At 42.9% G+C, this 144,179-nt stretch overlaps 2 protein-coding genes across 6 annotated transcripts; both read left to right on the plus strand.

The window, feature by feature from the left end:
- The first annotated feature begins 24,857 nt into the window (after positions 1-24,857).
- zbtb24 (zinc finger and BTB domain containing 24) lies at positions 24,858-63,939 on the plus strand. 5 transcript variants are annotated; one of them, XM_041188697.1, is made up of 7 exons: positions 24,858-25,201; positions 40,567-41,564; positions 50,252-50,419; positions 52,733-52,816; positions 56,231-56,314; positions 57,609-57,690; positions 61,168-63,939. In XM_041188697.1, the coding sequence occupies exons 2-7, from the start codon at positions 40,607-40,609 to the stop codon at positions 62,015-62,017; spliced, it is 2,226 nt and encodes a 741-aa protein (XP_041044631.1). In that variant the 5' UTR covers positions 24,858-25,201; positions 40,567-40,606; the 3' UTR covers positions 62,018-63,939. The 5 variants fall into 5 exon arrangements, with proteins under 5 accessions (XP_041044631.1, XP_041044632.1, XP_041044634.1 ...); XM_041188698.1 differs by having other exon boundaries at positions 40,570-41,564; XM_041188700.1 differs by lacking the exon at positions 24,858-25,201 and adding an exon at positions 26,134-26,181 and having other exon boundaries at positions 40,570-41,564.
- Positions 63,940-81,815: 17,876 nt separating this feature from the next.
- Positions 81,816-100,535, plus strand: ppil6 (peptidylprolyl isomerase (cyclophilin)-like 6). Its single transcript, XM_041187341.1, has 9 exons — positions 81,816-81,856; positions 84,067-84,187; positions 85,295-85,390; positions 88,766-88,954; positions 91,472-91,534; positions 92,443-92,590; positions 93,437-93,493; positions 95,191-95,326; positions 100,348-100,535. Exons 1-9 carry the CDS (start codon positions 81,816-81,818, stop codon positions 100,457-100,459), a joined length of 963 nt encoding a protein of 320 aa, XP_041043275.1. The 3' UTR covers positions 100,460-100,535.
- The last annotated feature ends 43,644 nt before the right edge of the window (positions 100,536-144,179 follow it).

Consider the following 144,179-nt stretch of genomic DNA (forward strand, 5'->3'; position numbering starts at 1 on the left):
ACTGGCACTGGCACCTGAGACCATCTGCTCACTCTGCCGTCCTGTTGGCCTCAATGACCTTGACGGCCGTCCTCTGGCCCGTGGAGCCTTTGATGGCCCCACCTGGGAGGGACCGGCCAGTTCCACAGCTGGCATCTCCCCAGTCGCCGCAGCCTCATCGGATGCCATGGCCACTGGCAGAGGGGTGGAGGAGCTGCTGACCTCATCCGGAGTGCCCTGAGCGGAGTCCGCATTGACGACAGGCAGCTGCTACGCTGACGTGAGGTCACTTCAGACCTCCCTTCTAACCATTGATGGATGGGCACCGAGCTGGGATACTTGGTGCCCAATCCATCTCCCACACTGGCACTAACCAGCTGAGGTCAATGCCGCTGTGAGGGCTTGCAGGTCCGTGCACAAACCCAGGAAGCCCTGATTGCTGTTTTGGAGGAGCCGCTCCACGTGAGTCGCCACACTCTCCATGGAGGAAGCGTGGCACTCGACCGTGAGGCTCATTGCATTGCTGATGCTCCGTGTGAACTCCTCCAGCATGGAGACCATGCCACGCATAGCCTCATGTATCTCCGCCAGATCCTCCCGCATACCCTGCTGCACTTCTAGCATTTGCTGCCTCATGGACAACTCCAGAGGCACATCATCAGCCACCGACCAAGCATATGCCTGTTCCCCTGCAGTTCACCGACTGCTAGTGCCATGGGCTTTCTCTGTCTCCGCCCACACCTCAAGCGAGTGTGAAGTGCCCTCACCGCTGTGCCCTGGGACACTAGCCAATGATCTAATCCCCACCAAAGTGCTAGTATCTGCACTGGTGCCTGCCTGGCAGAGATAGTGTGACACTGAGGAGTCAAAGTGTTCAGGACCTTCAGGTGTGAGAGGCGGCCCCTCTGCTCTTCCTCCCGCCCTGCTCCGGTGATGCTGAAAGGAAGAAAAAAACATTTGATTAAAGTGAAGACAATGTCAATGTGCATGCCTGTCCCCCGGATCATTATGTGCTCACCCTTCTATAATCAATGGTCAACCCATGTTGCAAACTTCAATCACTGAGCATTCAGCAGTGCCATGGCTGCTAGGACTCACATAGTGACCTCAGTGCTCAGCAAACATACCTCCACATGGCATCCCAGCGTCACCGCCACCAGTGGACCTGGGCGCATGATACCTCTCCAGATCCATGGCCTCTTGCTTGAATCTAGTCATGATGGCCAACTGGCCCTGGCCTCCACCAGTCCACACCCACTCTGCGGCATTGTGTGCAATCTTCTCCTGAAAAGGGGTGAAGAGCATTGATTAGTCCACCCTGTACCTGGATTTGCATTGCATCCCTGCCACCCCAACCAGAGTGGGATATTGCAAGGCTCCAGTGCTACATCACCCCGCAGCAGCCGCACACTCACACAAAGAAGCCAGGGCTGACCCCTCGGCCTTGCCCAAATGCTGCCTCCATCACATTTGGCACCACATGGTCTAACCTTGCAAAGCAAAGAGGCACAAGCACGTGGAACACAAAGGGCAGCAGATGGATTGATGCCCCACCACCTGGAAACTCCCCTCCCAGCATGTTAACACCCTGACTTTGACATGCTTCGCAATTCCAGCACTCTGCCTAGGTGCAGATCTTAGCGTTTGCTCCCGAAACTATACTCTGGGTGTCAGTGTCACACATGCTGCAGGTGCAGAACCCGTCTCAGCACTACCCTCTCAGGGTGAACTAGGCATGACCAATATCTGCCAGCCCAGCTAGCGAGGGAAACATGCCATGAAGAATTCAATGCTGTAACTGCACTCAGAGTAGTTGGGAGGTCATGGGGGAGTGGGGGGCACCTTGTGAGGAAAGGCTGCCAACATGGTACTCACTCTTCCCAAGCACAGGAGACTTGTGGCACTGGACCCATGTGCGTCACACCACGGCATGGGAGCTGAATATCTCAGCCAACTCCTCCCAGGCACATTTGGTCAGATGGGAGGCCTCCACCTCCCGTCCCTCAGAACCAGGACCTCCCGCAGTGCTGCCACCTCCCCCAGGAGGGCAGCAAGGCGCTCATCTGAAAACCGAGAGGCACACTGCCCTGCTGCCCTACCCTCCGGCCTAGTCTGCTCTGCTGGCCTACCCTCTGGCCTGGCCTGCTCTCCAGCAGCCCTCTGGTGAGCCCTTCTCCTTGCCATTGTGATCAGCCTTTCCAAGGCTGCCAGCGCTTCATTTAAGCAGACGGCCAGGTTGCTATTGGACCCAGCGGTCATTGCACTCTCGCTGCCACCCACCTATTCCCGCTATCCTCGGGAGTCGTGCATTACGTTGGGCGGGCCTTAATTAGCCAGCCCACGTGAAATGGTGGCACGGACCCGATCACAGGCGGCAATTGGGCCTGCACCCGTCTGCGCCCATTCCCAACCGGCCCACTCGACATGGGGAAAATTCTCCTCCTAGTCTTTGTTGTGATAATGCTCCCATCAAAGGTTTTAGATAGTTGATTCCACAATTTTCAACTACTGACATTGAAGGAATGACAAATATAAATCTGTCAAAATAATGTATGACTTGGAAAATCAAGCAAAGTAGTTTGCCCTGGATGGTATAAAGTGTTTTGAGTGTCATACTTGTCCCCTGTCAGATGATCTTTGTAAATGGTGGATATGCTTTATGGGGTCAGGAGGTCAGCCACTGACTGCTGGGTACTCACCCTCAGCCATGTTCTTGTTACTATTGATCTAACAAACTGAAGGTGCAGAAAATTTGGATTTATTTTAAAGTGCCAGCCAGGACCAGCAGCTAGGGCGCCAAAGTATACACAGACAATCACATCCTTACATGAAAGCTAAAAACTTGTACAAATCACATCCAGTCAGCCCCCATAAATCTTTTGTATAGAACAAACATACATTCTTTGCTGTCTACAAAAGGACAATGCCCAGTCTCTGCACTGCAATTACTGTACAAGAACACAATTATCAGCCTACTGGGGGGGTCATTGTGCTGTGGCCTTTGTCTAACTAATACCATTAAGTTGTAACTGATAGTAAAAAAGATATAAACTGTGCTCATTTGAACCTCGGTGGAGAAGCGCCTGCACTGCCCAGTGTTTGTTCCTCGCATGCGTAATAAAGGAACCACTTGAATATTGCATCTGGGCTCCGAGTGTTGAAATTTTATACCAGAGTATTCCTCAGACCTTTCAATTGGCGTAGTCGGCAGGACACAAAGGACGCAGGACACTGACGGGGAACCAGGATGAGTCACAGTGTAAGTACATTTTTATTAATACTAAATCCAACTCCGTCCCTACCCAGGAAGTGTCAGGTGCCCCACGTATCTGAAACCTAGGCTCCAGGTAATAGTTCAAGGGGTGGTAAGGGTGGGGTACATACGCTTGTATTATAGATTGTTATAATTACATCTGGTTTTAACCGCAAGTAACGAGTTCGGTCAGAAAGGACCCAGGCAAGAACCGTACCGCTGACAACAACTATACCCCGACCATATTACCCAGAGATGGCCAGTAGTGACAAACTCGAGTGGAGACCAGAGGGATCCCTGACATGGCATTTAGCTGACAAAAATAAGAAATTGATAGGCAAAATGATAAAGAACAATTGGAACCCATTTGACTCACCCGCTGATCAGGGAAAATGGTGGGATAATCAGAAAAAAGACAAAGATGATAAAGCATGGATCCTAATGTTAAGACAACATGTAGAGTTAAGTAAGAAAGTAAATAGAATGTTGGCCAACAAATCCCAAAATGAAGAGCTAGTACAGGCAAAAAAAATTTCATGTCAGTTTTGCCAGCTTTAACACAGCCACCAGTAGCTCCACAATACACAGATAATGTAGATTGGAACGGGCTGGCGGAACAGACAGCAGGATATGAGGAACAACGGGAAGTGGGTTGGGAATCACCACCCCCATATCCTGTGGCCCCAATTGAAATGTGCCCCCGGTGCCCAGACAACCAGGCAGACCAGCTCAAGCAGCCGTACCGGAACAAAATGGGCTGTAGGCCCAGGTGCCAATACAGAGACAGCTATAAGGGGTTCCCGGCACAACTAAGAACCACGTATGTGTCTTTGTCACCTAGCGACACCATGAAGCTATTGGAAAAATTACCCCATCTAAAACCTAGACACGGAAATGAGACGTTTTGGCAAAAATTGCAGGAAATACAGCAATGCCACGGTCTCCATAACAGGGTTCATGGGTTAGTCTGGATGAAACTACCTGAGGTGTATTGGGGACGGCTGCAGCAAGGGTATCAGGACAGAACCTGGTGTAATATTGCTGCAGACCAGGCACAGCAGCAAGCTGATTTCTGAGCCTTTTGAGCAGAAATAGCACAAGTCTTAGGGCAAGCTCCAGTTAATTGGAATATAGTGACTGGAGTAAAACAAGAAAAGGGCAAGGGTGCCCATAAATATGGCAATTGAAAGTTTGAGGCATATTGTAACTACCGGGTTTAGGTGCCGTGCCGAACCGAGATGGTGTGGGGGGGGGCGGGGGGGGGGGGGGGGGGGGGGAGGTGGGACAAGTAGAGCTGGATAGAGGGCCAGCGATAGGTGGAGATAACCAAAATATGTCACAGACAAAAGGACAAAGAGGTGTTGAAGGTGGTGATATTATCTAAGGAATGTACTAATTAAGGGTAGAAAGCAGGACAAGCAAGGTACAGATAGCCCTAGTGGGGATGGGGTGGGGTGAAGGAATTGAAAAAGGCTAAAAGATAGAGATAAAACAATGGATGGAAATACATTTAAAAATAATGGAAATAGGTGGGAAGAGAAAAATCTATATAAATATAGATATATTTATATAGATTCTTTTCCACCTATTTCCATTATTTTTGAATGTATTTCCATCCATTGTTTTATCTCTACCTTTTAGCCTATTTTGATCCCTTCCCTTCACCCCACCCCACCCCCACTAGGGCTATCTGTACTAATAACAAAAAAACTGCGGATGCTGGAAATCCAAAACAAAAACAGAATTACCTGGAAAAACTCAGCAGGTCTGGCAGCATTGGCGGAGAAGAAAAGAGTTGACGTTTCGAGTCCTCATGACCCTTCGACAGAACTTGAACTCAAGGGTCATGAGGACTAGAAACGTCAACTCTTTTCTTCTCCGCCGATGCTGCCAGACCTGCTGAGTTTTTCCAGGTAATTCTGTTTTTGTTTAGGGCTATCTGTACCTTGCTTGTCCTGCTTCCTACCCTTAATTAGCACATTCCTTAGATAATGTCACCACCTTCAACACCTTTTTGTCCTTTTGTCTTTTGTCTTTTGGTTATCTCCACCTATCACTGGCCCTTTATCCAGCTCTACTTGTCCCACCCTCCTTAAACCAGCTTTTTTTCACCTCACTTCTATTTTTACTTAGTTCTGTTGAAGTGTCATTCAGACTCAAAACATTAATTGCGTTCCTCTCCGCAGATGCTGCCAGACCTGCTGAGTTTTTCTAGGTATTTTTGTTTTTATACAGAGTCGAAGGCTGGTCTCATGTCAGCATCAGCCCTCAAGCTACCCAACATGTCCCGACCATTCCACGTTTACAGCAGTATCAATGGGGATTTCTACAATGCAGCAGTGACAAAACAACAAGGAGAAAGTATGAGACCTGTAGCATATTATTCCACACAGCAGTCCCCTGTAGTGAAGGGACTGGCCAGGTGCGTGGCAGTGCTAGATTGTGCTGTGTGGGCAGTCCAGGTGTGTGAACCTGTCACCATGTCTGGACAAATAATACTGAACACCCAGCATACTTTAGTGGAGTTGTTAAACACTGGGAAACTGAAAGCAGTGTCACACTCCAGACAGGCGGCATGGGAAACTGTGTTACCACCAAAAGATAAGGCAGTACAGATCATAAGGGGTACTGAAGTTAATCCAGCAGACGGAATGATATCCGAAGGGGAACCACACCAGTGTCAGATGAGATTAGACCAAGAGGTGGAGAGGGGCATCTCAGATGAACCACTTGAGAACCTAGGTTTGACCCTCTATGTGGGTGGATCTAGAAGATACATAAACGGGCAATTTCGGACTGGCTGAACAGCCGTAGACCAGAACGAAGAGGCTATCCTAAAAGGGGGATTAGAAGGGGCCCTGTCAGCTCAGGTAGCCGAACTGATTGCCCTTACGGAGACCTTCAAAGCAGCTAAGAGCAAGAGGGTGAACGTGTATACTGACAGCTGCTATGCATTCGTGGTAGTCCATGACTACATGGCAGCATGGAATAGGAGGGGATTCATTACCTCAGGAGGGGGGCACATAAGGCACAAGAATGTAGTACAAGAGTTAATGGAAGCAGCTCGAGCACCCGCAGAGGCGGCAATTATTAAAATACAGGCACATAGGAAGGTGGAAAACCAGCAACAAAGGGGTGATATGCTGGCAGACGCTGTGGCCAAAGAGGCAGCTGAGAAAGAGGAACTGCGCATAGTCCGGGTGGCTGCATATAGCCCAAAGGAGGTGGATGTGCAGAAATTACAGGCAGATACAGATCCCGAGGAGAAGGAAAAATGGAGAAGGGCAAGGACCACCACGGGAAAAGACAGAATTTGGAGGAAAGGGTTGTTAGCAATGGCCCCAAATTGTATACAATATACCCTGTTGAAACTGTATCACACACCAGACCACAGCAAACAGGGCAGTATGTTCAGTAGACTGCTTCAGAACTAGCGGCGGACTGGCATTGGCAGGGATGTAGCCAAGTATTGTCAGAGATGCATCATTTATGCCCAGCATAACCCTGGCAAACCAATCAAAGTAAGGCTATCACACCAGTCACGCCCCAATGGTCCATGAGAAAACCTACAGATAGATTTTACGGGACCCCTTCTCAACAGCAGGGGAAAGAAATACTGCCTGGTCATAATCGACCAGTTCACTGGATGGGTGGAGGCTTTCCCCACCAGGGACTGCAGCGCCACCACAGTCGCAAAGATCCTCGCTTTTGAATTAGTACCAAGGTGGGGAATCCTTTTACAGATAGATTCAGATCAAGGAATGCATTTTACGGGCAGTATTATTAAAAGGACGTGTGAGCTGCTCAGGGTGAAACAGAAACTTCACGTACCTTACCATCCACAAAGCTCAGGAATGGTAGAATGTGTGAACCTCACATTAAAAAATGTAAATAATAAAAATACCTGGAAAAACTCAGGTCTGACAGCATCTGAGGAGAGGAATACAGTTAACGTTTCGAGTCTGTATGACTCTTCAACAGAACTAAGGAAAAATAGAAGAGAGGTGAAATATAAACTGGTTTAAGGTGGGGGGTGGGGGTGGGGCAGGTAGAGCTGGATAGAGGGCCAGTGATAGGTGGAGATTGCCAAAAGGTGTCATAGACAGAAGGACAAAGAGGTGTTGATGGTGGTGATATTAGCTAAGACATGTGCTATTGGGTGACATTAAAGGTAGAAAGCAGGACAAGCAAGGTACAGATAGCCCTAGTGGGGGTGGGTGGGGGGAAGGGAAGGGATCGAAATAGGCTAAAAGGTAGAGATAAAACAATGGATGGAAATACATTTAAAAATAATGGATATAGGTGGGAAAGAAAAATCTATATAAATTATTGGAAAAAAGGGGGATCAGAAAGGGGTTGGGGATGGAGGAGAGAGTTCATGATCTAAAGTTGTTGAACTCAATATTTAGTCTAGAAGGTTGTAAAGTGCCTAGTTGGAAGATGAGGTGCTGTTCCTCCAGTTTGCATTGAGCTTCACTGGAACATTGCAGCAGGCCAAGGACGGACATGTGGGCATGAGAGCAGGGTGGTGTGTTGAAATGGCAAGCGACAGGGAGGTCTGCGTCATGCTTGCAGACAAAATGCTATTGGAAAGGCAATCACAGCAACTGGTAGGGGATGGGTGGATGTGCTCCCTTGCATATTGATGTGACTGAGGGCTACCTCTAACAAGATAACCAGGTTAACCTCTTATGAGTTGATGACCGGGAGGGCTATGCACTTGCCAGAGGGCATAGCCATCGGCGCGAGGATATGGGACCCATCAGAGGTAAAATTAAAAACTATATTAAGCAATTGGATGGACCACTAAAGGAATTACAACAGGAAGTGAAGAAATAGGCTATCAGGGATTTAGAAGAGAGGACAAAAGGGGGACCCTTGTCACCACCGGCTGAGGTTGGAGACATGGTGTTTGTTCAAATCACTCCTAGCCAAACAGGTTTTGCCCCAAAATGGACTGGACCGTACAAAATTTTTTTGACCAGCGATTCATGTGCCTATGTCAATATGAAGGGAAAAGGTACGTGAAAACACTGGTCGCAACTGAAAAGATATGATGTAAGTAAGAAAGACTGAATTACCGGGCAGTGGGGGGAGAACGGACAACAAGCAGTCCATACTGTGTTAGCCAAGTGGTTTAGGATTCATTCCCAATCTGGAGGACAGGCCATCTGAAAGACAAAAGGGGGAATCCTCAATCACGGGGAGGGCCACCGTGGGCTGTGCACAAGGAGGGGTGAAAAGGAGAAAGCTGCCTCTTATATACGACCTAACCCCTGGTGATCACCAGCAGTATGCTTCATTACAGAAATAACAGTAACCAGGTAACCTCCACACCAAGATGGAAAAAAGCTGGGTGTCGATAATCATTACCAGGGCCCTGGCTATTGCAGCCACTGGCATACAGAACGTGAACCGTGAAGCCAGTATGGGCTTATGTTACAAGAACGTCAGCGATGGATATTGCGTGAAAGGAGGTGTGAACGTCACAACGGAAAGGTCCATGCTCTTCAAATGTGGCACCAGGCTTATGCAATTATCCATTGGAATGAGCGATGGAGAGAGCCTAGGGCAGAGCTCGCATATGGGAATGGAACTCCAATGGAAAAATGAGGGCCCAGTATGCTTCCAGATCAGTGATGGTTCAGACAGACCTTGGACATGTGCGAAGGGGACACAGGTCCAGATACAATGTGTGAGAGATTTTTTGCAATTCACCTTCACACTCCCGGGACAACAAAAACTAGGGTCACTGTCCTGGGGAGGAGGACTTAGGAATGACAGATACCTGGCATTGGATCTTAAGGCCCAAACATGCGGAGTTGACTACAACAGCGGACCCTTGGACCAACACCATCCCGCTTTCACAGGACACAACGATACCACAGAGACTATCTTGCCCTGGGCCACTGAATGGACTGGTACTATATACGGACGGTGAACTATTGTATGATAATGTTAAACATGAGATTGTACTGGTAATTGTGAACCTGGCAGGTATACAACTGCCTGAGTATTGCAGTAACCAAGCGCCCTGACGAAAACTATACAAATTACTGACTAAGGCTGTGATTAATCAGGTGGCCAACACCACGGGCACCACTAGATTCAGGGGATATGCTGCTTTCCACCGCCAGAACGGATGGTTAGTTAATAATGTACTGATAGGGGTGAACACAGGGACTTCCTTGGTAAAGTCTCTCGACATTCAAGGAATCAACTCTGAGGTCACGAATCTTAAAGGGATCATGAGGCGCAGCTGCTCATAAGAGCAGCGAGGGGCAGGGAAATGGCAGCAGCCCTAGAGCGCAAGAGTGTGGCATCTCTATTGGAAAGTGTACATGCTATAGAGACTCATGCTAAAACCACCAACCAATTAGTGGAAAGGGAGGAATGACAAGAGGACAGCACCCAAAAAAGCCAGCTGTGCCGCGCTTATGGCCAGTGGATGACTGGGCAATTAAGACACAATCTTGCTCAGATCCAAAAGGGGGAGGTACCAGGCTGGGTCAACAGTACCCGGCTGCGGGGGATGGCCAAGAATCCAAGCGTCATGGACACCTGTACATTGAAAGGAATGACCGGGGTGTATCCGGTGATTCAGGAGTGCACCACAAACCAAATGTACGTGATTGGCACGGTATTGGCAATCACCTCAGTCACAGCAGACACGGGCCCGTACCCTCAGTACCAAGTGGAGAACATTGGGTTAATCCGAGACAATGACTCCCTCTGGTACTACCCCATAGACGTGCCATACACCAGGAGGTATCAGGAGGAAAGGTAGCCTCATGATTTGCCCCCATCCAGTCAGAACGGTTGGGGGGTGGGGGGGGCACGGTGGTGGTTGGACAAATGTGGGTGCAACCGAACGGAGGGTTGTATGTTAGAAATTACCCATGGAGAAAACCATCACATCTGCTCAGGATACAAGGGAAAGGGGGAATACTGTGTGACAACTACTGAACAGTCATACATGTACGGGAGCCTACATTGCAACATCATCACCCCAACTTCAGCTTTAAACCCTAGCTCCCAATTACTATCGGACACACGCGAATGGTATACGTCCAACAAAGGGATCAGGTCTCAGTCAACACCTCCAACACACTCCACGATACCCTGGAACAGAATGAGGAACCTAAGCAGGCCCCAATTCCCTACCTTCCCGAAAGTCTGACAAAGATTAAAGGTGACTTACGAAAGGTGATGAAACAGTATTACGTGTTACAGGTGGTGTTTAAAAGGCTAATAAATGATACGGAAGTGCAATTGAGAGACCCGACGGTGGGAGCAAGTGTGAGACTGGGGGCTGAATGTGGATACACACCCCTGGATAAGAATAATCTCTCATATACTCGTCGCAGTGCATCTAGTGTTAGCATTGGAGTGGAGAATTGCAGCATGTCACACCTATAAGAGGAAAGCCCTTAGACATAGGACAAAAATAATGTTAAAGGAGCAACAATGGCTGCTGGGACAGGACACAATATTAATGTAGTGGGGTCACAGCCTCCCGTCCTGGTGGCAGCGCATCACCAGAAAGACAGGAGTCTCAGACACTAGAAAGCTTAAAAACTTGGGGAGAGGTCCGGGTGATGCCATGGTCTGTAGGAGTTACTCGGATCGATACCACCAGAGCCGTAACAGAACTTTCGGACGCAGATGAACTGGCTAGTTTAACCTAAAGGTTACACACCCAAAAGGTGCAGAAAATTTAGATTTATTTTAAAGTGCCAGCCAGGACCAGCAGCTAGGGCGCCAAAGCATACACAGACAATCACAGCCTTACTTGAAAGCTAAAAACTTGTACAAAGGGCTCAGCTATAAATTTGCAATTAGGAAATGGGAGACACAAACAAGCAAAGACACAGGATAACTCAGTCAATAAATGGGAAAGGCCATTTCACACCGCCTGATGGCCTCAAACCACATCCAGTCAGCCCCCGTAAATCTTTTGTATAGAACAAACATACATTCTTTGCTGTCTGCAAAAGGACAATGCCCAGTCTCTGCACTGCAATTACTGTACAAGAACACAATTATCAGCCTACTGGGGGGGGTGTCATTGTGCTGTGGCCTTTGTCTAACTAATACCATTAAGTTGTAACTGATAGTAAAAAATATATAAACTGTGCTCATTTGAACCTCAGTGGAGAAGTGCCTGGACTGCCCAGCATTTGCTCCCCGTGTGTGTAATAAGGGAACCACTTAAATATTGCATCTGGGCTCAGAGCATTGAAATTTTGCACCAGAGTATTCCTCAGACCTTTCAATAACCAAAAGAACAGATGAAATTTCGGAGGGTTAAAGAGCACGAGAAGGGGAAAGAGAGCTACAAGACTTCAGAGAGACTTGAGCATCATGAGAAGGGGGGAGAGAATGGTGAGAGCGAGGACAGCAGCTTCAGAAACAGTGAGGGCGCAGGGCCAAGAGCTTCAAAAACAGCGAGAGAGTATTAGTAGGGATTATCTGTACTAGTAAGGTTTATTAATAGTAGTAAGGTTTATCAGAATTGGCAAAGCTTTATTTGTATTGATAAGGTTTATTAGCAGTGACAAGATTAGTTAATAAATAAAGTAATGGTAGGGCTGCTCAAACCTTGAGTGTGTACATCCTGGATTACCATTTGTGCAGGAAGTGTTGTCAGTTGCAGCAGCTTGAATACCTGGTTTCAGAACTTGAGCAGCAGCTGGCATCACTGTGGTGCATACGTGAGCCTCAGAGCCAAGTGGATAACACATTTATAGATGTGGTCACCTCACAGCTTAAGGGCATACTAGGAATGGGTGACCACCAGTCAAAAAGAAACAGGCTGTGCAGCAGTCCCCTGAGTGCATCCCATCTCTAACCGATATTCAGTTCTGAATACTGATGACGGTGCTGGTTCATCTGGGTGGTGCTGCCAGTGCCAGGTCCATGTGGCACCATGGATGGCTCAGCTGTACAGTAGTACAATGAAGACTGGAAGAGCCATAGTGATAGGGGATTCTATAGTTAGAAGAGCAAATAGGCATTTGTGCGACGACAGGCATGAATCCAGGATGTTATGTTGACTCCCTGGTGCCAGGCTCATGGATGTCACTGAGCGGCTGCAGAGCTTTCTGGAGGGTGAGGGTGAACAACCAGAGGTCATGGTCCATATCAGTACCAACGACATAGGTAGAAAAAGGGATAAGGTCCTGCAGGTAGGGGTTAAGGAGTTGGGAAAGGCATTAAAAAGCAGGACCTTAAAGGTAGTAATCTCTGAATTACTCCCAGTGCCATGCGCTAGTGAGCATTAAAATAGAAGGATAAAGTAGATGAATGCAAGGCTGGACAAATGGTGCAGGAGGGAGGGCTTTAGATTTCTGTGACATTGGGATTGGTCCTGGGGGAAGTGGGACAGGTACAACTTGGATGGTTTGCACCTCAACAGGGATGGGACAAATATCCTTGTGAGGTGGTTTGCTAGTGCTGTCAGGCAAGGTTTACACTGGTTTGGCAGGGGGGTGGGAACCTGAGGTTGAATTCAAATGGGACAAAATCAGAAATAAAAACAGAAGGCAGAAAATGAATGAGTCTGAAAGGCAGAGGAAACAAATGTTAGAAAATAAAAAAGGAGTTTGGCAGTGCTCAAGAGTATAATGAATGGAGCCGACAAGCTGAGGGTGCAGATAGAAATGTGGCAGTATGATATCATAGATAATACAGAAACATGGCTTAAAGTGGGACAGGAATGGCAGCTCAATGTTCCTGGTTACAGAGTTATCAGACTTGGGGTAAGCGGTGGCATGGTGATAATATCACTGGACTAATCATCCAGCAGATTAGGCTGATGCAGTGGAGACATGGGTTCAAATCCCACCAAAGCAGCTGCTGGAACTTAAATTCAATTAATAAATCTGAAATTGAAAGCTAGCCTCAGTAATGGTTACCATGAAACTACCGCTGATTGTTGTAAAAACCCATCTTGTTCGCTAATCTCCTTTAGGAAAGGAAATCTGCCATCCTTACCTGGTCTAGCCTATGTGTGATTCCAGACTCATAGCAATGTGGTTGACTCTTAACTGCCCTCTAAAATGGCCTAGCAAGCCAATCAGTTTGAGAGCAATTAGAGATGGTCAACAAATGCTGACCTTGCAGCGAAGCCCACATCCCATGGAAGAATAAAGAAAAAAGATGGGATAGAGAGGGGGATAAAACAGGAGAGAGGATGGCAATTTTGGTCAAAGAAGCAATTACAGCTGTGAGCTGGGATGATATCACAGAGTGCCGAAGAGGCCCTTCGGCCCATCGAGTCTGCACCGATACATGAGAAACACCCGACCTACCTACCTCATCTGATATGTTCTAAAGATTATCAAATGAGGCCATATGGATTGAGCTATGGAACAAAAAGGGGCAGTCACACTACTGGGAGAGTACAAAAGACCACCAAATAGAGAAAGATAGAAGAGCAAATATGTGGGCAAATCCCTGAGAAGTACAAAAACAATAGGCTAGTAATAATAAGGGATATAATGGATTTTAACTAGCCCAATATTAACTGGGAAACTTTTAGTATGAAAGGAATAGAGGGAACAGAATTCTTGAGGTGTATAGGAAATGAAGCTGAGCAGATGGAAGGAGTGGTAGTGAGAGAGCTTTCTGGTGGTGGTGATTTAGTGGTAGTAGAGGAGAGTATAGTGAGAGGAATTGACACTGTTCTCTGTAGCAAAGAGCAAGAGTCCAGAAGGCTGTGATGCTTGACCAGTGCCAGGGTTCAGGATATCTGCTCAGGGCTGGAGAGGAACGTACAGTGGGATGGGGAGGATCCAGTTGTCTTGGTCCATGTAGGTACTAATGATATAGGAAGGATGAGAAAGGAGGTTCTGCATAGTCAGTATGAGGAGCTGGGCACCAAATTAAGAAGCAGAACCTCAAAGGTAATATTCTCTGGATTATTACCTGAGCCATGTGCAAATTGGCATAAGGTAAATAAGTTTAGAGAAATGAATGGCATGGAAGAAATGGATTCCAGTTCAGGGGGAATTGGCACCAGTACTGGGGAAAGTGGGGGCTGTACCGCTGGGATGTTATACACCTGAACCATGCGGGAGTTGGTGTTCTAACAAACCACAGAACTAGGGAAGTAGAGAGGGTTTTAAACTAAATAATGAGGACAAGGGATCAAATTTGGGAAGATGTGGTAAACCAAAAGGTAGAGACAAGGCAAAAGAGAAAGTTACTAATAGGGAAATGATAAAGAGACCATGACAGAAGAGTACAAATCTAAGAGTAAGTCAGCAGATAAGGCTTGAAGTTACAAAAACAATAAAAGAACAAAACTAAAGGCTTTGTATCAGTGCACATGGCACTTGAAACAAAACAGATGAACTGATAGCGCAAATAGAAATATGTAAGTATGATCTGATGGCCATTACAGAGACATGGCTACAAGATGACATAGATTGGGACTTAAATATTGAAGGGTACATGCTATTTAGGAAGGACAGGGAGCTGCGAAAAGGTGGAGAGAAAAGATGGCTATTAATTAATGAAGGCATTAGCACATTAGAGAGATATGACCTAAATTCGTGAAACCAGGATGTAGAAGCAGTTTGGGTAGACATGAGAAATGGTAAAGGCAAGAAGTCACTTGTGTAAGTGGTGTATAGGCCCGCAAATTGTAACCACATGGTAGGACAGAGTATAAAGGAAGAGATGATGGGAGCTTGTCAGAAACATAAGGCAATAACCATGGGGGATTTTAATCTACATATAAACTGAATAATCAGATGGGCTAGAAGTTCAAAGAATGTTTTCAGGATAGTTTATCAAATCTGGTATTGTGCAACAAGATAGGATTAATTGATAACCTCACAGTGAAGGTACTCCTAGGTAGCAGCAAACATAATATGATTGAATTTTCTATTCAGTTTAAAGGAGAGAATAGTGGGTCCAAGACTAGTATTTTAAACTTTAAGGGCAATTATGAGGGCATGAAAGCAGAGCTAGCTAAAGTGAACTGGCAAATGAAGGGATAAGTCAATAGGGGTGCAGACATTTAAAAATAGAAATTTAAAGGAATATTTAAAAATACACAGAATAGATATATTCCAACAAGAAAGAAAAGTTCCAAGGGGAAGAACACAGGAAAATTACAATCACCAGGGAAGTGGTACTTAGCAAATTGTTGGAGCTGCAGGCTCCCCAGATCCTGATGAACTTCATCCTAGGGTCTTAAAAGAAGTGGCTAGTGGATTGGGTTTAACCTTCCAAACTTCCCTAGATTCAGCGAAGATTCTACTAATTTGGAAAATAATGAATGTAACTCCTTTTTTCAAATAGGGACGGAGACAGAAAGAAGGTAACAACAGGCCATTTTGCTTATCACCTGTCACAGAGAAGATGCTAGAAGCTATTATTTAAAATGTTGTTGCAGGCACTTAGAAAAATTCAAGGCAATCAGGCAGGGTCAACATGGTTTTGTGAAAAGGTAATCATGTTTAACCAATTTATAGGAATTCCTTGAAGGAGTCATATGTTCTGTGAATAAAGGGGAACTGGTGGATGTCCTGTACTTAGATTTCCAGAAGGCATTTGATAAGATGCCACATCAAAGGTTATTGCGGAAAATAAAAGCTCATGGTATAGGTGGTAACATATTGGTATGGATAGAAGATTGGCTAGCTAATAGGAAACAGAGTAGGCATAAATGGGTCCTTTTTTGGTTAGCAGGATGTAACGAGTGTTGTGCCACAGGGATTAATGCTGGGGCCTCAACTTTTTTATAAATGACTTTGTTGCTAAATCTGCTGATGACACAAAGAAGGGTAGGAAAGTAAGTTGTGAAGAGGATCATAATTTAGTTATTCTAACATAATTATGGAAAAGGACAAAATTAGAGCAGGAATTAAAGTTTGAAATTGGGTAAAGGCCAATTTTACTAAGTTCAGCTAGGATTGATTTGGCAAGTGTTAACTGGAAACAGCTACATGAAGGTAAATCATTGTTAGAGCAGTGGGAGGTATTCAAAGTGGAGATTCAAGGGGTTCAAAGTAAACACGTTCCCACAAAGATAAAGGGTTGGACGACCAAATCCAGAGCCCATGGTTGTCGAGGAGCATATGGGGAACTGGTGGATGTCCTGTACTTAGATTTCCAGAAGGCATTTGATAAGATGCCACATCAAAGGTTATTGCGGAAAATAAAAGCTCATGGTATAGGTGGTAACATATTGGTATGGATAGAAGATTGGCTAGCTAATAGGAAACAGAGTAGGCATAAATGGGTCCTTTTTTGGTTAGCAGGATGTAACGAGTGTTGTGCCACAGGGATTAATGCTGGGGCCTCAACTTTTTTATAAATGACTTTGTTGCTAAATCTGCTGATGACACAAAGAAGGGTAGGAAAGTAAGTTGTGAAGAGGATCATAATTTAGTTATTCTAACATAATTATGGAAAAGGACAAAATTAGAGCAGGAATTAAAGTTTGAAATTGGGTAAAGGCCAATTTTACTAAGTTCAGCTAGGATTGATTTGGCAAGTGTTAACTGGAAACAGCTACATGAAGGTAAATCATTGTTAGAGCAGTGGGAGGTATTCAAAGTGGAGATTCAAGGGGTTCAAAGTAAACACGTTCCCACAAAGATAAAGGGTTGGACGACCAAATCCAGAGCCCATGGTTGTCAAGGAGCATATGGTAAGGCAGAAAAGGAAAGCTTACATCAGACACCGAGAACTACAGAAAGCCAAGAGGAATATAGAAAGTGCAGGGGTGAAATCAAAAAGGAAATTAGGAAAGCATATTGGCAAGTAAAATCAAGGAGAACCCAAAAATGTTTTATCAATACATAAAGAATAAAAGGATAACTAAGGAAAGAATAGCCCATAAAAGACCAAAATGGTAAAATATGGACTGAATAATACGGTCCAAAAATGGGACTGTTCCATGCCTGTGGCGAGATTGGCGTTGATGTTGGGTTGGATTCCCAAAGTCATTAAGCAACAACCCTAGGAATCAGGAACCTGGCCACCGTAATCAAATAATCAGTACTTTTTTAAAACCTATTCATTCATGGGATGTGGACATCACTGGCTAGCCCATCATTTATTGTCCATCCCTAATTACCCTTGTTCAGAGGGCATTTAAGAGTCAACCACATTTCTGAGGTTTTGAAGTCACGTGTAGGCCAGACTAGGTAAGGATGGCAGATTTCCTGCCCTAAAGGGCATTAGTGAACCAGATGGGTTTTTATGACAATCAGCAAAGATTTTGTGGTTATCATCAGACTTTTAATTCCAGATTTTTATTGAATTCAAATTTCACCATCTGTCATGGTGGAATTCAAACCTGTGTCCCCAGAGCATTACCCTGGATCTCTGGAATACTAGTTCAGTGACAATACCACTATGCACTGCCTCTCCTGAAATAATGCATTCAGAGAGTGGGAAAGAGGCCAGGTGAGGAATTTGTTTTTTTCCATGGTTGCACATCAGGGCAGGTTTAAAGAGAGCTGTTGGGTTCAGTGTTTGACTGAGTTGTGTGAGCAATTATTCTTTGAATGTGTGTATTCAGAGTAATGTAGAGGTGTTTTAAGCCTGAAAGATGCCTGCAGACTTGTGCACTTAGTGCCTCATCTGCACTTCAGCCTGTGTGGTTTGAGCAACATGGGGATAGTGGTCTCTGTGGGAGACGCATCTTCCAGTTAGGAGGAGAGAAGGAGGAGGATGGGTAGATTCACAAAGAGAGAGAGAAGGCCATATAGTCAGGACATGATGCACTGGATGTGCATGAGGGTGACAGACCTGCACAGAAGCAAGGAGCTGCTGAGGGCAGGATGCTGCAACCATGAAGGCATAGAACAAGGCCTTATGCTCCCAGTCAGGTATATAGTGTAAGAATGAGTTATCTTCAAATGTCTGAAACACAGTGCTGGAGGAAACTCAGGCTGTCAAGAGCCTCAATAACCTCTCTATCTGAGATCCTGGCTGGGGACATCGCTGCCAACTGCTTGGATAATCATCCAATGCCAGTCGTCATGAACGTCACTCTGACACTGAATTTTTTTGCAACTGGATCCTTTCAGGCTGCATGTGGAGGACCTCAGTGGAATAACGCAGCCTGCTGCCTGTAGTATAAGGGTCTGGCACATGTAGGTTTATTGTGGGACTGAGTACAGTATCACCCACACAGTAATATAAAAGAGCACATGACCCGCACCCAGTATCAGTCAAGTGTCGGACAGAGTTGTGTATACCAGCAAGCATAAAGACAACTCCTAGCTTGTACCCTTTACTGTATATTTGTATAAAGTTCTAAGAGTCAATAAAGACTTACAGTTGACCTACATATGATTATGAAGACTTCTTCAGACCTACAGAACTCTAGCCAATGGTGGCAGCTTATAGAGTCATAGAGTCATAAAGGTCTACTGCACAGAAAAAGGCCCTTCGGCCCATCGAGTCTGCGCTGGTCATACAAGCACCTAACTATTCTAATCCCATTTTCCAGCACGAGGCCCATAGCCTTGTATGCCATGGCATCGCAAGTGCACATCCAAATACTTCTTAAATGTTATGAGGGTTTCTGCCTCTACCACACTTTCAGGCAGTGAGTTCCAGATTCCCACCAACCTCAGGGTGAAAAAATTCTTCCTCATATCCCCTCAAAACCTCCTTCCCCTTACCTTAAATCTATACCCCCTGGTAATTGATCCACCAAAGGGAAAAGTTCCTTCCTGTCTACCCTTTCTATGCCCCTCGGAATTTTATACACCTCAATGTCCCCCCTCAATCTCCTCTACTCCAGGGAAAATAACCCCAATCTCTCCTCATTACTAAAACTCTCCAGCCCAGGCAACGTCCTGGTAAATCTCCTCTGCACTCTCTCTAGTGCAATCACATCCTTCCTATAATGCGGATTCCAGAACTGCACGCAATACTCTAACCTAACCAGCGTTTTATACAGTTCCAGCCTAACCTCCCTGCTCTTATATTCTATGCCTCAGCTAATAAAGGCAAGTAGCCCATATGCCTTCTTAACCAGCTTGAAACAAAAAACAACTCAATTTAATAGAGTAGTTCACTAAAATAAAAGAAAAATACTGTGGATGCTGGAAATATGAAATAAAAACAGAAAATGCTAGAAAAACTTAACAAGTCTGGCAGCATCTTGTAGAGAGAGAAACAGAGCGAATGTTTCGAGTCCGTATGACTCTGGACTCTGGACTGAGGACTCAGAAGAAGAGTCATATGGAATCGAAACATTAACTCTGTTTCTCTCTCCACAGATGCTGGCGCGGCTTTTTGAGCATTTTCTTTTTTCCCAGTTGTTTTTCATGCTTTTGATTCATTTCATTCAGCTCAGCAACTACTCTGTTAATAAAAACAGAACATGCTAGAAAATCTCAGCAGATCTGGCAGCATTTGTGGCGAGAGAAACGGAGTTAACGTTTCGAGTCTGTATGACTCTTCTTCAAAGTCCTGAGTCCTAAGCCCAGTAAGAGGAGCACCATCAGTGAGGGGAGACTTCGGCCTGAGTGAGACAGAGACCAAGTGAGTATATTTGGGAATTTAGTTCAAAGTGGGGATTCAGTGCATAGGGGGAAAGAGGTGCTGTAGGTAAGGTTTACTGCAAGAAGTGCGATTTAGGATTGCATGCTTAGAGATGCTAATAAGAGATGTTAGGGAAAGAGATCTTTTGCTTTCTGCTTTCTAACTTTCTCAGTCTTTAGGAAGTGGTCGTACTCTGTAACAGGAGAAGAAAGAAAATGGCATTAATACGGGAATTGAAAAACAGACCTTGACAGGAAGGGATAGAGAGTACAAATCAAACAGTAAATCAACAGATGAAACTAGAGGCTATAAGAATATAAGAACTAGGAGCAGGAGTAGGCAATTCAGCCCCTCGAGCCGGCCCCGCCATTCAATACGATCATGACTGATTTCATTTCGGCCTCAACTCCAATTTCCCACCCTCTTCCCATAACCGTTTAACCTGTTACAAATTTAAAATCTGTCTATCTCCTTCTTAAATTTATTCAGCGTCCTGGCATCCACTTCATTCTGAGGTAGCGAATTCCACAGATTCACAATCCTTTGAGAAAAGTAATTCCTCCTCATCTCTGATTTAAATCTACCACCCCTTAGCCTAAAACTATGGCCTCTTGTTCTAGAAAGCCTCACAAGGGGAAATATCCACTCCACGTCTACTTTGTCTATCCCCTTTAGCATCTTATATACCTCAATTAGATCTCCTCTCATCCTCTTAAACTCAAGCGAGTATAGGCCTAAACTGCTCAATCTCTCCTCATAAGACAAGCCCCGCATCTCTGGAATCAGTCCAGTGAACCTCCTTTGAACCACCTCCAATGCAACTACATCCTTCCTCAAATAAGGGGACCAAAACTGTGCACAGTACTCCAGGTGTGGTCTCACCAATGCCTTGTACAGTTGCAACAACACTTCCTTATTTTTATACTCTATTCCTTTAGCAATAAATGCCAAAATTCCATTTGCCTTCCTTATTATCTGCTGTACCTGCATACTAGCTTTCAGTAATTCATGCATGAGGACACCCAGATCCCTCTGCACTGAAGAATTCTGAAGTTTCTCTCCATTTAAATAATAAGTCACCTTTTTACCCTACCGACCAAAATGGATAACCTCACACTTATCGACATTAAACTCCATCTGCCAAATTTTGGCCCATTCACCTAACCTGTCCATATCCATTTGTAAATTTCTTATTTCTTCATTGCACCTTACTTTCCCAACTATTTTGGTGTCATCTGCAAATTTAACTATAGTACCTTCTATCCCCGAATCCAAGTCATTAATATAGATTGTAAATAGATGGGGCCCAAGGACCGAAACCTGTGGCACCCAACTATTTACAGCTTGCCATCCAGAAAAAGATCTATAAAAAGAATAAAAGGATAAAACTAAAAGAATCTATATCTGAATGCAGTTGGCATTCAAAACAAAATAGATGAACCAAGAGTGCATATGGAAATAAATAATTATGATTTGACAGCCATTACGGAGACATAGCTGTGGGAGGACATGGATTGGGACCTGAATATTGATAGGTTCAGGATATTTAGGAAGGACAAGAAGCAAGGTAAAGGTGGAGGGGTGTTCTGTTAGTTAATGATGGTATTATCACAATAGAGATCAATAGCTATGTGGAAATTTGCTTAGTTATGTCCTGTACACAAAATGCAATAAATCCAACCTGGCCATTTATGCCACATCAGTATACTCTCAATCATTAGTAAAGTAACGAAACATGTCATTGACAGTGCTATCAAGCAGCACTTGCTTAGCAATAACCTTCTCGTTGACGCCCAGTTTGGGTTCCGCCAGGGCCACTCAGCTCCTGACCTCATTACAGCCTTGGTTCAAACATGGACAAAAGAGCTGAACTCCCGAGGTGAGGTGAGAGTGACTGCCCTTGACATCAAGGCAGCATTTGACAGAGTGTGGCATCAAGGAGCCTGAGCAAAACTGGAGTCAATGGGAATCAGGGGGAAATTCTCCGCTGGTTGGAGTCATACCTAGCACAAAGGAAGATGGTTGTGGTTGTTGGAGGTCAGTCATCTCAGCACCAGGACATCACTGCAGGAGTTCCTCAGGGTAGTGTCCTAAGCCCAACCATCTTCAGCTACTTCATCAATGACCTTCCTTCCATCAGAAGGTCAGAAGTGGGGATGTTCACTGATGATTGCATAATGTTCAGCACCATTTGTGACTCCTCAGATACTGAAGCAGTCCATGAGCAAATGCAGCATGACCTGGAGCATATCTAGGCTTAGGCTAACAAGTAAAATTCGCGCCACACAAGTGTCAGGCAATGACCATCTCCAACAAGAGAGAATCCAACCATTGCTCCTTGATGTTCAATGACATTATCATCACTGAATCCCCCACTATAAACATCCTGGGGATTACCATTGGCCAGAAACTGAACTGGACTAACCATATAAATACTGTGGCTACAAGAGCAGGTCAGAGGCTAGGAATCCTGTGACGAGTAACTCACCTCCTGAATCCCCAAATGCTGTCCACCATCTACAAGGCACAAGTCAGGAATGTGGTGGAATACTCTCCACTTGCCTGGATGAGTGCAGCTCTCACAACACTCAAGAAGCTTGACACCGTCCAGGACAAAGCAACCCACTTGATTAGGGCCACATCCCCAAACATTCACTCCCTCCACCACCAACAAACAATGGCAGCAGTGTGTACCAATGCACTGCAGGAATTAACCAAGGCTCCTTAGACAGCACCTTCCAAACCTACAACCACTACTATCTAGAAGAACAAGGGCAGCAGATAAATGGGAACACCACTACCGGGAAGTTCCCGCTCAAAGTCACTCACCATCCTGACTTGGAACTATATCACCGTTTCTTCACTGTCACCGGGTCAAAATCCTGGAGTTCCCTTCTTAACAGCACTGTGGGTGTACCTACACCATATGGACTGCAGCGGTTCAAGAAGGCAGCTCACCACCACCTTCTCAAGGGCAACCAGGGATGGGCAATAAATGCTGGCCCAGCCAGCGAAGCCCACATCCCATGAATACATTTTTTAAAAATAGAGGATGAGTTCAAAACCAGGATGTGGAAATGGCTTAGATCGAGATGAGAAACGGTAAAGTCAAGAAGTCACTTGTAGGAGTTGTGTACAGGCCCCCTAACAGTAACCACACGGTAAGGCAGAGTAGAAAGGAAGGAATAACTGGAGCTTGTCAGAAAGGTACAATGGTAATCATGGGAAATTTTGATTTACACATAGACTGGAAAAATCAGATGGACAAATATAATCTAGATGAGGAGTATGTTGAATGTTTCCAGGATAGTTTCTTAGAACAGGATGTTCCGGAGCCAACCAGTGAGCAGGCTACACTGGTACTGTACAACAAGATGGGATTAATTCATGATCTCATAGTGAAGGTGCCCCTAGGTAGCAATGATATAATATGATTGAATTTTACATTCAGTTTGAGGGAGAGAGGAGTGGGTCTGAGACTAAGGCCGGGATTTTCTGTGTTCGCCAGCGTCGTGCATGTTTGGTGGCGTGAGCGGACAATATGGCGTGAGTGGTTTCACGATGGCACGAAACAAGTTTGCGATCATTCGCTCAGCCCTCCGATGGTGGGCTGCATTCTCTGCCATCAGACATCAGGAACCTCATTGCAATACATCAGCACATCATTATTAGGCCTGTCCCCAACCCCGGATCGTCTGCACACGTCGGTGGGAAAGCACGCCAGTGTAGAACAAGTCTTGACATGTGTGACATGCAGAAAGAGCCAGGGCTTTGCTCACATCGTGGACATCTGAGGAGCAGGAGATTGTGAAGACTGACAGCAACGGCACACTGGAGGAATATCCATGGCATGCTCGGTTGATTCTCATGGACATGGCTCTGCTGTGAAGCGGTTCAGAGAAGGTGGATATTCACCATTGATGCTCACAATGGGTGATGGTCGAGGGGGTGGGACAGGAAGGGCTAGGATCAGCTGGGAGACGAAGAGGTGTTGGGGATGTGAGGTTGGCGGGGGGTGGGGGAATGAAGGCTTCAGGATCGGGGGAGGGGGGAATGAAGGTGTCCTGGGGGAGGATGGGAGGTTAGTTGGGGGCGGGAGAACAGGGGGAGGAGGGGTAACGGGGTAGAAGTCCGCAATTGGGGAGGCAGGTGAAAGGGGGTGGAAGGTGCAAGGGAAGGAGTGTGGAGAGGGGAGGGTGTCTGGGTGGAGGAAGGGATTTGGAGAGAGGAGGGAGTAAGGGTTGAGGAAGAAGTAAGAGTGGAGGAAGGAATCAGGAAGGAGGTAGGAGTAAGGCTGGAGGAAGAAGTGAGGCTGGAGGAAAAGGTAAAGCAGTTCAGCTCTGATGGACGACTGAAAGCGAACCCAAGCAGGCAGCATTCAAAATGCTCAGGACATTGAGATGAGTGTGAAACGTGAAGGGTCCATGTGAATGTGAGAGTGCTAGCATGAGACTCCAAAAGACCCTGCGACACACACAGTTTTCTCTCCAGAATGACTTGTGAGTTGGCTACTCCCTCTGTGGTGACGGGTCTTCTGGGCTGCTTGCTTCCACCTCTTCACTGGAGGAGTCCTCTTAACTGCAGATGGATTAGGACATGGGTGGAGCTGAGGGACTGGCTGGCTGAGGGTTTTGGTCCCTTGGCAGAGCTCCTTGTGAACCAAAGGAGCGGTAAGTACTGCATGGCAGCAGAGTCAAAAGCAGGAGAGGGAGCACTCACAGTTGGGTTGAGGGAGGGATAATGTGATGCAGTATCCTCAGGTGGGTGTTCGCTGTTGACCTCACCATCGCCACAGGCAGGGTCCACGTCCTCACCAGTCAGCACAATGGCACAATCCTCAAAGTGAGCGAGGGGCCTAATGTGGGCCACTCCATTCCCAGTCTGGGACCTCTCCCTGCTGATGTGATCAGGCTTCTCCAGCATGAAAACAGACGGAGAGAGTGTGAGCAGGACACATGACACTGTGTGGAATGTTAGTGTGGTGAGCGGCGCCCTGTACAGGAATGAGGATGTGAGTTTGAGAGGATATGAGCCTGATGGAAATGTGAGGGTGTGTGTGAGAGTGGTGTGAGTTCCCTGTGGATGTGTAATGGGTTTGTGAGTGTGTGAGTTGAGAGTGATGAGAAGAGTGTGGAACGGATGAGACCATTCATCCTGTAGCAGCACTGGGTGGCTATCCTCTTTTGCAGGGCATTGGCGCTGACCTCTGCCTCCCAAGCCTGGTTGGTAACACCACTGCTCATCCTACGGCAGAGCGGGGGTGGAGGACATCGTGGTGGGTCTCCACAGCATCTAAATGACGTTCCAGTGATGCATCATTAAACCTGGGGCTGCAGTCTTTTTGACTTCCGTGGACATCTTCCCTGCAGTAGTCGTGGCCTGGAAGCACTGAGATGTGTGCGTACGGCTGGACTTTAAATATGGCGCCTGGCACGTTGAAGTGAAGAGGTAATGGTGGACAGGCAAACGAGACCCTGCCCGCCATGGAAACAGCGTGTTTCCCGGGCAGGCATAAATAATGTGGCGGAGCAAAAATACAAAATGCTGGAAAAGCTCAGCAGTTCTAACAGCATCTGTGGAGAGAAAGACAGAGTTAACATTTCGAGTCCATATGACTCTACTTCAGAGCAGACTTTATGTCTGGGCGGCGGGTTTGGGATGATATGGCTACCGCACTTAGTGTAAATCTCCAATAATTCCCGCCCTTAATGTAAAAGTTTTTGTTTTTGTTGTTTAAAAGTTGCGATTTGTGAAACTACCTGAGTAAACAAACAGGTTTCAGCATGTGCAGGGAATAGGTGATGCCACTCTGGTTTCCTCAGAGTTTTGCATTTTCAACAAATCAGAAATTTCCTGGGTGATCGTACGGTGATGTGAGTGTTGAGGTCTGGTGAAAATTGGGGCATGCAAATCTAGTGAGTGGGTGCCAAGGGAACATGGTGCTGCAGAATAGTGGTCAGCTGCGACTGGTGCGAGGGCAGTGAGTAACAACTACCCGTGAATTAGACAATTTTTAGCGGTTATGTGAAAGTGGGACTGACAGAGAACAAATGTTCGTGCCAAGCTACTGTATGCATTTTCGCAAAAGCTGGACAGGAGGGGGGTTGGCGGGGGCAAGGCTGAAGGTTCGCCTAGGGCGGCTTGTACTCTTGCATCAGCCCTAGCAATTATCAATCAGTAAATCTACCTCTTTGACCAAACTTTTGGTCACGTGCCTCATATTTCTTACGTGATTTGGTGTCAGATTCTGCTTGGTAAGCCTCCTCTGAAATGCCAATATACAAATTTGTAAAGATGCAATGAGGTGAAGGCACTGGTCGGGCTCTGCTCTCTGCTGCCCCCTGTTGTTAGAGAGAGTTAGCGCCTCGATCTCGCGAGAGTTGGTGCAGCTCTGCCCGGGGTCGCCGCCATCTTGCTGCTGCCGCAGGGTAAGGTCCTGGCAGCGGAAGGTTTAATATTTCACTTTAAACCGCCGCGCCCGCGCTCCTTCTGTCTCACAAATTCGACCGGTCTTTCCGCTTAATTCATATTGTAATTCGTTAACCAGCCCCGAGTTCAAGAAACGCTCCGGCTTCGAAAATTTATTTTTTACTTCCCTGCCTGCGAGTTAGTGGCTGGAGCGGGGTCTTGGCGTCAGGTTCAAACCTGAAAACTCAGCGGCACCGGCAGAGGGAGATGGAGGGGAGGGGGGGAGGGGGAGGGGGAGGGAGGAAGGAAAGAGATGGAGGGGGACAGAGGAAGGGGGAGGAAGGGAGGGAGGAGAGGAAAAAGGGAGGGGCGAGGGCACGGAGGAGGGAGAGGGGAGAGGGCAGGGAGGGAGAGCGAGAGGAGGGGGAGAAGGAGGGGGAAAGAGGGGAGAGGGCAGGGAGGGAGAGAGGAGGGGGAATGAGAGGATAGGAGAGGGCAGGGAGGGAGAGAGGAGGGGGAAGAGGGGAGAGGGCAGGGAGAGAGGAGGGGGAAGAGGGGAGAGGGCAGGGAGGGAGAGAGGAGGGGGGAGAGGGGAGAGGGCAGGGAGGGAGAGAGGAGGGGGAGAGGGCAGGGAGGGAGAGAGGAGGGGGGAGAGGGCAGGGAGGGAGAGAGGAGGGGGAAGAGGGGAGAGGGCAGGGAGGGAGAGAGGAGGGGGAGAGGGCAGGGAGGGAGAGGAGGGGAGAGGGCAGGGAGGGGAGAGAGGAGGGGGAGAGGGCAGGGAGGGAGAGAGGAGGGGAAGAGGGGAGAGGGCAGGGAGGGAGAGAGGAGGGGGAAGAGGGGAGAGGGCAGGGAGGGAGAGAGGGGAAGGGGGGAGAGGGCAGGGAGGGAGAGAGGAGGGGGAAGAGGGGAGAGGGCAGGGAGGGAGAGAGGAGGGGGAAGAGGGGAGAGGGCAGGGAGGGAGAGAGGAGGGGGAAGAGGGGAGAGGGCAGGGAGGGAGAGCGAGAGGATGGGGAGAAGGAGGGGGAAAAAGGGGAGAGGGCAGGGAGGGAGCACGAGAGGAAGGAAATGAAAGAAAAGAGAGAGATGGAGGGGGACAGAGGAAGGGAGGGGGCAGGCGAGAGAGAAAAGAGGGAGGAAGAAACGGAGGGAGAGAATGTGGAAGGGAGAGGGGAACAGGGTATTGGAGAAGGATGGGCAGGGGTAGAGAGACTTTGCATACAGGATAAAGTGAAGGAAAAATGTGGTGGGATAAAGTGGAAAGAGTGATACAGATATCGGATAAAGTGGAGAGAGAGAACCTGATGTGGGGTGAATTGTAGAGAGTGACAGACAGACTGGGATAAAGCAGAGAGTTAAAACAATCTGCAGTTGATAAAAAAAAATTAGTTGTGTGGTTGTTAGTGCGGAAGAAAGCTGTAAACTGCAGGAAGATATCAATGGATTGGCAAGGTGGGCAGAAGGGTGGCAAACGGTATTTAAATTGGAGAAGTGTAGGATTATTCATTGGAGGAGGACAAAGATTATGAGAGAATATGCAAATGGTATGATAGTGAGAAGTGTAGAACAGGGGCACAGATGGGGATCTGGAACTCTCTCCTTGAAGGATGGCACAGACAATCCTCCGCATTTAAGAAAAAACTTGGATATGCATTTGAGCTGTTGTAAGTGTCAGGGTTGTTCTCTTTTTGGTGTTTATGTGGAGGCAGTAGTGTAGTGGTGATTTCACTGATCTTGCAATCCAGGAGCCCAGGTTAATGCTCTGTGGCACGGGTTCAAATCTCACCACAGCAGCTGGTGGAATTTAAATTCAATTAATAAATCTGGAATTAAAAGTTAGTCTCAGTAACAGAGACCATGAAACCATTGCCAATTGTCATTAAAACCCATCTAGTTCACTAATGTCCTTTAGGGAAGGAAATCTGCTGGCCTTATCTGGTCTGGCCTACATGTGACTCAAACCACAGCAAAGTAGTTAAATGCCCTCTGAAATGGCCTGGCAAGCTGCTACAGAACATCAAAAATGGAATGAAACTGGACAGACCACCTGACATCAACCTAGGCACTAAAAATGACAATGGCACACCCAGGCCTTTCAACCTGAGAAAGTCCTCCTTACTAAACCTGGGCGCTTGTGTCAAAATTGGGAGAGCTGGGTCACAGATTAATCAAGGAAAAACCTAACATAGTCACACTCTCAGAATCATACCTTACAAACAATGTCCCAGACATCACTATTCCTGGGAATGCCCTGTCCCATCAGCAGGACAGCCACACCAGAGGTAGTGGCACAGTGTTATACAGTTGGGACAGAGTTATCCTGGCCATCCTCAACATTGACTACAGACTCTAAAGCAGGCATCAGGTCAAACATGGGCAAAAAAACATCCTGCTGATTAGCACTTACCGCACAAATCCCCCACCGATTACGCCCCTCAGCTGATGAGACAGTACTCTTCCATGTTGAACACCACTTGGAAGAAGCACTGAGGGTGGCAAGGAACAATGGGGGAATTTCAATGTCCCTCACCAAGAATGGCTTGGTAGCACCATTACTGACCAAGTCCTAAAGGATATAGCTGCTACACGAGGTTTGTGGCAGCTGGTGAGGGAGCCAACAAGAGGGAAAAACCTATTTGACCTCATCCTCACCAATCTGCCTGTTGCAGATGCTTCTGTTCGAACAGATCTAGCAACTTGAAGATTGCCTTCCACGAGGCGCTGTGGACCATCAGCACCAGAATTGTATTCAACTAAAATCTGTAACCTCATGGACTGGCACACCCCCCACTCTACCATTACCATCAAGCCGGCTGATCAATCCTGGTTCAATGAAGAGTGCAAGAGGGCATGCCAGGAGCAACACCAGGCATACCTAAAAATGAGGTGTCAACCTGTTGAAGCTACAACATAGGACTATTTGCATACCAAACAGTGTAAGCAGCATGTGATAGAGTTAAGCAATTCCATAACAAACATGATTGTGTAAAGATAGGTGGAAGGCCAGATGATTAGACAGAATACAAGGAACAGCAAAAAATTACTAAAAGACTAATAAGGAGGGAAAACTTAGAGCATGAGAGAAAGCTCGCCAGAAAGATAAAAAACAAATTTGATTTTTTATAAATATTTAGAAGAGTTAGCAAAGTGAGCGTTGGTCCAATAGAAAGCGAGTCTGGTGAATTAATAATGGAAAACAAGGAGATGGCTGATGAATAGATATTTTGCATCATTTTTCACTATAGAAGATGCAAGTAACATCCCAGAAGCAGCAATAAACCAGGAAGTAGAAGTGGGGAAGGAAGTCAGGAAATTTACAGTTACCAGAGAAGTGGCACTGAGTAAATTGTTGGAGCTGCAGGCTGACAAGAGCCCGGGTCCTGAAAGACTTCATCCTAGGATTTTGAAAGTAAGATAGCTGATGCATTGGTTTTAATTTTCCTAAACTCCATAGTTTCCAAGAAGGTCCCATTAGATTGGAAGATAGCATTATTCAAAAAGGGATGGAGCCTGAAAATGGGAAACTGCTGAATCTGCCACTGTCAACATCCTTGGGGCTACCATTGACCAAAAACTGAACTTGACCAGCCATATAAATACTGTGGCTACAAGAGCAGGTCAGACACTGGGAATTCTGTGATGAGAACTCACCATCTGACTCTCTCCAAAGCCTGCCCACCATCTACAAGGCACAAGTCAGGAGTGTGATGGAATACTCTCCACTTGCCTGGATGAGTGCAGCTCCAACAACACTCAAGAAGCTTGGCACCATCCTGGACAAAGCAGCCCACTTGATTGGCGTCCCACCCACCACCTTCAACATTCACTCTCTCAACCACCGATGCACTGTGGCTACAAGTATATACCATTTACAAGATGCACTACAGCAATTCACCAAGACTCCTTCTACAGCACCTTCCAAACACATGACTGCTACCATGTAGAAGGGCATGGGCAGCAGACACAGCAAGTTCCCCTCCAAGTCACTCACTATCCTGACTTGGAAGTATATCGCCATTACTTCACTGTTGGGTCAAAATCCTGGAAGTCCCTTCCTAAAAGCACTGTAGGTGTACCAACACCATGTGGACTGCAGCAGTTCAAGAACGTGACTCCCCACCATCTTCTCAAGGGCAATTGGGGATGGACAATAGATGCTGGCCTAGCCAGAGACACCCACATCCCAAGAAAGATTTTTTTTAAAAAGACATGACATGCTTTTACTTTCAATTGGTGTAAATCAAAATGGTTACCATATTTTTTATGTTGAAGCAGGAAACCTACTCTGTTTAGAGTACATTCTGTGTTTATTTTGTTATTCTTCCAAACTGATGCTGATTGTATCAACAAGTCTGCTGTAAGTGGGTGACAGGTGAAATTAAGGTCAGAAACAAATACTTTTCTGGTCCAATGAGATCATCTCCTAAATAGATATTAATTGTCAAAAAAGTAGCTTGGGTTATGGTAAGTTAGCAAGCCATGCTTTGTCAGGGAATCAGGTTTATTGACGCTCTAAAAAATTCACTTAAATATTTTTGAGATTTGTCTCACTGAGAAGGGTTTCTAACTTAAGGTGAATTAAATGATTGTATGCAGTTCTGGAATCCGCATTATAGGAAGGATGTGATTGCACTGGAGAGAGTGCAGAGGAAACTTACCTGGCAGGGGAGAGACCTTGATCGCGTTTCTGCCAGGGAAAGGTCATTGAGCAATGTCTATAACCAGTCGAACCCCTTACTATGGGGTACCTAACACCATCCGAGTCATGGTGAAGGGCAGCGAGGAAGGAACAGTAACGGATAGGACCTTCTTCACCAAAAGGATCCTATTCAAGCTGTGTGGTTTCGAGGCTGTGGAGATCGACAGCCTACAGGACTTCCCCAGCGCTGGATTTTTTGATGTGACTTTCAAGCAAGTGGCAGCTTGCGTCAAACTCCTGAAGGTGTTTGAGGAGAAGAAAGACCTGCCAGAAATGAAGATCCTGAAGGCGGAGCCGCTCTTTGCTCTGCCGTTGCAACGAGACCGGGTTGCGACGGTGCATCTGTACAACCCCTTCGTCCCTGTCACTGACGTGCTCACCTTCCTTACCAGGTACTTCGATAAGGTTGGGAGCTGCACCGCGGTTAGAGACGATTTGGGGATCTGGACATGTAAACGCCAGGTTAAGGTCACACTCAAGACCAATGGTAAGGGAGCCATCTTCCACCCTCCTTCCAGATTCGCTATCGGGGGAAGCCGTGGCTACCTTGTCTATGCTGGGCAACCCAAACCTTATCGCTTATGCGGCAAGGCTGGTCATGTGGCGGCCAACTGCAGCGCCGTCCTCTGCAAGAACTGCAAACAGGAAGGGCACCAGACAAAAGACTGTAGACAGGCTAAGTGCTGCAACCTGTGTGGTGAGGCAAGTCACCTCTACAAGAGCTGCCTCACTTATGCACAGGCAGCCAAAGCCAATGAGCGGGAAGCAGAAGAAATGCCTCGTGTCACTCCAACATGATGGTGGTCCCATGGGTCATCGATCTGGTTGGGAGGAAACATCTGTCATTCCTCCGGCCTGGGTATTCTACTGCAGGAAGGCAGCTTCACCATCTCCCAGGTTAAGGAGGTGGTGGGCGGGCGCCTCCTCGTAGCAGACGTGATGTACAAGAATGCTCCACTCCGGTTAATTAACGTGTATACCCCGTCACAAGGGGCTGAGCGGCGGGAGGTTTTTCAGCAGCTCCCACTGCTGCTGGCGACCTCCAGGCCGGTCATTCTGGGCGGTGACTTCAACTGCATCATCGATGCGGCTGGACGATCCGGCAGGGCCGAAAGCAGATTGGACGCTACGTCCAGATCCCTGATGGAAACAGTAAAGGATGCCAAGCTGCATGACGTCTTCAGCAACCTGCAGACGGAGTGCAGCGTAGATACACCTGGTTGCGGCCTGACGGGTCTGTCTGTTCCAGGATAGATTTCCTGTTTGTGTCCCGTGCATTCGCAGTCAGATCCACCGACGTCAAGCTGGTGTTCTTCTCTGACCACTGCCTCCTACTGGCTGACTGTCACTTAGAGGAAGACCAGAGGGTGGGCAGGGGGGCATGGAAGCTAAACATGCAACTGCTGACCCCAGAAAACATTGAGGAGCTCAAGAGGGATTACAAAGGTTGGAGAACTGTGAAACCCCACTTTGAGTCACTGACACACTGGTGGGAAGCGATCAAGGGAAACATCAAGAGGTTTTTCATCCTCAAAGGCACCCAGAAAGCTAGAAAGGAACAGAGGGAAATGTCCCGACTCCAAAAAAACATGCAGAATCTGCTCTGGCTGCAGTCGATGGGGGTGGATGTCAAGGAGGAACTCTAAGAGGTGAAGAGCCAGCAAGCCTCGCTCTTTGCCTCGGAGGCCTCCAAGTTCACCTTCCATTCCAGAGTCTGTTCCGTGGAGCAGGATGAGACGTGCTCACGTTTCTTCTTCCAAAAGGTACACAGAGAGAGCTCTGTGATCAGCAGCCTGAAGGAAGAAGATGGCTCAGTAAAGTCATCACAATCCGACATTTTGAGGATCAGCAAATCCTTTTATGCCGGATTGTATGACGTGAAGCCCACAGACAGCACGGCCTCCCAGTCCTTCCTGTCCTCTATCACAGAGGACTTAGACAACAGTACATGAGAGAGTTTGGACAAAGCGCTAACTCCTGACGAACTGACTGAGGCCCTTGAGTCCTTTGAGAAGAGTAAAACTCCCGGAAGCGACGGCTTGCCGGCGGAGTTGTATTCGGCTCAGTGGGACTGGATCGGCCCGGACCTGCTAGAAGTGTACGAGAGTATGCTCCTGGCCGGCAGCATGTCAGAATCCATGAGGAAAGGCATTATCACCCTCATCTACAAGCGCAAGGGGGAAAGGGAGGAAATTAGAAATTGGCGACCCATTTCACTGTTGAATGTGGACTATAAGATTCTGTCCAAGGTCATCGCCAATCGGTCAAATCCGCTCTGGAATTGGTGATCCACCCTGACCAGACCTGCACTGTGCTGGGCAGGAAGATCTATGACAGCCTCGCACTGCTTAGGGATACGATTGCCTATGTACAGGACAGGGGTGTGGATTCCTGCCTCATCAGCCTGGATCAGGAGAAGGCCTTTGACAGAATATCGCAAACCTACATGGTGGATGTGCTCTCCAAAATGGGGTTTGGGGAGGGAATTCGCAATTGGATCTAACTGCTCTACACTAACATCAGTAGTGCAGACTCTATCAATGGGTGGGAATCAGATAGCTTTCCGATTAAATCTGGAGTCAGGCAGGGCTGTCCTCTCTCCCCTGTTCTTTTCGTGTGTTGCATAGAACCCTTTGCTGAGTCCATCAGGAAGGATCCGGGCATAAGAGGAGTGACGATCCCAGGCAGTGGAGGCACAAGGTCAAAGCCTCCCTGTACATGGATGATGTCGCTGTTTTCTGCTCGGATCCCCTGTCGGTGCACAGACTGATCCACATCTGCGACCAGTTTGAACTGGCCTTGGGAGCCAAGGTAAATCGTGGGAAGAGCGAGGCCATGTTCTTTGGGAACTGGGCTGACCGATCCTTTGTCCCCTTCACTGTCAGGGCTGATGGCCTGAAGGTGCTGGGGATATGGTTCGGAGGGACCAGGGCATGTGTTAGAAACTGGAAGGAGCGAATGTCTATGGTGAGAAGGAAACTGGGCATGTGGGAGCGACACTCCCTCTCCATTGCGGGTAAGAACCTGGTCATCAGGTGTGAGGCACTCTCGCTGTTGCTGTACGTGGCGCAGGTCTGACCCATTCCACACTCCTGTGTGGTGGCGATCACCTGAGCCATCTTCCGCTTTATCTGGAGGTCGAAAATGGATCATGTCCGCAGGGATACGATGTACAAGCCTCTAGATAAAGGGGGAAAAAACATGCCCAACATCACCCTCATACTGATGGCCACCTTTGTGTGCGGCTGCATCAAGCGGTGCGTAGACCCTCAGTATGCAAACACTAAGTGTCACTACATGCTGAGGTTCTACCTGTCCCCAGTGTTTCGAAGGATGGGTCTGGCCACGTTGCCGCGGAACGCTCCAAGTAGTTGGAATGTGCCGTACCACCTGTCCCTCGTGGGAAAATTTATGCAGAGAAGCACCTTTGACCACAAGTCCATCAGGCAGTGGTCGGCACGTAATGTCTTAAAGGCCCTAAGGGAAAAGGAGAAGGTGGATCCTGTGGGATGGTTCCCTGAGCAGACTGACAAAGTCATTTGGCAGAATGCCTCATCGCCAGAACTTTCCAACAAGCACCAAGACGTAGCTTGGCTGGTGGTGAGAAAGGCTCTCCCCGTCAGATCCTTCCTACACGTCAGGAGTCTCACCCCCTCTGCACGTTGCCCTTGAGGTGGCTGTGGTGGGGAAGAGACCGTTCACCTCCTTGTAGATTGGGCCTTTGCAAAGAAAGTCAGGAGAGAGAGATGCAGTGGTTTTTGTCGAGGTTCGTCCCGAGCAGTTCTGTGACAGAGGACTCTGTGCTCTACGGGCTGTTCCCAGGGACACACACCGAGACAAACATTAACTGCAGCTGGAGGATCATCAACTCGGTAAAAGACGCTCTTTGGTCTGCCCGTAACTTGTTGGTCTTCCAGCGCAAAGAGTTGAACCCGACCGAGTGTTGCAGACTGGCACAGTCCAAGGTCCCGGACCACATGCTGAGGGACGCACTAAAGCTTGGGGCAGCCGCCGCAAAGGTGCAATGGGGAAGGGTCGCTGCCTAAGACCTTTCTGCCACAGTGCACTGGGGGGCTGGGAACTGTAAAGAGCCCCTCGGATGTACAGCTCAAAATAAATGTCTGCCAATGATTGTAATATTCATTGTTTGTACTGATACACCTTGTGATTCATGTTGCAAAAGTTGAACCTGATTGTATTTTTGTGATGGTGATTTTGAAATGGTTTGAAATGTTGTTGAAGATTTATGAATGAAGTATATTTTTGCAAAAAAAGAGTGCAGAGGAGATTTACCAGAATGTTGCCTGGGCTGGAGAGTTTTAGTTATGAGGAGAGATTGGATAGACTGGGGTTATTTTCCCTGGAGCAGTGGAGATTAAGGGGGACATGATTGAGGTGTATAAAATTCTGAGGGGCATCGATAGGGTAGACAGGAAGGAACTTTTCCCCTTGGTGGTAGGATGAATAACCAGGGGGCATAGATTTAAGGTAAGGGGCAGGAGGTTTAGAGGGGATGTGAGGAAGAATCTTTTCACCCAGAGGGTGCTGGGAATCTGGAACTCACTGCCTGAAAGAGTGGTAGAGGCAGAAAGAAGTATTTGGATGTGCACTTGTGATGCCATGGCATACAAGGTTATGGGCCTAGTGCTGGAAAATGGGATTAGAATAGTTAGGTACTTGTTTGACCGGCGCAGACTCGATGGGCTGAAGGGCCTTTTTCTGTGCTGTAGACCTCTATGACTATAAATGAATGTGAGTAGTGTTTATTATATATATGTGTGGATGTTTATGTATGAAGACGGACAAGGTACAGAGAAACAGTATTTTGTAAACATTTTACTCTTAACTTTCTTCACCTACAAAGCAGATCAATTGTTTCCATGCTTTTCTCTATGTTCTCAAGTGTGTACAAGTAAATCATCATGGCAATACAAGAAAGATTGCATTATACAGGAAAATCTGTGAATGCTATGTCTTCGAAGTTCTACTTGTAAAGTGTTGGACATTCAGAGGAGTGGATTTTAACATCCCTTTACTTTGCAGAATGATTTGTACTCCAAGCAGTTCAAAAATGTGTGATTTTGTTTTTGGTGTTGTGAATCCAATTTAGATTGCGGGCTATATTTCACAGCAACAATGAAAAAAACTACTATGTATAATTTTGCACTTCATGCAATTGTTTAAAAGTTGTAATTGAAGCTTTCGTTTCAGGCCATGAACCTCCCCGGTGCCTGGACAGTACAGGCCAATGTTGCAAAACATGCTGTGCTTGGACAGTAGTAGCCAGAAAGAAAAACAATGATTCCTCTCTTGCCTATTGATCAGTCTCTGATGCGCGATTACCTTGGAAGCTCCCAAATAGCACATTTTATGGTAGTAAACCAGGGGATTGGGAAGCTTATAAAGACCAACAGAGGACAACTAAAAAAGAAATAAGGAGGGAGAAGATTAAATATGAGGGTAAACTAGCCAGTAATGTAAAAGAAGATTGCAAGAGTTTTTTTTAGATATATAAAGGGTAAGAGAGAGGCAAAAGTGGACATTGGGCCACTGGAAAATGCCTCTGGAGAAGTAGTAGTGGGGAACAAAGAAATGGCGGAGGAACTGAATAGATGCTTTGCATCAGTCTTCACAGTGGAAGACTCGAGTGACATCACCAAAGTTCAAGAGAGTCAGGGGTCAGAGGTGAGTATGGTGGCCATTACCAAGGAGAAGGTGCTAAGAAAACTGAAAGGTCTGAAGGTGGATAAATCACCTGGACCAGATGGATTACACCCCAGAGTTCTGCAGGAGATAGCTGAAGAGATAGTGGAGGTGTTAGTGGTGATCTTCAGGAATCACTGGAGTCAAGGAGGGTCCCAGAGGACTGGAAAATCGCTAATGTAACCCCCTTGTTTAAGAAGGGAGTGAGGTAAAAGACGGGAAATTACAGGCCGATTAGCCTGACCTCGGTCGTTGGTAAGATTTTAGAGTCCATTATTAAGGATGAGATTTCAGAATACTTGGAAGTGCATGGTAAAATCAGGCAAAGTCAGCATGGTTTCATCAAGGGGAGGTCATGTCTGACAAATCTGTTAGAATTTTTTGAGGAGGTAACGAGTTGGTTAGACAAAGGAGAGCCAATGGATGTTATCTACTTGGACTTCCGATAGGCCTTTGACAAGGTGCTGCATAGTAAGATAAGAGCCCATGGTGTTAGAGGCATGGTACTAGCATGGATAGAAGATTGGCTGTCTGGCAGGAGGCCGAGAGTGGGGATAAGGGTGTCCTTCTCAGGATGGCGGCTGGTGACTAGTGGAGTCCTGCAAGGGTCAGTGTTGGCACCACAACTTTTCACTTTATACATTAATGATTTAGATGAAGGAACTGAGGGCATCCTGGCTAAGTTTGCAGATGATACAAAGTTAGGTGGAGGGACAGGTAGTATTGAGGAGGTGGTGATGCTGCAGAAGGATTTGGACAGGTTAGGAGAATGGGCAAAGAAGTGGCAGATGGAATACAATGTGGGGAAGTGTGAGGTCATGCACTATGGTAGGAAGAATAGAGGCATAGACTATTTTCTATATGGGGAGAGAATTCAGAAATCTGGAGTGCAAGGGGACTTGGGAGTCCTAGTCCAGGATTCTCTTAAGGTTAACTTGCAGGTTGAGTTGGTAGTTAAGAAGGCAAATGCAATGTTGGCATTTATTTCGAAAGGACTAGAATATAAAAGCAGGGATGGTCAGATCACATTTAGAATATTGTGAGCAATTTTGGGCCCCGTATCTCAGGAAGGATGTTCTGGCCCTGGAGAGGGTCCAGAGGAGGTTCACGAGAACAATCCCAGGAATGAAAGGCTTAACATATGAGGAACGTTTGAGGACTCTGGGTCTATACTCGATGGAGTTTAGAAAGATGAGGGGGGGATCTGATTGAAACTTACAGAATACTGAAAGGCCTGGATAGAGTGGAGGTGGGGAAGATGTTTCCAGTAGTAGGAGAGACTAGGACCCGAGGGCACAGCCTCAGAGTAAAGGGAAGACCTTTTAGAATAGAGATGAGGAGAGAAACTTCTTTAGCCAGAGAGTGGTAAATCTATGGAATTCATTGCCACAGAAGGCTGTGGAGGCCAGGTCATTGAGTGTATTTAAGACTGAGATAGATAGGTTCTTGATTGGTAAGGGGATCAAAGGTTACAGGGAGAAGGTGGGAGAATAGGGTTGAGAAACTTATCAGCCATGATTGAATGCGGAGGAGACTTGATGGGCCGAATGGCCTAATTTCTGCTCCTATGTCTTATGATCTAAAGCAAGACTGCTCAACTTTTTTGGCAGTGGGATAGGGGCAATTATTGGAGGTGTATACCCTGTTATGAAAATTGTGTCTTTGGGAACTGATGCAATATGGTGATGCTGACAGTAAAGAAGTCAAGATAATGTCTCACACTTGATTAGATTCAAAATTTCACTATCTAAAATTTTGAGTTTGTTTTTATTCAACTTAAGTTTTCTGGGATCTTGACTGGTTGCTTGGAGGTCCCACACAATTAATGTTTAAATGTTCCTGTCAACAATTTGCTGGGCCTGAGAATTTTGATTGACTAATTCAGCTATTAAAAAAAGCTTCTTAAAGACTTATCTGTTAGAGTGTGGAAGCATTTTTAATCTTGGACATTATTTGTCAAAACTGATAGTTACTTATAATAGGTTAGCTATTGGAAAACCTTTGACTAGGTAATACAGGACTGTTTCTGTTCATTGCATAAGTCAATGATTTGATAATACGCCTAGAGAAAGTGATATCTAAGTATCACTTATCTAGATATCAAACTATGTTAAAATAGAAAATACAATAATAATTATATGAACAATAAAAAACTGCAAAGGAGGTAGTAATGAGATATGGAATGGACAAAGAGAGGCAGATATAATTCAAAGTGAGGAAATGTGAGATGGTATACTTGCTTTTTTAAAAGTCGTGCCTGAAGTGAATAGGCCTTTAAAAAAAATCTTATGGAATACTTGATTTTATGGCATAACGTATAGAATAAAGAATTCAAGATATAATGGTATATCAATGTAAAACTGTAGGAAGACCACCACTGGAGTAACATGTTTTGGACTGCACACTAGAAAGATGTTGAGGCAATAGAGGTGGCACAGATTCACCGACAAGCCTGTTGCGTAGTACAGGCAAATAAAAGATTGGTCTGTTTCATTAATAACACAGAATGAAGCATTAATTTGTTAGCTGTTTAAAATTCTAAATTGTTGGGACAGAGTAGATAGAAACTGCTAGGTTCCAGTGACTAGGGGATTTTGAACAAGGGAATGTAGATATTAGATTATAGCACACTAAATGAGAGGCTTATTCGATTATTTCAAAATTTATGTTTGGAGTTTAACACTATAGTTGGTCATCCTATGAATTACTGAAGGACACATGATTTTGTTCAAGCGCATACACAATTACAAATGCTTATTATCACTAGGATTTCAGTAAGGCATAATATTTAGTGAAATTTCCATGTCTACCTATGAAATTTTGAACAATGTTATGCAAGTATAATAATTTTCATAATATTATTCTGGTTTGTTGTAAAGTAGGTTTAGGGATGTGAGTGTAGATGGTTCTGTATGTGTGATTTAATTACATTTGGAGTCAGGTACTCTGCAAGCTTGAAATTATCAAAAGAAGCTAGGTGTAGAAATGTACTTGAAATGCTAATGAGTAAACATGGATGCTGTCTTAGCCTGTAAATTGTGTTAGCCTGTTAGGTAAGTGAAGGTGTTGTTTGGATTTCAAAGGAATGTTAGGATGTTTACAACTAGATAATATGTTTATTTTTCCCAAAGGTTACTGATAATATTGGCAACATGAAAGTTTTTATATTATGGGTAAAGTACAGTTCCAAAGAGAAAAGGAATAATGGAATTTACATATTAAAGAGGGAGAAACATATATAAAGGAGAATGAAAGGGGCCATGTAAGATCTGACAGGTGTGTGTGCATAACAGGTGTATCCAATAACTAAAGTTGGAGAAAGCCATTTGGATTTCCACAGTCAAGTGGGTACTGAGTTAACTTGCTGAGTTTTTTTAAAACCTAAAATCTATTTTGGACGGTTGCCTTAAAGAGGGTGTATAACTGGGAGTCAGGTTAATTAGGAATTTTAGGATTTGTTATAGTATTAAGTAATTGTAGTCTTATGTATGTGCTTGAAATCTTTTTTGTTAATAAATATTTTAATTTAATTTTTAAAATCTCTAAAGGTCTTGGTGGACTCATTAACTCCTGAATTCAGTGCACACATCTCCAAATAAATAAATTGCAAAACTGTTGTGATGGTGTGGCCAAGTTTCCCTTGTAAATTTGGTCTGCCTGGCACATATCAACTGCCACGTCATAACAACTATGAAAAATACCCAGTCATAAAGTTACAGATTTTGTTCTTCCAAATTTGATACTGCATCTGGAGGAAGCATGTTAAGCTATAAAAAAAACTGAGTTGGAAGTACTGGTGATTGTAGATCTGCTACAGATGGGAAGAACAATTGAAGGTGATGAATTAAGAGTTGCACACAATGCTGATTTGTATTGGCTGACGTGTAAAAAGTATTCCTATATCACAAACATAAAGGTGACCTGAAATCTATATTGCTGAATCAAAATCTAATATAAAAAATCCCTATTGTCAATGCTTATTACTTACATTTGTTTTTTTCATTAGCAGGTATGCCAGGTGGTATGTTTGATTGAATGCCATCAAGATGGCTGAGACATTGCCTAGTGTCCCACCTCCATCTTCTCTTATCATCCAATCTAAGACTCACAAAGATACTGTTCTAACTAAATTTGAAGAACAAAGAAAAAGAAATTTTTTGTGTGACATCACTTTAATTGCTGAGGATGTTCATTTCAAAGCACACAAAGCACTGCTTGCTGCCAGCAGTGAGTATTTCTCTCTGATGTTTGCTGATGAGAACCAGCAAGGCCAGGCTATTTACATGCTCAATGGAATGGCTGCAGACACATTCAGTGCGGTGCTGGAATTCATATACACTGGTCGTCTGAATGTCGCTGAAAAGTCCATTGAGCACATTGTGACCACTGCCAAGGTTCTGAAAGTGAATGATTTGATCAAAGCATACTCAGACTATCAGGACAACCATTTACATGTCAAGGTATCATTGGCTTCTAATGGAATTAAAGTAGTAGTTGTGGAACCCAATGCTGATGATGATCAACCCTCAAAGCCAAAACGCAAGAGGGGGAGGCCTCGGAAATGTGAGCAGGCGCAAGCGGAAGGGAATGAAGTTGACAGTGGGACTTCAACTGGCCCACAGGAACATCAAAGCACATTTGAAGAACCTGCAGAGGAAGTTAACTGTAAAATGAGCAGTAAGGCTGTCAGTGAAGGGAGACAAGGCTGTAAGGCATCAGAACCCGAAACCTGTTCTGATACTGGCGGTGATGCAGCTTCGCAGACAGAAGAAGGTTATGAACATAAGTTAGCAGTGGTGAGTCGCAGCCGCTATAGCAACCGTAGGATTCAAAGACCTATTAAGTTAATGGGGTACAAGCTTGGCATGGTGGATGAGGAGCAGGAGGAAGTGAGGAAGCGAGGGAGGAAGAGAAAGTATCCGGATGTGGAGGCTAGGTGTGAAGACTGTGACAAAGTGTTTAAAAATCACCACTTCTTGGCCATACATCGAAGGACACACACAGGTGAGCAGTGAATAACCTTTTATATTTTGTGGTTGGGAGACCATTGAAACAATGATAATACACAGGTTAGCACAGTGATAGAAAAATACTCCTTTCTACAAACTCCCACTCCCACACTCAGAACCCACATGGGAATCATGAACTTTTCAATATTTTATAAAAATCATTTTGATTCAAGCTTTGCATGTTCTAGTGATTGCTTATATATGCAGTTTTTGTTTACTCAAATGCCCATCTATTTATTTGCTATGTGTAACACCATAATTTTTTTCTTCAATAAACAAAGCACTGTCTGTGGGGAGATTTTTGCCAATTTTTTCCAATTTTTTCCTCTGTTTAGGAGCATTAGACCTTGAAACCCTCCATTTATGCAGTACTGTTAAATCTCAGGGTCTACCCTTATCCTGTGTTACTGATCCTCATGACTCCTCTAATGCTGTAAAGCCTAAGTCCTGCTCCCCCATTGTCCCCCACGAGTGGTAAATCCTATGCCATCTTTACCTGGTCTGTCCTACATGTGACTCCAGACCCATAGTAATGAGGATGACTCTTAACTGCTCTCTGCAAAGACCTAGCAAGCCACTCAGTTTAAGGACAATCAGGGATGGGCAACAAATGCTGACCTTGCCAGTGATGCCCACACCCCATGAAAGAATAAATGAAGTATTTTTATGTTGTAAAACGTGTAACTCCCAAAACCAATACATTGTTTGGAACTGATCTCCAGCCATAGGAATAAAAACAGAAAGTGCTAGAAAACGCAGGAGGTCTGGTAACATCTGTGGAGAGAAAAACAGAGTTAACGTTTCGAATCCAATATGTCTCTTCTTCGGAAGCCAAAGAAGAGTCATATTGGACTCAATATGTTAACTCTGTTTCTCTCTATAGATGCAGCCAGACCTGCTGAGTTTTCCAGCATTTTCTGTTTTTATTTCAGATTTCCAGCATCCACAGTATTTTGCTTTTATTCCAGCCAAAGGAATGTTGACGGCCAGCGAAAGGGATCCCTGGCCCCAACCGCTTCCTCTTCACCATGGACGTCCAATCCCTCTACACCTCCATCCCCCACTAGGATGGTCTGAGGGCCCTTAGCTTCTTCCTCGAACAGAGGCCCGAACAATCCCCATCCACCACTACTCTCCTCCGTCTGGCTGAACTTGTTCTCACACTGAACAATTTCTCCTTCAACTCCTCTCACTTCCTCCAAATAAAAGGTGTGGCTATGGGTACCCGCATGGGCCCCAGCTATGCCTGTCTCTTTATGGGGTATGTGGAACATTCCTTGTTCCAGTCCTACTCTGGCCCCCTTCCACAACTCTTTCTCCGGTACATCGATGATTACTTCGGTGCCGCGTCATGCTCTCGTCGGGACTTGGAAAAATTTATTAATTTTGCTTCCAATCTCCACCCCTCCATCATTTTCACGTGGTCCATCTCTGACACTTCCCTTCCCCTCCTTGACCTCTCTGTCTCAATCTCTGGTGATAGACTGTCCACCAGTATCCATTACAAACCCACCGACTCCCACAGCTATCTCGACTACAGCTCCTCACACCCCGCTTCCTGTAAGGACTCCATCCCATTCTCTCAGTTCCTTCGCCTCCGTCGCATCTGTTCTGATGATGCTATCTTCAAAAACAGTTCCTCTGACATGTCCTCCTTCTTCCTTAACCGAGGTTTTCCACCCATGGTCGTTGACAGGGCCCTCAACCGTGTCCGGCCCATCTCCTGCGCATCCGCCCTCACGTCTTCTCCTCCCTCCCAGAAACATGATAGGGTCCCCCTTGTCCTCACTTATCACCCCACCAGCCTCCGCATTCAAAGGATCATCCTCCGCCATTTCTGCCAACTCCACCATGATGCCACCACCAAACACATCTTCCCTTCACCCCCCCCATCCGCATTCCGTAGGGATCGCTCCCTCCGGGACACCCTGGTCCACTCCTCCATCACCCCCTACTCCTCAACCCCCTCCTATGGCACCACCCCATGCCCACGCAAAAGATGCAACACCTGCCCCTTCACTTCCTCTCTCCTCACCGTCCAAGGACCCAACTCTTTCTCCGGTACATCGATGATTACTTCGGTGCCGCGTCATGCTTTCGTCGGGACTTGGAGTGAAGCAGCATTTCACTTGCATTTCCCCCAACTTAGTCTACTGCATTTGTTGCTCCCAATGTGGTCTCCTCTACATTGGAGAGACCAAACGTAAACTGGGCGACCGCTTTGCAGAACACCTGCGGTCTGTCCGCAAGAATGACCCAAACCTCCCTGTCGCTTGCCATTTTAACACTCCACCCTGCTCTCTTGCCCACATGTCTGTCCTTGGCTTGCTGCATTGTTCCAGTGAAGCCCAACACAAACTGGAGGAACAACACCTCATCTTCTGACTAGGCACTTTACAGCCATCCGGACTGAATATTGAATTCAGCAACTTTAGGTCGTGAGCTCCCTCCCCCATCCCCACCCCCTTTCTGTTTCCCCCTTCCTTTTCTTTTTTTCCCAATAAATTATAAAGATTTTCCTTTTTCCACCTATTTCCATTATAAAAAAAAATTATTATTTTTTTTACATCTTTTATGCTCTCCCCACCCCCACTAGAGCTATACCTTGAGTGCCCTACCATCCATTCTTAATTAGCACATTCATTTAGATAATATCACCAACTTTAACTTTAACACCTATGTGTTCTTTTGTACCATTGTTGTTGACATCTTTTGATGATCTGCTTCTATCACTGCTTGTTTGTCCCTACAACCACACCCCCACTCCACCTCTCTCTCTCTCTCCGCCCCCCACACACACACCTTAAACCAGCTTATATTTCAACTCTTTCTTGGACTCAAACTCAAGTTCTGTCGAAGGGTCATGAGGACTCGAAACGTCAACTCTTTTCTTCTCCGCCGATACTGCCAGACCTGCTGAGTTTTTCCAGGTAATTCTGTTTTTGTTTTTGAAAGGGATATAAAGATGGTTTGAATTCTGACCTGACACAATGCTGACACAATGTTGAGATCAACATATGGGAGGAAACTACAGTAATTCCTCACTTACCGTCATAGGACTTTGGAGCATGAATAGGCCGTTCAGCCCTTCGACCTGCTTCACCATTCAATAAGGTCGTGGCTGATCTGGTTGTGGTCTCAATTTCCTGTCTGCCCCTCATAACCCTTGACTCCCTTGCCTATGAAAAATCTGACTAATTCTGCCTTGGATAAATTCAATGACCCAGCCTCCACTGCTTTCTGTGGAAAAGAATTCCACATACTAACAACCCTCTGAGAGAAAAAAAATTCTCCTCATCGCTGTCTTAAACGGTAGACCTCTTATTCCTAATCTGTGTCCTCTAGTTTTCGTCTCTCCCACAACTGGAAACATCTTCCCGGTATCTACCCTATTAAGTCCCCTCAGGATCTTATATGTTTCAATAAGATCACCTCTCATTCTTCTAAACTCCAATGGGTATGAATCCAACCTGTCCAACCTTTGTTCAAAAGATAAGCCATTCATCGCAGGAATGAGTTGAGTGAATCGTCTCTGAATTGCTCCTAACGCAATTATATCTTTTTTCAAATAAGGAGACCAAAACTGTACTCAGTACTCCAGATGTGGTCTCACCAAGGCCCTGTCCAGCTGCAGTAAAGCTTCCCTACTTTTATATTCCATTCCCCTCGCAATGAATGCTAACATTTAATTTGCCACCTTAATCACATGCTGAACCTGCATACTAACTTTGTGATTTATGTACCAGGATATCCAGATCCCTCTGTACAATATTGCTTTTCTATTCTTCCTGCAATATGGACAAGTTCATACTTACCCACATTATACCCCTTCTGCCAAATTATTGCCCATTCACTTAATCTGTCTGTATCCCTTTGTGTTAGTCCTAGTTGTGTTCTTTAAAAGTGTGACTTTAAGCTAAACAGTGTTAAACAAATCAGATTTTCCCATAAGAATTAATGTATAAACTGAGTAACATTCCCCAGTGAGTCTCTCCGCTGATCCCCAACGTCTCTTCCCGATCCCCAGTGAGTCTCTTCCTGATCCCCAGCGAGTCTCTTCCCGATCCCCAACGAATCTCTTCTCAATCCCCAGCAAGTCTCTCCCCAGTCTCTGTTACCTGGATGTGGAAACAGTGAATCAATAGCACTTTAACCATATGGAGCGAGGCAACAAATGGCACAGCAGCAGGACAGCAAGTGGGGCAGGAGTGAGGCAGCAAACAGGGTGAGTTTGAGAAAGCAAGAAGGGCAGAAGCAGGACAAGGAGTGAGGCAGCAAGCAGGGCTGGAGTGAGGCAGCGAGCAGGGCGGGAGTGAGGTAGTAAGCAGGTGGGAATGAGGCAGCAAACAGAATGGAAGTGGTGCAGTGAGTGGGGCAAGAATGGTGCAGCGAGCAGGGCAGGAATGAGGCAGCGAACAATGGAAATGGTGCAGTGAGCAGGGCAGGAATGATGGGCAATAAATGCTGGCCAGCGAATCCCACATCCCGTAAAAGAATAAAAAAAGAGGTAGTGAGCAGGGCAACAAGTGGGACAGGAGTAAGGCAACGAGCAGGGGAGCAAGTGGGGTTGGAAAGAGGAAGCAGGCTGGACAGGAGTGAGGCTGTGAACAAGGGAGTAAGTGGGACAGGAATGAGGCAGTGGACAGGGCGGGAACAAGGCAGTGAGTGGGAAAGCAGGCAGGGCAGGAGCAAGGCGACAAGTGGAGTGTAAGCAGGGCAGGAGTGATGCAGCAAATGGGACAGGATGAGGGAGTGAGCAGGACGGTAGCAAGGCAGTGAATAGGGCAGTAAGTGGGGCAGGAGCAAGGCATCGAGCAGCCGGAAGCAGGGCAGTGAATAGGGCTGCAGGTGGGGCAGGAGCAGAGCATCGAGCAGGCCAGCAAGCGGGGCAGGAGCGAGCAATGAGCAGGTTGGGATCTGAATCTCCCAAGCCAACACCTGAGGTTGCAGACAAACCTCCTAACTGTGCTGTTCTATTGCTCTGGTGATGACATTGTGTAATGAGTGCAATGACGCTTTGAAGTCAACGATGCGCGCAAACAACATAAAATTGAAAATGGCAACACAAATTAGAAAAACAGGCCCAAAAGAATAAATGACTTTAAAATGAAACAATGCTGAGTGGGGTGACTTAAAGTGAGGACTTACTGTGGAGTCTGAATAAGCTGGATTTGCCAAAGAAGAGAAACATGGACAGAGGAAAGAATGACAGTCTGCCATTCAGGTTGTCTCTTTGAATTGTTATGACCTGTGTAAGACCAATAACTTTTAAAAAGCAATTCGAATTCCCAGTGACCAACTTAAAGGATCATACAAGATTTCAAGTTTTACAACTTTTATTCCCACAAACTAAAAGTAACATTGACTAATTGTTATCTTTGTAGGCAACTTATACTTTAAACTACAGAGTAGAACTTTCCCTTTCTATTTTAACACACTGAAAGTTCCACTCCATGGTTATACTTTACAGTGTCCCTTAAGCAGACATTCAGTTCTCCCAGGACCAGTCTAAAGTGACTTTTCATGCCCAAGGGTTTACTCCTGTTCTTTTCGTTTCCCAGCCTGGTAGCCTTTTAACTCCAGAACTATCTTAAATAGTGAAGGTTTTCACTAGATTCTCCCTCTAGCTCAAGCTAGCTCCCCCTCCCCCTTCCCTAGCTTGCTGCCCTATTCACTGCCTTGCTACCGCCCTGCTTACTCCCTCATCCCGCCCCATTTGCTGCATCACTCCTGCCCTGCTTGCACTCCGCTTGTTGCCTTGCTCCTGCCCTGTCTGCTGTCCCATTCACTGCCTCACTCCCGGCCTGCCCACTGGCTCATTCCTGTCCCACTTACTCCCTTGTTCACAGCCTCACTCCTGTGTTACTGACGAGGTAAGCATTTATTGCCAATCCCCAATTGCCCTTGAGATGGTGGTGGTGAGCTGTCTTCTTGAACCTCTGCAGTCCATCTGCTGTAGGTACACCCACAGTGCTGTTAGGAAGCGAGTTCCAGGATTTTGACCCAGTGACAGTGAAGGAATGATGATATAGTCCCATGTCAGGATGGCTTGGAGGAGTGCATGCAGGTGGTGGTGTTCCCATGCATCTGTTGCCTTGACTTTCAAGGTGGTAGGGGTTACAGGTTTGAAAGGAGCTTTTGAAGAAACCTTGGTGAGTTACTACAGTGCATGCTGTAGCTGGTACACACTGCTACCATTGTGCAGCAGTGGTTGAGTGATTGAATGTTTTAAGGCCGTGGATAGAGTGCCGATCAAGCTGACCTGGATGGTATGGAGCTTCTTTTTGGAGCTGCACTCATCCAGGCAAGTGGAGAGTATTCCATTCCACGCCTAATTAAAGGATTTATAGTGCAAGGCAAATGGGAGTGGTAGTGGAATAAGTAAAGAAACAAAAGATGAAGCTAGTGGAGCTATAAATAGATAATAGCAGAATCATTACTAATTACTGCTGTCTGGTTATGATCTGAAATTATCGAATTCAGTGTTGAGCCTAGAAAGTTGTCAAGTGCCTAACCTAGTTCTTTGAGCTCCTTGGAGCTATGTGGAGGCTGAAGACAGAGAGGTCAGAGTGTGAATGGCAAGCAACTGGAAGCTTGCGGTCTGAATGGGGATGTGTAGCAAAGCAATCATCCCGTCTACATTTGGTCTCCCATGTACATTGTGATCAGCAAAAACAGATAATAGGTTGAAAGAAGCATAAGTAAATCACTAATTGACCTTGAAGAATGTTTGGGGCCCTGGATGGTGAAAGGTCAGGAAGGTGCCATGAGAAGTGGTGCGAGTGTTGTGCGGGGGTGACAGAAGAGTGGGCCTGGAGTAGAGAATAGTCCCTTCAAAGTGCTAAAAGAGGAGGGAAGTGGAAGATGTGTTTGGTGGTGGCATCATGCTGAAGGTGGCGGAAATAGCGAAGGATGATCCATTGAATGTGGAGGCTGGTGGAATGGAAGGTGAGGACAGGGGGAACTACATCTTGGGAGGGAGGAAAAGAGTGAAGGCAGTAATGTGGAAATGGGACAGACATAGTCGAGAGCACTGTCAATCATCTTCGGGAGAGAGGAGAATCCTCATTGAGGATAAAGGAAAGCACTGGGGTGGAAGATGATATCATTAAAATAGACATGTCTAGTAATGTCCGCTGGTCAGTTTAGGAAAAAATTGGGCTCAGCTACAGTTAGCTCCATGGTCTAACAGTGCACAAGCAATCTCTCTCTACCCTCTCCGTCCATGTCAGCTCTCTGCAAGAGCAACTCAGCTAGTCCCACTACCCTACCCTTTTTCTGTGGCCAAGCAATTTTTTTTCTCTTAGTAGCTTATTCAATTCTCTTTTGAAAGTCATGATTGAATCTGCCTCCACCACACTCTCAGGCAATGCATTCAAGATCCACTCGATGCATAAAAAAAGTTTTTCCTCATGTCACCGATGGTTCTTTTGGCTGTTGAGGCCAAACCAGTGTTTGAAAGGTTCATCATAATTTCCTTTCTTTTGTACTTTTAACCACTTTGTCAACTTGCCCTGATTTGCATGCATACATTTCCCTAGGTCCCTCTGTATCAGCACCCTCTTTAGAATCATACCCTTCAGTTTATATTGCCATTTCTCATTCTTCCTACCGAAATGTATCACTTCATGCTTCTCTGCATTAAATTTTGTCTGCCATACCTATCACAGCTACACATGTCCATTCGACCAGCCTGTCCGTTCTCTTGGTCTAAAACTATCCTTCTCACAGTGCACAACACTTCCAAGTTTTGTGTCAATCTGCAAGTGTTGAAATTGTGCTCTGTACACCCAAGTTGAGGTCATTAATATAGACAATGAAAAGCAGTGGCCCTGGTAGTGACCCCTGGGAACCCCACCATATATCTTTCTCCAGTCCAGAAAGACAGCCATTCACCACTACTGTTTCCTGTCATGCAGCCAACTTCTATCTATGCTGCCACTGTCATTTTCATTCCATGGACTTCAACTCTGCTGGCAAACCTAATATGAACCTTAGGCATTTGAAGAGACACCATCACTTGTCGAACTGTACTGTAATATAGGTTATAAAAACAGAAAATACTCAGGGGGTCTGACAGCATCTTTGGAGAGGGAAACAGAATTAATATTTTGGGCTGTGACCTATCATCAGAACCGCAATAAAGGTTGTTGCATAGACTAGGCTTATATTCCCTTGAGTATAGAAGACTATGGGATAATCTAATTGAGGTATTTAAGATAATTAAAGAAAGGGATAGGGTAGCAAAAAAAATCATTTTTTCTGGTGGCAGTACAGAACAAGGAGGCATCACTTTAAAATTAAAACTAGGCCTGAGTGGTGATGTCAGGGAGCACTTCACACAAAAGGGTGGTGGAAATCTCAAACACTCACCCCCAAAAAGCTGTTGATGCTGAAGGTCAATTAAAAATGTTAAAATTGAGATTGACGGTTTTTTTGTTAGTTAATATTAAGAGATACAAAAGAAAGGCCCGAGAATGGAGTTGAGATAGAGATCAGCCATGATTTAATCGAATGGCAAGTAGGCTTGAGGGACTGAATGACCCATTCCTGTTACTATGTACCTAAGTTAACACTTTTAAGGAAAGAGGAAAAAAGGTTTCATATAATTCTGTTGTCATAGGGTTGGATGCAAATTTTGACATTTAAATGTTAATTTTTAAAAATTTTGTTCCATGGCAGGCGAACGTCCTTTTAAGTGTTTTGAATGTGGTAAAGGATTTTCACAGAAGCACACACTGCAAGTTCATGAGCGAATGCATACTGGGGAGCGTCCTTATAACTGCACAGTCTGTGGAAAGGCATTGACCACCAAGCACTCCCTGTTGGAGCATATGAGTCTGCACACAGGTAATTGCACTGCACCTTATTTTTTTAATCACAGTTTGAATAACAAAAGGATCATTACCAATAATAAATAATTAAAACACCAACATGGTACACTGCATAGAAGTGATTTATATCAGTGATTCCTCATAAGAGACAGAATTAAGTTCTAGCAAAGTGTTCATAGTGTCTTTACAACGGAAGCAGGCCATTCAGCCCATTGAGTTCATGCTGGCTTTCTGTAGAGCAACCAGCTAGTTCTATTCCCCCACTCTATCCCAAGAAGCCTGGAAGTTATTTCCCTTAGATGCTTATTCAATTATCCTGCATTCATGTTTTAATGACATGAGAGACTGGAGAATATTTTTATTTGGTAATTCCACTCATGCTGCTTTGATGGCTTGGTAGGTAAATGTATCTTACGTTATAATACTGAGCCAGACAGACCAGCAAGGTATCAACTTGATCAGAATGTTTCTCTGTTAAACCATAATTATCTTCTTATAGGTTGCTTTTCATCTTGATTGTGTATGTATTTTCGTACAAAACTTGAATTCCATATCCCATTTTATGAATTAGTGTTTCATGATGTTTGGCAAATATCCCATTTTGTCATTTATATTTGTTGTAAAGCTGCAAGATTCCATTCCAGACATTTCTGTTTCTTCCAATCCTCCTTTTCATTTTGTTTGTCCCAATTTCAGATCCTTTTCTTTTTCTTGTGGCCAAAATATGCCTGGGATCTTTGGGAAACAGTTGAAAACTATGTGTTTATGATATCCCTAATAGTTTTTTTATTGTGCATGCAGCTTCATTTATTTCAAATGATCAAAAACATCCTTAACTTCACAAACTGACTTCTAAAACTTCAAATTCTGATTGTTGAAAGGCAATTTATGTGATCACAGAATCATTTGCTCCTGAGATTTTGTGATGTTTTATAACTTTATGTTACACTTTGATCATTGCAATAAGTAGGTAGTGTGATGTATTGATGTTCAGTGGGTTCACATATTGCATGTATGAGGAAAGTGAAGTAGTTCTGTCTTGTCTGGTCTGGTGGCTATTTCTTGAATTCAAATACAATGCCTACAGTTTAAAAATCCACTTCTACTAACTCAGTTAGATTGATATGTGTGCTGGAAAATTAGACGCTTCTCCCCATCGCCTGCATCAGCACCCACCGAGATATTAAGTTTGAATATATGCAGTCTTTGAGATTGGCTTTCATATTTATAATAGATTTAGTTATTTTTGAATGTGGTTGCAGTTATGAAAACCATACAATTTTGATAATTATATCAAAGTGCTAATGGGATATGTACTGTACAACTTCTTTCATTCATTGCTCCATTAAGTTGCTCAATAGTTTAAATCTAGATCAAGGTCTGACTTGATTCGCTTTCACATAATAAAGACTGAAGGAAGACCAAGGATAATTCCAGTAGTTTAAGATAATTAATAGACAGTGTATCTGTTTATCAATTCTGGGAATCTTAACAAGCATGCACCTAAATAGTAATGCAAGTGGAGATGCATTGCAAAGCACAGATGTTGTAATCTATCTATGAGAGTGATCTCAAATAAAAGCATTGAAAAATGTTGAGTACAGAACAATATTAAACAATGAAACAAAAGTAAGGTACTGTGGATGCTAGAAACCTAATATAAAAACAGGAAGTGTGAAATGTAGTCAGGAGCAGAGTTAACGTTTCAGGTCTGTGACACTTTCATCAGCTTCAACATTAAGTTCCCTACATAATCCATGTGGAAGGTGTTTGCTCCTTTGAGGTGAGGAAAACTTCACATGAAGACACACCTTTATCATATGCTATTCTCCCCCCTCCTCCCAGGCCCTTTACATTGCACTAGCTATAGATCACCATTGGTCAAAGAAGTTTGCCTGGCCTGCTTCTCAATAAGAGAATGACATAAATTATTAACGTATATGTTTGAAGAAAACCTTTATTGAGAATAAGGTGTTTTGACAAGATTCTTGAATCCACAATGTTGATTAATGGTTTGCAATGTTCAGAAATATCAATAATCTGTGGTAATATGAAGTCAGACAAGTTTCCTGACACAGACCTCTGCAATTTGAAGTGATTATCAACATTAGGCACACATCAGTGTGGAACAAACGCTGCTCTCCATTTGTGTTGCCATTGACTAAACAGTCAACACCTTTTAATTTATTTTTAAATGTTGTCGATATATAATAGTATTGTATAATAATATGCAGTATAATTCCTGCATTTATGCATCTATTGAACGGGCAGTTTTTTATGTGTATATCTCTCCAGAAAATCTTTGCTAAAAATGAATTTTCATTTTAAGGAAAGAAAGCTTTTAATTGTGACCAGTGTGGAAAGTTTTTTACTCAGAGGAGACAACTGAAGAGCCATTACAGAGTGCATACAGGTATAATGTATTGCATATTTGTTTTAATTATCAGTCTCAGAAATATAACATGTACCCCGCTTGTTAGAATTCCAAAACAAAACTGCGCTGAGTACTGTTGTTATCAAAAATACCACAATATAACCAATATCAATTGCTGAAATAGTGCTCTCATGGTTTTGATAACCTCTAAATTGGATAACTGCCTTGGGAATATCCCAAGTATTTTCTTCTCAACAACAGCAGCTTGTATTTATGTAGTGACTTTAACATAGTATACAGTGTCAGCTAAGGCCCAGTTGGTAGCACACTTACCTTTGAGCCAGAAGGTCATACATTCAAGTCCCACTCCAGAAACCTAAGCACCAAAATCTAGAATGATGCTGTGGTGCAGTACTGAGGGAGTGCAGCACTGTTGGAGGTGAGAAATTCAGATGAGACATTGATCCATGTCCCCGTTTGCCCTCTCAGGTGGACATAAAAGATTCCATGGATTCAGTATTTTGAAGAGCAGTGTTAACCCAGGGTTCTGGCCTGTATTTATCCCTCAGTCTGGTGATTATCACATTGCTGTTTGTGGGAGCTTGCTGTGTGCAAATAACTATCATTTTTCCCACACCACACTTAAAAAAACTCATTGTAACGCATTGTGGGATGTCCTGAGATCATGAAAGGTGCTATATAAATGCAAGTGTTCCAAAATTTCCCAAGGCACAGGAACTTTATCAAACAAAATTTAGCAGATAAAGGAGCCACATAGAGCTATTAAGGTAGATGACCAAAATCTTGGACGAGAGGCAGATTTTAAGGCACATGTTAAATGACAATTGAGAGTAGAGAGCCAGAAAAACTTAGGGAGGGATTTCAGAATTTAAGCCTAGGCAGCTGAAGGCACAGTCGCCAGTAGTGGAGTAATGAAAATAGGGCATGTGCAAGTGGCCAGAATTGGAGAAGTACAGAGATCTCAGGGGGCTGTAAGGACTGGAGGAGGTTACAGAGATAGAGAATGGCGCGGTCATGTAAGATTTTAAAATAAAGGTGAAGACTCTCCATATAATTGATTAATTAAGTTTGATCCCTTGTTACTCTTCAGAAAGTAGCTATGCTCTGAGCCTAGTAGGTTCATACATTCACTTCCTATAAGTACACTTGTTATTCTATACTGCAATATTCTTATGTTGGGTGTTTTGCTTACTTTGCAAGTTAGTTTTCCTTTTCTTTGCCATTCCCCATATCATAAGATCAAGCAATGTCATCAAGAAAAATTCTTCTTATTCCCTGGCTATCTTAAATATGTGTATGCTGGTTACTGACCTGGAATAACCCCAGGTTTTGCCAGAAATCCTGAGGTTATTACAGAGATCTCAGCAGCTGTGCTGTAGGTAGTTATAAACCATAATTACAACCCTTGATGAGATGCTCTTTATTGGGTAGAAATTACTGTTGGTGAATCAATGTTTGAATTCTCAATACATTTAACCATTTGATTTAATACCTTTATTAAAGTTTAGTAAAGGAAGTTATTTCATAGAATCTTGGAATGGTTATAGGACAGAAGGAGACCATTAGGCCTGTCGTGTCTGTGCCAGCTTTCTGCAAGAACAACTCAGCTAATCCCTTCTCTTGCCTTTTTCTTGCAGCCCTGCAAACTTTTTCTCTTCAGATAATTACCCAATTGCCTTTTGAAAGCTACAATTGAAACTGCCTCCATCACAGTCTCAAACACCACTTTCCAGATATTAACCACTCGCTGCAGAATAAAGCTTTTCCTCATGTCACCATTGGTTCTTTTGCCATTCACCTTAAATCAGCATGCTCTTGTTCTCAGCCCTGCTAAACTCCTGACAGCCAGCTCAAGGACAAAATCAGAAGTCAATCTTTACTCAGCTTTATAACAAATGTGTAACCTCTAACTCTACAACCACCACCAGTGTCAATAAGTGTCTCTTTATATGTGCTCAAGTAATCATCTAATGAATGCCCTCACCTGTATATCCTTAAGCATAATTTATACAATTAACAGGTCCTTCTGCCAGCGTGAATAGTTTCCCCCTATATATTCTGTCCAGACCCCTTATGATTTTGGACACCTCTATCAAACCTCCTCTCAACCTTCTCTTTAAGGCAAACATCCCCAGCTTCTCCAGTCTATCCACATAACTGAAGTCCCTCATCTCTAGGACCATTCTTGTGGATCTTTTGTACACCCTTTAATGTCTTCACGTCCTTCCAAAAGTGTTGTGCCCAGAATCGGACATAATACTCCGGTTGAGGCCAAACCAGTGTTTTACTAAGGTTCACATATCTTCCTTACTTTTTCACTCCATACCTGTATTTATAAAGCCCAGGATCCTGAATGCCTTATTAACTGCTTCTCAACCTGCCCTGCCACCTTTAATGATTTGTGCATATATATCCTCAGGGAATTATTTGATATAATTTCACTGGCATTCATAAGGTAGCATTATCTACAGTTATTTCTACCTTACCTTTTTTTATATACTGACTAACAAACTAGTAAAGATAATCAATTGTTTCAGCTGGGCCTCAAAACAAATCATATACACAGAAATAGTTTCACAAAATGCCTTGGTGTTATAGTGTTAAATGTTTTCCCATAATATGTTATGGGAGAAATGTGAGGTGATGCATTTGGGGAGGTCAACCAAGGCAAAGGGTTACACAATAAATGGGAGGAAATTAAGAGGTATGGAGGAAGTGAGGGATCTTGGAGTGAATGTCCATAGATCTCTGAAGGTAGCAGGACAGGTAGATGGGTGGTTAAGAAGGCATACAGAATCCTTTCCTTTATTAGCTGAGGCATAGAACATAAGAGCAGGAAGGATATATAAAACATTAGTTAGGCCACAACTTGAGTACTGTGTATGGTTCTGATCACCTCATTACAGAAAGGATGTAGTTGCACTAGAGAGGGTACAGAGGAGATTTGCGAGGATGTTGTCTGGACGGAAAATTACAGCCATGAGGAAAGATTGGATAAACTGGGGTTGTTCTCCTTGGAATAGAGGAGGCTGAGGGGAGATTTGATTGAAATGTACAAAATTGTGAGGGGCCTGGATAGAATGGATGGGAAGAGCCTATTTACTTTTGCAGAGCGGTCAATGACTAGGGAGAATAGATTTAAAATGATTGGTAGAAAGGGAGTTGAAGGAAGATTTTTTGCCCAGAGAGTTGTGGGGATCTGGAACTCACTGCCTGAAAGGGTAGCAGAGGCAGAAACCCTCAACGCATTTGAAACGTGTCTGGATATACACCCCAAGTGCCGTAATCTGTAGGGCTAAGGACCAAACACCGTCAAGTGGGATTAGGCTGGGTGGCTCATTTTTTGCCTGGCGCAGACACAATGGTCCAAGTGTCCTCTTTCTGTGCTGTAAACTTTCTATGATTCTATTCTATGATTCTATGTTTTGCTAGGTCAATCTATGCCTGAATGTGTGCATTGCCGTCGTAAATTCATGGATGCTGCTCAGCTGAAGAAACATCTGAGAACACACACAGGTAACTTGCAATGTGGAAGATGTATGGCACAGGAACACATTTTTAGATAAAATATGGTGAACATGTGAGAAACCAGTGATGAATAGGATATGGAGTTTGAAACTTGAAAAAATAGGACAACAAGATTACGTACCATCTAGTTCTACCTGGACAAGCAGCCAAGCAAGGGGACAGAGCTGGGTGAAATAGTACAGAGTTTATGTCTGGAGCCAAGATAGTTGGCTTTTGTTTCACCAGTTTGGAGAATGTTCTGTTTGACCTATGACTTGTCATATAGACAGTTTGGAAAGCTAGAGATGGTTGCAGGATTCAGGCTGATGTCAGAGAGATAGCTCTGGTTGTTGATAGTGTACGCTTGAAAAGTGAGCACGTTCCTGTTAATGATTTCCCTGAGCAGCAGGTAGGTAATGAAAAGAAGGGGTTCAAAGTGGAATCTTGGAGTACTCAGAAAATGACTGTGGCAAGGTGCGAGTGCACACTATTGCTAAAGATATGCTGGTTCTGTTAGGACCAAATAGATGGAACAAAACAAGAGTGATCCAAAGGAGGTGGACAATAGAAGTACAATCGATACAGAGGTGGAAGGAGTGGTTGAGTATCAAACAATGGCACGGAGATCAAGGAGAACAAGGGGCAAAGATACAACATGGCTGCAGTCACAAGAGATGACATTACTGTCTTTTACTTGGGCTGTTTTTGGTCCTCTAATAAAAGTGTAAACTAGGTATTTTTGAGAGAAGTGACCAATGAACAATTAAGAACCTTGGAGAAAAATTATAAGGTTAGATATGGATTGATCATCGACAAGGAAAGAGTATCGAGGGTGTTTTTTCCTGAGAATGGGGTGACAATAGCACTTGGAAGGAAGCGGATGTATAAGTGAGCAAAGACAGTCGTTTAGGATTTGGCGAGCAAGGAACAACAAGCCACCAAAGATGTGAGCAAGTTAAACAAGAAGTCAAATAAGAATTCTTACCCTCTTATTGTGACTGTAGCAGAGGCTTTAGTCCATATTTACCCCATGCTGCACTAAATCAGATGTGCTTGATGCTAACACTGGTGGACAAATGCCATTTCCTGCTACTAGCACCAATGTTTGGTGAGCACAAAAATGTTATTTTAAAAATGCTGAGACCAAAAGGCACTCCTGAAACAAACTGCAGATGCTGGAAATACATCAAAAGCTCTTTAGCATTAAACATGGGTTAACATTTCAGTGCAACGTCTGTCAGAAAAAATATATAGGCATGGTAACCGACTGTGGCAATAATACTCACTTACCTTTGGTTTTCAGGTGAGAAACCATTTACGTGTGAGATTTGTGGTAAATGTTTTACTGCAAAGAATACTCTGCAGACGCACATAAGGATCCACAGGTATATGATTTCACAGTAGTAACATTGCACATATTAAATTGAATATAAAATAGCATAATTGTAGTGGACTAATCTGTTGTCTATATTTACATATAACTGGGAATGCATTTTTGACTTTATCTGTTGTCGAAAGAGAAATTTTATTTACAAAGAGAATTTTCATTTCTATAGCACCTTTCATGATGTTGGGACATTCCAAATTGCTTTACAGCCATGAAGCCCCTTTGAAGCCTAGTCACTGTTGTAATGTAGGGAAAAATGGAAGACAGTCGGTGAACAGAAAGATTCCACAAACAGCAGGGTAGCAAATGCACAAGTAATCTGCTTTTGGTTGTGTTGGTTGAGAGATTTGTTCTAGATCTCGATACCCTTACCTAATGAAAATCTGTCTCAATCTTGAAAGCCCCAATTGTTCTACGTTCAGTCTTTTTGAAGAGAGCGCCAGATTTCTATTACCCATTTATGTGGAATAATTCTTCCTGATTTTACTCTTGAATAACCTTCCTCTGACTTGAAGATTATGCCCCTCTGTTCTTGATTCCCCAACTGAATGCATAGTTTCTTGGTTTTTACACTATCAGATTCTATTTAAGGGGATACAAGCCAAGTTTAAGTGTCTGCCCTTATTATTTAACCCTGTAAACCCTGGTTTCAATGATGAACCTGCTCTGCATCTGTTCTAAACCCAAAACCCTGAGTTGTGGTGCCCAAAAAGGAACACGGTACATCAGGTGGGATCTGTTCTGTTCACAACAGAATGATAATTTCCTCCCAGTGGTTTTCCAGCCCTTTTAAGATGAAGTCCAACATTGTGTGAGCCTTTTTTTAATTTTTGTACCTGTGCACTAGCTTTCAGTGATTTGTGCATCCAGACTCCAAAATCTTTTTGCTTCTCTACAGTACCTAGTTACTCACAGTTTGTTTTCCTTCGATCCAAAATGGTTGACTCACACCTGGCCACATTGAACTCTATTTGCCATAGTTTTACCCAATCAGTTAATATGCCTATGTCCCTTTACAACTTGCTGCTCCCAAAAACACTGTTTACCATCTTTTCTATCTTAGTTTCATCAATAAACTTGGATCTCATAGAATTATATGGAACAGAAGGATGCATTTCAGCCCATTGTGCCTGCTTTTTGAAAGAGCTATTAAATTAATTCCATTCTCCTGCTCTTTTCCATAGCCTTGCAATTTTTTTCCATTTCAACTGTTTATCCAGTTAACTTCTGAATGTTATTATTGAATCACCTGACTTTGCCCCTGCCTCAGCACATCTACTGCTGAAAACCCTTATTCATGCCTTTGTTACCTCTAGACTTGACTATTTCAAGACACTCCTGGTCAAACTTATTCACATTCAACCACATTCAACCCTCTGTAAACTTGAAATCATCAAAAACTCTGCTGCCCATGTCCTAACGCACATCCAATCACATTCATGCATCACCCCTGTGGCTTGCTGACCTAAGGTTCCTGATTATGCAATACCTTGAATTTAAAATTCACCCTTATTTTTCAATCTCTCCACTCTCTTGTTCCCCTCTATCTTTGTAATCTCCTCCAGCCCTATTACACTCCAACATCTGCACTGCTCTAATCCTGCCTTCTTGATTATTCTTGATTTTAATCATCTGCCTTCAGCTGTCAAAGCCATAAACTCTAGAATTTCCCCTCTGCCTCTCTACCTCTCCTGCTTTAAGGCTTTCCTTAAAACCTACCACTTTAATAAGGTTTTGCTTATCTTCTCCAGTAACTCCTTATGTGAATAACACTCCTGTGAAGCACCTAGGGGTGTTTATCTGCATTAAATGTACTATATAGCTACATTGTTGAATCTGCTGCCACCATCCTCTCAGACAGTCCATTCCATATCATCATAATTCTCTGCTTAAAAAAAATTCTCATCTTTGCTCTGGTTCTTTTGCCAATTTTGCCAATTAAATTGATATCCTCCGGTAACTGACCCTTCAACTACTGAAAACACTTTATTTACTGTATTGAAACCTTCATGATTTTTGAACCCCTCCATTGAATTTCTTTTTAACTTTGTCTATTCTAAGTGGAACAATCATAACTTCTCTAGTCTGTCTATGTAATTGAAGTCCTTTATTCCTGGTACCATTCTAGTAAATCTCCTCTGCAACTCCTGCAAGGCCTTGACATCCCTCCTAGAATGTGGTGCCCATTATTGGACCTATCTGAGGTGTAATTAATGATTTATCAATTTAGCTTAACTTTTTCCTTTTTTCCTCTATGCCTCTGTTGATGAAGCCAAGGAGCCCTTATGGTATTTTTAACCACCTTCTTAACTTGTCCTACCACTTTAGAACATTCCTGTATTCTCACTCACAGTTCTCTGTTCTCTAAATCCACTTTGAAATCATACCATGGAGTTTATATTGCCTCTCCTCATCCTTCCTTCCAAGATGCATCACTTTACACTTCCTTGCATTACATTTCATCTGCCATGTGTCTGCCCATTTCAGTATTCTGCTTCCTCTTGAAGTTCTCAGTGGGCAGGATTTTACGCGCTGGCAAGCAGGGGTGGGGCCCCCTCGTCGACACGTAAAATAACATGCAGTGACGTCAGGGGGGAACTCCCAACTTCACCGCGCCCCATTTAAATTTTCGGGAAGATGGGGGCGCAGCGAAATCAGCTGCGCACCCGCTGACCTGTCAATGGCCAATTGAGGCCATTGACAAAATCAATTAAGCAATTAAAGGACTTGCCCATCCAACCTTAAGGTTGGCGGGCAGGCCAGGAGCCCCCGGCACGAACTAGGCAAAGCATGAAACTTCATCCATGAGCGGGATGAGATTTCATGTAGGTTTTAAAAAATTTGAATAAAATTTTTGTGAAAGTTATGGACATGTCCCAACTCATGTGACATTGTCACATGAGAGGACATGTTAGGGAAATTTTACTTTTCTATTTTTAGGTTTTTTACATTTTGAGCTGATCTCCCTGAGGCAGCACTTAGCCTCAGGGAGAAGAGCCTCAGGGAGATGAGTGTGCTCTTTCATGCGCACTCTCAGTTTTTGGATTCCCCCCGCCCCCCCGGCTCGCACAGCGGGAGCGCATAGCGCTTCTGCGCGGACGGCACGCTGGGCGGGCCTTAATTGGCCCGCCCACATAAAATGGTGCCGCGCCTCTGATTGGGGGCACCGATCAGGAGTACGCCTGTGCGCGCCCACTCTTCAACTCAGCCCAGTGTTTACTACTTTTTTGAGTTTTGTGTCATTGGCAAACTTTAAAATTATACCCTGTATATCCAAGTCCAGGATATTAATATATATCAGAAAGAACAGTGACCCTAATACCGACCTTTGGGACATTACCATTGTATACTTCTCTCAGGTCTGAATATCTACTACTTGATTGGGAATTTATTGTTATTCTTACCTAAAAGGAAATAATGTTACTTCTCAAATTTTACATGTGGAAATTAACATATAATATTTATTTAATTTTAGGGGAGAAAAACCCTTTACCTGCACAATCTGTGGAAAATCCTTTGCTGATCCAAGTGCAAAGAGACGTCATGATGCCATGCACACTGGAAACAAGCCCTTTGTATGTCCAACTTGTAATCAGCGATTCACTCGTGCTGACAACCTTAGGTCCCATATGAAGATTCACAGCAAGGAGAGGAAAACCCATGGGATTATTAATGTTCCAGGTGATGGGGGTACAGAGGAGGTGAAAACCATCTTGCAACTGCAGCAGTACCAGCTTCCTGCTGCAGGTGAACAACAGATACAGCTAGTGGTGACAAATGATGTTCATAACATTAATTTCATACCTAACCACGGACAAAGCATCAGCATTATTTCAGCAGAGGGATCACAGAGTCTCCCTGAGGACCAGGCTTCAAACTTGGCTCTGTTGACTCAGCAAGGAGAGCACATGCAGAATTTGACTCTGGTAGCTCAGCCTGGCCAAACAGACCACATCCAGGCCATAGGCATGGTGGAAAACCAGCAATGTCCAGGACAGCCGGAGCAGATGCATGTGATAACGTTGACAAAAGAGGCAATGGAGCACCTCCAGGATCAAGCTCAGCAACTGCAAATGGCACAAGGGAGACCACAGCCTATTAGTCTTGGACAGGGGTCCACTCAGCCAGTTCATTTGAACCAAGAAGCAGCTCAACATCTCCAACGGAATCGATCTGTACATGTTCCTGAACCATCAACTCAAACAATCTCTGTGAACCGAGCTTCACAGCAAATGCAAGAAGAGCAAATTGCAGATCAAACATTCCAATTGCAAGCAGACAGCGTTTCTTACCTCTATACCACTAATTTAGTCACGCAGAGCTAGGCAAATCAATAAATGTAATTGAAACTTTTTACTGGAAATGAAATACCTTTTAATGATTATGTAACAAAGAAGTTATCCCATAATCTGAGATTCTTACAATCTTCAGAGGTTATATTTAAATTTAAATTTCAATTTGTTTATTTTAAGAATACATTTAAAGGTTGATTTATTCCAGATTATTTTCTTTTTGCTTTTACTTCTTTGATGCTTTCCATTCTCTGCAGAGGTTTTGTTGAGTCTTACAAAATATTATGCTAGATTTTCTTTCCCCTCTACCTCCTCTCCTCAAAAGGAAATGGGAGGGAGGAGTGAAATGATTTGCATATACTTGAGCTACAGGTTGAAGATTATTGGTTAGTACCCACATTTAACGTTTTTAAGTTAGTGTTTTTGTTGAAAAATGCTCTTTCACTTTTTGTCTTCAAACACCCAAATAATTCAGAAGGCGTTCAGTTTAAATCTGTCCGTGTTCTCTTGTGCCTTTTCTTAACCGAGCTTAAACTTGAAAGCTTTACAGCAAAATTAACTCTTTGCTGTTCCTTTCCTAATTGCTGCTGTGCTTTGTAGTATTTTAATTTGAATTGACGATGTCAGCATGTTTTTGCTGTTTTTTTTAAATATTAGAATTCTCATCTATGCTTATATTTGAAACTCATATTATGTCTAAATGTTTCATAGATCACAATGCAAAGTAGTTGTTGTATAATAATGTGCCTAACTTCTGCTTTAGAAGCTGAACATTTAAAAAAAGACTCCTTTACAAGCTCAGGAATAACATTAAGTTAAAAATCTTTTCCTTGCAACTTTAAGGTATATTTTATGATACAGTACCTCTCAAGTTGGATCTTTCTTTTCCCTCCCTCTATTTTTAAGCTTCAGATGTAGTAATGGAGGTACTTAAAATTACACTGTCTTTATTATTTCTCTTTTTAAAAAGGTCATATTTTACAAATAAATTCACTTCTTGCTTTAAGCATTGCATACACTTTTGATTTTTTGCTTAAGCATATGATGGGCTTCAATTTGTTAGTATGTGGAAAATTAACAGTTCTGATTGCCACACCCCAAGAGTGTAAAATATATATTTTATATTAGCACAAAACTTGTAGAATATGTTATGTTTGTAAGAATTATATAGTGTTGTTATTCGTACACATTTGCAGTTCCCAGTAAGTGTCTTTGAAGGAGACATATTTTCTGTGACAGGTAGTAATGGAACAATGCAAGGGTGGTACAATAGATGAAAGCCCAGCCTCCTTTACAGACATAGGCTCTGAAGGAAGTCACATGTGATTAAATTTTACACTTTTATTTTGAGCATTACCACTGAAGGTATGTCCCTGTTAGTCTGTTTGCCTGTAAACAATATATCTCAAAAACTTGGTCCACCGAGTATGGCCCAAGGAAGAACTGAATATTTTTTGGCGAAGATCCAGATTTGGATCTTGGAATCTTTTAAAGGATCTGTTAACATTAGGAGATAGGGCGAATTGACATTTTTTTTTAGAATTCTGTGGGTTATTTTGTTTAGAATGTTGTTGATTGTTTCAGAATGTTGTGGATTATCTCGGCTGTTGTAATGCAATTTGTCACAGCTGTCTGAACATAAGCAGAGTTTTCAGAGCAGGTTGCTGAATGTGGATTGGATTGATATGGAATCTATTAATAAAATATTTCCTTTTTGCAGCTTTGTAGTTACAGGGAATTAACCAGGCAGGGAAAAGCTTCAAAGGAGAGTTGTGTAATTGTAATAATGTTGAAAATGTTGAATTAACACAGTGTGGCGGAGGTATGCATTGTACTGAGTGCCTTCTTAACTTTTATTCAACTGTTTTATCCGTGTATTCCAACAATCTGTTAGCTTTGTTGATTGCTGTTCTTCAATAGTGTATGTACCCATATGCAGTACTTTAAATTTTTCTTCTCAAAATGTTATGTCATTTTTCCACCTCCTGAAATATTTTATTCAATGCACTGAAGGAGTACCATTTTAATTGGGGTGCCTCTAACCTCAAGTTGTTGAACTGAGTTTCCATTCTGCCGTTTCCATGAAGACGTTAACCATCTCATTTCACTGTTCAAAAAGAGCCAAGGATTACATCCCTCAGCCAGTTCCACCCAAAATACAGATTAGCTATGGGTATTTTTTTCTCTGTAAGATCACCATAATTAAAATGGAATAAGCTATTTTACTTAAGATTTTAAAAATAGGTTTTTAAAAATTGTCAGTGCCAACCTCTGGAAAATGTGAGTAACTTCTTTATTTATTTATTGTTTCCTGCACCTATTTGCAGAATACTCATGCAGGTTTTTGTTTGGAATAGCAGAACTGCAACTGTAAGGGATTAAAGAATAAGTTATTCTTCACCCCATCAGTGCAGAGTAAATTTGAAGTTCCGTCCCAAAGGCTAAAAAGGCAGTATTCTGCGACCATCTATATTTAATTATATCTAATAGTTTTGAGGTAAACTTTCTTAATTTATTGAGAATAAAGATCTTATAAACAAAGTTAAAATTTGAAGTACAAATTATTGCAAACAGTATTTTTTAATGGATGGATATCCTCTTTTTGTCCTATCCATCTGTACTATGGGTGTAGCCTGCTTGCCAGGGTGCAACTAAATTACTAAGTATAGTGATGTTTAACAGTCTCCATCATGAACTAACCATTTTGGACCAGGATAACAGCAAGATTGGGAGAAAAACAGCAAAATACACTGCTAAACAGGATCCCTGCCAAGCTTTGAGAAGAATATGGCGATTCAGTGCTTGGAGTCAGAGCTGTTGGATGCTGGAAAATCTGGAATCAAAACTGAAAATGCTGGAAAAACTTAGCAGATCTGACAACACTTGTGGAGAGAGAAACGGAGTTAACATTTCAAGTCTGTATGACTCTGCTCTGAAGAAGAGTCATACAGACTCTAAACGTTAACTCTTTCTCTCTCCACAGATGCTGTCAGACCTGCTGAGTTTTTACAGTATTTCCTGTCTAAATTCAAAGAATTGTGTGGAAAATTAAAGCAAATGGATTGGAGGGGTGTGTTGTGCAGTAGAGTTATACTCTATTATTCTGTCTGTTCAGCAAAACTTCAGTGGAGGGCACCTAGTGTACAATGTTCTGGTCAGGCTTCATCTTGGGTAGTGTCCCATTCTGTTTGCTAAGAAGCAAGACTTTCTAGTGCTGAAGTCATGCAGGGAAGAGCCACAAGACTGATTTTCTCACATCAAAGGTCTGGGAAAGCCAGTGAACCTTGGGTTTTTTGGCCTTTAAAAGGGATGTGACAATATACAGGTATATGACAGTAAATTGTTTGGGAAATGTAAATCCAGAAAATTGCTTCAAATTAAAACAATGAGAGTAGGTCAGGGACACTAATTCATTGGACTATTGAAGTAAATCCCTGAAATACTTTAACAATTAGACACAGAACTGAGAAGTTGTAGGATCTTTCTAGATTGATGAATTAAGATGGACTAAAGGGACTTTATTCATCCATAAGTTCTTGCAAATTCCACTAGAACGATTTGCTTCTACGACCTTATTGAAAAGAGGAAGGAAAATATTCTTTAGTGTTGTTTTGACATGGAATGGAATAAAAAATGGAGTAGTGGAATAAAAATCAGTAATCTTTGAAAGGTAAGTGATTAATTATTAGACAAAATGAGAAAGGGCAGAGAAAAGCTGCTAAGTAAATTACCAAGATGATGGCACGTGCTTCATGGATTAAGCAATCTCCTGTGCTGTAAAATTCTGCAATTCAAAGTTTTGCTATTCATTTATGAGTCATGGCAACAAGTGTGGAAGATTTTGACTGAAAGTAATTCCAGGCAAGCCTGATTCTTCTTCCTCCAACATCCACATTTATGTTTTTTCGGCAGGGAGCATCTGGAATGGAGAGTGCCTAATTTTTATTTAATTGGCTGTAAAACAAATGAAATATTAAAGAAATTTGGGGATTTGTGACATAAATTCATCACATTCTTTCTTGGGATGTGTCGTTGAGGTTGGTTAAAGCATGTCTGAGTTACAATGTCAGCGGGAGGACAGTGTAGGCAGCGCTGCCAGATCCTCAGCTAGGAGGCCAAAGTTGGGGTGGTTCGATGTCAACACCTCTAAGACATATCCCTTGGTCCAAGGCATTATCCCACCAAGTTTTGTTGAGATTGGCCCAAGGACCTTGGAGGAGTTTGCCAACAAACAACATTTTTCTTTTATATAGAAAGAAAGGAAGGAGGGAAAACCCAGAATGTGATCACAAATGACACCTAGCTGTATCATCCGTTGATACCCTTGAGTTGATTCTTTTTTAATGGTCTTTCCTCTCATCATAAATGCTGGCAGGTTTTTGTGTCGAATCTACCTTGCAACATAAGCTCTGACTTCCTGAAACTTTAGCTCTTCTGTAGTCAGTTTGAAAATAGCCTCCCCTATTCCTAAGGCAAGAGAGTTTCTCTGTACAGGACTTTGACCTTCTCCATGGAAACTGCATGTCTGTTTACAATTTCTCCCTTCAGCATGGCTCTGTCTCGGTGTTTACAGCTTGAAGTGGTCGGCTGCATTACAGATCCAGCATTTTGCCAGGCAAAATGTGCAGCAGAGGTGATTAAAATGTTTTGCCTTCTCTCTGTTACTTAAAGATTGGTTTGTTTAAAAGGACATGCAACCTATGAATGCAAAGAGATTCCTAACAGCAGAGTGAACCAGTTGCAAAATGTATTCTGGTTCTACTTTAAATAAAGGATAAAAATTTAATCCATAAAAATTTTATCAAGCAAAGTATAAAGTATATGTCAAGCAATTTACTTTTTAAAACTGTGAATATAAAAATGCAGGAAGTTTTTTTGAGATATTGGGATATGAGCATTGCTGCCACAGGCAACATTTATTGCTCATCCCTAATTGCCCTGGAGAAGATGATGGTGAATTACCTTTCTGTATCACTACAGTGTATATGGTGTAGGTACACCCTCAGTGCTTTTAGGAAAGGAATTCCAGCGACAGCGAAGAACGGCAATATAGTTCTGAGTCAGGGCATTGTGGAACTTGTAGGTGTTGGCATTTCCATGCGGATGTTGCCCTTGTCCTTCTGAGTGGTAGAGGTGGGTTTGAAAGCTGCTGTTGAAGAAGCCTTGGTGAGTTGCTGCAATGCATCTTGTAGACAATACACACTGCTGCCACTGTGCACCAGTGATGCAATGGGTGAATATTTAAGGTGGTGGATGGGGTGCCAATCAAGTGGGCTGTTTTGTCTTGGATGGTGATGAGTTTTGTTGGAGCTGTTGACATCCAATCAAGTGAAGAGTATTCCATCACACTTCCTGACTTGTGCCTTTGTCAATGGTAGGCAGGCTGTGGGAGTCAGGAGATGAGTTACTTGCTGCGGAACTCCAAGTCTCTGACGTGCTCTTGTAGCCACAATTTTTATATGGCTACTCCAGTTTAGTTCTGGTCAATGGTAATCCCCAAGCAGAGCGAGGGTGGGGAATTCAGCAATGGTAATGCTGTTGAATGTCATTGGGGAAATGGTTAGATTCTCTCTTGTTAGAGATGCTCATTGCCTGGCACTTGTGTGGCATGAATTTTACTTGACACTTACCAGCTGAAGCTTGAATTTTGTCTGATCTTGCAACTCCTCAGATGCTGAAGCAGTCCATATGCAGCAAGTGGTACTGAACACTGTGCAATTATCAGTGAACATCCCCTCTTCTGAGCTTATGTTGGAGGGAAGCTTATCGATGAAGCATTTGAAGATCATTGGGCCTAGAGGGACTCCTGCAGGGATTTTCTGGAGCTGAGATGATTGGCCTTCAACGACCATAATCGTCTTGCTTTGTGCTAGGTTTGACTCCAACTAGTGGACAGCCTCATTCCTATTGACTTCAATTTTGCTCGGGCTCCTTGGTGCCATAATCAGTCAGATGCCACCTTGATGTTAAGGACAGTCTCTCTCACCTCATCTCTGGAATTCAACTCTTTTGTTCATATTTGGACCTAGGCTGTGATGAGGTCAGGAGCTCAAAGGTCCTGACAGAACTCAAACTGAGCATAAGTGAGTAGGTTATTGCTGTGTAAGTGCTGCTTGATAGCACTGTCATCAATACCTTCCATCAGGTTACTGATAATTGAGTACAGACTTATGGGGAGGAAATTTGCTGTATTGGATTTGTCCTGCTTTTTGTGGACAGTCTATACCTGGGAAGTTTTCACATTGTCGGTAGATGCTAGTGTTGTAGCTGTACTGGAACAGCTTGGCTAAGGGCGCAACTAGTTCTGGAGCACAAGTCTTCAGTACTATAGTCAGGTGTTGTCAGGGCCCAGAGCCATCAGCCTCCTCATCACGTGGAGATCTCAGAATTGAATGACAAAATTGTCACAGCGCAGAAGGAGGCCAATCAGCTCAACGTGTCTGCAATGGTCTCGGAATAAGCAATTCGCCTGGTGTCATTCTCCCATCTTCTCCCCATAACCCTGCATGTTCTTCATTTTCAGATAACAGTCTGATTCCCCTTTGGATGCTTCAATTGAACCTGCCTCCACCACACTCTCAGGCAGTGCATTCCAAACCTTAACTACTTGATGTGTGAAAAAGTATATTCTCATATCACTTTTACTTCTTTTGCCAATTACTTTAGATCTGAGCCCTTTTGTTCTCAATCCTTTCACAAGTGGGAACAGTTTCTCCCTATCTACTCTGTACAGAATCCTCATGATTTTGAATACTGATATAAAATCTCTTCTCAGCATTCTTTTCTCCAGCTTCACCAATCTATCTTCATAACTGAAATTCCTCATCCCTGTAGCCATTCTCATGAATCTCCTCTGCATCTCCCTAATGCCTTTACATCATTACTAAAGTGTGGCACCCAGAACTAGTCACAATACTCCAGCTGAGGCTGAACCATATCATCTGCTGACTTTGATATTGTACCCTGTACACTTAGGTCTAGGTCATTAATATATCTGGAAAAGCAAGGGTCCCAATACTGACCCCTGGGGAACTCCGCTACAAACATTTCTCCAACCTGAAAAACATACATTAATCACTACTCTCTGTTTCCTGTCTCTAAGCCATTTTGTATCCATGTTGCTCCTGTCCCTTTTATTCCATGAGCAATAACTTTGCTCACAAGTCTGTTGTGCGGCACTATATCAAATGCCTTTTGGAAGTCCATGTACATCACATCAACAGCATCGTCCTCATCAACTCTCTGTTACCTCTTCAAAAAATTCCAGCAATTAGTTAAACACGATTTTCCCTTAAGAAATCTATGCTGGCTTTCCTTAATTAACCCGCATTTGTCCATGTGACTATTAAATTAGTCCCGAATTATTGTTTCTACTAGTTTCCCCACCACCAAACTGACTGGCCTTATTGTTACACACTTTTTTGAACAAGGGTGTAACGATTGCAATTCTCCTGTTGTCTGGCACCACCCGAGTCTAAAGAAGACAAAAGAATTATGGCTGTACCTCCACAATTTCCACTCTCATTTCCCTCAGTAAACTTGGATGCATGTCATCCGGTCCCTTATCAACTTTAAATACAGACAGCCTATGCAGTACCACCTCCTTATCAATTTTAAATCCTTCTAGGGTCTGAATTACCTCCTATTTCACCATGGCCTGGATAGCATCATCTTCCTTGGTAAAGACATGCAAAGTATTCATTTAATATCTTAGCCATACCCCTGCCTCCATGCACAAATGCCCTTTTTGGTCCCTACTCAGCCTCACTCCTTTTCCCACCTTTCTGCTTTTTATATTCCTATAGAAAACAGGATTCCCTTTTAAGTTGGCTGCCAATCCATTTTCATACTCCCTCCATTTCCCTTTTGAGGGAATATACTGTGAGCTGGCCTAGATTTTAGATTTTGTTTTAGTAGAATTTATTTTTCCTGCTTAACTTGACCATTTTTAGAAGCTGTATTCTGCAACAGGCTAACAAGGTCAAGCCACCATTTTGTATTAAAGAAGCCATTTTGTGACTTGAACACCAATTGCCAACCCATGCAACATTTTCAAACCCTAATCATTAGTATTGTGAAGTAGCAACTGACCAGCAACAAATTAGAATAAGTACCTTAATTACTCTGAAATCGAAAGATAAGCAATTAATCAGGCAGTTAATAAGGGTCAGATTCTATTTACAAAAACAGAAAATGCTGGAAAAACTCAGGTCTAGCATCTGTGGAGAGAGAAGTAGAGTTAACGTTTCAAATCTATTTGACCTTTCTTCAGAGTTTTGTTTCAGATTTCTAGCATCTGCAGTATTTTGCTTTTATCAGATTCTATTTATTTCTGTTTTTGTACTAATATTCCTGTCTATATTTTAAACATGCTGTGAGAGTGCCTGGAGGAAGCATCTGCATTATTCCAGCAAGGTCCCTATTGGAACACACTGTCCTTAACTAGCCTGGGCCTAATGAATGAGGAGTCTGTCCAGTATTGTGAAAAGGAACACATAATGAACTACTCTATTGTCTTCATGTTTAAGGCAACGTGCACAGATGGATAGATCCAATTAAATTAACCCTTACAACATTATTGACCAATTGGCTGTTAATAACAACTTTGGATTAAGGTGGGGTGATGGGTCAAAATCCTGGAATTCCCTCCCTAACAACACTGTGGATGTGCATACACCACATTGACTGCAGCAGTTCAAGAAAGTGGCTCACCACCACCTTCTCAAGAGCAATTAGGGATGGGCAATAAAAATGCTGGCCTAGCCAGCAACTCCCACATCCTGTGAAAGAATTTTTTAAATCCCAGAATTAGGTATAAAATATGATTCCGGGAACCACCTTGTTTGATAACACCAAATAAAGGCACCATGTATTGTGTGTTCCCTGAGGAGAGGTAGAATTCCTGTTGGCGTGAGAACAAGTAGTGTAGCACTGGGCCCAGGGATAGGGACAGAATTCCTGTTGATGTGGACCCTGGCTAGTGCAGTTTCCTTCCAAAACGGGGAGAATTCGTATTGGCGAGAAGGGTAGAGGTTGTTTTCCACTTCTCTGGACTGACCATCAATTTGCATAGAAAATAGGAGCAGGAGTAGGTCATTCGGCCCTTCGAGCATGCTCTGCCCATTCAATATGATCATGGCTGATCGTCTCGCTCAACACCATACTCCCGCTCTCTCCCCATACTCCTTGACACCTTTAGAGTCCAGAAATCTACTTCTTTCTTAAATGTACTCAGTTACTTGACCTCCACAGGTTCACCACCCTCTGAGTGAAGCAATTTCTCTTCATCTCAGTTCTAAATGGCCTACCCCTTATCCTGAGACTGTGACCCCTTGTTCTAGATCCCCAGCCAGAGGAAACGTCATCCTTGCATTCAGTCTGTCCATTCCTGTCAGAACTTGATACGTTATAGTGAGATCCCCTCTCGTACTTCTAAACTCCAGTGAAGACAGGCCTAGTCAGCAAATCTCTCCTCATATGACAATCCTGCCATCAGGAATTAGTCTGGTGATCCTTCACTGCATTCTCTCTATGGCAAGTGATAGCGTAATGGTATTGTTGCTGGACTAGTAATCCAGAGCCCAGGGTAATGCTCTGGGAACCTGGGTTCAAATCCCACGGCTGCAGATGGTGAAATTTGAATTCAATAAAAAATCTGGAATTAAAATTACAACCATGAAACAGGTTGTTAAAAATCCTAAAAAAAAAAACTAATGCCCTTTAGGGAAGGAAATCTGTCATCCTTACCAGGTCTGGCCTATATGTGACTCCAGACCCACAGCAATGTGGTTGACTCAGTTGTATCAAAATGTTACAAAGACTCAAAAAAGGAATGAAACTGGACGGACCACCTGGCATATTCAGCCCTGTCGACCCTGCAAAGTCCTCCTTACTAACAATTCTCCCGTCAAAATTGGGAGAGCTGTCTCACAGACTAGTCAAGCAACAACCTGACATAGTCATCCTCATGGAATCATATCTTACAGGTAATGTCCCAGACACCACCATCACCATCCTGGTGTTGTCCTATCCTGTCCTACCGGCAGGAGCTGGGAGGGAGATGCCCTGGGAGTTCTCTATGTTGACTCATCAGATCAAATATGAGCAAGGATGGACAAACATGGGCAAGGAAATCCCCCTCAGCTGATGAATCAGTGCTCCTCCATGTTGACCACCACTTGGAGGAAGCACTGCACAAAGGCACAGAATGTCTCTGGGTGGGGAACTTCAATGTCCACCAAGATTGGCTCAGTAGCACCACCACTGACCAAGCTGGTGAGTCCTAAAGGACATAGCTACTAGACTGGGTCTGCTGCAGGTGGTGAGGGAACCAACAAGAGGAAAAAACATGCTTGACCTCATCCTCACCAACAGTGTTGCAGATGTTTCTGTCCATGACAGTATCGGTAAGAGTGACCACAGCACAGTTGTTGTGGAGACAAAGTCCCGCCTTCACATTGAGGATACCCTCCATCGTGTTGTGTGGCTCTGCCACTCTGCTAAATGGGATAGATTTCGAACAGATGTAGCAACTCAAGATTGGGCATCCATGAGGCACTGTGGGCTATCAGCAGCACCAGAATTATACTCAAACACAATCTGTAACCTTGTGGCCTGGCATATCCCCCACTCTACCATTACCATAAAGCCAGGGGATCAACCCTGATTCAATGAAGAGTGCAGGAGGTCATGCCAGAAGCAGCACCAGGCATATCTAAAAATGTGGTGTCAACCTGCTGAAGCTATAACACAGGACTACTTACGTGCCAAACAGCATAAGCAGCAAGAGATAGAAGGAGCTAAGCGATCCTATAACCAATAAATCAGATCTAAGCTCTGCAGTCCTGTCACATTCAGTCGTGAATGGTTGTGGACAATTAAACAACTCACTGGAGGAGGAGGCTGCACAAATATCCCCATCCTCAATGATGGGGGAGACCAGAACATCAGTGCAACAGATAAGGCTGAAGCATTTGCTACAATCTTCAGCCAGGAGTGCCAAGCAGATGATCCATCTCAACCTCCTCCTGGTGTCCCCAGCATCACAGATGCCAGTTTTCAGTCAATTCGATTCACTCCACATGATATCAAAAAATGGCTGAAGGCACTGGATAGTGCAAAGGCTATGGGCCCTGATAATATTCCAGCAATAGTATTGAAGACTTGTGCTCCAGAACTTGCTGCGCTCCTTGCCAAGCTTTTCCGGTATAATAACAACACTGGCATCTACTCAGCTATGGGGAAAATTGTCCAGTTATGTCCTGTACACAAAAAGCAGGACAAATCCAACATAGCCAATTACCGCCCCATCAGTCTACTCTCAATCATCAGTAAAGTAATGGAAGGGGTCATCAAAAGTGCTATCAAGCAGCACTTGCTTAGCAATAGCCTGCTCACTGACGCTCAGTTTAGGTTCTGCCAGGGCCACTCAGCTCCTGACCTCATTTCAGCCTTGGTTCAAATTTGGGCAAAAGTGCTGAACTCCCGAGGTGAGAGTGATTGTCTTTGACATCAAGGCAGCATTTGACCTAGTGTGGCATCAAGGAGCCCCAGCAAAACTGGGGTCAATGGGAATCAGGGGGAAAACTCTCTGCTGGTTGGAGTCATACCTAGCACAAAGGAAGATGGTTGTGGTTGTTGGAGGTCAGGCATCCCAGTTCCAGGGCATCACTGCAGGAGTTCCTCAGGGTAGTGTCCTCAGCCCAACCATTTTCAGCTGATTCATCAATGACTTTCCTTCCATCATAAGGTCAGAAGTGGGGATGTTTGCTGACGATTGCACAATGTCTGGCACCATTCGCAACTCCTCAGATACTGAAGCAGTCCATGTCCAAAAGCTGCAAGACCTGGATAATATCCAGGCTTGGGCTGACAAGTGGCAGATACAAGTGCCAGGCAATAACCATCTGCAACAAGAGGGAATTTAACCGTCGCTACTTGATGTGACCATCACTGAATCCCCCACTATCAACATCCTGGAGGTTACCATTGACCAGATACCAAACTGGACTAGCCACATAAAAACTGTGGCTATAAGAGCAGGTCAGAGGCTAGGAATCCTGCAGAGAGTAACTCACCTCCTGACTCCCCAAGACCTGTTCACCATCTACAAGGCACAAGTCAGGACTGTGATGGAATACTCCACACTTCCTGGATGAGTGCAGCTCCCACAACACTCGAGAAGTTTGACACCATCCAGGACAAAGCAGCCCACTTGATTGACACCACATCCACAAACATTCACTCCCTCCACCACTGACGCGGAGTAGCAGCAATGTGTACCATCTACAAGATGCACTGCAGGGATTCACCAAGGCTCCTTAGCACCATCCAAACACACTACCATTTGGAAGGACAAGGGCAGCAGATAGATGGGAAAACCACCTCCTGGAAATTCTCCTCCAAGTTGCTCATCATCCTGACTTGGAAATATATCGCTGTTCCTTCACTGTCACTGGGTCAAAATCCTGGAACTCCCTCCCTAACAGCACTGTGGGTGTACCTACATCACATGGAATGCAGCGGTTCAAGAAGGCAGCTGAAGGGCCCAGCGAAGCTCACTTCCGTGAATGAATATTAAAAAAATACAGGCCTAGTCAGCCCAATCTCTCCTCAGACGACGATCCTGCCATCCCAGGAATCAGTCTGGTGAACCTTCGCTGCACTCACTCAACCAAAACTGCACACAATACTCCAGGTGTGGTCTCACCAAGGCCCTGTACAGTTGTAGTAATACATCCTTGCCCCTGCAACGAAGGCCAACGTACTATTCACCTTCTTAACTGTTTGCTGCACCAGAATGCTTGCTTTCAGTGATTGGTGTACAAGGACACCCAGGTCCCTTTGTACATCAACGTTTCCCAATCTATCATCATTTAAATAATATCCTGCCATTCTGTTTTTCCTACTGAAGTGGACAACTTCACACTTATTCACATTATACTGCATCTGTCATGTATTTGCCCAATCACTCAACCTGTCTAAATCGCCTTGAAGCCTCTTAACACCCTCCTCAGCATTCACATTCCCACCAAGCTTCATGTCATAAGCAAACTTGAAAATATTACATTTGGTTCCCTCAGCCAAATCATTGATATATGGTGTGAATGGCTGGAGCCCAAGCACTGATCCCTGCAGTAACCCACTGGTCACCACCTGCCACTCTGTAAAAGACCCGTTTATTCCTACTCTCTGTATCCTGTATGCTAGCCAATTCTCAATCCATGCCAATATATTACCCCCAATCCTATGTGCTTTAATTTTATACATTCACCTCTTATGAGTGACTTTAACAAAATCCAAATACACCACATCCACTGGTTCTCCCTTTTCTATTCTGCTACTTACGTCCTCAAAAAAACTCATTCCTGGCTCAATTTAAATGCAACCTTTTCAGACTGTACAGGTCCCATTTCCCCCAGAGCCAGTCCCAATGTCCCAGGAATCAAAAGCCTTCCCTCATGTACCATTTTTGCAGCCACACATTCATCTGCTTCATCCTATTTCTATACTCACTTGTGCATGGTACTCGGAGTAATCTAGAGATTGTTACTTTAGAGCTCCTAATTACTAATTTCAGACCTAGCACCCTAAATTCTGACAGCAGGATCACATCGCTCTTTCTGCCTATGTCGTTCTTACCACAGTAGACCCACAACTGCTGGTTGTTCACCTTTCCCCCCTTAGAGTACTCTGCAGCCGTTCAGTGACATCCTTGATCCTGGCACCAGGGAGGCAACACATCATTCTTGATTCATGTCTGCAGTCGCAGAAAAACTTACCAGTTCCCCTAACCATCAAATCATCTACCACAATTGCTCTTCCTGTCATCATTATGCCTCTCACTACAGCTGAGCCACCTGGGGTGCCATGGACTTTGCTCTGGCTGCACTCTTCAGATCAATCATCAGTTTCATCAGTATTCAGACCTGGATACTGGTTGCAGAGTTGGATGTACTCAGAGGACTCCTGCACTGCCTGTCTGTTCCTTTATGACTGTCACTCATTTTTTCTCTCCCACAAAGCTCTCAACCTCACATGTGCCTCAGTGACATCAGCTGCTTTCTAAAACCCAGAATTTAAGCTGCTGAAACTGATGAAATTTCATGCACAAATGGTTATCCAGGACATGGGAAGCATCCTGGAGTTCCCACATAGCACAAGATGTACACTCTGGAGCTGGAAGCAGCACTGCCTTTTCTCTATTTATTAGTTAATGTTGCTACTGCTAATAAACCTTACCAATACTAATAAACCTTACTGCTAATAATAAACCTTACTAATACTGATAAATCCTACCAACACATATCATACCTTACTAGTAGCAATAAAACTTAACTAAGAAAATCAAGCTGTCTGAAGACGGGCATCTATGATGGTGGGAACATGAGGTGGAGGTCGGGATGGATTAGCCACTTGGCACTTCTGGCTGAAGATGGTTGCAAATACTTCAGCTTTTTCACAGATCTGGACTCTACCATCATTGAGAATGTTAATTGTCTAACTGTCCATTCATGATTGGATGTAACAGAACTGTAGAGCTTGATCTGATCTGTTGGTTGTGGGATCAGTTGGCTTTATCTATACCATGCTATTTTCTCCTTAGCATATATGTAGTCCTGTGTTGTAGCTTCACCAGATTGGCATCTCATATTTAGGTAAGCCTAATGCTGCTCTTGGCATACTATCCTACATTCATTGAGTCAGGGTTGGTCCTCTGGCTTTATGGTAATGGTAGAATGAGGAATATGCCAGGCCATGAAGTTACAGATTGTGGTTGAATACAATCCTGCTGCTTCTGATGGCCCACAGTGCCTCATGGATGCCAAATTTGAGCAGCTATGCACAATAAAAATTATTAGCACCCTGACTCCCTTCACGCAGTGATAGCACCCCTGCCTTTGAGTCCAAGTTATGGGTTCAAGCCCCACCCTAATATTTGAGTGTACAATCTATCTGCCATCAGAAGTGCCATGTTTTGAATGCTTAACCTGCCTGACATATTATGGTAAGTGAACACATAGGATCTTTTAAAAAAATGCATGGTTTGTAATGATTAGTAAATAGATGGCAGTGAGTTTCAAACTAATTCAACATCCAGGCCATCCTGCTGTTCACAAACGACCTTGAGGTTTGTTCTTGCTTTATGTATTGCTCGGCTGCCATCTGTCATCTGATATTATAATTAAAAATTAATAAACTACAAGAGATCTATTTTATGATCTGCTGAAAATGTTGAGACAGTAATGTTGTAGTGACTGACAGAATGTAGAAAGGGAACTACTTCAATGGAAAATATTCCCTTGAATAAGCAATTAAAGCAAACTTTAGAAGACTTTCCTACAAGGACAAACTGAATTGAGTTCCTAATGAAATAGAGGGCAACTTGAGGCCAGCCACTTCAAAGAGTCTGATTGGAAAAGACCTATTCAGGTGACAGCAGGGCCACCTTCTGCTTGCTTTCATGATGATGAATGGAAATCCGCATTGTGGTCCTGGATGTTGACCTTGGCACTCTTAACATAAGCAAACAGCTTACACTGTGGGAGCTGAACCTCTCCCTAAAACAATGAACATTTCAATGAGAGTGGAAAGTTAATTTTGGCATCAAGCTTCAGGAATGTGGCCAATCTTCAGTCAATAAATTAACAGCCAATCTAAGATTTAATAATAGACATCAGAAGGGTGTAATTGGCTGGTAGGTATAGTGTGGCAGTTCTTAAACATACCATTTTCTCCTATGAAACCAGGAAATGTCACCTTTTTAATAGGAAAATGGACAATTGGCTAAGAATACAAAGCAAAGTATTTACTAACACTAATGTTCCATCTACTGGGGACAATTATCCCTCTTCAGAATGATTACTTATGAAATGTTTGCATCTTTTCTGAAAAGCAGCAACATCAACAGAAAAGGAACTACAATACTTGATAAATAGTATATAACAAAAACAAAGCTAATATTTGTGCACTGCCATATAATGACATCCTTGGATAGGGGACAGTGCTAAATTATCAAAATATATTATCAACTCCATTCAACATCTTGACCTCAAATATATCCAAAGTGCAAGGGACAACGAAGTGAAGCAGAGGTTGCAGCATTGTATTAACCAGGATGGAACATTGAGACACTAAGGGCAGAAGGACATTATAACAGAAAAAGTTGGGGTGAGAACAATGACTAAAACTTCCATGCAATTAGAGTATTTAATGTATGAGAAAGGTCTCAATGAGTGTCATAGAAATGTAGTCTGACAAGAGTCAAAAAGGCTCAGAAGGGTGACTTAAAAACTTTATCAAAAAGACAGGTTTTAAGGATGCTCTTAAAGGAAGCGAGGGAGCTGGAAACAGAGTGGTATAGCAAGGAATTACAAATTGTAGATCTAGACATGAAGGCAGCTAATTATATAGTAAAGGAAGTGGAATATGCAAGAGGCCAGAGTTGGAGGAATACAGAGTTCCGAGGGCTGTCGGTCTGGAGAGGATTACAGGAAATGAAGTGAAACAATTAAGAGATTTAAACACGATACAAATTTTAAACCTCGGGCATTGGGGTTAAGAGTCTGTTAAACTACAGAAGTGATGGGTGGGCAGTACTTGGTGTGGGACATGATACTGACAGCAGAAATAAAAACATGAAGTGCTGGAAATACTCAGCAGGTCTGGCAGAGAGAAACAGAGAGAATGTTCTGAAGAGTTATATCGACTTGAAATGTTAACTGTTTCTGCCTCCACTAGCGCTGCTGAATCTGTGGAGAATTTCCAGCACTTCCTGTTTTTATTTCAGATCTCTCGCATCCGCTTTTATTTTGCTGACAGCAGAGTTTTGGTAATGCTGAAGTTTACAGAGAATGGAAAACTGGTCAGGAAAGCATCATAGCAGTCAAATCAGCAGGTGTCAAAGGCATTAATAAGATTTTCCACAGCAGATGGGCTGGGATTGGGATGGAGATGAACTGACAAAATTGAAACTAAACTGGAGGTGGTCAGATTAATTAGCTTCCCATCTAATTTGGCTACTCTTTTCTGGAACTGTTACAATTAGTTCCTCCCTAATCATCTCACTTTATCTTGATATCTTGCTATGTTTTTAATGTTTCTGTTCCAGTGATGCTCCTTTGTGCTGGAACTCAATTATTTCCTGCTTTGCTCCAAACACCACTCCCCACCCCATCCCCACTATTGTTCCCACTCCTGAACTTCTGCTTCGGACTGTTCCACCTTTGCTGTGCTGTCCTCCACTGTTTTGTTTGTGTTACTCAGGCTTGTCCTTTTTGTTGTTGACATCTGCTCCTTGGTCAGCAACATCCTTTGAAATTATGAGCAAGAACTCTATTAATGCTTCAATGTTCATTCTCCCCTAATTTGTGTAAGTTGTCAAAACTCGGGGCAGCTTTCCATTGATCTCAGTGGTCAGAAGTTAAAAAGTGGGTTAATTGTGAGATCAACTGTATGGCTTCTAAGATCTTTAATTAATCATGTCATATGAACATTACATTACATTCTGCTATCAATAATTTTGGCATATTATAAGATAGCATAGCAATTGCTTCATCCAGCAGTATTGTAGGAGAAAAGCAGTTCTTAAAAATAAAAACACTTTTTGACTAGCCAGTGTTTAGCACTGTACGTTTTCACATCCTTGTATTCTGTTGCCTTGTACTTAATGTTGTTTTTAAAGACTCTGCCAGAGTTGCAAAAACATTTGGTGTCATTGGCTGAGCTATCCAATATTTTGATGGGTGGAAAATGATACTGGGCCAAGCCTCTGATTCAAGGTGTATTTGCTCTGACATCACAAATGATTAATTGTGAATGTTTTGTGGTGGTGACATGATAAATTTGTATTGCATCCTCCCTAGCACATGAGGTCTCCTCTCTGAAATGTTAGCTATTCAATCGTCCTTTTATAAACTTCATTCAAAGTTCTACATTGATTTTTGACCACCTTCCAGAAGGCTGCATACTTGTTCATAGACCCAGCATGGACCCACTCTTTTACATAGAGGTGGTGGGGCTCCTCAAAGACTCAAGATTTCATGCAGTGGTATTAAGCACAAAGGTGATTTAAGAGAGTTTTATTGATTTTTGTCTTTTTTTGCTGGTTTATTTGATGTGAATTGAGCTGCAGTTCAACTACTTCGTTACAAGAACTACTTAGTTGGGCTAGTAAGGTGGGTGGTAGGGGGAGGAAATATAAATTAAAATAGAGGTGCAGTTTGTATACCTATGGTTAGAATCTATTTGGCCTCTTATTGATTGCCCAATACTAGTGACAATCCCATTGGGAGGACATTAGTGACTTGAAGGAGTGTAGCATAGGGCAGCTAATATGTTGCCAGGTCTCAAGAACTTAAGCCATGAGGAAAAATTAGCGGACTTTCAAAACAATCTCATGAAATGTTCAAAATGATGAAGGGAATTGATGAAGTCGCCCCACATAAATTGTTCAGATTGATAAATAGTTCAAAAACTAGGGGAGACAATTTAAAAACGAGGAACCTGGAGTTATAATCATTTCATGCAATAATAATAGACATATTAACTAAAATTACCTGAGGTCATTAAACACAAAATCGGGTTCAGCTAGATGCATTTCCAGAGAAAGAAGAACCAATGGAAATAAATATTATTATAATCATCCAATAAGAGTTAACCTGTTTGACCTATCCACCCCTTATTGAGTGACCTCAATCTTACCATATCCTCTTATCTCTTTTGTCACTGTAAATGTATCCAGTTGAACTCTTTTTGTTTCTATAACCTTCCATGACAACTTTCTGTTCTTAAAGTGTCATATGGAGCTTACAAGGAAGAAGCACATTCAAGGAGTTAATATTGAAATAATAAACTGTGAAGGGCTTGTTTTCTTCATCTGTGTTTTAGATTAGAATTATTTTATATGTTCAATGTAACTAGATAGGAACCAGTTCTTATTTTCCTCCCTTGGTCGAAGGTACTAAGGCTAAATTGTAGTGCCCCTACCACCATTCCAACAGATAACTCCATATCAATCAGCTTTTGAACCTGGAAGGTTTTTTTTTGCATAATTTGGCTGTTAGACACAATCTGAGTCATTTAAGGGCTAAGTGCAGACAACTCAATGACCAGTAGAAGACACTGTTTAATTACTGCTTTTGACAAGTGAATTCTCAAAATTTTCAATAAAATATTCATATCACAGCAATTTGGATTACATAGTAAAATGTCCTACAGCAATTCACCGCATTATCAAACAAAAAATTTGACACCAAATCATTTCAGGAGATATTAGGATACGTGACCCAAAGCTTGTCTAAGCAATGTCTTAAAGAAGAAGAGGTTTGGGAAGGAAATTCCAAAGCTTAAGGCCTAGACAGCTGAAGCCACAGCAGCTAATGGTGAGCCAAGGAAATTGCATTTGCAATTTGTGTCCTGTGACAAGCCCAGAACACGAGAAGAATGAAACAGCTGCACAAAAACTATATCCTCATTCCAATGTATATGGACAATGTATCATATTTTAGCGGTTACTAAAACTATTACCGAATCAGGAATTTAATCGTCTGAAAATGGTAAGAAATTTGAACTAAGTTCTATTTGTTGTCTGCAAAATATTACTTCCTCTTGTCATGCCTTTGTCACGTTATGTCATTTTTCCATTCTAAATCCTAATGCCCACATTCTAATGGAAACTACCGAAAAAAATGTTGTGCTATAATTATATTGTACCTCTGTTTTTCAATGTATGAGCCTATATTGCAGCAAAGCATTTATGCTTAAGCCAACCACACTCTGTCCTTCCCAAGTTGCTGTAAATTTTGCTATTTAACTAACTTGCAAATATAAAATGAAAGTGACCATGCTGATGTGGAAGTCTTCATTACTGGGGTATGTTGTGAAAAATCATATCCAAATATTGTAATTGAAAATTTGAAATGGCAGATTTGCTAAAAATTTGCTTTCTATCAGTCTTCACAATAGAGGAAGTAACTAAAGTACCCGGGATACAAGAAAAAGTATAAATAAATCAAGAGGAGGAACTTATTAGGCTTAATAAAAATTTTAAAAATATAGCTTGAGAAAATAATGAGACTAAAGATAGGTAAGTTTCCAGGGCCTTATATTTACGCCCCAGAGTATTAAAAGACGTAAGTGAAAAATTGCAGATATTCTACTTATGATTGTCCAAAAGTCTCTTGATTCAGGAATTGTTCCTCTGGATTAGAAGAAGAAGAAGAAGAAAGTGGCTGTAGTTCCAGAGGACCATAGGCTGCTCTCTCGTTAGAGAGAGGCGATTGATGGTGATTTTAACATGAGGGTCACCACACCTCAGGTGAAGGGTGAGGTTGAGAAGGCGGGGCCTCCATGGATGACCTCAGCCAATACGGAAATGAAATTTGCCAATGTCACTCCATTATTTAAGAAGGGTAGGAGAGATAAACTAAGATATATTACTTTAGCATCTATCGTTGGCATGGTTACTAGAAGTTTTTATTTGGGACAAAGTGACTGAACATTTGGACATGAGCTGATTGGATATAATTAACTTGGATTTGTAAAGGGCAAGTCATGCCTAAAAAATAATTAAATTTTTGAGCAGGTGATTAAAATACTAGATAAGGGAGTTATTTATATGGGTTTCCAGAAGGCATCAGATAACATTCCACACTAGAGATTGTTAACAATTAATGATAGTACATGGGATTGGAGATATCCTATTGATGTAGATAGGGAATTGATTGGGAGTTAGAAGACAGAGTAGGGACAAGGAATATGTACTCAAATTGGCAAGATGTGAATAGTGATTTCCCTAAGGGATCTGTTCAGAGGCCTCAGCTTTTCACTATATTTATAAATCATATAAACATGGAATGATTACAACATAGAAAGTGGCCATTTGGCCCATCATATCTGTGCTGGCTCTGCAAGAGCAATGCACCATGTCTCATTCCCTCACCTTTTCCCCATTGTCTTGCATTTCTTTCCTCTTCAGATAATTATCCATTTATTTTCTGAAAGCCATGATTGAATCTGCCTCCACCACATTCTCAGGCAGTCAGTTCAGATCGTAACCACTCACTGTGTAAAAGCTGTTCCTCATGTGACTTAGACAAAGGAATAAAGATCCATGTAACCAAGTTTGCTGAGCTAGGTGGCAAAATAAATAGTGTAGATGGGAGCAGAAAGTTGCAAAGGGATGTTGATGGATTAAGTGAGTGGGCAAAAGTGGCAGATGGAGTTCAATGTGGGAAGTGCAAGGTCATCCATTTTAGACCTAAAAAGGATAGAGCAGAGTATTTCTTAAATGGTGTGAAGCTAGGAACAGTGGAGAAACAGAAAGATTTAGGGGTCTGCGTATAAAAATCATTATAAATTAGTGGACAGGTACGAAAAATAACTAAAAAGGCTAATGAAATATTAACCTGTAAAAACCTGAAATACAAAGGTTAATAAGTTATTTTCTTTCTATAAAGCTCTGGTCAGATCCCAAATTGTGTACAGCATTCAGCTCAGGGCATCACACCTCAGGAGATATTGACCTTGGAGAGGGGACAGCGCTAAATTCACCAGAATGATACTGGGCTAACAGGAGCAAGTTATGAGAACAGGTTTTACAGACTATGCCTGTGTCCCCTTGAACGTAGAAAAATAAGAGATGATCTATTTGACGTGTTTAATGTTACAAATATTTAATTTCATGATTCATACGTTTTGGGAATATGTTTAGTATGGTGATTGAACGTTTTAAATGCAAGATAAATGAAAACACCTGCTTAGAATCAATTAGATAAACCTAAACAAATTGCATTTCAAAGGGTGGCCTATGTATATTTGATAGGGTCAGAGTTGGAAGGGGGAAAACATTAAACAACAGATGATTCCTATCTGGGCTTTGTGATGGAAGTCTGCAGCTATCTCAATAAGGAGTTTGAATTATCCATATAATTTCCAAGAACAAAGGGAAGGTTTGGGAATGGGAGATAATTAATTTAAATCTCTATCTGGGACATCCAAGGTGTGTCATGTTGCCATGAGGATAGAATGCAGGGAGGCATTCCTTTTTTTTGTTTTGGGTTTATCTGTGTGATTTCTCACAGAAGCAGGCAGTTGGAGTTGAAACCTGAAAGCAGCTTTGAGGCAAGGAGCTGTAGACTGCTAACAGAGGGCTTTCAGAAACCAAGTGTGTTTTCCGATTTGGAATCGCTAGACAAGAAAGCAGTAAGGCCCAATGCTTGAGCTGGGCCGTACACAGTTGAAGTGCTTAAGAAGAGTTCCACTAGCCCGATGCTAGTGGAAGGATCCCAAGAAATCTCATACCTCGGAGAATTGCGGGAACATTGAGGAGAATCAAAGTGAATTGCTGAGGGCTGTGGCACACCTTGGTTTGGTCCCAGGAGAAGTAAAAAAATACTCAAGGTCCTGTAAAGTATATGGGAACTCTTGGGTGGAATTAAAAGCAAAACAAGAAGGGTGCTGTTAAGATTTTTGGGTATAAAGTATAAGTGTTTACAAAATATAGTGTCAATTGAGTAGTACTTGTTTTGTTTAAATTTTGTATCGTAAAAGTTTTTGTTTAAAACGTGAAACCTTGTGGAGTAATTCTTTTTAAATTTCTTTTTAAAAGTTGCTAGTTTCCACCGAGATAATAAGATTAAGAAGATTAAGGTTTTCGTACAGTAGAGAGAAAGAAACATTTTTTAAAAATATACTTTATTCATAAATTTATAAAAGTACTTTACATGACTGTTCAAAGCTGACATGACATAAGTTGCAAACCAAATCAGTTTCTTCCAATACCATATGTCACTCACTACATTTACAACTACAGTTAATATTTACAAGCTACATTACATGCCAAACTTTCAAGCCGAGGGCTTTTACCCAGTTTCCAGTCCCTTGGTGTACTAAAGCTGAAAGGCCTTAGATGGTGCCCTTTCCCCGTTGCACCTTTGCAATGTTTGCTCCAAGTTTTAGTGCACCCCTCAGCATGTGGCCCTGGACCTTGGAAGGTGCTAGTCTGCAACACCCAGTCTTGGACAACTTCTTGAACCGGAGACCAGCAAGACCAGAATGACAGAAGGCACAAAGAAACTATTTCCTCTGGTGGGGGAACCAGAATAAGGAGCATACCTTAAAATTGGAGCTAGGGGGTGATGTCAAGAAGCACACTTCACACAAAGGGGATGTCGATCTGAAACTCTTTCCCCTAAAAGCTTTGAGGTTAGGTCAATTGAAACAATCAAAACTGAAAATATCTCACTCTCCTCATTGTGGGACGAAAGACTGAAACAATAAAGTTTTTTTTAAAAATTCCTTTTTATGCAGGTGCTGAAGCAGACATATCCTTCCCAGCTGGCTGACCCAGTAATACGTCCACTTCTGGAATTTGCCTGGCATGCGTACTTAGATGAGAAGAAGAAGGTATTTGTGTCTTTTTAATTATTAATCTGAGCTCATTTAAAAGGGGGATACTTCAGACTACAATGAATTTGTTTTAAGAATTTGTTTTGGTAGCAGGAATACCATTTGGTTATCAGCAGTGCTCCCTTAAACCATCTCAACAATGGACTTCCCTTACAGACTACGACCAAATCAGGGTCCCAAAATACATGGCCCCATTAGTGAATTCCTTCCATGACTTCAATAGGAATGCATTGAAAGGCCAGATACACTGGATCCTCCCATTATTCCAGGGTTTCCACGGATCTTGTAAGGAGTGGAGCTTTTTCTCAGGTTGGGTCTTCCAAAGGCACAAATTCCTGGGGTGTTGAAAATCGTCAGGGGCTATATCTGACATGAGACCAGGGAAGTCATATTGCCAAAGAACCCAGGTGGGCACACTGGGGAAATCCTATGTGCCCACTTGGATTGTGGGCTCCCAAAAGTAAGTGAGGCTTTTTTTCATTTTTAAATATGAGCTCCTTAAAAAAGAAGTTCCCGAGGATGTTTTCCGAGGGAGAGAGGGCAATAGCAGCTAATCCAATACAATCTGCAATTTCTTTAATGGGAAAACACCCCAGTTGCTGGTTTAATGAAGGTGTTGCCCACCATTCCTATTCAATTTAAGAATCTTCCCCCAGCCTTGCTAAAATTTGGTGAGGTCAACATAAAAGATTCTAGGTGGGCATGTCCTGAAGCTCACACTGATGTTACAAAGAATCTGGATGATCTTATGAGGAAGCATGTAAAACAATTGACTTGCCAGCAGGAGTCACAATATACTATGTAGAATAGTGGGAAGGAACTCTGTTCTGACCTCACCTTCCCAGCCAAACCTAAGGACGCTGAAGCCATTTATAAGATCCTCAACATAGACCAAAATAAATTCTAAAGCTGTAGAATAGAAGCCAGAGGAGGTCATGATTAAACTTTGCTTTGGTCTGTTCGGACTGCACGTTGACAAGTTGCGTAGTCCAGACTCGTATTCCCTCAAGTCTGGAAGATTGAGGGGTGACCTAATTGAGGTGTTCAAGATGATTTAAAAAATTAAAAAGGAACAAAGAAATAAATGATTTCCTCTGGGGGAGTCCATAACAAGGGTGCATGGCCTTTAAAATTAGAGCTAAGTTATCCGGGGTGATATCAGGAATTACTACTTCACACAAAAGGAAGTGGAAATCTGGAACATGCTCCCTCAAAAAGTTGTTGAGGCTAGGGAGTTAATTGAAAATGTCAAAACTGAGATGGATTTTGTTAGATAAGGGTATTAAGGAATGTGGAATAATGAATAAATGAAGTTGATGCACAAATCAAACATATTCTAATTGAATTGTGGAACAGGCTCAAGGGCTGAATGGCCTACCCCTATTCCTGTATTCTTTTAGGGGATGTGTGTGTCAGTGGCAAGGCCAGCATTTATTACCCATCCCTAATTGCCCTTAAGAAGGTGATGGCGAGCCACCTACTGAATAGCTTCCTAGGCCATTCCAGAGAGCATTTAAGAGTCGGCCACAGTGCTGTGGGCCTGGAGTCACACATAGGCCAGACCAGGTAAGGATGGCAAGTTTCCTTCTTAAAGGATATTAATGAACCAGATGAGTTTTTGCAACAATGCAGTCACTTCATGGTCCCCATTGCTGAATACTATCTTTTAACCGCAGACTTATTTAATTAACTTAATTTAAATTCCACTGCCGCCATGGTAGAATATGAATTTATAATCTCTCGATGATTAGTCCAGTAATATAAACACTATGCTGCTCCACCCCTCAACAACTGTTGCTTTGTTTTCAAAAATGATTTTTCTCTTCTTAAAGTAAGTAGAAACAGAATTAACTGGTTAACAATCAACATGATAATGACGTTGTTCAAGACTGACCCTTGCTAATCATTGCTAATCCTGCTAAGTGGTTTCACAAAACTCTAAGAAGATACCACTCCTGAGATGGGCGAGAGTGAGATATTCATGAACGACCCTTGTCAGCTACGGTTTATCCTTTGATTCTGTGATTTTGCTGCAAAGGGTCTTGGCATTCCTCTTTTCTTTCTCACTAAGGGACTGTTTCTTGGTCAAAAGCAACACATGGAAACCTGAAATAAAAACAGAAAATGCTGGAAATACTCAGCAGATCAGGCAGCATCTGTGAAGAGAAAAGTAGAGTTAACATTTCAGGTCTGTGACCTTTCATCAACTGGGAGAAGTAAAGGCTTTGAGCAAGTTAGAGTGGGGAGGGTGAGAACAAGAACAAAAGGGGAGAACGGTGTTAGGGTGGAGGGCAGGAGAGATTAAATAACAAAAGGTTTCATGTTGCAAGGCCAAAGGGAGTGATACTGGAACAAGTAAAGAAAGATAAGTCTACAGGAGGTGTGAATGCCAGGTTAGCTGCCATCCAAATGCAAAGTGAAGGGAACAAGAAGGTGACAAGAGAAAAAAAAACAGCAAAGAAACATGAAACCAAATGAGGACCAAGGTTATGACCAAAATTGTTAAACTCAATTTCAGTTCAGATGGTTGGAGAGTGCCCAGTTGAAAGATAAGGTGTTGTTCCACAAGCTTGCCTTGGGTTTCATTGGTACACTGTAGCAGGCCAAGGCCAGAAATGTCAGATTGGGAACAAGGTGGATAATTAAAAGGGCAGACGACTGGGAGCTCAGAATCAGGCTTGCAGACTGAATGGAAGTATTCCGCAAAGTGATCACCCAAAATGCTTTTGGTTTCCCTAACATAGAGCAGACCACATTCTGAACAGTGAATACTGTATACTTACTTGAAAGAAGTAGAAGAAAATCACTGTTTCACTTGGAAAGAATGCTTGGACCTTGGGTAGTGAAAAGGGAAGAGATAAAAGGACAGGAGTTGGCTCTCCAGTGCTTGCATTGAGATGTGTCATCAGAAAGGGAGATGGTGTTGGGAGTGACTAGGATGGTTCCTTCAAAATACGAGAAATGGAAGATGTGTTTAATGATGGCATCACGCTGGAGGTGGCAGAAATGGCAAATACGGAGGCTAGCGGGGTGGGAAATGAAGACAAGGAGAACCCTATTGTGATAATGGGAGGGCGGGGAAAGGAGTGAGAGCAGAAGTGGGTAAAATAGAACAGACTCTTCTTTGTTGATATCCAGGTGAGTGACTCTGTGAACAAGGGGACTGTACAACAGGCTGAATGGTCTCCTCTGTTGTACGAATCTATGCTCTACATGAACAATAACTTGCTTAATTTGGATGACTGCATTATTGTGTGTCTGTAAACAAATTAAAAGTTTACCAAAAATTGTTCATGAAGATGGTGCCACTTTATCAAAGAGTTCATAACATTTGCAAAAGTTAAAGACACCAGCTATTTTTTTTCTCCACAGGCATTCAAAGGTAATATGTGGGGTTTCTCCTCCAATGTCATTTGCTTTGTCAATGGCCAGCTTCTTGGTGATGAGAAAGATTTCCTGAAATGGGCAGAAGATGAGTTTGGCTACACAGATTTTAGACCTAAAGTTCTGTATGATGCAATAGCTGAACATTTTTATTCTGAGTATCTGAAGGGCATCCAGGTAAGTATCAGCATTTCCTTACAATGTAAAGCTAGACTTGCAAGTCACTCATATTCATGATATCTTTACCCTCATCCATGCCTTGAATAAACCAGGGTCAAAATAACTGCAGGCAAAATGTTTAAAATATATAATGCTTTCATGGATGATGACTGGAAATATTCTCTAAATTTTAATCAACCACATGATGGAAGCGTTCAGTAACTGGTACTGAGATTTGAGTCTTTGCTGGGGACAACCTCCAGTTTTTAAGTTGCTTTCTCCCTGTTCATCAATTTGGGCTCCCTGTGTCCCCTATCATTGTCATCAGAATAATCCTTTACCTAAATAATGTTATTAGCACATGTACAACAGGCCTTTAATAAATGTACATTTACAGCTGCTTTGGTGAATTTTCTATTTAGCAGAATCTTGTCAACTCAAAGTAAAACAAAGTTCATTTTTGTAGATCTCTGGAGATCATCTAGTGCCCCTGCTGTTCATTATGAAATGATGATTAAGAGATTTGGTGAAACTGATAGATCTTTACTTTGTAGAACATCATAATGTTATTCATCCTCTCACACTCAGGTCACTGCCTTAAAAGCAATCATTGAACAACGTAGAGAACTGCTTGAACTACAGTTGCAAATCCAACCATCCATGCAACCCATGTCCTTGGTCATTTTGCCAAGTTATAGCAAAGTTTCCAGCCTTTTCCAGATTTTTTTTTAATTCATTCATGGGATGTGGGCTTTGCTGTCTGGGCCAGCATTTATTGCCCATCCCTAGTTGCCCTTGAGACAGTGATGGTGAGCTGCCTTCTTGAACCAGTGCAGTCCATGTGGTGTAGGTACACCCACAGTGCTGTTAGGAAGGGAGTTCCAGGATTTTGACCCAACGACACTGAAGGAACAGCGATATATTTCCAAGGCAGGATGGTGAGTGGCTTGGAGGGGAACTTCCAGGTGGTGGTGTTCCCACCTATCTGCTGCCCTTGTCCTTCCTAGATGGTTCTGGTGCCTAGCTCGATGCTGGGTGGTCCGTCCAGCTTCATTCCTTTTTTGTATTGGTTTGATACAACTGAGTAGCTTGCTAGGCCATTTCAGGGTCAACTACATTGCTGTGGTTCTGGAGTCACATGTAAGCCAGACCAGGTAAGGACAACAGATTTCCTTCCCTAAAGGGCATTAGTGAACCAGATGGGTTTTTACAACAATTGACAATGGTTTCATGGTCATCATTAGACTTTTTAATTCCAGATTTTTTTTTTAAATTGAATTCAAATTCCACCATCTCCCATTTCATGATTCAAACCCTGGTCCCTGGAGCATTTACCCTGGGTATCTGGATTACTAGTCCATTGACAATACCACTATGCCATTTCCCCACCCCCAAATTCCAACATCTGCCATGGTGGGACTAGAATCCAGGTCCCCAGAGGATTACGCTGGGTTTCTGGATTACTAGTCCATTGACAATACCACTGCACCACCGACTCCCATGTGGATCATGTGGAATTTGGGGTACCTTTGGGATGGTGGGACCTCTGCCGGACAGAATCCCTGACCAAGGCCAATTTTCAGACATCTGGAGCATTTTTTGTAACTTTTGCAGGCTCTTAACTACACCTCCCTCCCCTAGACCTACTGAAGGGGTCTGCCCTCGGAAAGGGCCTCAGAAACTTGCTGCAGCTGCAATGTTCCACTGACCATCCACAGGTGGCCAACGAGATTTTAAAAATATATATACTGCCAGAATAAATGGGGAAAGAAAGACCAAAATCTACACATTATGAGCGATTGCATCAGTGTTGGGGTCATTTAAAAACTAGGAGATAGAGAGGCAAAAGGAGAGTCATGACATCTACTCCCTAACATTCTCTGACTCCAGCAGAAAATCTGAGCTCCCTTCCAGGTCCTGGAAAAGCTGAAACTGTTGGATATGTACATTGGGTCAATCAACATCTGAATGATAAAGATAACCCTTCGTACCAGAATCATTAACTTGGCTCCCAGTCATATGCTGTCCACCTGTTTTGTCCTACCAACACGTTTTGCTTTTTCCCCACCAGAGTTCCAGCATTTGCATTTTTTGTTGTTCTGTCTATTCCAAATCCTGTGTCTTTGAAGTTTCTTTCTTGTCAAAAACCAATTGCCCACCTCAGTAGGCTATCCTTTACCTCAGAGCTGTGCAATATATCGCATGGAAAACTTTCCATGGTTCTGTCTATTATACTGATTTTTAGCTGCACATATTGCAGTCACTCTTGCTGTTACAATTACTTAAAGCAAATAGCCTTCCTGTCCAGTTTGCAACATACCTTGAACACTAAATTGCAGATTTCTTGATCTGGCAGCAACTAATTTGACTCACCTTTTGGATTAACCCTCCATATTGCTGATAGTTCTTTCTACAACTCATTATGTTTTCTAGCAGGCCTTTTTGCTCTTTGCCAGATTTTTTGTCATTGTCTTCTTCAAAAAAGGACAATTGGACTAATTTGACATTTTGACAGGTTATCTTTGTTTTCTACAGCACACGTTTGTTTACATGGACATCTCCATTGATCAGAAACCTAATGGGAGGTTGTTATTTGAGGTAAGGAATGCAGTGAAATGTTGTTTTCTGCCCTCTCCCCAATCTGGTTTCTCCCTCATTACCCCTTCTCTTGTGAAGATCTTGATTCATACTAGAATATAGTCTCACAGGGAATGAGGGCACCCAACACTCCAAACAAATATCTGCTCTTCATACACGAGACTCTATAGGATGTTGTTAGGCTGCTCAATCTGGAACCACTGCTACTGAGCCTGATCCTATCCTCACCCAAATTATAAACACCTTTCCCGTAAGGTTCGCTGAATGACAATCAGTATCAGGACTGCCGGCTGCTTTTATTTCCTTTCTCTATGGCAGAAACGCTAGATCCAAATGTATTGCCCTCATGCTAACTAAAGTCACCTATCTCAGCATTGGCCAGCTACCTTCCTGGTCTCCATGGTTCAGATCCTGGATTCCTTGGTGTTGGATGTGGTTCAGTGGTAGCACTCTCACCTCTGAGTCAAAAAGTCATGGGTTTTAAGTCCCATTTCAGAGACATAAGCAAATATTCCAGTCTAACACATCAGTGCAGTACTGAGGGAGCACTGCACTGTCAGAGGTTCCATCTTTCAGATGAGACACTAAACTGCGTCTGCCAGTTCCTGTCTTAACTGGGCAAAAAGATCCTTTGGCGCTATGTCAAAGAAGAGCAGGAGACTTCGGCCTGGTGTCCTGGCTAATTTATCTGGCCATCATCACGATGCTGTTTGTGGGACCTTACAGAAACTAGCTGTCCCATTTCCTACATTGCAACAGTGACTACACTTCAAAAGTACTTCAGCAGCTGTGAAGTGTTTCAGAACATCCTGAGATTTTTCTTTCTTGGAGAAGGGGAAGCTTATTTATGATCAGAGCTATAAATTCAGCTCACAAAATACCGATACTAATCAATAATACATTGAAAGCTTTTTACAGATGTTTGTCCAAAGACTTGCAAGAATTTTAAGGCACTGTGCACAGGAGAGGCAGGCTTCTCACCTCCAAACCTATGGCTTTGTTATAAAGGAACCATATTTCACAGACTTGTGAGGAATACCTGGATTCAAGGAGGAGGTGAGACTGAAAGCTAATTTAATAACAGGATTGTAGCACCCAACATGGATCAGAATTCTGTACATTTTAAAGTAACAATGGCTGTAAGTAGCGTTAACCAGGTTTAAAACCACATTTCACAAATTATTATGGTTCTTACCACACATAAGGGTCTGGAAAATCCATGGAATTCCACAGGGCTGCAGCCACTCTGCTGTTCCTTCACCAGAGTCTGTTAGGCACCGTGCTTCCCCATAGAAATGGGGATTTCACTCTACTTCTGCTGAAGTTACACCAACAGAATCGGAGCAGCTCCGAGGGAATTTCCCAGCCAGTGTGTTGTCCGGATGTGTACCACACCTGCCCGTGATCTGCTCCCATCTAGGATCAGAAATGAAAACGGAGGGTCTATTAGAGGAGGGGAAAGAATGAGGCGGTTGGAGTGGAAAAGAGGAATTTGGGCTTATCTTTATTCTCCTGAATGACCCTAAGATAATAGAAGAATTTGGTTTTGGGGGAGTGGGACTGTGAAGTGGCCTAACCAGCTCCACTAGTGGGAAGGCAGTCCACTCATAAGCTGATGGCTGTAGCCTGCCGTACTCAGGAATGAGATGATGAAGATGTCTATTATGAAGAGAGTGTCCGGGGAAGATGGAAAATAGTTAACTATATAAAAATATGTATGCAATTTTATATTTCATGCAACAGGCTTGAGTAAAATTAATTCCAGGACTACAAAAATACCAAAGCATTATATAGTAACAGAAACTAATCACTATTATAGCTTTTTGAGGTAAACTTGGCAAAACTTTGTCCTTTTTTTAAATCCCGATCTTCACTCTGGTATTTTTTTTCTTGAAACCATAGACATTTTAAAAGGTAGAGGAGATGGTGGAGTATCCATTTACGGAGAAACATTTGAAGGTAAAGAAAAACAGCAAGTTTTGTCATGGGAGAACCCTTACAGGGCATGATGGCAAGGATTCCATCGCTAATGTTTGTATATCACTTAACCTTGTTAAAAAGGACGTGCCATGTCAGTGCTTGAAACAACATGGAGTCTCTCAGTGGCGAGTTGTGGATTCTGGTTACTCGGGGACATGTAGTGCAAACAACTAGTGCCCTCTGGAGTTCAAGAAAATTGTTGGGGAGAAAACCCCACCCTCTTTGCACCTTCTCCCTCCCCCCTACACTTGGCGCCTCTCCCTCTGCAACTTTTCACGCCTCTCCCCCCCCCCCCAACTCTTCGCAAATCTCCCCCTCCCCCCACCCACTCTTCACACCTCTCCCCCCACCCCCGTCAACCCAACATTCAGAACTGGCTTCCCAGTGTCCACTTGCCAGTGTTGCTGGAGTGATGCTTGAACCCGAAACTTTCAACAGAGAGGTGGTCACCCAGGATTGCAAGTAACCTGTTAGATGTCAGCCCAGGGCCCAGATCTTTCTGTCTCCGGGTGGTCATACCCCGGAGATATCCCTGAAAATGCACTGGGGACCCTCTGTGAAGTCCCCGACGCTGAATACACGGGAATTGCCTGGGAAGTTTTAACTTCGATAATAATCTGCATCTGAAACCCTCCAAAAGTCTGATTTAAAGTCAGAGACTCACTTAACCGAATAGTTACCAAGGAAAAGTTAGAAGGATTAAAACCAGTGCTAACCCCTGGGTTACCTGCCAACTCCCCACTGGACCTCACGATTACTCCCCCTGTCCAACCAACTACGCCGACACCCCACCCCCCGACTACTCCCCGACCCACTCACCCCCAACAACCCCCACCCGCTGACTACCTCCCCAACTATCCCCCCAGCCCCATCTACTGCCCTCACTCACCACCCCCAACGCACCCTACCCCCTCACCCACTTACCTTACACACTTATCTTGTCAAAGTGGCTTTGGGGCATTTAAACTCACCAGTTTACAGCAGCCAATGCCATTAAAAGGGGATGTGGCTTGGTTTTCTCCAATGCTCGTTCACTAAAAATGAAGGACTCCATGTAATAAAATATATAAAATATTTCCTCATGAATCCTATTTGGCGGTTTAACAAGAAATGGACAGTATATTTGTTTCACCATAAAAGTTAATTAAAAACAATATGCTTTTTTTTTCAACCAAACCATGGGGATTTTTCAGGGTGTAACTGAATACAGCAATCAAGGCTCTTTCAGATTAACATTTCACAAGTATAACGTCAACCTTGTGGGAAAAGGTTGTTGCAGAAAAGGCAGTGACATTCACTGTGCGTAACTTCAATATTATTAATCCTACTGAAGGTCAGCCAACAGTATTATCAAATTGTCATGGAGATCAATAGGTGGACTTGATGACCAGGCAGCAATCTCATGAAGCAGTTCAGATGGCATGATAAGTTATTTCCATGAAAAAAATATCCCTTTAAGATTTGAGTGCAATTTATTCCGTGAGTGATTTATCTTGAGGTTTTAAATATGCCTGGAGTGAAATGGTCCTTGAAATAAATAATGGTGTGATGAGGTGTTCAGGTCAGAATTAAAATGGAGCAATGGGACTCTCACCGATTAATCTAGGAATCACCAAGTCACAAATGGAGAAGGTTTTGATCACCACCAGTACCAGCAATGTGCTTTCTTTTATTAGATGAGACCTATGCTATCTCCCACTGCAAGAGAGGAATTCTTGGAATGGCTAACAAGGGGCGGCATACTAATGGAAGCCAGTTCTACATCACATTACAGCCATGTCTTTGGATGAACACCAAACTTGTAGCTTTTGGGTTGGTATTTCAGGTTTCCTGAATATTGTTAGTTTAACTTAGTGCAGGAGAAATTCGATGATATAATTGAAGAATGCTGCACAGGTAGCGAACTGCAGATCCGCCTATTCCTCAGGGATTGGAGTTAAGTCTGTGTTGTGCCATGCTATGTGAATGAATTTACATATGAACTCGAAGCAGGAATAGGCCATTCAGCCCCTCAAGCCTCCTCCGCCATTCAATAAGATCATCGCTGATCTGACTGTGGCCTCAGCTCCACTTTCAGGTCTACTCCTGATGCCCTTTAATCTCCTTGTTAGCCAAGAATCTACCTCTGCCTTAAAAAATATTCAATGATCTTGCCATTGCCATTCTCTGGATAATAGCGTCCCACAGACTCATGACTCTCAGAAAATAATTCTCTTTGTCTGCCTTAAATAAGAGACTCCCTATTTTTAAACTGTGTTTCCTAGTTCTGCTCTGTCCCCCAAGGGGAAACATCCTTTCAGCATCCACTCTGTTTTGATCCTTCAGGATTTAATATGTTTCAATAAGACTACCTCTCATTCGTCTGAACTCCAATTGATACAGGCCCAACCTTTCCTCACAAGATAAAACCCCTTCATTCAAGGAATCAGTCGAGTGAATCTTCTCTGAACTGCTTCTAATGCAATTATGATTTTTCTTAAATAAGGAGACCAAAACTGCACACAGTATTCTAGATGTGGTCTCACCAACATCCTGTACAACTGCAGCAAAATATCCCTACTTTTATATTCCATTCCCCTTACAATAAACAATAACATTCTATTTGCCTTCCTAATCACTTGTTGTACTTGTATACTAACTTTGTGATTCATCAGGACACCCAGATCCCTCTGTACGTCAGAGTTCTGCAATCTCTCTCCATTTAGATAATGTGCTGTTTTTCTATTCTTCCTGCCAAAGTGGACAAGTTTACATTTTCCCACATTATATGAAATCTGCCAAATTTTTGCCCACTCACTTGATCTATCTATATCCCTTTGCAGACCCCTTATGTCCTCTTTACAACTTACCTTCCTACCTATCTTTGTGTCATCAGCAAATTTAGCAACTATACATTTAGTCCCTTTATCCAAATCATTGATATAAATTGTAAATAGTTGAGGCCCCAGCATTGATCCCTGTGGCATTCCACTCGTTACATCTTACCAACCTAAAAATGACCCATTTATGCCTACTCCCTGCTTTCTCTTAGTTAACCAATCCTCCTTCCATGCTGATATGTTACTCCCTACGCCATGTGCTCTTATTTTGTGTAGTAACCTTTGATGTGGCACCTTGCTGAATGCCTCTGGAAATCTAAGTACACCACATCCACAGGTTCCTCTTTATCCACATTGCCAGTCACTTCCTCAAAAGATTCTAGTAAATTAATCAAACATGATTTCCCTATCACAAAACCTTGTTGGCTCCGCCTGATTACACTGAGATTTTCTAAGTGCCTTGCTAGAGCCTTTTTAAAATTCTTTCGAGGGGTGTAGGTGTCACAGGCTCTACAGTATTTCTTGCCCAACCCTCCTTAATAGTATAAAAGCAAAATACTGCGGATTCTGGAAATCTGAAACAAAAACAAAAATAGCAGGTCTGACAGCATCTGCGGAGAGGAAGACAGTTAACATTTCGAGTCCGAATGACTTGAATGACTCGAATGGTTCTGATGAAGAGTCATTCGGACTCAAAACGTTAACTGTCTTCCTCTCCACAGATGCTGTCAGACCTCCTTAATAATAGATTCTAGCATTTTCCCTATGACAGATGTTAAGCTAACTGGCCTGTAGTTCCCTGCTTTCTGTGTCTCTCCTATCTTGCATAGGGGAGTTACATTTGCTATTTTCCAATCTGATGGACCTTTCCACAACCTAGGGAATTTTGGGAAATTAAAACGAATGCATCAACCAATTCAGCAGCTACTTTTTTTAAGACCCTAGGATGAAGTCCATCAGGACCTCGGGACCTGTCAGCTTTTAGTTCTAATAACTTTCTCAGTACCCTTCCCCTGATGATTGTAACTGTTTTAAGTTCCTCCCTCCCTTTCACCTTTTGATTCACACATATTTCTGGGATGTTATTTGTATCCACCACAGTGAAGATAGATGCAAAATATCTGTTCCATTCATCTGCCACTTCCTTATCTTTCATTAATTCCCCAGACTCAGTCTCTAGAGGATCAATGCTCCGATTTATTTCCTCATTTCCTTTTTAAATACCTGTAGAGACTCTTATTATCTTTTTTTATATTTCCAGTTAGCTTTCTCTCTCATACTCCAATTTCTCCCTTATTATCCTTTTAGTCGTTCTTTGCTGTTTTAATGTTCTGTCCACTTTTTTAATCTGCCACTATTCTTCACAGAATTGTATACTTTTTCTTTCAATTTGGGACTATCTTTAACTTCCTTAGTTACCTACAGCTTTCCCTTGAGTTTTTCTTTCTCACTGGAATGAGTGTTATGAAATATCTCCTTAAATGTCTGCCACTGCATCTCCACTGACCTATCCCTTAACCTAATTTCCCAGATCACTTTCACCAGCTCTGTCTTCATGCCCTCATAATGACACCTATTTAAATTTAAAACACTAGTCTTATACCCACTCTTCTCTCCCTCAAACTGAATGCAAAATTCAATCATATTATGATCACTGCTGCCTAGGCACTCCTTTACCATAAGATCATTAATTAATCCTGTCTCGGTGCACCTTACCAGATCTAGAATTAGCCTGCTCCCTGGTTGGCAGCAAAACATGTCTCTCTAAGAAACCATCCCAAAAACACTAAGAACCACCTTCCAGGTTGCCCTTGCCAATCTAATTCACCCAATCTACATGTAGATTACAATCACCCATGAATATCATCAGATATTTCTCACAAACCCCCAATATTTCTTCCTACGTACTCCATCCTACAGTGTGATTACTGGTAGGGGGCCTATAAACTATAAACAATTGAGTTCCTACTTTTCCTATTTCTTATCTCCAACCAAACTGCTTCTTTATCTATATCATCCTTCTCTAATGTACTATTGCCATCATCAGTTAACAACATTTTTTCCTAACTTCCTGCCCTTCTGAAATATTATGTACCCTTGAATATTCAGGTCCCAGCCATTGTCATCCTGCAGCCATGTCTCTGTAATGGCTATCAGATCATACATATTTATTTCTATTTGCACTCTTAATTCATTCATGAGCATTTAAATACAGAGTTTTTAGTTCTGTCCTTTTAGTATTTTTGCAACCTCTAGCCTTACCTTCTTGCTCACTCTTAAGTGTGTATACTTTGTCTCTTCCTGCCATGCTCTGATTATCATTTCTCTTATTGCTACCTTGCTATCTTGCTTTGTCTTCCCCCTTTATTATCACATCTTCCCAGACTTGATCCCTCACCCCCACTATTTAATTTAAAGCCCCCCAGAATCCTGATCCCAGCACGGTTCAGGTGAAGACCATCCCAACGATACAGCTCCCGCTTTCCCCAGTGCTGGTGCCAGTGCCCCATGAATCAAAACCCTTTCTCCCACACCAGCCTTTGAGCCACATATTCATCTCTCTAATCTTATTTACTTTATTGCCAATTTACTCATGGCTCAGGTAATAATCCAGAGATTATCACCTTTAGGTTCTGCTTTTTAATTTCACCCCAAGTTGCTCATACTCCCAGAGCAGAGTCTCTATCCTACTTCTACTTATGTTGTTAGTACCAATGTGGACCACAGATGCTGGTTGGTCCCCCACCACTCTTTTTAATTTCTCCCCCAGTATGTTTGTAAGGTCATGGTTAACTTATTTGTTCAATTTGAGATTTGTAATCTTAGTTTTACCATTCTTAAGGAAATATTTTCTGGGAAAAAATAAATTCTATTCTAGTGAAAGATCTAATTAATTTAATTTTGCTGTTTAGTTTCTTATTTCAAATTAGGTTGAGAAACTATTCATCCTTCAAAAAGCTGACCTGCAGTCTTGTTCATATCCCACATGCACAGACATATATAAACATAGGTACATGCATGTTGCATCTATATGCATATGGATAGACAGATGAAATAGTTAAGACTGTCCACGCACAGAAAGGGGTAAGATTATCTTTTAATTGAGAAACCAAGGAAAACGTTTAAGGCCTTCAATAATACAATTCAGGACACTTCAGGACCTAATACAGGACACTTCCAACCTTGAAAAGACTGAAATAGAAGATGAGGTAAATGAAGATGCAAATGATTAGCAGACACCTTTCTGGGTTTTAAAAACCAAAAGGTTGCAGTAGAAGGTAAAGACTGTCAGAGAAGATATTAAGAACTCCACAATTTTGAGGTCCTGGGAAAAAATTAGACGACAATATTGTACAATGAATCATAGTTCCACATCAAGTGTGCATGAAAGGAATGGTATGTAGTACATGTGGGATTTTAGATATAATGAGAGTAAAATTTAGAAGAGCATTCATCTTATTAATCTACAGAGAATAGGGAAAAGCAAGAGAGATTATGACGGAGGGAGGTCTTCTGAATGTCCTTCGACAGCACCTTCCCAACCTACAACATCTATCAACTCAAAGAATAAGGGCAGCAGACATGTGGGAACACCACCATTTGCAAGTTTCCCCCAAGTCACACACCATCTGACTTGGAGCTATATCACTGTTCCTTCACTGCCTTGGGTCAAAATCCCTGGGACAATCCTTAACAGCATTGTGGGTGTACCAACACCACATGGATTTCAAGTGATTCAGGAAGGCGGCTCACCACCGCCTTCTCAAGGGCAATTAGGGATGGGCAACAGGCAATGCTCACATCCTGCAAACCAGTTTGAAAACAATTGTGACTGTAGGTGAAAGAACAAGTACTCATCCATCAAGTTTTTCTCTGTATCCTACTCTAAGGGCATGTGAAAGAAAATTGAAGATTTTCTCAGATAGGGAAACAGTTTTCAAGTATTGCTTGAAGTAGTTTCTTTTTCTTCAGAATAAAATCTTTCCTGAATTGGCTCTTTATGTTTTTCGCCAGGCACCTGGTAGCAGGTACAGATGTTCTTGAAGAATTGGAGAAGGTTCCCACAGATAATGAGAGACCAGTGGTAGAATGTAAAATTGAAGATTGCGGCATCTATTTTGACTAAACATCATTGCTCTTTCAGTTTGGCTAAAAGAACATTCTATTTAGGTTTCCTGCACATTATTTATTCTCCCCATAATAAAATGGTTGTCTTGCACCACATAAGCAATGTGGAGTTTTTAATACTTTATACGTTTATGCTTCCACTAATATAATAAAGTATATAGTAATGAAAGTGAAAACTGTCAATATTAATAAACTAGAGAAGGGGGGACCCTCCTTCATAAGCTGTATCAACAAAAAGCAATTAATTGCCTCAATCATAGGCTGCAGTTTACTGTTGCTGATAATCACAGGCAAATGCTTGCAGTATGACAGTCCTCTATCTGCTAGTTTAACATCTAAACTTATACCCACACTTCCTCACACCAAGGTTCCGCTCCTCAAAAGAGAGGATAAGGTAGGCCAGGGGTACAGTCAGCCTGAGCCACTCTGACAATCCCCTGTTCATATACGGAAGCCCAAAAGCTGGTCTGCAGTTTACTGTCCTGACCGAGGGATGTTGTGTGGTGAGAGGAAACTCAGAGAGGACTGTTGGTGTGGGGAAGTGGTGGCATAGCTGTATTGTCACTAGACTAGTAATCCGGAGATCCGGGATACTGCCCTGAGGACCCAGGTTTAAATCCCACCATGGCAGATAGTGGAATTTGAATTCAATAAAAAATCTGGAATTAAAAGTCTGATTAAAAGAATGAAATCATTGTCGATTGTCTTAAAAACCCACCTGTCTTTTAGGAAAGGAAATCTGCAGTCCTTACCTGGTCTGGCCTCTGGACCCACAGCAATGTGGTCAACTCTTAAATGCCCTCTGAACAAGGTCAATTAGCGATGGGCAATAAATGCTGGCCTAGCCAGCGATGCCCATGTACCATGAATGAATAAAAAAAAAATTGCACAAGTTTTATAAAAAGTTCCTCTTTTTCATTTTAAGATTTATTTCATGGATACGTTATTTCGATAACAAGACTGGCACTGGCTCATGTTGTAGGACAGCTGCGAAGTATTAACATTGAAAGATATTCCTGGAATTACTCAGATCTTGGACTATAATGAAAGTAGGAGATTGCATTTATGTTCTGCCTTTCATCTCAGGATAGCCTAAAATGCTTTACAGTCACTGAAGTATTTTTGGAGTATATTCAAAGCAGGCACATATATATTGTGCGGATTAAATAGAGTGGAAGTAGAGTGAGAGTAAAACTAACTTGACCTGAAGTCATTGGTCTAGAATTTACTGGTGTGGGACATCTCATAGCATGGCCCCAGTAGTAAGGTTTTCTCCCTCATCCTTTATCTCAAAAAGGTTTTGTGTTGCAAATTGCTGGAAGTGTGAGCTGAAAGGTACTGCGAAGGCTAATGGACATATTGGATCTTGCTGAATGATGGGACCACCAGTCCATCTCCTTAGCCAATGAGATTTACGGATTGAGGAAGAACCAGGAATGATAGAGAAGGAAAAGGGACAAATTAGATTCAGTCAGGTACAGGAAGTGAAATAGATTTTATTGAGAGAGAGAAACAAAAGGGTGAAAAAATTTTAAAATGTAAAATTTTTAAAATCTCAGAACAATTGATTACCAGCAAGAATGAGATTCCACAGTTTCAATTGTTCCTTTTCTGAGCCAGAGAGGTTGAGTGTTATTTTGCAGAAACATTAATCTCATCATTAAAAGCGTCCTTAGACTGCTGAGTGCCAGTCCTAAGTTTCTGCATCAAATTTAATCGGTAATTAATGCGCAAGTGCAGAAATGTTTTGAAACGCGCAGGGAGGCAAGGGCAAGGGCAAGCTGCTATTTTTGCAAGACTAACCAGAGCACTGCAAATTCTCTGGCAATTTGTGACCATTCATAATGCATGGGTTATCCTCTTCCTCAACAGTAATTATGGACAACTTACACACTAGTAATGGCGAGCTCCTTATACTCTTGAGCAACCAATTAAACTAAATTAACAAAATGGGGGGCAAATTAAAAGGCAGCCCCTTAAAAGGATGCTGCTAAAAGAAGAACAATATCCTAACGGAGACTTATAAACATCAAATTAAAACATGATCAAAGTGGTTGATAAAACACCCCAGTACCAGCGGTGCCCACCGGGCACGGAAAGCCTCGATCGTGCCGGTGGGCACTGCGTGCTGCCTCTCCAGGGACACCTGGCCATGAACGTAACCGCAGAAGAGGGCCAGACAGTCGGAAGACCCCCCTCGTTCGCCCGCTGCCTGGACCGGTTAATGCCTAACTTGGCCAGGCCCGGGAGCAGGCTCACAAGGAGGTCCTCCTCCTTCCCCGCCCATCTCTGCACCGGGTGCCCAAAGATCAGGAGTGTGGGACTGAAGTTCAAACAAAACTCAGGTAAAAGGTTTTTTAAGAAACTAAAAAGGTGGTGCAGCCGATAACAACCTATATACACATGGCCCACGACTCCACAAGGGCACAGATAATGCAGGTGTCTTGGGATCCCGTGAATCAGCATAACCTCCGGTTGTATGGGACTTCCCCGTGCAGCACCCTCCGCCCCATGCCCTCCACGGTAAGGGGGAGGACTCCCATGTAGACAGCCCTCCACTGGGGACCTCCGCTGTTGGACGGTAACAGGGCGTGTCCGGATGGCGTGCAAGGGTAAGGAGGTGAAGGGTGTGCAGCAGCAGCAGCCCATACAGGAAACCCCTCGGCGCTGAGCTAAAGGCACGGAGGGCATTTCCCGTGAGGCGGCTGACGTTGCGAGGGTCCTGCTCCCGAGGGAGGGCTCGGGGCTTGGGGCAAATGTGAAATTCTGTCCAAGCAGGGGTGTGCCCAGACTGGAGTCCACCGCGTACCTGCATCTCCTCGAGACCACATATGACATCAGGCCCAAGCACAACAGTTCTAAGACCATGGCTAAGGCCATGGAAACTCAGCGTTATGCTCCCAGCAAATTCTGGCCCAATATGTTTTTTTGTGATACTATCTATTTTCTGGAGTGGTGTGTGGTCCTGCAACTGGCGTAATGAACAGATTACAATGGGCCCTAACTTCCGAGTAGTGTCAGAAAGTGTTGGCCCACAAAAATAAGAAGAAATATATACCTACTTAACCGGTCTTGAAAATTGCGCGGCCACTTCTGATCGCCGGAGCTACTTGGGGCCTTCATCAAAAGACTCCTTGCAGCCCCCAGCGAAGTCTTGATCCAGCGTGTTCAAGGAGGCCATGTCCCCTTTTTACAGCACCATCTGCCGTAAAGCAGGTAAGTTTAAAGGGCCAGGGAGATTGACAGGCTAGTGAGAAGGTAAGTGTAAGGTAAGAAGGTAAATAGATAGGATTTGTGGGTAGGGGGTGTACAGGTGGGGGGATGTACGGGGGGTGGGGGTGGGGCGGTGTCCAGGTGTCCAGGATCAGGGGCAGAGGTCGAAGGTTCCGAGGTTGGGAGGTGATTGGAGGTTCTGAGGTCGGGTGGGGGGGGTGGGGAACGGTTCGAGGGGTCAGAGGTTCCAAGATCAGGGGGGTCTGATGTCGGGAGTTGGGGGTGTCTGAGGTTCCGAGGTCATTCGGAGGTTGTCCAGGATCAGGGGGAGATAGGATGGGGGGGTTCCCGTGGGTGGTGGGTGCTGTGGGGAAATCCCGTGAGATTGGTCTGGGCCTTTACAACAGTTACCCAGAAATTAGAAGAGGTTTTAAATCTTCTAAATTTTCCTAGGTAACTATTAATAAAACTCTGACAGAACAATCTGAAGTTTACAATTTGAATCGCATTTTCGGATGGTTCCCAGCGCAGTGCAATTATCCAGAGGAAGTTTGCACTTCTGGGCAATTGCCATGCAAACACTTACCTGGGAAACTCCCAGAGGAATTCCCCAGTGCACCTTTGGGGTAGCTCCCAAATCCAACGCTAGGGAGCGCAGAAATTACAATCCACAATGTTTCTCGAATCCTGAAGAGCGTTAAACATAATACAACAGGAAATGTGTGTGTGTGTGTATGTGTGTGCTTATGTGTCTGTGTGTGCGTGTGTAAGGGTGTGTGTTTCTGTATGTGTGTATGCCTGTGTCTGTGTGTCTGTATGTCTGTGTGTCTGTGCCTGTGTGTTTGTGTGTGTGTGTCTGTGTGTGTGTGCTTGTGTGTCTGTGTGTGTGTCTGTGTGTGTCTGTGTACGTGTGTCTGTGTGTATGTGTGTGTGTGTAATAAGGGTGTGTGTGTCTGTCTGTGTGTGTGTCTGTGTATGTGTGTCTGTGCCTGTGTGTGTGTGTCTGTAAGGCCAGGACCAAGGTTTCAGGAATCATATTCACTTCTTTCTCCACACTGTATGATTTTTATTTTGGAAAGGCAAGGAACAGTGCACTAAAATATTGCCCTTTTATAAGGTTCCTGGTTTTGAATTCGAGAATGGAACCTATGCTTACTGTAAAGGAGTTGAATTAAATGAGTTTGACCAGGGGTGACTCAATTCTCAATTATGTGTCATGAGGCTGGAATACAAATCTGCTCAGCATTTGGCATTTATAATTAACATTTATTAATTATTGCATGCCCCAAGGATGACTGATGCAGCAACTGGAAATGTCACACCAATACACTACTTTTCAAACTTTTCCATGTAAGCAAGTATTAACATACCCCTGAGGTGGGTGGGGGTGAATTCCACTTTTTCAATATCTAAAAGACAGGGTCAGCTGCCCAGAGGAGTACAGTGCTGTCACTGCAAAAGATTACATTTCATTAGTTTACAGCATAAAATTAACATTCTAAAAAGTTAACATACAGAAGCCAGACGTCAAGTGGACAAAAATATGATGACCTATCAAGCTATTAAGGTCTGGGACACTGCAATTTGGAAACCAATGCACTGACATTGTAAAGAGTCCTTCCAGTCTAGACACATTCCCACGAGAGAAAAGGAGGGAATCCAAGACTAGAGCTCCCTGGGTAAAGGTATGGAGGTTAAAAATGGAACGTGAAAAGGAGGCTTATAATATATAACAAAAACAAAAATACCTGGAAAAACTCAGCAGGTCTGACAACATCTGCGGAGAGGGATACAGTTGATGTTTCGAGTCTGTATGACTCTTCACCAGAACTAAGACATATAGAAATGAGATGAAATATAAGCTGGTTGGGGGTGGGGAGGAGGGGTGGTGGGACAGGTAGAGCTGGATAGAGGGCCAGTGATAGGTGGAGGCCAAGAAGAGATTGCCAAAGATGTCATAGACAAAAGGGCAAAGGGGTGTTGACGGTGGTGATATTAGCTAAGGAATGTGCTAATGGGGACATTAAGGGTAGAAAGCAGGACAAATGGCCCTAGTGGGGTGGGGTGGGAGGAAGGGATCGAAATGGGCTAAAAGGTGGAGATCAAACAATAGATCGAAATAAATTTAAAAATAGGAGGGAAAAGAAAAATATATTTGTAAAAAAATAAATAAATTATGGGAAAAAAGGGGGATCAGAAAGGGGGTGGGGATGGAGGAGAGAGTTCATGATCAGAAATTGTTGAACTCAATATTAAGACCGGAAGGCTGTAAAGTGCCTAGTCGGAAGATAAGGTGCTGTTCCTCCAGTTTGCGTTGAGCTTCACTGGAACAATGCAGCAGGCCAAGGACGGACATGTGGGCAAGAGAGCAGGGTGTTGTGTTAAAATGGCAAGCGACAGGGAGATCTAGGTCATGCTTAATATTGAATTCAACAATTTCAGATCATGAACTCTCTCCTCCATCCCCACCCCTTTCCGATCCCCCTTTTGCCAATAATTAATAATTTTTTTTACAATTATATTTTTCTTTTCCCTCCTATTTTAAAATTTATTTCAATCTATTGTTTCATCTCCACCTTTTAGCCCATTCGCTGTCACTTGCTCGTCCTGCTTTCTACCCTTAATGTCCCCATTAGCACATCCTTTAGATAATATCACCACCGTCAACACCCCTTTGTCCTTTTGTCTATGACATCTTTGGCAGTCACTTCTAGGCCTCCACCTATCACTGGCCCCCTATCGAGCTCTACCTGTCCCACCCACCCCCCTCTACCAGCTTATATTTCATCTCATTTCTATATGACTTAGTTCTGATGAAGGGTCATAAGGACTTGAAACGTCAACTGTCTCCCTCTCCGCAGAGGCTGTCAGACCTGCTGAGTTTTTCCAGGTATTTTTGTTTTTGTTCTAGATTTCCAACATCCACAGTATTTCGCTTTCATTTTCGGCTTATAATATATGTTAAGTTCACAATACAGTGCAGAACCAAACTGACTACAGAAAGTACAGAGAACCAAAAAGAAAATAAGAGGGGCACAGAAACTGTATGAGAGTAGCCAGTTCAAGGTGCGGTATGGCCTACTCCTGCTCCTATTTCTTATGGCTAATGGGTAGCATAAAAGTAAGCCCAGAAGACTTTTATAAACACAACTTATAAAATGGTATTTACAGAAAGGGTGGGGCTGATTAGGGACCAAAAAAAGGGAGATCACATTGTGGGGGCAGAGGACATGGACTAAATACAAGAACGTAAGAAATAGGAACAGCAGTAGGCCATCCAGTTCCTTGTGCCTATTTTGGCATTTAATAAGATCATGCCTGATTTCAACCTCAATATATTCCCACCTGACTGCCATATCCTTTGATTACCTTAGAGTCTAAGAATCTATTGGCCTTGAATATAATCAATGACTGAACATCCAGAGCCCTCTTGGATAGAGAACTCCAAACATTCGCAGCCCTCTGAGTTTAGAATAAAAGGGAAGCATTTTTTTAAAAAAATTCATTCATGGGATGTGGGCTTCGCTGGCTGTGCCAGCATTTATTGCCCATCCCTAGTTGTCCTTGAGAAGGTGGTGGTGAGCTGTCTTCTTAAACCGCTGCAGTGCTGTTAGGAAAGGAGTTCCAGGATTTTGACCCGGCGACAGTGAAGGAACAGCAATATATTTCCAAGTCAGGATGGTGAGTGACTTGGAGGTGAACTTCTAGGTGGTGCTTTTCCTATCTATTATCTAAATGGTGAGAGATTGCAGAGATCTGAAACACAGAGGAATCTGGGTGTCCTGGTGCATAATCACAAAATGCTAGTATGCAAGTACAGCAAGTAATTAGGAAAACTAATAGAATGTTATCATTTATTGTGGCGGAATTGAATACAAAACTAGAGAGTCGTGCAGGGCACTACTGAGACCATCCTGCTTTCTACCCTTAATGTCCCCATTAGCACATCCTTTAGATAATATCACCACCGTCAACACCCCTTTGCCCTTTTGTCTATGTACAGTTTTGGTCACTTTATTTAAGGAAGGATGCAAATGTGTTGGAAGCAGTTCAGGGAAGGTTTACCAGACTAATTCCTGGAATGTGTGGGTTGTCTTATGAGGAAAGGTTGGACAGACTAGGCTTGTATCCGCTGCAGTTTAGAAGTGTAAGATGTGACTTGATTGAAACATATTAGATCCTGGGGGTCTTGACAGGATGGATGTGGAGAGGATGTTTCTTCTTGTAGAATAATCTAGAATTAGGGGTCACTGTTTAAAAATAAGGGGTCACCCATTTAAAAAAGAGATTGGGCGAATTTTTTTCACTCAGAGGACCGTGAGTCTTTGGAACTCTCTTCCTGAAAAGGTGGTAGAAACAAAGACCTTGAATATTTTTAAGGCAGAAGTGGACACATTCTTGGTAAGCAAGGGGACGATAGGTTATCGGCAGTAGGTGGGATACAGATTTCAGGTTATGATTAGGTCAGCCATGATCTTATTAAATGGCGCGAGGGGCCTACTCCTGCTCCTTGTTCGTATGTTTGTATGTCCTAAATGGCTGATCCTTTATGCTGAAACAATGCTTCCTTAGTTCTAGACTCTCAGCATCCACCCTGATGAGCCCTTTCAGAATCTTATATGTTTAAAGGAGATCATCTCTCATTCTTCTAGATTCCAGAGAGTATAGGCCCATTCTACTCAATTACTCCTCATAGGATAACATTCTCATCCCAGGAATCAATCTCCTGAACCTTTGTTGCACCACCTCTAAGGCAATTGTATATCCTTCCTTATATAAGAAGGCTATAAATATGAAAACTGTACACAGTTCTCCAGAAATGGCATCACCAAAACCCTGCACAACTATAATGTGCCTTCAATTTGTCTTCTTAATTGCTTGTTATACCTGCATTTTAACGTTGGATTTTAAGACACCCAAATCCCTCTGAACGCCAAAATTTAACAACTTCTCACCATTTAAAAATATTCTGTTTTTCTATCCTTTGTACCAAAGTACCTTGCATTTCCCCATATTATCTGTTACCTTTTTGTCCACTCACTTATTCTATCTATATTCCCTTGAAGATTCTGAGCTTTCCTCTCAACTTAATTTCCCTCCTAACTTTGTATCATCAGCAAACCTGAAGACATTGCAAATACATTGTAGACTATAGATGCATTTAAGGGGAAGCTAGATAAGCAGGGCATAAGAAGGGAACAGGGGGAGGTCGATGATAGATTTAGACAAGGAAAGAAGGGAGAAGAGTCTAGTGTAGCATAAACACTGGCTTGAATTGGTGGCCCGAATGATCTGTTCCTGTGCTGTATATTCTATGTAAAAATTGCTAAGGCCTGAGCACTGATTCTTGCAGCGTTCCAGTTAGTAACAACTTGCCAATCCAAAAATGACCTGCATATTCCTTCTCTGATTTATGTCCTTTACTCAATCCTCTATCCATGTTAATATATTACCCCCAACCCCATGAGCCCTTATCTTATGCAACCACCTTTTGTGAGGCACTTTAAATGCTTTTTGAAAATCCAGATATACTACCACTGATTCTCCCTTATCTACACTGCCAGTTACATCCATTAAAAAAAATCTAATAAATTTGTCAAATAAGGTTTCCCTTTCCTAAAACCATGTTGACTTTGTCTAACCCTATTATAGTTTTCTAAGTTCCCTAATACCACTTCCTTAATAAGGGCCAGGAACTTCCTATGTCAGGAGGGAGTGGCCGCAGAGCCGATCGCCACCTGCAATCAGCTGCGCGCTGCCATTTTACGCCAATTAATGCCCGCCCAGCATGACACAGAGCCGGTAGTGCTCAGTGCTATCTGAGCGGGCGAGGGAAGGATGGGGAGTCGGGGCCTGCGCTCTTTTGTTCATGTGCGTGAAAGAGCGCAGCAATCTCCCTGAGACACGGAGCTGCCTCAGCGAGATTAAGTTGGTAATGGAAATCTTGAACAAAGGATCTGAAAAATTATTTAAACATGCCCCCTCATATGACAGTGACAGGGACAGGGACAGTGAGCAAAATTTATTTATTTATTTTATTAAACCTTCAGGAAACCTCATTCTGCCCATGATTGAGGTTTCCTGAAAAACGCGAAGGCCACTTGAGCTCTTCGCCTGCCCACCAACCTTAAGGTTGGACGGGCAGCATTGGTAACAACTTTAATTGTTTTTTTAATGGCCTTAATAGGCCTTTGACAGTTTGGCAGGTACACAGCCGCCTCCAGCGCGCACCCGCTGAACAAAAGATTTAAGTGACGCTCATTGACGTTGGGACGCACGCCCGATGTCATCACATGTCATCTTACGAGCTGACGTGTCGGGCTCGCCCCTGCACGCCGGTGGCAACATTCTGGCCAATGGGTTCCATCCTTTTCCTGAAGACTGAGGTCAGGCTAACTGGTCTGTAATTTTATGTTTTCTCTCTCCCTCTGTTCTTGAACACCAGTGTTACATCTGCAAATGAGTACTTTACATCTATATTCACTAAAGAAAAGGATGCTGCCAAAGTAGCAGCGAAGGAGGAGGTAATAGAGACATTGGAAAGGATTAAAAGATAAAAAATAAAAGGTTGGTACTTAGAAGGTCGAGAGAGCTCCAAGTAGGAAAGTCACCTGGGCTTGAATTTCTCGGGGGGGGCGGGTGGGCTTGGTGTGAACGGGCAGGGGCAGTCGCGGAGCTGCTCAGCGCTACCTGTGCGGGCGGGGGGAGGAGCGAGAGTCGGAACCAGCGCTCTTTCCCACATGCACATGAAAGAGTGCTTCAATGTGTCACATGAGATGGGATGTGTTTTTATATTTAGGAAATTTTTTTTATTTCATTAATAAAAGCTTTAGGAAACCTCATCCCACTCGTGGATGAGGTTTCCTAAAAAACTTGAAGGCCGCTTGGCCTTTTCACCTGCCGACAACCTTAAGGTTGGCCAGGCAGCGTTAACAATGACGTTCATTCCTTAACGGCCTTAATAGGCCGTTTACGTATCGGCGAGCGCGCAGCTGACTCCAGTGCGCCTGCCGAACAAAACATCGTGAGACTGTGCGATGACATCAGGACACACACCCGATGTCATCGTGCATCATTTTACCCATCAGTATGTCAGGCATGCCCCCACACGCCGACTGAAAAGTCCTGCCCCTGCTCCAGATGGGATGCATCCAAAGTCGCTAAGATAAGTAAGGGTAGAGTTGGCAGAGACTCTGACCACAACTTTCCAAACCTTCTTGGACAGAGTAGCAGTGTCACTTCACTGAATAAAAGAGGGGATAGAATTAAACTTGGTAACTCCAGAACAGCTAACCTAACATTGGTGATAAAGAAACTTTTAGAGACAATAATCTGGCAGAAAACTAAGTGGCTTTGCAGAAATATAAATTAATAAATGACAGCCATCAAGGATTTGTTGAAGATAGATCATACTTGACCAACTTCATTGCGTTATTGTTGAAGTAAAGGGAGAAGGCATATAGGGGTAGTGTGTGTCATGTTGTGTATATAGCATTCAAAAGTCCCTTGATAAATTACTGTGCAATAGATTTGCTAGCAAAGTTGAAATCTGTAGGATCGTAGGGCCAGTGGCAACATGGATACAAAATTGGCCAAGAGACAGAAAGCAAAGAGTAGTGGTGAATGGTTGTTTTTCAGACTCGAAAGGAGTGCACTGTGGTGTTCTGTTGGAGTTGCTATTAGAACCACTGATCTTTTTGACATATATCAATAAATTGGACTTGGGTATACAGGCCTAATTCCAAAGTTTGCAAAACTGAGAAAGTTGTAAACAATAATCTAGTTGATGCACTGGTTTTAATTTTCCAAAATTCCCTAGATTCAAGGAGGTTCCATTAGATTGGAAAATAACAAATGTAACTCATTTATTCAAAAAGAAAGCAGGAAACTACTGGCCAGTTAGCTTAACATCTGTCACAGGGAAAATGTTAGAAAACATTATTAAAGATGTTACAGCAGGGCACTTAGAAAAAAAATCAAGGCAGTCAGGCAGAGTCAACATGGGAAATCATGTTTAACCAATTTATTGGAGTTCTTTCAAGGAGTCACATGTGCTGTGGATAAAGAGGAACTGGTGGAAAAACTATGCTTAGATTTCCAGAAGGTATTTGATAAGGGACCAGATCAAAGGTTACTGCAGAAAATTAAAGTTCATGATGCAGGTGGTAACATATTGGCATGGATAGAAGATTGGCCAGCTAACAGGAAACAGTGAGTTGGCATAAATTAGTCTTTCTGGTTGGCAGAATGTTACAAATGGTGTGCCACAGGGATCAGTCCTGGCCTCAACTTTTTATGATTTACGTAGTTGACTTGAACGAAGGTGTTAGAAAATAGAGACAGTTTAAGTAAGTTATATGTGTATTTGGGTGTGTTAAGAATAAGGCATATCTTTAAGTTTAAGTTTAATTTATGCTTTTTTCTATTGTGAGTTAAAAGGTAAAACCTGGGATCTAGTTTCATTTTTAGTGGAGACAGCAGGTCTAAAGCTATTTGTTTACCTGCATTTCTAATGAATTTTACAACTCTTGGGGAGAAGTGAAAACAAACACAAGAGTAGAAAAAAACTGTGCTGTTGCCTAGCAACAGGGCTCCAGAGAGGCAGACCCCATCCACACACACACACACACACACAAATACACATTCACAGGCAGAGCAGTTGAAAGTAGCTGCTAGAGAGAGACTGGAGTAAAGGGACAGATAGCAAGTCCCAAGCTAAAGAAGAAAGTCCCAAAATCCAGGGGAGTGGAATAGGAAAGATTCCAAGCAGACCTTCTAGTCAAAGGAAGGACAGGAATCTGGAAAAGGTCGTGTTAAGTGAAAGTAAGAGTAAGGAGTAGCGGAAGGCTCCACTTAAAGAGGTGAATGCTGCAGGAAGCAGATTTAAAGTGAGAGACCAGAAGGTCCAAAGAGACAGATGAAGGACTATAACTCTTTGCTATGGGCATGTGAAGCAGTGGTGTACTGTTGACAGCTGAATCGGTGAGGGAGAGTGCATGGAAGAAAGCTTGAATGCGTCTGATGACCCGGGGAGAGGAACATCAGAAGGAGAGTTCAAAACCCTGGAGGTAGACCCTTGTGGAATGCATATGAGAGAAAGCATCGGTTTGGGAAATGATTCCAAAGTGAGTTCTTGGAAAGCGGAGATTGGAGATCCTCATGTGAAAGACAGAGTGCAGTAAGACTGGTTGAGTTGAGGAGAGATCCATAGCATTTGTTTGGGGTGGCATCTGTCACTTGGTTTCAGAGTGTGGTGTGTCCGACCACAGGTTGCCTATTGGTTTACATGGACTGCGTACTTACTGTGGACATTAGAGATAGTTTTTGTAACTCGTGTTATCCTTAAAAATCTATACATATCTGTAAAGGTATAGTTGTGGGTGAATGTGTATTATATTACAGTTCATCTTTTCATGTTAATTAAATGCTTTATTCTTTTGTTAAAAGTTCATCAGCTGACTCCTGTGACTCTGCTCAGTAGCCACTCTCCACGTAACTAAACAAAAATAAAAGTTAGGATCTATCAAGTAGGGTTCCACCCTGGGATCAGGCTTGTCCAGGGGTAATCTCAGTTGGGATTGTAACGGACCAAAGGTATGGTTGCTAAATTTGCTGACAACACAGAGGCTGGTAGGAAAGTAAGTTGCGAAGAGGACATAAGGAGACTACAATGGGATATAGATAGGCTAAATGAGTGAACAAAGATCTGGCAAATGGAATACAATGTGGGCAAATGTGAAATTGTCCATTTTGGCAGGAAGAATAAAAAGGAATAAAAAGGCAAATATGCAGGTACAGCAAGTAATTAGGAAATATAATAGAATTGTGAGGGGAATTGATTTACAAAAGTAGGGAGGTTATGCTTCAGTTCTACAGGGCACTGGAGAGACCACATCTGGAGCACTGTGTACAATAGTGGTCCCCTTACTTAAGGAAAGATGTAAATGTGTTTGAAGCAGTTCATAAAAGGTTTACTGGACTAATACCAGGAATGGGCTGGTTGTCTTCTGAGGAAAGGCTGAGCAGGTTGGGCTTGTATCCAGGGAGTTTTGAAGAGTAATTGGCAACTTGATTTAGATCCTGAGGGGTCTTGACAGGGTGGATGTGGAGAAAATGTTTACTCTTGTGAGAGAATCAAGGACTAGGGGGTCATGGCTTAAGAATAAGGGGTCACTCATTTAAGACAGAGATGAGGAGAAATTTTTTCTCTCGGAGGGTTGAGAGTCTTTGGAACTCTCGGCCTCAAAAGGCAGTGGAAGAATATTCTTTGAATATTTTTAAGGCAGAGCTAGACAGATTCTTGATTAACAAGGGGGTGAAAGGTTATCAGGGGTTGGCAGGAATGTGAAGCTGAGGTTACAATCAAATCAGCCATGATCTTATTGAATGGTCGAATAGGCTCGAGGGAACGAGTGGCCTACTCCTGTTCCTATATCATATGTTCGTATGTATGTTGGAATGTATGTTTGTATGAAATCTCCACATGGAGGTGTGAAGTGATTCATTTTGGTAGGAAGGATGAGAAGAGGCAATATAAGGCATTTATAAAGGCTGCAGGAACAGAAAGACCTTGAATGAAGTACTGTGTCAATTCTGAGCACCACGCTTTAGGAAGGATGTCAAGGCCTTGGAGAGAGTGCAGACAAGTATTACCAGAATTACCAGATTTACCAGGAACTTAGGTTACATGGAGTAACTAGAGAAGCTGGAGTTATTTGCTGTACAGCAGTTAAGGGGAGATTCAGTAGAGATGTTCAAAATCATGAAGGATTTTAGTAAGTTAAATATGGAAAAACTGTTTCTAGGGGAAGAAGGGTAGATAATCAGAGGGCACAGATTAAAGGCAAAGAACCAGAGTTGAGATGAGAATTGCTTTTTACAAAGCGAGTTGTGACTTTTAAAATATTCTTTCACCGGATGTGGGTGTCTCTGGGTGGGCCAGTATTTTTATTGCCCATCCCTAATTGCCCTTGAGAAGGTGGTGGTGAGCTGCTTTCTTGAACCACTGCAGCCCATGTAGTGTAGGTACACCCACAGTGCTGTTAGGGAAGGAGTTCCAGGATTTTGACCTAGTGACGGTGAAGGAACAGCGATATATTTCCAAGTGAGGATGGTTTGGGTCTTGGAGGTGAATGTGCAGGTGGTGGTGTTCCCATCTACCTGCTGCCCTTCACCTTCTTGGTGGTAGGGGTCATGGGTTTGGAAGATGCTGCTGAAGGAGCCTTGGTGAGTTCCTGCAGTGCATCTTGTAAATGGGTACACACTGCTGCTACTGTGCGTCGGTGGTGGATGGAGTGGAAGGTGGTGGATGCGGTGCCAATCAAGCAGGTTGCTTTGTCCTGGATGGTGTCAAGCGTCTCAAGTGTTGTTGGAGCTGCACTCATCCGGGCAAGTGGAGAGTATTCCATCACACTCCTGACTTGTGCCTTGTAGATGCTGGACATGCTCTGGGGAGTCAGGAGGTGAGTTACTCACTGCAGATCTGGAATGAAAGAGTGGTAGAAACAGATTCAATAAAACCTTTCAAAAGGTAACTGGATAAATACTTGAAGGGGAAAAATTTGCAAGCTCTTTCAAAGAGTCAGCACAGGCACAATGAGTCAAAGGCCTCCTTCTGTGCCGTATCATTCTTTAATCTTATGCTTTTAACTTCAGTCTTGCCTGGATTCAGCCCAGAAGGACTAGGACAGTGTGTGGTTCCCCAGGGATTCCACTACTGATTTAAATATTCATATACATTGGCCAGGAAGTATGCAGAGAACTATATTTATTAAACTATAGTTATATTTGACATTCAATATTGACACTAGGTGGGGTGCTGAATTTAACTCTGTAAGACAATGGGTTTTGAATGTGTTAAAATTGGACATAAGCTATTTGAAGCAAAAATTGAGCAGATTCACTACTAGCAGGTTTGAACTGCGGTGCAGGGAAACTCCATTAGATTTTAAGTCCAATGCCTTAAGCATTTGGCCATCTGAGCCACCTTAGAAAGTAGCAGTCCTTCCTCCAGTAGTTGTGTTGTATCTTTTTCAGCTGAAATTGAGATGCAGCCTGGGTTTGAGGTTTCACCTGAAGGATGGCACTCCTGACAATGCATTACACCCTTGGTGCTGCACCGGAGAGTTAGTCTGTAATGTTGGTTCTGGGTTGGGGCTCAAGCCCATGGCTTTCTAACTTAGGTGGGAGAGTTTACTCACTGATCCAAGGCAAAAAGTCACAAAAATGGTTAAATTTTAGCCATGTTATCACCCCCTTGGTAAGCTCAGAATTGCACAGTGGAACTTGTTGTCCCAACGCCCTGATACCCTCCTGTCTTACTTTCCTTCCAGTCCTCTGTCAAAGATTATGCCTATGATTTAGACCCAAGAGGAGAGGAAGGAGAATCTCTATCAGTGCATTTTACAGGATAGGATTGGCTTAATTACTGATTTTCCTTCTTCTTCCAAAGTGACTTTGAGGAATTGCCAAGGAGGAACCTTTGACCCCAAAATCCTAGAACTCCCTCCCTAACAGTACCGTGGGTTAATTCTTCCAATAACATAGCAGAGAGCTGAATTTCAGATGAATGAGTTAAACATTGACATGTTATCAGGGCCATTGTTTCAACAAACCTGATGAATTGGAAAAGTCTCATTACTTCTGTATTAGAATTTCCAAATGGCATTGGTATATAGTTTAAAAAAAAGACCTTTGTGCATTTCTTTTATATTCTACATAAATTTGAGCATATGAAATGTAATATTTCTACAAATGACCTGTCAAAAAGCATTAGAAGCTGTAACTGCCTTGGGTGGTTTCACTTGTAAATCAAATATTGCTGTATAGTTGCAATAAGGCGTTAATACACTGGTACGCTTCCAAATTGATTGTCCATTAGGATGTTTATTATCGTGTCCCTCAACTGTTGGAACTGTATGTTATTGTTGCATAGTACTAAGTTACCCCTGTATTGACCCTAAAGGCAAGAACAGAAAGCACAAATCATTGAAGCTGCACTTCAATAGCTTTCATAATTAAATATTGATTGGGCAGGTCCTTATTAAAATCTTTAATCAATGACCTTAAGTCCTGCAGCATTGATCCATCACCTAAGCTGCCTGTTGCGTTGGTCAATTGTAAGATTGGTCAGAGTCACAGACTCAATGGTACAGGATCTCAAATTAAATCTGTTTTAAGTTGATAATCTCATCAGCCTTGCCCGTCATCATTAAGTTGGTTGGTAGCACTAATTAGTTTTCTTGTGGCTCCTCTAAAAATGCTCAACTAACAGATCTGGAATATGTGGGTCAGTTCAGAAAGGAAACCCCACTTGCCACAGATGTAGTGTTTCTCATTAGTGACATGGTAACTCGATGTTTAATTGGTTTCTAGTTATTTTTAGGTGAGGATCAGATTCTCCCAGGATGGAAAGGAGAGGAGTGGAGATCACTGAATCACAGAATATTACAGTGCAGAAGAGGCTCTTCGGCCCATTGGGTCTATATCGACACGTGAGAAACACCTGGCCTACCTACCTAATCCCACTTACCAGCACTTGGCCCATAGCCTTGAATGTTATGATGTGCCAAGTGCTCATCCAGGTACTTTTTAAAGGATGTGAGGCAACCACCACCTCCCAAGCAGTGCATTCCAGACCGTCACCACCCTCTGGGTAAAAAAGATTTTCCTCACATCCCTCTAAACCTCCTGCTCCTTACCTTGAACTTATGCACCCTCATGACTGACCCTTCAACTAAGGGGAACAGCTGTTCCCTGTCCACCCTGTCCATGCCCCTCATAATCTTGTACACCTCAATCAGGTCGCCCCTCAGTTTCTCTGCTCCTACAAAAACAACCCAGTCAATCCAACTTCTCTTCATAATTTCAATGTTTCATCCCAGGCAACATCCTGGTGAATCTCCTCTGCACCCCCTCCAGTGCAATCACATCCTTCCTATAATGTGGCGACTAGAATTGCACACAGCACTCCAGCTGTGGCCTCACCAAGGTTCTATACAACTCCAACATGACCTCCCTACTTTTGTAATCTATGCCTCGATTGATAAAGGCAAGTGTCCCATATGCCTTTTTCACCATCCCACTAACATCCCCCTCCACCTTCAGAGATCTATGGACACATACGCCAAGGTCCCTTTGTTCCTCAGAACTTCCTAGTGTCATGCTGTTCATTGAATACTTTCTTGTCAAATTACTCCTTCCAAAGTGTATCACCTCACATTTTTCAGGGTTAAATTCCATCTGCCACTTATCTGCCCATTTGACCATCTCATCTATATCTTCCTGTAGCCCAAGACACACAACCTCACTGTTAACCACCCAGCCAATCTTTGTCATCAGCAAACTTACTAATTTTACCCCCCACATGGTCATCTATGTCGTTTATATAAATGACGCATAATAAGGGACCCAGCACAGCTCCCTGTGGTACACCACTGGACACTGGCTTCCAGTCACTAAAGCATCCTTCTGTCATCACCCTCTGTCTCCTACAACTAAGCCAATTTTGAATCAAGTTACCCTGTATCCCATGTGCATTTGCCTTCTTTATAAATCTCCCATGTGGGACCTTGTCAAAGGCTTTGCTGAAATTCATATAAACTACATCAACTACACTACCCTCATTGACACACCTGGTCACCTCCTCAAAAAATTCAATCAAATTTGTTAGGCATGACCTCCCTCTGACAAAGCCATGCTGACTATCCCTGATCAAACCTTGCCTCTCCAAGTGGAGATAGATTCTCTCCTTCAGAATTTTCTCCAATAGTTTCCCTACCACTGACGTGAGACTCACTGGCCTGTAGTTCCCTGGCTTCTCTCTACAACCCTTCTTAAAAAGCAGGACCACATTAGCTGTTCTCCAGTCCTCAGGCACCTCCCCCGTGGCCAGAGAGGAATTAAAAATTTGGATCAGAACCCCTGTGATCTCCTCCCTTGCCTCCCTCAGCAGTCTGGGACACAAACCATCGGGACCTGGAGATTTGTCCACTTTTAAGCCTGCCAACACCTCCAATACCTTGTCAATCCCTATATAAATTTGCTCAAGAACCTCGCAGTCTCTCTTCCCGAGTTCCATACCTTCATCCTCATTCTCTTGGGTGAAGACGGATGTGAAGTATTCATTCAACAATCTACCGATGTCCTCTGGCTCCACCCATAGATAGTCCCCTTGGTCCCTATTGGGCCCTACTCTTTCCCTGGTTATCCTCTTCCCATTGATATACTTATAGAATATCTTGGGATTTTCCCTACTTTTACCAGCCAGAGCTTTCTCATATCCCTTCTTTGCTCTCCTAATTGCTTTCTTAAGCTCCTCCCTGCACTTTCTGTACTCCAGTAATGCCTCTGCTGATTTGCTTCCCTTATACCTGCTAAAAGCCTCTCTTTTCCTTCTCATGGTATCCTGAATATCTCTGGTCATCCATGGTTCTTTGGGCTTGTTACTCCTTCCTATCATCCTAGAAGGAACATATTGTGCCTGTACCCTCCCCATTTCCTTTTTGAAAGCCCCCCACTGTTCCTCTGTAAATTTCCCCACAAGTAATTGTTCCCAGTCTACCTTGGCCAGACCCTGCCTTATTTTACTAAAATCCACTCTCCCCCCAATCCAAAACATTTTTTTGCAACTTGTCTATTTCTTTGTCCATAACAAGCTTAAATTGTACCATGTTGTGGTCACTATCACTAAAATGCTCCCCCACCACTACCTCAGCCACCTGTCTGGCTTCATTCCCCAGAATTAGGTCCAGCACTTCGCTATCCCTTGTTGGACCCAGATACAGATACAAACCCAGTCAGAACTGGTCTGTTGGTGGTCTTGTCGCTGTTTCTCTTTTTATTCCTTTGTGAAGGGCCTGGGAATATTTTGTAACATTTGAAATTGTTATATAAATTCAAGCTGTTGTTGTTGCTGTCCTGGGCACACAAAGAATGGCTAAAGAAGGGAATCTAATGGAAAGGGGAGAGTGGCACTATTGATTAAAGGGAGCATTGCAGTACTGGAGGGACAGGATGTTCCAGAGGGGTCAAGGATAAAATCTATTTGCCTAGAGCTAAGGGACAAAAAAAAAGTTGTAATTAAATTGCTTGGTGTAGTCTACTGGCCAGCAACTATGTGTTTCTTGTGTGGTAACTAGGTGGGGAGGACGTGGAGGATCAAATTTGTAAGGAAATTACAGAGAAGCGCGAGAATTAAAGGTACTTATATCGGGGGAAGTTAATTATCTGAATAGACTGGGATAGTAGTGGTGTAAAGTGCAGAGAGAGGCAAGGTTTCCTGGGGTGTGTTCAGGAGAATTTTTTAGAGAAGTAGGCCAGGATTTTATGCACCGCAACCACCCCCCCAACCCCAGCAGAATATTATAGTCCCGCCGACCTGAATGGAGATTTAAATGGCTCGCCGCATCTGCCAGGGGGAGACATGTCACAGCAGGGCCATAAAATCCTGGCCATAGTTTCCAGTCCAACAGGAAGGTGACACTGCTGGACTTGGTTCTTGGGAATGAAATGGCTCAAGTAGGTCAGATATCAGAGAACATTCAGGGGACAGTGATCATTGTGTCATAAGGTTTTTGATGAGCTAACGGAGAGGGTGGATGAGGATAATGTTGTTGCTGAAGTGGATGTGGACTACCAAAAGGCCTTTGATACAATGCCATAGCACAAACTTGTGAGCAAAGTTAGAGCTCATGGAATAAAAGGGACAATAGCAACATGGTTGAGTCACAGGAAACAGAGAGTAGTGGTTTATGGCTGATTTTCAATCTGGAGGAAGGCTTATAGTGGAGTTCCCCAGGACTCATTGTTAGGACCCCTCCTCTTCCTGATTTAGATTAATGACCTAGGCCGCAGTGTAGACAGCACAATTTCAAAATTTGCAGACAATATAAAACTTGGAAATATAGTGAACTTTGAGGAGGATAGTGTAGAACTTCAAAAGGACATAGACAGGTTGGTGGAATGGGTGGACAAGTGGCAGATGAAATTTAATGCTGAGAAGTGTAAAGTGGTTAATTTTCATAGGAAGAACATAGAGGAACAACATAAAAAAAAGGGTACAATTCCAAAGGAGGTGCAGGTGCAGAGGGACCTACGGATATTTGTGCATAAATCATTGAAGATGCAGGACAGCGTTAGAGTGTACAAGGTGTTTTTCATTTGTCAGCAAGGGTAATTAGGTGTTTGGTAGCACAGTATGACAGCCATAGTAGTTTTAGCCAGTAGTAGTCTTAGCCATGAAAAGGTATCAGGGAAGAGCCTGTAAAGCAAAGATTGTTGGGATACTTGACGTATGTTAGTCTAGACAAAGGGCAGAGCAAAAATTAATCCAGAAAAGCCCACAATGGGTGTGAACCCAGCGATTAGAGGTAGATCGGTGTCAGTCATTAGAATGCAAAGTAAGACGAGACAGGAGATCTACAACATTTATTGTGACAGCAATTGTAAGTAACAAGATGTCAGTCACTGGAATGCCAAGGTACACAGCAGAACTGTACAGTTGATTGGAAACACTTTACACCTATTGTAATAGATTGTGAGCCTATGCCACCAAGAAAATGTCCTCACAGGACAGGGACTAACTATATAAAAGACAATGCAACAACTCAGAGGGCAGAGTACTGACTTGAATTGGATTGACTAAGACTGGCTCTCTCTGCGTTTTCTTGAATAAACAATTGAAAACCGTAGCCAAGTATCCGAGATGTCAACTTCACCCCAACAATTGGCGTAGTTGGCAGGATACTCACATCAGGTCACTGCAACGGCACTGCAAGACGGTTGAGTATGTTTGCATTTACCACCCATAGATGGGGCAATTAGCCTGACTGGACTGACAAGGGCGAGTATCAAAAGAACCAAATTGGAGAACTCAGGATGGTAAATGCGTCGGGGAAATGGTCAGAACTGCACTGCTGGGGATTGCAAACTGTGCAGAGAGGTCAGAACCCAGAATAGGGATTGGCTGTCATGGAGCCACCTAAAGGGAACAGGGTTTTGAATTGGGGACCTGGAGTATCCATTACTAATTACTAGTTTTATAGCAGGTAAAAATAAGAACTTGATAAGTAAAATGTAAAACGATGAGTGGGACTCAGACTGGAGTCAGGGAATGTTTGGTAAAAATTATATTGGAGGCACCATGGCAGTCTGGAATGCTGTTGAAAAGAAACAAAGGGGAAACAAACGTGTGTGAATAAGTATCTTGGTATATTTTGTTTTCTTGTTGGAATGTGATATCCTTGTGTGGCTGTGAGTGCTGTTTTTGTGTCAGTCAATGGAAGGATTATTAACCCTTTGTGATCTTGGTCTTGCGTGAAGCTTTAAGTTTTTTTCATGGTTGTTTAATGTGTATTAAGGTTCAGACTTTAAACTGGTTTAAACTCCAAGTTGTTTCTTCTCTCCCCCTGGAGCTCGTGATCTGGGGATACTTTTGGCACTTTGAGTTCATCTCAATATAAGAGTTCATATTTCTAGAGGTCTATGGAAATCTGAAGGTTTGAATGTAGCTATTGAGTGTGCCTATGTCAATTTAATATAAGGTTTGATTGTGGATTAGTGGGAACTCAATGACCAGTTAAATGTGAGAATTATAAGCATCCCGGTCTAGAGGGATGTGGAATTAATGTTGGGATTTTGTGTGATCACATCTGTCCCAGATAAAAATGAGATTTTTAGAGGAGGTAATGTGTTTGAGTGAGAATGAGTTTGAGATTTTGAATCAGTACAGGATGGGTAAAACAGATCACATCAGGAATGAAAATAAAAGCAAAATACTGCGGATACTGGAAACCTGAAATAAAATCATAATATTTGAGTCCTTATGACTCTTCTTCAGAGCTAAAGAGAAGTAGAATATGATGGGTTACACCAGCCTCTGCATTCAAAGGATCACCCTTTGCCATTTCCACCAACTCCAGCATGATGCCACCACCAAACACATTTTCCACTCACCCCCTACCCCCAGTCAGCATTCCATAGAGACTGTTCCCTCCATGACACCCTGGTCCACTCCTCCATCACACCCAACTCCTCATCCCCTTCCTATGTCACCTTCCCCATGCAATCGCATGGGAAGGTGCCATAGGAAAACCTGCCCCTTTACCTCCTCCTTCCTCACCTTCCAAGGGCCCAAACACTCCTTTCATGTGAAGCAGCGCTTCACTTGCACCTCTTCAATTTGATTAACTATATTTGCTGCTCCCAATGCGGTCTCCTCTACATTGGGGAGACCAAACGCAGACTGGGTGACCACTTTGCGGAACACCTTCGGTCTGTCCGCAAGCATAACCCAGACCCCCCTGTCGCTTGCCATTTCAACACACCACCCTGCCCTCATGCTCACATGTCCGTCCTTGGCCTGCTGAATTGTTCCAGTGAAGCTTACAGGCTTCTTTGCGATTTGGAGTAAGAATGCTTAAAGTTCCCATGTGAGAATTCACTCCTCTTTAGTTTTTGTTAAGTAATGGTTGGAAAATCAACTGAAGAAAGAACAGCAAGACCGTAATTTATTTCTGTTTTCCTTCCTTTAAAAGCACGTGCTACTCTTTTCTGTCTGTATGTGTGTGTGTATGTGAGAGTGAGAGTTTGTGTGAGTATGAGTTTGTGTGTGTGGATTAATTTTGTGTGTGCATGGCGTTTGCGTGTTTGAATGTGTGACTTTATGAATAGGATTAAAGAGAAAGCATACTTTATTTTGAAATTTTCGGAGCAATTATAATTAATTCTGATTTGGGTTGGATTGATCTTGGTTTAAAAACTTATTGTATAGTTTAAGGATTGGAGGATTTTGGCTCCTGCCACAGTTCTCAAGAGAAGGTAATTTATTTTCAATTTCAGGTGTTGCTAATTGGAACTTGGAAACAACATTTTAGGTGTGAAACAATAGGCGATCTAAACTCAAAAAAAGGAGAAACTGAGAAGTCTGGAGACAACTTGACAATTAATCTAAAATCCTGGAAGCTACAGGGCTGAGGGAAATTAACTAAATTTAAAGTTTCAAGTTACTGGATAAGGGTGACTTTCAGTGTGACTCCAACGCTCAAACGCATTGGCACAACTGTGGATGAAGCTCTAGTCATTTTTCAGTTCTAAACTTTCATACCAATGTTACAATATATACTCGGAGAGTAGGTATGCATTTGGAGTAGTGCATGACTACATGATTGCATGGAGTTGTAGAGGGTATGTCACCTCAGGGGGAAGACAGGTACAACGTGAAGTGATGGTTAGAGACCTGATAGAGCTGCAGTGGTGAAAGTTAAGGCACACCAGAAAGGTACAAGCCCTATTCAGCGAAGTAAGCAGGCAGATGAGGCCACCAATGAGGCAGCAGTAAATGGCCCAGAATATTAGATAGCTATAGTCGGAGTCAGGCCAGAGGAAGCAAACATGGTAGAGCTGCATAGAGATATTGGGGAGGAGAAAGCACAGTGGGAAAAGCATGGAGCAGTTAGGGGCACAGATGGTGTCTGGCGGTAAGAGGGAAGAGTGGTAGCACCAAACTGCACCCAACATAACCTTATGGAAATATACCATGGGAACTCACACCATGGGTGGGAAACCATGATGGGAAGATCAAGCAGGTGTTGGTGATGGCAAGGTATGAGGAGGGAATTGGCCAAACATTGCTGCAATGCAGAGTATGTGCCCAATACAACCCAGTGAGGCCTATTAAAATCCACATGTCACACCAACCCGAACCAAAGAGATCACGGGAGCAGGTGCAGTTAGATTTTACAGGACACCTACCACCTGGTTGAGCGAAGACTTTTGCTGTTTGGTCACCATTGATCGGTTTACCAGGTGGATAGAAGCCTAACCCGCTGGGGACTGCTCAGCTATGACTGTCACCTGAATAATGGCAGAGGAGGTCATTCCCAGGTGGGACATACCATTACAGATAGATTCCGACCAAGGGGGTGCGCTTTACAGGGAGGATAGTAAAGGAAGTATGCAGGTAATTGGGAATAAAACAGGAATTCCCGATACAGTATCTCCCACAAAGTTCAGGATTGGTTGAGCGAATGAATAGGACGCTGAAAAAAGCTTTAGCCAAAGCCATCCAAGAATCAACCTGTTCCCCAACATCCTCTTGGGACTTAGGTCAACAGCTAATAGGACAACCGGATTAACCCCGTATGAGCTAATGACAGGAGGGGCTGGGAGACGTTGTGACTGGGAATGAGGAAGTCAGACCCACGAGGGAAAGGATCAATCGATTTGTGAAGGAACTGTACAAGCAATTGCATGGGTTAAGGCAGGAGGTCAAAGATCAGCAGATTATGAGATATGGAAAATGAAGCAGGCATAGAGAGGGTAAGAGTGCCCAATGTAGTAGAGAGGGTAATGGTAAAAGTAGTCCCTGAGAAGCCAGGATTTGCACCAAAGCGGGTAGGGCCATGCAAGATAATAATGACGAATGATACCTGCGCCTGCATTGACATGAAGGGGAAGGGGCACTAGAAACATTGGTCACAAGTGAAATCATTTAATGGCTGATTTGTTTACTCCATAGGGAGATCAAGGCAGGTCCCAGGAATTAACTATATCCATTACAGGTTGAAACATGGGCGCTGACACATAGATTGCAACATGCATTAGACTACTGGCCACAATGGTACACCAGATGGTTCTGGAAGGAACAAAAGACAACCCACTACGGGACCTGTCAGATGAACTGTGCAGCCCTACCTGGAACTGGAACCAGGTCTGATGAACAGATTAGTGTTAGTAAGAGAAAACAAAGGTGTTATATGATAATGTACACCAAGACGGACAACTTGATTTGAAACAAGATCTGACCCAGGCAGTATAGGCCTTGGTATCTATTGGAGATTCACGCACGGACTATTAATGAAGGACATAATGTCTCACAGAAAGCGACCAGAAATGATGTCTGCAGTACCCATTGACGATCAGTGCTCAAGCAGATGTAGAAAACCTAAGGCAGATATATGGTGGGGGGGGTAGCCCTGTGAATCTCAGATGAACAACTGACCAACCTGTCTAGAAAGACAGGGGCGAGTGTGACCGGTTCCAGCTCAGAGATTTAGTACACGTGTATCCAATTAATGCAGAAGGTGTTATGAAAAATGTTATGTTGCTTGGTATTGTCCTGGCATTTCCTGTGTTAACAGAACTGACACCAGGTAGAACATTATACAGGGTGAAGAATATCGCGGTGATTAGAGGGAACTATTATGTGAGTCAACACAACTTGCCATCATATGCACTAGAAATAGAGGGGAACATGATAGGTACTACCTTAGACAGATGTAGTGTAGCATCCTCCTCAGTAGCGTGCCCCCTTCCGATATGTGAGACAGAAGAGGCCAGGTGTGAATTTAACACAACAGCCAATTGTACAATAGAAACTATATGGGCTTCAGTGGAACCAACTCATTTCGCATACTTAGGAAAAAAGGAGATATTGTATTACCATGTTACAGCGAGAATACCTCTATGGGAATCGCCTATGCCCACTGATCAGTCACACAGCGTGTTTGCATCTGCAGGTGCCAGCCCAGGTGGGTAGGGTGGAACTGATGGATATCCACAAGCAGGAGATGGTTAAGGTACACATCGAAGAAGATATAATGGATAACCTAACACAATATATTGACCAGCTCTCCTACCCACTTCCACCTCTGCCTGAACACCTTACTGCAATATGGAAGGAATTCAGAGGTGTGCGCAGAACCTACTACACACTGTAACAGTGGAGTAAGGATATAGATAATGATATAGAGCAAATGGACATTACTGCTTGGTGGGAGGATCACTGGAATTGGGGCCTCAATGTACAGATCCACCGTGGATCAGGATTATCCTCCACATCTTGGTAGTAGCCCAGTTAGTACTGCTGTACTTGACAGTCTCACATATAACTTGAGAAGGCAGCCGAAGGCCCAAACACTGGCAAAGATTCTGGAATATATGGAACAGAAGTGACTTCTGAAAAGGGGGAGCCACTGCTTGAGAGGGGAGAATTTAACCTTCAGCCAATCAGGGTCGACTGCGGTATGGAAAAGATATATAGAGCTTAGTGCGGTTCAAATGGTATAGCCAGCTCTCTGCAAATCCAAGTCAGTGCCTGGCTAGCACAAGAAGGGTGAGGAGCAGGGGCGGGTAAATATCATTAGCCATTTTGGGCCTGGCCGAAGGCCAAAACGGGGCACTGTTAGAGTACACAAGGTGTATTTCATTTGTTAGCAAAGGTAACCTGGGTGTTTCGTAGTGCAGCATGACAGCTGTAGTAGTTTTAGCCATGTAAAGATATTAAATAGGAGCCTGAAAGGCAAAGGCTGCTGGATATTTGACATATGTTAGCCTAGACAAATGACACAGCAAAAACTAATCCAGAATAGCCCCCAGTGGGTGTGAACCCAGTGATTAGAGGCAGATGATAGTCATTAGAATGCTAAGTAAGACGAGGCAGGAGGTCTACAACACTTAGCACTTATTGTGACAGCATTTGGAGGTAACGAGATGTCAGTCACTGGAATGCCAAGGTACATTATCACAGAATTTTAGCAACATAGAAGGAGGCCATTCAGCCCACCATGTCTGCACTGGCTCTCCAAATGAGCGTTATGACTTAGTGCCATTGCCTTGCCTTTTCCCCCGTACCCCTGCACATTGTTTCCATTCAAATAGTCATCTAATGCCTTCTTGAATGCCTCAATTGAACCTGCCTCCACCACACTTCCAGGCAGTGCATTGCAGACCCAAACCATTCACGTGAAAAGTTTTTTTCTCAAGTCACATTTGCTTTTTTTGCAAATCATTTTAAATCTGTGCCCTCTCATTCATGATCCTTTTACAATTGGGAACAGCTTCTCCCTATCTATTCTGTCCAGTCCCCTCACGATTTTGATCCAAGTAGAACAGTCCCAATCTCTCCAATCTATCCTCATAGCTGAAGTCTCTCATCTCTGGAACCATTCTTGTAAACCTCTTCGGCACTCTCTCCAATATGTTCACACCCTTCCCATAAAATGGTGCCCACAACTGTACGCAATACTCCAGCCCGAAAAATATCCGTTGACCATTACTCCCTGCTTCCTATTTTTCAGCCAATTTTGTATCCACATTGCTACTATCCCTTTTATTCCATGAGCAATAACTTTTCTCACAAGTCTGTTGTGTGGCACTGTATCAAATGTCTTTTGAAAGTCCATGTACATCATATCAACAGCATTACCCTCATTGACCTTTTCTGTTAACTCTTCAAAAAGCTCCAGCCAGTTGGTTAAACACAATTTCGCCTTTAGAAATTCATGCTGGCAGCAGGAATGGAACAGCAGAACAGCACATTTGATTGGAAGAACCTTGCACCTATTGTGATAGATTGTGAACCTATGTGACCAAGACTATACTCGCAGGACAGGGACTAAATGTATAAAAGACAGTGTAACAGAGGGCAGAGTGCTGACTTGGATTGGATTGACTAAGACTGGCTCTCCCTGTGCTCGCTTGAATAAATGAATGAAAACCGTAGCCGGGTCTCCAAGGTGTTTGATTTCACTGCAAAAACAGTTTGAGTGAATGATTAGTAAAACATATGGTACCTGGCATTTATCAAACAAGGAAGTTATGTTAAACCCGTATAAAACTCTGGTTCGGTCTCAATTGAAGCACTGTGTCCAGTTCTGGTCACCACACTTTAAGGTGTATTGGCATTATAGAGATTGCGGAAAAGATTCATGAGAATGGTCGCAGGGATGTAGAACTTCAGTTACATAGATAGATTGGCGAAGTTAAAACTGTTCTCCTTGGAGAGGTTTGAGAGGAGAGTTGATAAAGGTATTTAAATCATGAGGGGTTTGGACAAAGTAGATGGGGAGAAGCTGTTCTTGTTGGCAGAAGGATCAAGAGCCAAAGGGCACAGATTTAAGGTAATTGGCAAAAGAAGTAATAGTGACATGAAAACCTTTTTCACACAGCAAGTGGTTGGGATCTGGAAAGAACAGAGTGTGGTGGATGGAGTTTCAACTGAGGCATTCAAGAGGGAATTGGATTATCATCTGAAAAGGAAGAGTGTGCAGGTTTTGGCAGGGGTGGTGGCAGGAAAGAGGTGAGTGGCACTGGAATTGCTCCTTCACAGGTACAGCCACGACAGGCTGAATGACCTTCTGTGCTGTAACCATTCTATGATCCTAGTTAGGCCTGCTCTTGTACTTTTGGCTTTTAACATTTTTTGCATGCTAAGCTTTTGAACTGAGAAATGATAAAGCCACAGCAAGAGAAGTTGGGCATCTGTGACCTGAGTGAACAGGGCAAAAAACTGTGTATGTTTTTAACCAATCAGGTTGAAGGATTGTGAAATTAACAGTGTGCAACACCTGAGAAGCAAGTGTGAATTCAATGGTACAACTGTTACAGAAAGAGAAAGAAAGATTGGATTGAAAGAGAGAGAAAAAGAGACAGAATGGAGAAGTAAAAAAAAAGTAATTTTACATTTTTAAAATCGCCAACAACAATTAAAATCTGAAGGAATGAGACTCCACAATTGGAATAATTAATTTTCAATGCCAGCAAGGTAATTGGCTGGCAATAATTAACATATAACGTATTTAAAAGCATACTTTGACTGAAATGGACACAATTTTCTGTGGCAGGTTTAGTTTGTAACTCCCGCACAAGTACATCAACTTCACGTTATTCAAGAGAGTACATGGGAGAGTAGGAATAAACATGTCTTTTTCAGAGCTGCAGTTGGTGACTAGTGGGTTACTGCAGGGATCAGTGATTGGGCCCCAGCCATTCACAATATATCTCAATGATTTGGATGATGGAACCAAATGTAATATTTCCAAGTTTGCTGATGACACAAAACTAGGTGGGAATGTGAGTGTTGAAGAGGATGTAGAGACTTCAACGTGATTTAGGCAAGTTGAGTGAGTGGGCAGTATGACATGGATAAGTGTGAAGTTATCCATAAAAGGAGAATGGCAAAGTGTTATTTAAATGATAATAGATTAGAAAATGTTGATGTTCAAAGAGATCTGGGTGTCTTTGCACACCAATCACTGAAAGCAAGCATGCAGGTGCAGCAAGCAGTTAGGAAGGTAAATGGTTTGTTGGTCTTCATTGCAAGAGGATTTGAGTAAAGGAGCAAGGATGCCTTACAGCAGCTGTACAGGGCATTGATGAGACCACACTTTGAGTGTTATGTGCAGTTATGGTCTCCTTACCTAAGAGAGGATATACTTGCCACAGAGGGAGTGTAGCGAAGGTTCACCAGATTGATTCCTGGGATGGCAGGAGAGATTAAGTTTACCCAGGCCTGAATTCACTAGAGTTTAGAAGATGAGAGGGGATCTCATTGAAACGTGTAAAATTCTGATAAGGATGGACAAACTGGATGCAGGGATGATATTTTGTCTGGCTAGGGGTGGTCTAGAACAAGGAGTCATAGTCTCAGAATTTGGAGTCAGCCATTTAGGAGAGGTGGTGGTATGGGATTGTTATGATCCCAGCTGAGGTTACCCCTGGACAAGCCTGATCCCAGAGTGGAACCCAACTTGATAGATCCTAACTTTTATTTGTTTGTTTAGATACATGGAGAGTAGCTACCGAACAGAGTCACAGCAGTCAGCTGGTGAAATTTTAACAAAAGAATAAAATATTTGTTAAACAAGAAAAGATAAACTATATTACAATACTCCTTTACCCACAGCTATATCTTTACAGATATATACAGATTTGTAAGGATAACACAAATTACGAAAATTATCTTATACTCTAATGTCCATAGCAAGTACACAGTCCATGTACCAATAGGTACCCTGTGGTCAGACACACCACACTCTGAAACCAAATGACAGGTGCCACCTCAAACAGATGCTGTGGGTCTTTCCTTAGCTCCCCCAAGACGCTTGTCACACTGTAAGCCAACCAGTCACACCAAACTCTTTCACATGAGGATTTCCAATCTCCACTCTCCAAGAACTCATCTTGGAATCTTCTCCCAAACTGACCCTTTCCCTCAGATGCCTTCCACAAGGGTTCACCTCCAAGATTTCGAACTCTCCTTCCGATGTTCCTCTCCCCAGGTCTCCATAGGCATTCAAGCTGTCTTCCATGCAGTCTCACCAACTCAGCTGTCAACAGTACACCACTGCTTCACATGCCCATAGTGAAGAGTTATAGGCCTTCAGCTGTCTCTTTGGACCTTCTTGCCTTTTACAAGCTGTTCTTAATTTAAATCTGTTTTTTGCAGCTTCTGTCTCTTTAAATCTGTCGCATGGAGCCTCTCTCTATGCCTCTCACTCTTAATTTCCCTTAACAAGACCTTTTCCAGGTTCCAGTCCTTCCTTTGACTAGAAGGTCTGCTTGGGACTTCCCCTTGTTCCACTCCCCTGGGTCTTTTCTTTAGCTTGGGACTGGCTATCTGTACCCTTTGTTCCAGTCTCTCTCTGGCAGCAACTTCAAAACCAACTGGACTCCAACAGCTTCCAAAATCAAACTATTGCTTTTCTTCTTGCAGGTGTGCCTGTGGAAGGGACCAGCCTCTCTGAATCCCTGTTGCTAGGCAACAGCACATTTTTTACCCACTCATTTGCTGAACTTAGCTTAAAGTTGTAAAACTCTCATTAGAAATGTAGACATCTTTTAAGGTGAAACTAATACTCAATTTGACATTTCTTAACACACAAATACAGAAATACAAATCAAACTTAAACTTTAAAGCTAAAACTCATTCCTAACACCTACAAATACCAATGTAACTTAATGTCCATAGCAATACTGTCAGTATTTCCTAACAGTATTGTCATTGGACTAGTAATCCAGAGACCCAGGGTAATGCTCTGGGGACCCAGGTTTGAATCCTGCTTAGGCAGATGGTGGAATTTGGATGGAATAAAAAAAATCTGGAATTAAAAGTCCAATGTTGACCATTGTTGATTGTTCTAAAAACCCATCTGGTTCACTAATGTCCTTTAGGGAAGGAAATGCACTGTCCTTACCTGGTCTGGCCTACATGTGACTCCAGATCCACAGCAATGTGGTTGACTCTTAAATGTCCTCTGAAACAGCCTAGCAAGTCACTCAGTTCTCAAGGGCAGTTAGGGATGGGCAATAAATGCTAGCCTAGCCAGTGACACCTCCATCTCATGAATGAATTTTTTAAAAATGGGACTGAGATGAGGAGAGATTTCTTTACACTGAGGATGGTGAACCTGTGGAATTCTCTACCACAGAAGGTTGTGGAGGCCAAGTCACTGAATATATTTAAGAAGGAAATAGATTTCTAGACTCTAAAAGTGTCAAGAGGTATGGGGAGAGCCCAGGAGTATGCTGTTGAGACGGACAATCAGTCATCATCATGTTGAATGGTGGAGCAGGCTCAAAGGGCTGAATGACATACTCCTGCTCCTAGTTTCTATGTTTCTATAATGGTGAGGCAGACAGAGAGCTTTTGTTTTCACAAAGCTAGCAACAGAACAATGCAACTGAGACAGCAACTATTGTATTTCTGCTTAGCTGTCCTTGCCTGAAGTTGCATGTATCTGGACACAGATAACAGCAAGTGCCATTCGCGTCACTGTTACTTTAACAGCAAATCTTGGGCCAATATGTAGAATCTCATGATTAAAGTAGGGTCTGTAGGATTTGAAATTAAAGCAATATTTAATTTGATCTATAGCTAAATATTCATCAAATTGCCATCTTAAGTTCTTTTCAGTGGCAGAGAGCCTGGTTCATATGGAAAGGAAATATTGGTAACTAATAGCTAGGAAATAGCTTGTGCCAAGTGCTCTCCAGTGAGTCTCTAAGTCCTTATAAATGTCAAGCAAAGACAGTGTGGTAATCATCCACAGTGCCCCATATAGTTGAATAGGCCGAAATCATTCACTGAATATGAAATATGTCAAGAGAAAAAATAAGTGGAAAATTGAAAAACAGACAATTCAAATAATCGATCTTGATCTCTTACCTGCCTCAGGCAATTCTGAGTAAAATCCTATCTGTTTAAATTGGGTTGCATGTGTAATGGTGGGAGTAGGAGGTAACTGAAGTAACCACTTTGCAAAACTTTCTTACTCAACTTCAATGAGACGTCTACTGTCAACAGTTTACCTCCTGATATTTTTAGCTGTATTCAGATGGTGTTAATGTACGTGAGCATCCAGATCACAGGAAGAAGGGAAATTCATCAGGAGCAATGACTGGTGCAAATGGCATGGTAGCAGAGTTAAAACTGAAGTGATCAACCCCTCCACTGCCTTGTTGTCAAACCAATATTCAACATCAAGTTGTGAATAAGCTGCAGTGAAGTTCCTTAGGGACAATTATCTACAATAAAGCCATTATAAATGCAAGTGGTTTTGGTACTGGAAGTTTCATTGGTCATATTTAACTATGGTAAGAATGTAATCTTTAGGGCTTGCAAACATGATGTATAATTTTGAAAGAAAAGATGGAACTTATATTTATATAATCTTTCACATCCTTGGGGTGACTCAAAGTGCCTTGGAACCAATGAATTATTTTGGAAATGTTTTCACTTAGTTTGGGAAGTACAGTAGCTAATTTTCACACATCAATGTCCCATTAATGGCAATGAGACACTTTTGGCAGTTTGTAACAACAGACGGTAAGAGCTTCTTTAAATATGTAAAAGGGAGGAAAGAGGCCAAAGTGAACAGAGGCCCCTTCGAGAATGAGGCTGGGGAAGTAATAATGGGGAACCAGGAAATGGCAGAGGAATTGAATAAATACTTTGCTTCAGTCTTCATGATAGAAGATATTAGTAGCATTCCAAAAATGCTAAATAATCAAGGGGCAAAAGGTGGGGAGGAAATAAATACAATAGCTATCACTAGAGAAAAAGTACCAGAGAAACTAATGGGGCTAAAGGCAGATAAGCCTCTTGGACCTGATAGGTTGCATCCTAGGATATTAAAGGAAGTAGCTACAGAGATAGTGGATGCAATGGTAGTAATCTTCCAAGAATCCTTAGATTCTGGAAAAGTCCCAGAGGATTGGAGAACAGCCAATGTAACACCCTTATTCAAAAAGGGAGGGAGACAAAAAAAACAGGTAACATTAGGCCAGTTAGCTTGACATCTGTTATTGGGAAAATGTTGGAGGCTATTATAAAGGATGCAACAGCGGAGCATTTAGAAATTTATAATCTAATCAAGCAGAGACAGCATGGCTTCATGAAGGGGAAATCATGCCTAACAAATTTATTAGAATTCTCTGAGGAGATAACAAGCAGGATAGGTAAAAGGGAACCAGTAGATGTAATATATTTGGATTTCCAAAAGGCGCTCGATAAGACACTGCACATAAGGCTACTTAATAAGATAAGAGCCCAAGGTGTTGGGGGCAGTTTTTTAGCATGGATAGAGGATTGGCTAACTAATAGAAGACAGAGAGTTGGGATAAGGGGGTCGTTTTTGGGGTTGGCAACCTATAACTAGTGGAGTGCCACAGGGATCAGTGCTGGGGCCTCAATTATTCACAATATATAGAAATGACTTAGATGAGGGAAGTAAAAATACTATTGCCAAGTTTACGGATGACACAAAAATAGATGGCAAGGTAAGTAATCAGCATGACACAAGGGGTCTACAGGGGGATATAGACAGGTTAAGTGAGTGGGCAAAAACTTGGCAGATGGAATATAATGTGGGAAAATGTGAGGTTATGCACTTTGGCAGGAAGAATAGAGGAGCTGAATATTATTTAAATGGAGAAAGACTGAAGAAAGCTGCAGCACAGAGGGAGTCATTGCGCATGAATCCCAAAAAGCTAACAAACAAGTTCAACAGGTAATAGGGAAGGCAAATGAAATGTTGGCATTTATTTCAAAGGGAATGGAGTATAAAAATAGGGAAGTCAGCCCAGGGAAGGTTCACTAGGTTGATCCTGGATATGGAGGGATTTTCTTATGAGAAGAGGTTGAGTAGGTTGGGCCTGTACTCATTGGAGTTTAGAAGAATGAGTGGTGACCTTATTGAAACATATAAGATTCTTAGGGGGCTTAACAGGGTAGATGCTGAGAGGTTGTTTCCCCTTGTGAGAAAGTCCAGGACCAGAGGGTATAATCTCAGAGTAAGGGGGCACCCATTTAAAACAGAAATGAGGAGAAATTTCTTCTCTCAGAGGGTAGTCAATCTGTGGAATTCTTTACTGCAGAGGACTATAGAGGCTGGGTCATTAAGTATATTCAAGGCTGAGATAGACAGATTTTTAATCAGTAAGGGAATCAAGGGTTATGGGGACAAGACAGGAAAATGGAGTTCAGAGTTATCAGATCAGCCATGATCTCATTGAATGGCAGAGCAGACTTAATGGGCTGAATGGCCTACTTCTGCTCCTGCGTCTTATGGTCTTCCGTGCTGGTTCAGAGATAAACATTGGCCAGGCCACTAGGGCATTCCTTTGCTTTTCTTCAAATAGGGCAAAGGAACCTCTTTATGCCTAACTAGGCAGACTGTTGGGGCTTTGGTTTAATGCTTTGAAAGATGACACTGCTGACAGTGCAGCACTCCATCATTGCACTGAAGTATTAGCCGAGATAATGTAATCAAGTCCCGGGGGTAGGCCTTGCATGATCTTCTGACTCAGAGGGGAGAGTGCTACTACTGAGGACAAAGAAGAGTTATGAGAGGCCAACAAATGCTTATGTCTATGTGAGCGTTTCATTTTCTAGATTTTCCACACTACCCACAAAAGGATTATCTGCCCACACTTCACAACAACAGTGACCATAGAATTGGACCGTCTGCTGCAGGATAACTTGCAGACAACATCTGGAACACCAATGGCTATTCCCATTTAAGGGATGGTTATGTTATCCTTCCAATCTAAATAGGTGACACCAGGCAGTCAGCTGTTCTCACGTGGATCAAGCAAGTGATAAACATTTCGTTTACAGCATCTTTATTATTTTTCCTGTGAAACGAAAGTATCACCTGAGCAGAGTGTTACGGACCGAGATGGGGAGGAGTGTCCAGTTAATTCTAGCCCCACTTCTCCACAGGTTGCAACAAGTTTAAATGTTTAATTCACCCACTAAACTGGCCAATTGTTTACCTTCAGTACTATTATTCCCAGCATAAAAAGACTAACCAGGCTTCTTTCAGTAAACACAACAAAAAAATTGATTTATTATAAAACAAGCTACTTTTTAAAACACTAGTTAATAAACTGGTTAACATACCATTTGTAGTTTAGAAGTGTAATGATTTTCCTTTTTCAAGAGAACAGGTATTCAAACCCCCATACACTCTCACACACAAACACAAAACAGGACAAAACAAACAATTCCCTGCAGAAGCTGGAGGATAGGGAAGTTTCTTATAAAAAGGTAAAAATCAAAGAGATCTTGAGCTGTTGACCTAATGGAATTCTGGTCACAAGAGGTCTGGAAGTTCCTTCAAGCGTATTTTTTGGTGTAACTGCCCTTGATGACTCCTATTTATCACAACTTTAGAGATTTTCAAAATAAAATAGATGAGTTATCCTGGTGAGACATTACTGAGGAAGGTTTAACATAAAGGTGGGGCAGAGAGTGGAAAAGAGAGAGTCATTTTCTTACAGCTTGCTTCTAAGGCACACCCACACTGAGGGGTTTTTTTAAAGACTAAGATATTCAAAGAATACTTCTCCCAGGCCTGGTGTTTTTAAACCAATCAGCAACAATATTTAGCCCAGCAACAGCAGTTCTTTGTTAACTTAGATATATAAAGTATCTCTTCCCTCTCAAGGTGTTCCTCGCTGGACATCAATTTTGACCAGTGGTTTCTTGAAGAATGGCATTGTCACAGTCCCAAATTAATATTGCAACCTTTTAAAAATAACTCAGGAGGACGAATGTCCAAAATTCAATGTCCTCAAATTTTTCCAAAAACAGATTCCTCACAAGAGTACACTGCTTTCAGTGGCTGGCAGAGTTCTCTCAAGTGCAGGGAGTCTCTGGGACACTTCTACAGCTTGGCACCCTTATGCCTCGGGTGACAAGAAGTGAAAGTGTTATTTAAGCTCCAGCCTCACTGAACCACTGTATATTAGCTGATCATCCTGCTTAATTTGTTAATTGTTGCTCTGCAATATCTGGCCTTGGTATCAAATTTATCATCACTCCAAGAACTCTATCAGCCTTTCCCCAGCCAATTTTACACTACTCATCCTTCATTTAACTGCAAAGTTTAGGACCTAGCGCTTATATGTGCTGGTTTTAACTTACTCACTTGTCAATATGTCTAGATTCTCTATAACTCCTTGGCTGCTTCATCTACTCTTATCAACACAGGATGAAGCTGAAAGAGACAGACGAGTGTTAGTAGACTCTACACTAAACAGCAAATTATGAAATGTTGATTTAAATAACCTAAAGAGCAGAATATAAATCAAGGAGGTGGTGATGTATATGATGCTTTGGTGACTACAACTTGAATAACATCTAGTTCTTGGAATCTTGAAGAAGGGAGACATTCAAGGACAGCAGGTAGTGTGGAAAAGATCCATAATGTTGATATCCAGGGAAGAAAGACTTCAGAAACTTGGTTGTCTTAACCTAGAGGAAAAGTTACCTGAGAGGTGATGTTACAGATGTACAGAAGATCGTTGATGTGATGCTAAAGGTAAAACAGAATATTAAATTATATTAAATTGTGGGAGCAAAGGGTACAGATTTAATCTGTTAAATGGTAATTTTAGGACTAATGTCAAGAAATTCTTCTTCACACATTGTAATCAGTAATGCAATGTAGTGGAGGTAAAGCACTGGAGCTATTTGGAAAACACTTGAAAGTTACATTTAGATGAAATAAGATGGGCTGAATGGCCTTCCTCATTATCTGTGACTAGGCTCAACAACACACCCCTCTTCTAACCTTTGATAGGAGTATTGCACTGAAGTATCAGTCCAAATTAGAACCAGCAACCTTTTATATCAAAGGTGAAAGTGCTATCACCAAGCCACTGCAGATACTCAGTGCTTCTTTAACCTAAGTTAGCTATAAGGGACACTGTCGCAGCTACATTAAGGTGTCAAAATATACAAGAACCATTGATTTTTTTTGAGAGATTTTGCCCTTAGAGAGGGGAGCTACATTCACAGGGTATATGGATAAGAGATAAAGATGCAATTTGTAGCTTCAATTTCCTAACTGCTCTCCCTGGGAGCATAGCTCTCTATTGGATGAGGAGTATCGCAGGATTCCCCCAAACTTTGAATGTTTCTGAATCTGTAAGATTTTTCGTAAGAGGAAATCCTTCATAATCTGTTTCTAGGCAAAATGATGCATCAGTTAAAAGTAATACATACAGCACGGCAGCTTCACATGTGCCATTGCTTCCTTGGGAGTAAATTTGTTTCTTTTTGACAGTCATAGATACCTTTTACATTCAGAATGCTGACCAAAATCCATTCTGCCTACATAAAATTACTGGCAACCTGACCTTTCCAGTCTGTGACTGTCCTGCACAGTAATCAATACAAACAGAACAGTAAATATAACCATGCCAATATAACAAATGAACAGCTATGCATTGCAAAATTCTGCTGTAATTTGGTACAACTTGAATGTTGTACTGAAGCTATTAATGTATATATTATTGGAAAATATTTTTCTTTTAAAATAGAGGTTTGGTCTGTGGTTTGTGTCTTAATTGGACTGAAGCCAGCTCCAGAAAGTTGCAGGCCCGATAAAATTGACTGTCTGCAGAATGCTGATCTGAAGCTTCAAAGTACAGAGAAAGCTGTTGGAAATCGATCTGAACTGCTACCGATCACACAGGCAAGTTTAAAACACTCTCTGCATTAAATACTTCAGATAAAACATTAACGACCCCTCTGAACCCACATATCCCGCCCGTGGATGAGGTTTGTTAAAAAATCACTTACCCGCCTGCCCATTGTGCCCGTGCGCTGAGCTGAAAATCGCACGGGCGCCTCAAAATTGCTGTCGATTGCTGAGTTAAGGGCCTTAACAAGGCCTTTAATTAATGGCGGGTGAACTTTGCGCTTCATTGCGCGCCTGCCCAGCTAAATATCACAATGGCGCACGCTGACATCAGGACACTCGCCCGACATCAGTGCGTGACATTTTAAGCGCTGACATGTGGCCTCCGCTACCCGCACGTCATACATAAAATTCTGCCCCATGAGACTGTGAAAAGCACTAAATAAATGTTTTTATAGATGCGCCATTACATCTCGATTTTTATATTCTAAACCTTTTGCCATAAAACCCAATGTCATATTTAGTTTGTTTATGGCCTTATACACTTGAAATGCAGTTTTTAATGTCTCGTGAACCTATATACCAAGTTTCTCTACATTCAAAGTACAATTATTACTTTTTCTACAGAAATGTAATATACAATAGTTAAGAATATAGGACTAAGCCGCACAAGTCTCTAATGTTATACTATGATTGCTCTGTACCTCGGATCCATTCACTCTTATATTTCAAATGCAGTGCTGCAAACATTTGATTCCATAATTCATGGGTTTTAGAGGTATAACTTCTAGGTTTGGAATAAACTCTTTTAGGTTGGGAATTAAATTGTTAAGTGTAAGATAAATGGAAACATCTGTTGAGAAACTGATAAGCAACCCTGAAGAAATGCAATTCAAACAGACCTGGGGTAATTACAGTTCAAAGTGTATATTTAATAAGGTCAGAATTTGAAGGGAGAAAACTTAAACAATGGATGACCCATCTTTGAGCTTTTGGCAGGGACAGTGGATCTACAGTTTTTTTCATAAGGGATTTAAATTATTGATGTAGTTCCCAGATCAAAAAGCTTAAGAGCACCTTTGGAAATAAAGGTGTTCCTTGATGGAACTATAGTGTCTGCATAGAAAGCAATTATATCCATTAAAGATATAAATTAGTCACGTGGATCACAAAATCAAAGGGGTTGCTTGAAGGTAAAGGATGGTCAATTTACATTTCTGTTTGGAAAAGCCCAAGGATGCCATCCTGCCATGGAGATGGGCTGTGGGGCTTTGGGAAGGTTCCTGCATTTAATTTATCACTGTGTTTATTGCTTAGATAAGCAGGCAATCAGCGTTCAGTTTGGAGACAGTTTGTGAGGGAAGAGAGGCTGGAAGATTTGCCTAGCTTGGAATTTGAGGAACAAATCTACATTAGCCCTCATAGAAATAACAAGCAGTTAGCTTGGAATCAGGCAGAGAGAAATAGCGTCTACCAGGAGCTGTGAAACAGCTGTGGACCAGAAGAAGATGGTTCAAGAGAGTCGGGGGGCAGAGGTGAATATGGTGGCCATTACCAAGGAGAAGGTGCTAGGAAAATGAAAGGTCTGAAGGTGGATAAATCACCTGGACCAGATGGATTACACCCCAGAGTTCTGAAGGAGATAGCTGAAGAGATAGTGGAGGCATTAGTGTTGATCTTTCAGGTATCACTCCAGTCAGGGAGGGTCCCAGAGGACTGGAAAATCGTTAATGTAACCCCCCTGTTTAAGAAGGGAGTGAGGCAAAAGACGGGAAATTACAGGCTGATTAGCCTGACCTTGGTCATTGATAAGATTTTAGAGTCCATTATTAAGGATGAGATTTCAGAATACTTGGAAGTGCATGGTAAAATAGGGCAAAGTCAGCATGGTTTCATCAAGGGGAGGTCATGTCTGACAAATCTGTTAGAATTCTTTGAGGAGGTAACGAGTAGGTTAGACAAAAGAGAGCCAATGGATATTATCTACTTGGACTTCCAGAAGGCCTTTGATAAGGTGCCGCACAGGAGGCTGCTCAGTAAGATAAGAGCCCATGGTGTTAGAGGCAAGATACTAGCATGGATAGAAGATTGGCTGTCTGGCAGGAGGCAGAGAGTGGGGATAAGGGTGTCCTTCTCAGGATGGCGGCCAGTGACTAGTGGAGTTCCGCAGGGGTCAGTGTTGGGACCACAACTTTTCACTTTATACATTAATGATCTGGATGAAGGAACTGAGGGCATCCTGTCTAAGTTTGCAGATGATACAAAGATAGGTGGAGGGACAGTTAGTATTGAGGAGGCGGGGAGGCTGCAGAAGGATTTGGACAGGTTAGGAGAATGGGCAAAGAAGTGGCAGATGGAATACAACGTGGGGAAATATGAGGTCATGCACTTTGGTAGGAAGAATAGAGGCATAGACTATTTTCTAAATGGGGAGAGAATTCAGAAATCTGGAGTGCAAAGGGACTTGGGAGTCCTAGTCCAGGATTCTCTTAAGGTTAACTTGCAGGTTGAGTCGGTAGTTAGGAAGGCAAATGCAATGTTGGCATTTATTTCGAGAGGACTACATTTTAAAAGCAGGGATGTGCTGCTGAGTCTTTATAAGGCTTTGAATGTGGAGCAGACTCGATGGGCCGAATGGCCTAATGCTCTTATGTCTTATGGTCTTAGGGTCTAAGAATAGAGCTATTGGAAGCAAGGGTTGTTTCTAATTTTCTGTTTAAGTCACTGTGCAGGAATTGGGAGTGAAGATCAGGCTCGAGCTGAAAAGTCCCAGACCTTACAAGGCAGCTGTGGAAAAATTTGGAGTCGATCTCAAGAAAATGGATAATCTTCAAGAACCTGATAACGAGCCAAAGACTTTCTTGGAGAGTCACAGAAGAAATGGGAAATTGGGTTAAAGATTTTAGTCTAAGGTTTGTGTGTTATTGTGCTTTTCGATGTAGAGTGTAAATAATTCCTAAAGATAATGTTAAGTTACTGGTACTTATTTTGTTTAATTTTGTTTTGTATTAAGTTTGTTTTTATTTAAAAGCACGGATTCCTGTGGCATAGTTTATTTTAATTGATCAGTGGGTGTTCGGATTTCTCTTTGAACATTAACGGTCTCTATATAGATCATAACAAGAGGCACACACTGGCTTTCCTGACTTTTTTTTGTGGTTGTCTTTACTTTGCACCACAATTGCAGGAAGTTAGACAAGTAACAATATCAGGAACCTGTTCTGTCACATTTCACCAGAATATCACATTAAAAAACAGCTGATGCCACTATCCCATTGAAATAGGCACTCCCTGCCATACAATCATAGAATGGTTACAAGGCAGACTGGAGCCATTCAGCTTGTCATGCCTGTGCTGGCCCTCTGAAAGAGCAATTCATTCAGTGCCACTCCCAAGACTTATCCCATAGCCCTGCAAATTTTTCCTTTTCAGATAATGATCCACTTAAAAGCCTTAATTGACCCTGCCTCCACCACACTCTCAAGCAGTTCATTCCAAATCCTAACCATGTGTTGCATGAAAACGTTTTTCATGTCGCCATTGTTTCTTTTGCTAATTACCTTAAACCTGTGCCCTATGGTTCTTGATCTTTCTTTCAATGGGAACATTTCTCTCCATCTACTCTGTTCAGACACTTCATAATTTTGAATTCCTCCATCAAATCTCCTCTCAGCCTTCTCTTCTCCAAGGAGAGCAATCCCATCTTCCCCAATAATAAAAGCAAAATACTGCAGATGCTGCAAGTCCAAAATAAAAATAGAAACTGCTAGAAATACTCAGCAGCTCTGGCAGCATCTGTGGGGTAGGCTGTGGTGTAGTGGTATTGTCACTGGACTAGTATTCCAGAGATGCAGTGTAATGCATGGTGAAATTTGAATTCAATAAAACTCTGGAATTAAAAGTCCAATGATGACCATGTTGGAAAAATGTTGGACCATTGTTGGAAAAACCCATCTGGTTTATCAATTCCCTTTAGGGAAGTAAATCTGCTGTCTTTACCTGATCTGGCCTACATGCAACTCCAGACCCACAGCAATGTGGTTGACTTTTAAGTTTCCTCTGAACAAGGGCAATTAGGGATGGGCACTAAATGCTGGCCTAGTCAGCGACACCCACATGAACGAATAAAAAAGAGAAACACTAAGATAAAAGCAAAAAACTGCAGATGCTGGAAATCCAAAACAAAAACAAAAATACCTGGAAAAACTCAGCAGGTCTGGCAGCATCTGCGGAGAGGAACACAGTTAATGTTTCAAGTCCGTTTGACTCTTCAACAGAACTGAGGAAAAATAGAAAAGAAGTGAAATATAAGCTGGTTTAATGTTGGGGGGGAGGGAGCGTGGGGGTGGGGGGGTGGGACAAGTAGAGCTGGATAGAGGGCTAGTGATAGGTGGAGATCTGTGAAAGCAAGTTTTAGTAAACACCTTGTCAAACACCGGGAGAGAAATGGAAAGCAATGAAGGTGAACAAGGCAAAAGAGAGAGATGGAAATCCTGTCGGAGAGAAGAACAATATTTCTTCAAGGTAGGCATTTCTTGAAGAGACGTGGCAGTCAATTAAACACTAAGATAAAAGCAAAAAACTGCGGATGCTGGAAATCCAAAACAAAAACAAAAATACCTGTAAAAACTCAGCAGAAAATAGAAACAGTTTAGAGTCAAATATGACTTCTTTAGAACTGAAGAACGTCTTCACTCTACCTATGTGATTGACATTCCTCATCCCTGGGAATCTTTTCTGCAACCTCTCTCATGCTTTCACATCCTTCCTAAAGTCAGATGCCCAGAACCAGAGGTAATGCTCCAGTTGAGGCCAAACCAATGTTTCATATAGATTTAACATAACTTTGTTGATTTTGTATTATATTCCCCATTGATGAAGTCCAGGGTGCCATATGCTTTAATAACATCTTCTCTCTCTCTCTCTCAACCTGTCCTGCCACCATAATGCACAGATAACCCCAGGTCCCTGTGGTCCTGCACCACCTTTAGAATTGTACCTTTCTTTTATAGTCTGTTATTTTGTGTCAGAACACTAGGTGGAGTACTTCCTGCACATGCACAGATGTGGTGTCTGTCAATGTCAGACATCTGCATAAAAACCAGCAGGTTGGCTTGACACAGACTAATAATAAAGTTCCAGTTATCCATTTTTAGATCTGTGCGGTCCTTAATCAATTACAAATTCTTGTATTTAGTCCACCTACTATTTAGTAATTGTTCCCTCTGTAAAACATGCTTCTGACGATACAGTAAATGATAAAGATATATAATCAGGAAATTTTCCAACTTCCAATGTGGAGAATTGATAGATTAAGGTCACTTTTTAATAAATAAAATCAATAGAAAAACGTAAAAGCAAAATCCCGCGGATGCTGGAAATCTAGAACAAAAACAAAAATACCCGGAAAAACTCAGCAGGTCTGATAGCATCTGCAGAGAGGGATACAGTTGACGTTTCGAGTCCGTATGACCCTTCATCAGAACTAAGATATATAGGAGTGAGATGAAATATAAGCTGGTAGAAGGGGGTGGGACAGGAGAGTTCAATAGGGGGCCAGTCTTAGACCATAAGACCATAAGATATAGGAGCAGAAATTTGGTCATTCGGCCCATCAATTCTGCTCCGCCATTTAATCATGGATGATAAGTTTCTCAACCCCATTCTCCCGCCTTTGCCCCATAACCTTTGATCCCCTTACCAATCAAGAACCTATCTATTTCAGTCTTAAATACACTCAATATCCTGGTCTCCACAGCCTTCTGTGGCAATGAATTCCATAGATGCACCACTCCC

This window comes from Carcharodon carcharias, chromosome 5 (genome assembly GCF_017639515.1).
Source record: "Carcharodon carcharias isolate sCarCar2 chromosome 5, sCarCar2.pri, whole genome shotgun sequence".
In the NCBI taxonomy this organism is placed as follows: Eukaryota; Metazoa; Chordata; class Chondrichthyes; order Lamniformes; family Lamnidae; genus Carcharodon; species Carcharodon carcharias.

What these genes read in the sequence shown, in the direction of transcription:
- zbtb24 (XM_041188697.1), top strand. Translation starts at nt 40,607, where the DNA reads ATGGCTGAGACATTGCCTAGTGTCCCACCTCCATCTTCTCTTATCATC. An exon ending in ACATCGAAGGACACACACAG is followed by an intron (nt 41,565 to 50,251) that starts GTGAGCAGTGAA and finishes GTTCCATGGCAG; the next exon opens with GCGAACGTCCTTTTAAGTGT. An exon ending in ACATCTGAGAACACACACAG is followed by an intron (nt 56,315 to 57,608) that starts GTAACTTGCAAT and finishes TTTGGTTTTCAG; the next exon opens with GTGAGAAACCATTTACGTGT.
- ppil6 (XM_041187341.1), top strand. Translation starts at nt 81,816, where the DNA reads ATGAAAGTGACCATGCTGATGTGGAAGTCTTCATTACTGGG. An exon ending in ACTTAGATGAGAAGAAGAAG is followed by an intron (nt 85,391 to 88,765) that starts GTATTTGTGTCT and finishes TTTTCTCCACAG; the next exon opens with GCATTCAAAGGTAATATGTG. An exon ending in ACCAAACTTGTAGCTTTTGG is followed by an intron (nt 95,327 to 100,347) that starts GTTGGTATTTCA and finishes GTTTTTCGCCAG; the next exon opens with GCACCTGGTAGCAGGTACAG.